The sequence below is a fragment of the Suricata suricatta genome, chromosome 7 (assembly GCF_006229205.1).
Source record: "Suricata suricatta isolate VVHF042 chromosome 7, meerkat_22Aug2017_6uvM2_HiC, whole genome shotgun sequence".
NCBI classification, from domain to species: domain Eukaryota; kingdom Metazoa; phylum Chordata; class Mammalia; order Carnivora; family Herpestidae; genus Suricata; species Suricata suricatta.
Genome location: NC_043706.1, coordinates 32,950,988 through 33,091,092, shown reverse-complemented (window position 1 = coordinate 33,091,092; position 140,105 = coordinate 32,950,988). Strand labels below are relative to the sequence as shown.

At 50.7% G+C, this 140,105-nt stretch overlaps 5 protein-coding genes across 8 annotated transcripts in view; 1 reads left to right on the top strand and 4 right to left on the bottom strand.

Moving 5' to 3' along the window:
- Positions 1-18,857, top strand: part of TEAD3 (TEA domain transcription factor 3) — a 23,914-nt gene extending 5,057 nt beyond the window's left edge. Inside the window, exons 4-15 of the mRNA XM_029943161.1 lie at positions 5,285-5,536; positions 7,231-7,295; positions 13,039-13,101; positions 13,874-13,885; positions 14,469-14,606; positions 14,717-14,766; positions 15,354-15,415; positions 16,081-16,214; positions 16,383-16,556; positions 16,778-16,918; positions 17,002-17,154; positions 17,334-18,857. Of these exons, the coding sequence (XP_029799021.1) occupies positions 5,285-5,536; positions 7,231-7,295; positions 13,039-13,101; positions 13,874-13,885; positions 14,469-14,606; positions 14,717-14,766; positions 15,354-15,415; positions 16,081-16,214; positions 16,383-16,556; positions 16,778-16,918; positions 17,002-17,154; positions 17,334-17,447 (1,358 nt within the window). The 3' untranslated portion in view covers positions 17,448-18,857. The remainder of the gene's footprint in view (positions 1-5,284; positions 5,537-7,230; positions 7,296-13,038; positions 13,102-13,873; positions 13,886-14,468; positions 14,607-14,716; positions 14,767-15,353; positions 15,416-16,080; positions 16,215-16,382; positions 16,557-16,777; positions 16,919-17,001; positions 17,155-17,333) is intronic.
- Positions 18,858-22,645: 3,788 nt separating this feature from the next.
- On the bottom strand, positions 22,646-25,552 carry RPL10A (ribosomal protein L10a). The gene is made up of 6 exons (XM_029944383.1): positions 25,276-25,552; positions 24,841-24,915; positions 24,669-24,749; positions 24,165-24,313; positions 23,174-23,346; positions 22,646-22,850 (listed from the first exon to the last, which is right to left on the bottom strand). The coding sequence occupies exons 1-6, from the start codon at positions 25,326-25,328 to the stop codon at positions 22,680-22,682; spliced, it is 702 nt and encodes a 233-aa protein (XP_029800243.1). The 5' UTR covers positions 25,329-25,552; the 3' UTR covers positions 22,646-22,679.
- A 747-nt stretch (positions 25,553-26,299) lies between these two features.
- FANCE (FA complementation group E) lies at positions 26,300-36,349 on the bottom strand. The gene is made up of 10 exons (XM_029944382.1): positions 35,881-36,349; positions 33,233-33,866; positions 32,615-32,659; positions 32,265-32,324; positions 31,825-31,968; positions 31,349-31,472; positions 31,065-31,143; positions 29,661-29,727; positions 28,041-28,166; positions 26,300-26,789 (listed from the first exon to the last, which is right to left on the bottom strand). The coding sequence occupies exons 1-10, from the start codon at positions 36,222-36,224 to the stop codon at positions 26,688-26,690; spliced, it is 1,725 nt and encodes a 574-aa protein (XP_029800242.1). The 5' UTR covers positions 36,225-36,349; the 3' UTR covers positions 26,300-26,687.
- A 2,400-nt stretch (positions 36,350-38,749) lies between these two features.
- LOC115295854 (E3 ubiquitin-protein ligase makorin-1-like) lies at positions 38,750-47,756 on the bottom strand. Its single transcript, XM_029944146.1, has 8 exons — positions 47,003-47,756; positions 44,425-44,544; positions 44,010-44,242; positions 41,803-41,909; positions 41,429-41,601; positions 41,227-41,340; positions 39,381-39,525; positions 38,750-39,144 (listed from the first exon to the last, which is right to left on the bottom strand). The coding sequence occupies exons 1-8, from the start codon at positions 47,071-47,073 to the stop codon at positions 39,007-39,009; spliced, it is 1,101 nt and encodes a 366-aa protein (XP_029800006.1). The 5' UTR covers positions 47,074-47,756; the 3' UTR covers positions 38,750-39,006.
- A 4,407-nt stretch (positions 47,757-52,163) lies between these two features.
- PPARD (peroxisome proliferator activated receptor delta) lies at positions 52,164-137,343 on the bottom strand. 4 transcript variants are annotated; one of them, XR_003910607.1, is made up of 9 exons: positions 137,205-137,343; positions 133,336-133,419; positions 69,289-69,519; positions 59,515-59,669; positions 58,433-58,571; positions 56,909-57,111; positions 56,283-56,733; positions 53,709-55,321; positions 52,164-52,277 (listed from the first exon to the last, which is right to left on the bottom strand). XR_003910607.1 is itself a non-coding variant. In XM_029944143.1 (8 exons), exons 3-8 carry the CDS (start codon positions 69,416-69,418, stop codon positions 55,074-55,076), a joined length of 1,326 nt encoding a protein of 441 aa, XP_029800003.1. In that variant the 5' UTR covers positions 69,419-69,519; positions 133,336-133,419; positions 137,205-137,343; the 3' UTR covers positions 53,355-55,073. The 4 variants fall into 4 exon arrangements, 2 of the variants coding, with proteins under 2 accessions (XP_029800003.1, XP_029800004.1); XR_003910606.1 differs by lacking the exon at positions 52,164-52,277 and adding an exon at positions 52,766-52,912; XM_029944143.1 differs by lacking the exon at positions 52,164-52,277 and having other exon boundaries at positions 53,355-55,321.
- Between the last annotated feature and the right edge of the window lie 2,762 nt (positions 137,344-140,105).

The window sequence follows — 140,105 nt, the reverse complement described above, 5'->3', positions numbered from 1 at the left end:
ACTCTCATACTGGGGGGATTGACCAAGGCACTGGTGGCAGCACAGTGCATGACATGACGTGACACAGGGTACTAGGTGGGCCATGGTATGTTAATGGGGAACTGGGAAACCCACTTGCCCAAACTATCCACTGGCTGCCTCCCTGCCCCGCCCCCCCCCCGCCCCCCCAAGCTGGATCCCTGGTCTTCGCTGCAGTGGGACAAGATGAGGAGACACAGGGTGCCTGGCTGGCTCAGTCAGTGGAGCGGTGACTCTTGATCTCAGAGTTATGGGTTCGAGTCCCACGCTGGGTGTAGAGATTACTTGGTTTAAAAAAAAAAAAGCAGATGAAGAGACAGGACAGAGTCCCAGAGTAGGGGCGAAGGGAGGTCTGGGCGCTGGGCCCCTTCTCTCTGTGGAGGAGTGAGGGCGCTGAGACTCTACCTCCCACTCTCCTACATGGGTTGCAGGGGTGCAGTATAAGGACAGCGAGGATGGAGGATGTGCTTTGGAAGAGGAAGTCTGGGGGGCTGCCTGCCTCTTCTGCTCCCCAGGAAGCGTAGGGGTGGGTGCAGAGAGTCCTGATTCCCAAATTGGAAGCACATTAATAAGCCGAAGAGAGGGGAGGAGGCCTCCCCACCTCCCTCCTAGTGGGCTCTGCAAATTGCTTCCTCCTGTAAAAATCTCTACCCTGCTCCAGGGAGGAGGGTACTCCCTCCCCAGCCTGGCAGGGTGTGGCCACTTGGCCGGGTCCCTCAGGGGTCCCTGTGCTGGGGGTGGGGGAGGCAGACCCCCCCCCCCCCCCCCCCCCCCGGCGGTCCCAGCCGGAGCACGGCTACTTCTAGGGTGGGACCTTCTGGCAGCTGGAGAACAGCTGGCCCGGCTGTGGGGGCGGGTGAGAAGGAAGCAGGGAAAGGCAGAGGGGGCGGGGAGGCTCCCTTAGCCCTCAACAACTGCCCTCCCCATCCTCAACCCCCTGCGGGTCAGCCCGGCCCAGGTTTGGGGGCGGGAGATTGGGGGTGCAAGCGCCGATTTCACTACTCTTGCTGCCTTCGGAGCGATGTTCTGACTAACAAGCGAGAGCACTGGCAGGCCTGTGGTCCCTGCAGGAGTGGACAGTGGCGGGCCCCTAGACCCAGTACAGTCCCTGGGCTAGTCTGTCTTCCCCATGGGGCTGGTATGGAAGGGAAGGGGCAGGGGGATGTGAGGACCACACCCACCTGCCTCCACTAGCCTTGTCTGAATCCCCAGTCCGGGCAGAGAGCTGGGGGACCTCTCTCCTCTCCTCCCTTGAAAGGGAGTTGTGGGGCTGGCTGGTTTGGAAGCCTCGGGGCCCCATGGGGGTGGGGGCCTACGGCTGCCCAGCTCAGGCCTCCCGTCCCTGGAGCTGTCCAGCCGGTTATTCCAGCAGTCTGGCCCCAGGGTGGGGAGTGGGCAGCAGGGTGCCCCTTATCTCCCCCAGGGCCCCAAAGCCTGCTCACCCGGCCACCTAGCTCCTAGCTCCCATCCCTGCCACCACCCAGAGGCACCTCTGACCTTAGAAGGCTGAGGGACCTGAAAGAATAGAAGCCGGAAGGGCTGGTCAGACTGAGGCAGAGTGGGCCACAGCCTGCGGCTGTGATGGGCCACTGCAGAGGGAGCTAGGAGGTGGTCCCTCAGAGGGACGGAGCAAATGAGACAGGAGTGGGATGCCCCGGGCATAGCCCTGTAGTGGCTTCCCTGTCACTCCTGTCGTCCAGGTCTGTCCTGAACTCAGGGTCTTTCTGTTGCTGGCTCTCTCCCGTCCCCCACCGCCCGACTGTATTGATATTTCCCCTTCCTGCCCCTTTTGCCCCCCTCAGCTGTGTACCTCTGTCTTCTTGAATCTTGGTCTCTGTCTGTCTGAGTCTATTAGTCACTGTCTCTGGGTCAGGCTCTCTGTCTCTCTCTGGCACCCTCCCTGGCCTGTCGGCCTGCCTCTCTCTGGATCTCTCCTTCTCTGGGTCTCCTTCCAAGGTTTTGTGGGGGGTTTGTCTCTTACTCTCTGGGACCCTCCTGTCTTCCCTGTCTGCTTTCTTGTCTTGTCGGTCTGTTGGGTCTGTCTCCCTCTACTTTACCACACCCCCAGACTCTTCCCAGGCTCCACCCCTTCACCCCTCCCTCGAGTCCTCCTCCCTATCTCCCACCCCTCCTGGTGACCCAGCCCAGCAGGCAGAGGCCCTGGACGGCTGGGTGAGCCCCAACTAGCAGCTGGGGAGATGAGACCCTGCCCTGGGCTGCCTCTCACCCCAGGGCACCCCTCTCCCTTCCTCCCTGCACCGGGCCTGAGCCCCACATGCGTCCAGACTGCAGTCCAGACTGCAGCCGTCTCAAGAGCCCAGCCCCAGAGCTGGGTACCCCCCCCCCCAGGGGGGTGAGGGTCCAAGGCTCTGTCCTCATCCCACAGCAGTAACTCGGGGAAGACCCGGGAAGCTGGCCTAGACTCCTGAGCGCTGCCCTAGGACAGAGACCCCAGCTCAGCCCCTGCGCAGCGCAGCTACCGCTCGCCATTGCCCACGGGTGTGCCCGGGCCTGGGGGTACAGAAATTCTCATTTGCATGTCAGTGCAGGCAGCCACCCAGAGCACCTGCACACGTGTGCTCTTGTGCATGGCCATGTGGGGTAGGGGTCACCTGTGGGCCCCCGTGTTGGCGTCTGTGCCCCCAGGAGCGTTCCTAGAAAGTGAGTCTCGCCTGTGCCTGTGAGCCAGCGGAAGGGACAGGGGTCCCACTGTCTCCTTGACTCGTCCTTGCAGCCGCCCCCTGGGCTCCCCTCCCCCTCACCAGCTGCCAGCGGTCCCAGCCAGGGGCCGCCGCCCCGCCCCCCCCAGTCTGTCCCAGCTCCCAAGCACTGCTGTGTTCGCCATATTTGGCCACAGTGCTCCTGCGGGGGGCGGGGCGGGGCTGACATCACCCTGAGAAGGGGGGGCCACCGCCTGGAAGAGGGGAGGCGGGCAGAGACTTGGGGGAGGCAGGAAAGTTGCTGTGAAAAGCCTGGGGCTGCCAGGGCCCCCCATGCCCTGGGCCCCTGCTGCTCTGCGGGAAGCCTCAGGAAAGGACTTGGGGGGAAATGGGTTGAAAAGTCTGTTGGGAGGGGTCTTAGGGCACTGTAGCCCCTCTTCTGCCTCCCCTGGGTAGCCTGTGGTGGTGTTGGATCTGGGAGGAAGCCCTGCATCTCAACTACCTCAATATGGGAGTCACTGGGTCCCCAGAGCCTCTGCCCTCTCACATTTTGATTCCAAGAACAGGGCCTCAGGAGTTAAGAAGGGGATGGGGGCATAGCTTCCGGTGAGGAGAGACAGCAGGGAGTGGAGGAGTGTGGCCCTCTCACAGGTCAGGAGTGTGGCTTCTTGTCTCCCTGGCCGCCCCTCTAGAGTGGGGGAGCTATTCCTCGTGGTCTTGAGGCCTCACAGAGAGAGCTGCGGCCATGTGGGCATCCTTGAAGCTGCCCCAGCTACTTGGGCTGGGGGGAGGCCCCTGGTCTGGATCCCACTGGGTGGGCCCAGGGCGGTTGGCAGGACAGCTGGGCCTCCTTTCTTGCGCAAGGTGGCGAGGTTTCTCAGCTTCATCCCCTCGGTCGAGGGACTGAAGCCAGATGGCCTGCACTGAGAACCCAGCTCTAGCACTTACTAGCTGTGTGTCTGACAAGTTGCTTAACCTCTCTGTTCTTTGGTTTCTTCATCTATAAAGTGGGAGTGGTAATACTCTCTACTCCATAGGTTATTTTTTTTTAATATTTATTTTTGAGAAAGAGAGAGAGAGAGTGTGAGCAGGGGAGGGGCAGAGAGGGAGGGAGACAGAATCCGAAGCAGGCTCCAGGCTCTGAGCTATCAGCACAGAGCCTGACATGGGGATCGAACTCACGGAATTATGAGACCATGACCTGAGCTGAAATTGGACACTTAACCGACGGAGCCCCCCAGGTGCCCCTTATTAGTAGTCTTATGTCTATATCCTTCTGACATTCAGGCCTTCTTAGCCCTCCCCATCCCTTGCCACTAGTGACCCTCTTCAAGCCTCCCTAAACCGGTGGTCCAGGAGAGGACCCCTACCCATTTGGCAGGACCTGGAATTCTTGTCTCAGGGGAAAGAATTCCCTTCCCCGGGCTTTGGAGGCGTCTCCCACATCTCTATCCTACCCTGCATGCCCCCCACCCTCACCCCCTCCCTGCTATCTGCGGGCCAGAGCAAAAGCCTTGAATGTAGCAGTCTTGGGCTCCAAGGCTCCCAGGACCCTGATATAGGACCAGGACCCGGCCAAGCAGAGCCTGAGGCTGAAGGGGGCTGGGGGTGTGCCTTGGAGCCGTGTGTGTTGGGGGGACTGCCGGGTGTGGTCTGAGTTAATAACCCAGCCTGGCGTGTGCGGGGAGCTCAGAGTTTACAGAGCCCTGGCCCATCTGCGATGTGGGCCAGGGCAGGGGCAGGCGTGTGGGTGGTTTATGGGCTGCTGTGGGGCCGGGAGGTGCAGGAACAGGAAGTGGGATGGAGGAGCCGGTGGGGTTGAGCAAGGCTGTTGGCCAGGCACCTCTCAGCTGCTCCCTTGCCAGCCAGCCTCCCTCCCGCCTCGCAATTCCTGGGACAGTCCCTGCCCCCATGTTTAGGTTCCTTGTGAGTTATCTTTTAGGGAAGTTGAAACCACACCCTTCCTGTGTCTGGGACCCTCCCCATCCCACACAGTGGGTCTTCAGCAGGGTTGCACTGATGCAGGGGTGGGGTGGGGGAGATTGAGGAGAGGGCCGTCCCTGGTTGGGGATGCCTGAGACCTGAAGAGGAGCAGCCCCTCTGAGAGCTGCAGACACGCCTTGCCCCGCTCCCGTGTCTCCTCTCTCTGCCCATCACAATGCCCTCCCTCGGCAGCTGCACAACCTTGGGAGCCTCAGTCTCTCGTCTGAATAATGGGCACCAGTCCTTGCCCTCCCTGCCTTAGTGTTGAGCCTTGAATGAATGTGACTGTGCTTCTTACCCACAAAAGTGCCATGTAGATACCAGGCATTATTATCGTTGTTGTCATCGATCGCCACCAGTATTACATCTTGAGTGTGATGAGTCAGGCCCTGGGGGTTGGTACTTTGTCGTGATCTCATTTCCCTCACCACCTCAAGGAGACCTTTTCCTCGGCTTATAGGACTGTCTTATAGGACCGGGCTCAGAGAGGTGATGTAGCTCTTTCAAGGTCACACAGCACCAAACACACCTAACCCCTGGTTACCTCCGCCCTGCCCCTCGGGTGGGAGATTGCTGTAACCTGGGGGAAGCCTGGCCCTAACCCCTCTGTGTCTGTCCCACAGGCCCCGGCCGCCCAGCGGGCTCAGGCCCAGAGCCCAGAGAAACCAGCACAATAGCGTCCAACAGCTGGAATGCCAGCAGCAGCCCCGGGGAGGCCCGGGAGGACGGGCCTGAGGGCCTGGACAAGGGGCTGGAGAACGACGCGGAGGGTGTGTGGAGCCCCGACATCGAGCAGAGCTTCCAGGAGGCCCTGGCCATCTACCCGCCCTGTGGCCGCCGCAAGATCATCTTGTCAGACGAGGGCAAGATGTACGGTGCGTGTGGGGAGGCACGGGGACACTGGACAGCGCTGGAGAGGCGGCCTGGCCCTCCCGGCCCCTCCCCCTGCTCTCTGCCCCCTCACCCAACCGGTTTGGCGAAGGCCTGTGAGGCTGACACGGGCGAGTCTGGGCGTGTGAGCCTGTGTGTCTGGGTCCTCCTCATAAACAAGCCAGGCTGGAGTGAGGCCCACACCTTGACACCCCCCCCCCGCCCCCCTGTCAGCTCCTCCTCTCCTCCCCCTGCTGGCCTGCAGGTTTCAGGGTGACTCAGTGGACACAGGAAACTGGGTCAGTCCAATGTGCTCCAGGCTAGGCCTAGGACAAGGTTCCTCCCTGCCCAGGGTGTGGGGAGGCCCCAGCGTGAGACCTGGGGTGTCCTATTGGCCAGTTCCCTCCAGTAACTGGGAGCGGGACGGGGGCGCCACAGGGTGGTGGAGGGCCATGTGGCCACTAGGGCCCGAGAGACCGGGGACACCTTGATCCCTCCTGCCCTCCGGGCCCGCTCTTGGTCACCTTGCCCATCTCTTGCCCCCAGAAGGGAGTGTCCCCCCTTGTCCAGCCCTGACAGGGCTCTCCCAGAGCTGCATTTTTGGGATAACTCAACCCTTCTGGGCCTGGCCCCCTGCCAGCTCCCTCCAGCCCTCCCTGACAGCTTGTGGCTGAGTGGGGCAAGCCCTGAGCCCGTCCCCTCCCAGAGGCCACCACCATGGTGGGGGCTGGGAAGGAGACAGCTGGCCCAAGGGGTAAGGGCTGCAGTGTCCCTTGTGCCTGCCCTCTGTGCCATGTTCACCCTAGCCCCAGAGCCCACTCGCGGGCAGGCAGATGTTCCGGGACACCTCCGTGGGGCGGGGGCTGCCCGTCCTTGCTGGCACCTCCCAGATGGCTGGGGGCAGCCCCACAGGGTATTTTTAGACAGGGTGGAGGGAGTGGGGTGGAGAGGGGCAGGCAGGAAGGGAGGGGCGGTGGGGCCAGTTCTGTCATGGAAGAGGAATTTGGAGAATGTGGCCCTTCTGGGGAGGTGATGGGTTTGGGGGCCAGGGAGCCTGGATTTGGGGCATAAAACGTATTGGCTAAGCATCTGCCAGCATCTCAGCAAGGCAGGAGAGACCCTGGTGACCCGTGACATGGGGGTGACAGGCTCAAGGACACAGTGATGTGCTCAGTGACATCTTGACACAGGCTGTCAGTGCAGGAGGTGTGGTGGAAAACACTCGGTCCTTCCTGCCTGTTTGGGGTCTGTCCTCGTGGCTAGGAAAGGAGCCCATCCGGAACTCCGTCAGACACCCATGGGGACGTGGGCCGCCTGCGGCAGGCCTCACACGTGAACACTGGTGACGGGCACCGGGAGGAGGGAAGTGCTGGGGCTAGGAGTGAGCAGCCCGGCTGGGCTGTCAGGTGGCCTGACCTTGCCCCACCTTCCCTCCTCCCACTCTGTGCCGCTTGCCCGTACGTCCCCCAGCGAACAGCCCCCTGGGTCCTGGGGCAGTGCAGGGAGCATCTGGGACTCCCCCCCACACTTCATCTGCCCTGCCTGTGCCCTTGCAGCCGGTTGGAGTGAAGAGGGTTGGTGGAAGGAGCAGAGAGCAGTGTCGGGAGGCGGGGGTGGGGGGTGCGCTGCGGGTTTCTCAGCGTGGGGCAGGGAAGGGAGGGTCTTGGCCCCTCTTCATTTTTCTCTTGCCCCGATCCAGGTCGAAATGAGTTGATCGCACGCTACATTAAATTGAGGACTGGGAAGACGCGGACGAGAAAACAGGTAGGGAGGCATGACCGCTGCATCCCCTCTGCCCGCCCCCCCCCCACTCCCCAGGCCCCTCCCTCCACTCCCCAGGTCTCAGAGAAAGGGGCCCTGTCCTCTCTGGCCGGCCACCACCCCGTGGGACCACCACCACAGTGTGTGGTCGCTGCAAGAGTGGTTCACTGACCAGTCAGCGGGACAGACGGTTGCGGTGACAGATGAGTGCTGAGCAGGGCAGCATGGCCAACAGAAGAGTGTGCGGCCAGACAAGGGTCTGCCCTGGAAGGGGGAGGGGGAGGGAGGAGGTGTCACCCAAGATATCTTAAGAAGGAATTTGGGATTTAGCCAGGCAGAAAAAGGGGAAAGGATTCCTCTAGGCTGAGGAAGTTGGATATACATGTAATAATTGTGAACCCATTCAGGGCTTACTCTGTATTAATGTATTTATTCCTGATAGTAACCTTATGAGATAGGTATAGTCATTCTCTCCATTTTGCAGATGAGGAGACTGAGGCATGGGGAGGTTAAGTAACTTCCTCAAGGTCACGTGGCTGGTAGGGGGTGGATCCAGGACAGAACCCACTGGGCAGGAAAGAGCCATCAATCAGCAGTGTGGTGGGTGGAGAGAGGGGCGGGAAGAGCTGAGGATGGTGTGAGGTTGGCCTGAGGGACAGGTTTCCCCTCGGGGCAGCTGGGTCCAAGGAAGGGAATAGAACAGGGAGTGGCAGGTGGCAGCTGTCTAGGAATGTTGGCCCTGGAGCAGCTGGGGCAGTGGATTAGGGAGGGCCAGGCAGAGGCATGGATCTCGAGCCATGGCGGCCTGGATAGTGGCAATGGTGAGGGGAGTGGTGGCAGCAGGGAGACATGATTGGGTGGCGCCTCGGGCCAGGGAGGGCAGCCGTGTGCTGACAGGAGCCCTGAAAGGGAGCTGGTTGGGTGGGTTCCTTGTGGGGTGCCGGGGAGAGGGGCAGGCTGGGCGCAGGGACGGGGGACTGGAAGCCAGCTCTGCTAACCTCCCTGGCTGGTGGGGTTTGGACCTTGTACCCACCTTCCTGGATCTCCATGACAAAGCCGACCTGTCCCATCCCATTGTCTCAAAGGAAGGTTCTGAGTCCACTCCTTCAGTGTGGGAGCAGGAACCTCCCCTTTTTTTTTTTTAATGTTTATTTTTTAGAGAGAGACAGAGTGTGAGTGAGGGAGGGGCAGAGAGAGAGAGACACAGAATCCCAGGCAGGCTCCAGGTTCTGAGCTGTCAGCACAGAGCCCCGACACAGGGCTTGAACTCACGAACCTTGAGACCACGACCTGAGCCAACTGAGCCACCCAGGCGCCCCTGTTCAGGCACTTATTAACCATTCTCCCTGGGCCAGTTCGTACTGCACCGCATTTAGTCATTTAGTGAATTAATGAGCTACTACTCTATTCTAGGCATTAGGGATGCCTCAGAGAACCAGACAGATAAGGGCCCTGTTTCCAGGGCCCTGGGACTATCAGAGGTGCTGACTAATCATGCCTGTAGGTTCAAGTACCCTCACCACTACCTGCAGGGAAGGGGTGCTTTGCCTCTCAGGCTCTGTTCCTCTCCCATTAAATTAGCGAATATGTGAAGAACAGAGTGGGCACTGTGGAAGAATTGCTGCTGCTATACTGTCTTTATAGGCAGAAAGCCAGGGCTCCTGACTGGCTCGGTCAGAGGAGCATGTCACTCATTCATTTTTGAGAGAGAGAGAGAGAGCACAAGCGGAGGAAGGGCAGAGAGAGAGGGGACGGAGGATCCAAAGCGGGCTCTGTGCTGACAGCCCAGAGCCCGATGCAGGACTCGAGCCCACAAACTGAGAGATCGTGACCGGAGCCGAAGTCAGATGTTCAACTGACTGAGTCACCTGGGTGCACCAGGAGCTTGTGACTCTTGATCTCAGGGTGATGATTTTAGGTCCAATGTTGGGTGTAGAACTTACTTAATTAAAAAAGAAAAAAAAAAAGACCAAACAGAAAGCCATTGCAGACACAGGAGAAGGGCACTGTCTCCTCCTCCTCCCAAAAGAAGTTTATAGGAATGTGTTTGTCAGAGTGGGAAGGGGTCAAGGGACCCTTAGGCTCCGTCGCTTTGACCTGAGGTGTAGGGAGGGTGGCAGGGCCTCTCGATTTAGAGGAACGTCATGCCTACTCCTGGCCGGGGAACCCAAGAAGGCTGGCTGGACAGTAACGTGTTACAAGCCAGCTGGTGGCAACCTCGGGATTTAAAAATTCTGTCATTTTGCAAGGGTGGTATTCCTATACCTTTATTCTTTCTTAGAACTCTGATACCTAATGTCTCCTTAGAAGAGGATCCACCCCGGGGTGCCTGGCCAGCTCAGTTGAAAGAACATGTGACTCTTGGTCTCAGGGTTGTGAGTTTGAGCTCCATATTGGGTGTGGAGATTACTTAAAAAAAATAAAATTTACGTTGCCTGGGCGGCCCAGTCAGTTGAGCGTCTGACCCTTGATTTTGGCTGAGGTCATGAGCACATAGGTTTGTGGGTTCGAGCTCCGCATCAGGCTCTATGCTGAGCCGGCTTAGCATTCTCTCTCTCCCCCTCTCTGCATGCATGTGCACAAAATAAATAAATAGACTTTAAAATAAAATAAAATAAAATAAAATAAAATCTTTATTTTTTTTTTAATTTTTTATGCTTTTTATTTATTTTTGAGAGACAGAGAGAGACAGCTGGAGCAGGGGAGGGTCAGAGAGAGAGGGAGACACAGAATCTGAAACAGGCTCCAGGCTCTGAGCTAGCTGTCAGCACAGAGCCCGACGCGGGGCTCGAACCCACGAACTGTGAGATCTGACCTGAGCCGAAGCCGGATGCTTAACCGACTGAGCCACCCAGGGGCCCCAAATAAAATCTTTAAAAAATTGATGTATGAATGGACAGACAGACCCAGCCTCTGGTACTGAGGACAAAGCATGTCTTTCTGTGTTGCAAAGAGCAACCAGATGACAGGCAGGGGGTTTTCTGGGGTGGTTTTTATTTTACTTTTGGCTTAAAAAATGCAGTTTTTGGGTTCTTACAGGTAACATACAGCAATTAATAGCAAGTACAAGGCCTCCTCGTTGAAAAAACAGCTAAATATCATATTGGGATTAAGTTCCATGTGAACTCTCGGCTGTCACCGAGTTGGCCTTTCGGCATTGGTCCTCTGTGTGGAGGGTCCAAAGCCTCCTGGCAGTGTAGCTTGGTGGTGACGTGAGTGGGCTCTGGAGTCTGGTCACCTCGGTTCAAATCCCAGCTCTAGCCCCCAGCTGTGTGGCCTTGGAGAAGCTGCTTCACCTCTCTGTGCTTTGGTTTCATCATCTGTAACTCGAGGGATAATGTGAGTGCTGACTTCTAGCGTTGCTGTGAGGATCAGATGAGGTGTGTGTACAACGCTGAGAGCAGTAACCGCTGTGCCCGGCAAACATCACTTCTTGTCATGATACAAAGGGATCAGTGATCTTGCCGGACACGTGTCTGGCTCCCATGCACAGTGAGGCGGTACAAGGAGCACCCAGCCTGGGTCCTAACCCAGGGTTAGCAGGGGGCCGCCTGGCATCACTTACATAGCAACTTGCAGTAAGTGATTAAAAAGAAATAGAAACAGTTTCTTTGTGGGGATGAAAACAACTTGCAAAGAAAGCCCACAGCCAGTGCTGATAATGCCTGCGTGAAGCCGCCTGGAGGGATCTGTGACCCCTTGTGTTTCGTGGGGAAGCAGTGACCTTTAGGTTCTCTCAGGCTTAGGGTCAGAGCCTGACAATGCGCTGGAGAAGAAATGCTATTAAGGGCACCTGCTGTGTACATACGTACTTGAGAGCCTGTTTGGAGGTTCCAGCAGGGGAGGCAGCTGCTCGTGTACCCTTGACCGAAGACCAGTCCTCCTCTGTCGGGGATGGGCGTCCTCTTCGACCGAGCGCGCAGCTCCGGGAGGGACGCACATGGAGCGGTGAGGGAGGAAGGGGGCACCCGCCGAGCCAGCCAGGTCAGCCGAATCAACCCTGGCGATCAGTGGGGTGACAGATGTCGCAGCCAGATCGCCCTCACATCCCATACATGTCTGTCCACAGAGAAGGAAGGCGTGCTGGGGGAGGAAGCTGAATGAGCGAAGCAGGAGCAGGGCCAGGCCTGGTTTTGTAGGATGGCAAGTGTTGGGGTTGACACAAGGACTTCGGCAGTGATACAGGGGAGGTCTTTCATAGAGGATGTGGCCTCGATGTATAATCTGATGGCCAGCAGGAGCATTATGGCCACTGGTGATGCCAGTCAGAAACAAGTCTCAGGGCACCTGGCTAGCTCAGTTGGTAGAACATGTGACTTAATCTCAAGGTCATGAGTTCAAGCCCCATATTGGGTGTAGAGATTACTTAAATACATGCATATGTACGTATGTACATACATCTATTCTAAAAAGAGAGAGAAAGGGGCACCTGCGGGGCCCAGTCAGTTAAGCATCTGACTTTGGCTTAGGTCATGATCTCATGGGAGTTCAGGCCTGGGCTCTGTGCTGACAGTGCAGCGCTGCTTTGGATCCTCTGTCTCTCTCTCTCTCAAAAATAAAAAAACATTTAAAAAAAAGAAAGAAAAACAAGTTTCTCCTCTGAGGACATCAGAGAGAAAAAGTCATCCTGTTTTGGAAAAATTAAAAGATCCTGGGTTAGAGGCAGCACTGCTCCAGGGCCCATAACTTGAACACAGACTTTGGGCTGGATTTTAGTCCTTGTTGATTGATTGATCGATTGATTATTTATTTATTTAAAAGGTTTTTTTTTTGAGAGAGAGAGAGAGAGAGAGAGAAAGAGAGAGCATGAGCAGGGGAGGGGCAAGGGCGTGGGAGACCCAGAATCAGAAGCAGGCTCCAGGCTCTAAGCTGTCAGCACAGATCTGGCCTGAGGTGGGGCTTGAATCTACAAACTGCGAGACCATGACCTGAGTCAAAGTCAGACATTTCTTGCTTTTTTTTTTATGTTTTTTATTTATTTTTGGTACAGAGAGAGACAAAGCATGAGAGGGGGAGGGGCAGAGAGAGAGAGAGAGAGGGAAACAGAATCGGAAGCAGGCTCCAGGTTCTGAGCTTAATCAGCACAGAGCCTGAGGCGAGGCTTGAACCCACGAACATGAGATCATGGCCTGAGTCAAAGTCAGAGGCTTAGCTGACTGAGCCACCCAGGTGGCCCAAAGTCAGACATTTAACTGACTAAGCCACCCAGGTGCCCCAAATCCTTGCTGATTTGGACCTCTTGTGCAGTGAACAACCTATACTACTGTACATGGTGGTCCTGTAGACTACCATAGGCTCTTGCTCAAAACAGGGCCAAGAAGAGAGCAAAGAACTGGCAGGGTTCAGGGTCTGCTCACAAGGGCCCCATAACTACCCCCAACTTCCATTTGGTCCCAGAGATGAGGGCTGGGATGCTCCTTGCCTACGACTGCCCCATGCCGTGCCTCCTCACTCTCTGTGTTTTCCTCTCTGGCGGGGCGCGGGGCGGCCCCTAGGTGTCCAGCCACATACAGGTTCTAGCTCGGAAGAAGGTGCGGGAGTACCAGGTTGGCATCAAGGTATGTTGGGCGCCTGACTAGGGCCTCCAGTCCCTCCTCAGCGCCCCCACTGCTATCTCTGCACAGCTCAGGCCTCTGCCTTGGCTGGCCCTCTGGCCCCACTGTGCCTCTTTTCTGGCTGAAGCTCTGTTCTTGCCTCTTCTTCTGCCCTTTCTGCTCTTTTTCTCTCTTTCTTTCTCTTTCTACAGGTCTCTAGCCACTTGCAGGTTCTAGCCAGGCGGAAATCTCGAGAGATTCAGTCCAAACTCAAGGTAGGGGATCCCCTGCCTCTTGGCCTGGCCCTGCTGTTTTCTGAGCCCAGCCCAGGGCAGACGACAGGTGGCTGAAGAGTATGGATGGGTGGAGGCTGTCTAAGAAACACCAACAGCAGCAGCATGAAGTCTAACGGCCACTTCAGGCTGCAGAGGGCCACAGCCCCGGAGACTAGGCCGAAGCCCAGGGGGACAACCAGCCTTACAATGAGAGGGGCCACTGAGGCCCACCTTGCTTCTTCATTTTCCTTTTTCTCCTTCCTCCGAATTGCTGCTTGTTAATTGCATGGGGTCTTCGTGGGTCTGGAGGGGAGATGGGGGGCGGGTATCAGCTGGCAGAGATGTTGTGCTGGGCATGGCTGTTACTCACATTGGATGCTCAATCCTGGCTGCCCTACAGCCCAGGATCCCAGAGCATAGGGCTCAGGACCCTACGGGCTGTGTCTTCTCCCTGCTTCATAGCCCCCCAGCAGGCTGAGCCTGTCACTCCAGGCTCCGTGCCCGTATCACAGCTCCAGAGGACTTGGGCCGCCCCCAAGGGCACCAGCGTGGTCCACCCTCTAGGCCTCCAGCATGTCCTTTCCAGGGCACGCCCAGCTAGCAAGCTGTTGCTCCGGGTAGCAGTGGGATGGGGTGAGGGTCCACAGAGGCCTCTGAGCTCCCCTGGGTCCCTCAAACCCGAGAGCCAGGTGGGAGGGTGAGAGGACACGTCCCCACCCTACATCACCCTCATGTGTGCCTCTTCTAATCCACACCTCCCTCTCTTTCACAGGCCATGAACCTGGTAAGTAGCCTGCCCCTCCTGGGGGGGGGGTGATGGGGGGATAGCACCTAATACAGGGTTTTCAAATCAGGAATTGTGCAACCAACTTAACAGGTTTGCAACCAGCATGTTTTGAAAAAGAACACTTGTAGCGGTTCTCAAACTTGGGCATGCATCAGAATCGCCTGGAGGGCTGGTCGAAGACAGATTTCTGGGCTTCACCCTCAGAGTTTCTGATTCAGTGCGTCTGGGTTGGGGCCTGAGAATTTGCATTTCTAACAAGCTTCCAGGTGATGCTGGTGCTGTTGGTCCACGGACCTCACTTTGAGAACCACTGGTAAAACAGAATAGAAAATAAGAGTGTGCAACACACAGCATAAGGGCAAGTGTTTGGGTATATACTGGGTTACGGAATAAAATAAAATTATTTCTCCCCAAGGATTGTGCTCTGAGGGGTGATATACACTTAGGAGACAGGCCCAGGTAGGGGCTGGGGCTCCCCTGAGCCCCACATAGCAGAGCGTGAGGGCCTGGGAGGGGCCAGAGGCAACCCCCAACCCTGTCTCTGGCCCGGCTGGCCTCACACCGCCTCTCCCCTCCCCAGGACCAGGTCTCCAAGGACAAAGCCCTCCAGAGCATGGCATCCATGTCATCTGCCCAGATCGTCTCTGCCAGTGTCCTACAGAACAAGTTCAGCCCGCCCTCCCCTCTGCCCCAGGCCGTCTTCTCCACTTCTTCTCGGGTACAGGGGGCCTGGGAGGTGGGGCTGAGGTGAGGGAGTGCCTTCAGGGTGGGGCTGTGGTGGGGATCCTGGATGCTGAAGGGCCCCCGGGCTTTGTCCCATCTCTGCAGTTCTGGAGCAGCCCCCCTCTCCTCGGACAGCAGCCTGGACCCTCTCAGGAGTGAGTACTGTGGCACATCCTCCCGCACCCTTGTCCCTGACAGTCACGCTGGACTTCCCCTCTGATCTGGGTTCCAGCAGCAGCTGAGCAAAGTTTTAAGGCTAAACTAGAGGCTGAGAGCGCCAGCAAGAGGGCAGTGCAGCTGTCTGCTCATTCCTGTGTGTGTTCACTCATCAACCCCCTCCTCGCTTGTCACCTGTCCTCCAGTTCTTTCTCATTCACTTGCTCTCCCAGTTGGTCCCCGAGTCAGCATGTCGGGTAGTCGATCAAGTGAGCTCAGTCCCCTCAATTCTAAGAGGACTTTCATCCTCAAACACACCCTCAGTGTAACGAGCAGCTCTCAGGGTGAGGTCGAAATGCTACATTAAATGTGCACATCAGCTGTGAGATGCAGCAGGATTTCATGAACGCTAGAATGTGGAGAAAACAAAAAGCTGGTGAGTTAGCTTGTCAGTGTGCATTTTTGGGCCTTTGCAGAAAGGTTGGGTGGCCCTCTATTGGGACCAGATGAGACTCCGAGTGACTGGACCAGGTAGAAGGTGGGGTTCAGGGGTGACCCTCTAACCAGGCTGTGTTCCTGTCTGCAGCATCAAGCCCTTTGCACAACCAGCCTACCCCATCCAGCCGCCCCTGCCGCCAACGCTCAGCAGTAAGTTCCCCACACAAGACTGCGGCCACCTCCTCCGCCCTGGCCGCAGGGGCTGTGTTCGCCCCGGGAGCGGGGAGGGGCTGGTGTCTATCAGGGTTAGGCCAGGCCGGGAATAGGCCCCTTAGCTTCTACAGTGTTGCCTCCAGAACTTTGCTACTAGAACACACCAACAAAAATACTACGTGTGTGTGTTTATAAAATTCTTGTGTGGAAATACACCAAAATCTTAATATAATTTCACTCTCCGTAGGTGTTGGGATCCTGGGTAATTTTTACTTTCCCTTTAAAAAAAATTATTCATTTAAGTAATCTCCACATCCAATGTGGGGCTTGAACCCATGACTCCGAGATCGAGTCGCATGCTCTTCTGAGTCAGCCAGGCACCCCTATTTTTCCCTTTTTACTTGCCTGTGTTTTCTGTTTGAATACACATTAATGGCGATCTAGAAACCCCACTGATGTGTACTGCTGGGGCCACTGCCAACAGTTGTGCAGGCTGTACACTGTGCAAGGAGCTGTGGCAGGAAAGTCAAACCCAGCCCGGGTTCCTACCCAAAAGGGATGCCATTTTCCAGTTTGCACAGTGCACTGTGCAGCCGGAGGCAGCTCTGTGTGTAACCACGTGCACACAGCCATGCAGATGAGGGTCCATCTCGCCCTCCCAGGTTACGAGCCCCTGACCCCGCTCCCCCCAGCTGCTGCCTCTGTGCCCGTCTGGCAGGACCGCACCATCGCTTCCTCCCGGCTGCGGCTCCTCGAGTATTCTGCCTTCATGGAGGTGCAGCGAGACCCTGACACGGTAATGTGCCTGGAGCTGGGTGTGGGGGGTTGTGCAGTCATGGAGACCCCCAGGCATGGAGGTCCAGGGGCCTGGGGTGGGGAAGTCAGGGGGCGCCTCTGTCCCATGCGGCTCTCAGGCTTGCACACTCGAGTGCCTTCCTGACCCAGTGCTGGGCCCTCCCCACAGTACAGCAAACACCTATTTGTGCACATCGGCCAGACGAACCCTGCCTTTTCGGACCCGCCTCTGGAGGCTGTCGACGTGCGTCAGATTTATGACAAGTTCCCAGAGAAAAAGGGGGGACTGAAGGAACTCTATGAGAAGGGACCCCCTAATGCCTTCTTCCTTGTCAAGTTTTGGGTGAGCCACCCTCTCTGCTCCTGATCACACCCTCCCCTGAGATGTGCAGTGCCCTTGGTCCCCCCATCCCCCTTCCCCTCTGACCCCTGCCATCTCTGCCTGTGGCCTGTGGACAGAGTGCTGGGGACGGGTCCTTGGGCAAAACACTGCTGTGGCACGTCCGGAAGCCTCCCTCTGGCCTCTGCCCACACTGGACACCATGCTTGCCTCCCCGCATCTAGGCTGACCTCAACAGCACCATCCAGGAGGGCCCAGGAGCCTTCTATGGGGTCAGCTCTCAGTACAGCTCGGCCGACAGCATGACCATCAGTGTCTCCACCAAGGTGTGCTCCTTTGGCAAGCAAGTGGTGGAGAAGGTGGAGGTGAGTGGGGGCCCTGGGCGGCACGGGGGGGCCGGGAGCTGGCGCACCAGGTGACACTCACTCCCGCCCCGGGCCTTCGGCAGACGGAGTACGCCAGGCTGGAGAACGGGCGCTTCGTGTACCGCATCCACCGCTCCCCCATGTGTGAGTACATGATCAATTTCATCCACAAGCTGAAGCACCTGCCGGAGAAGTACATGATGAACAGCGTCCTGGAGAACTTCACCATCCTGCAGGTGGTGGGGGCAAGGGGCGGCAGGGGGTGTGGGGGGCACAGGGGCCTCAAAATGGGGGTGGCCAGACACATTGCTCAGGCGAGGAGACTGCTATCCAGAAAGAAGAAGGGTCTTCTCGGCCCCTACACCCTGGGGCCCTGTGCCACCTGACCCTTTGAATCCTTCTGCCTGGCCCCCAGGTGGTCACGAGCCGGGACTCCCAGGAGACCCTGCTTGTCATTGCTTTCGTCTTCGAAGTCTCCACCAGCGAACACGGGGCCCAGCACCATGTCTACAAGCTCGTCAAAGACTAGGCTGCCCTCTGCCCGCCCCCTCCACCAGGATCCAGGATGAGCATCTGTTCCACACCTGCCTGGCCCTCCCCCGAAATCTGGGATTGAGGACTCCCTCGCCTGCCAGGCCTCAGGCCCAGGACCCAGGAGGCCTCCCTACCCACCCCAAGCACACACACTCCCTGCCACTGTTCTGCGCTTTAATTGTGGGAGAAGAGAGGAGGGCTCAGTGGTGGGGCAGCCTGCCAGAGATGCTGAACATCGCCCAGCTCTGTCCAGCTTCTGGTGAATGGGAGGACCCCTTTGGGCTCACACACGTGTGGCCAAGCAGGGGAGGGTAGAATGGAGACCAAGGGAGTCAGACTGCAGAGGCCTCAGGAAGGAGAGTGTCGAGTTGGGGTTAGGTTGAGAAGACAGAGGGGCCCACGCTTTCTTGTACCTGCTGTGTGCCAGGCCCGGTGCTAGGCCCCATGCGTACCAAGTGCCTCTCAGACTGTGTGACGCGAGCGTGGGTCATGGGTCTCGGTGTCTCACGATGTGCTAAGACTCGAAGTTGAGCCATTCGTGCAGGGCGGGGGCAGAGTTGGAATTCTCACCCCGGGCTCCCTGTCCCCAGAGCCCAGGTTTACACTACCTCCCTGGAGGGGATGGGAAAGAGGGTCTGTACTGGGAGCTGGGGCCAGCCAGGTTGGGAGCCTCCCGCCAGGGGAGCAGCTGCTCTGACCAGGCAGGAAAAGAGCAGCGGGTACTTGGCACCTGTTAGGTGCCCTCTGTTGGTCCCTGTGCTGACTTCCTCCACACTGCCCTGGCCCACGTCCAGTGCCTGAGCCCATCAGCAGCTTCCTGATGGGAGAAGGCCCCCAGGGGCAATCTCCAAAATAGCTTGGAGGGTCAAGTAGGAAGATGGGAGTCCCAGCCTCTGGGTAGACTGGTGTCCCGGGGACAAGGGGTAGCAGAAAGGCTTTGATATTTTCTAATGCCCAAGACTTGGGTTTGGTGAACTCTTGGTGGGCACCAACTCCCTTATGTTTTTCTCCATCTCAGTCTCCCAGGCCTGGGACAGCAGCTCCCCAGAACCAGTTGTGGGACTGAAGGTTAACCCTTCCCCTGCTGGCCCTTCCCAACACCCAGGCCCCTCCACCAGCTTGGCCTGTCTACCAGCCTCCTCTGGGCATTCATGAGTTTCATATGAAGTACTGTGCCCCTTCCCTTCCTTACACCGCCCGCCCCTGAGCTTCCTGAAGGTCCTCACAATTTGCATATCGCTCAGGCCACTTCCAAACCCAACCTAGGTTTTATAATGTATATTATATTTTTTTGTGTATTTTTTAAAATCCAGCTGTGATGGGTTGTATGTATCATAAACATGGCGTGGGGCTGGGGCAGGGGCCCTCAAGGCCCAGCTCCTGCTCCAAAAAAAAAAAAAAAAAATTAAAGTTATTTGTTTGTGGGTTAGTTGTGTGACCAGCGTGTGCTAGACCTTTGTGGGTTGGATAAGCTTCCAACGGGTGGTATGCTAAGTTAGCTCTTCGTGGGTCACCCCACCCTACTCCGCCTCTGCTGGGGGGCCCCCAAGCCATACTCGTACTCAGGGTCCCATGAAAGTTTTGCAGATTCCCTTTCTCCCACCCCCTCCTGCCAGGAGTTGAGTGCTGACATGTGCCCAGTACTGGCCTAGGTTCTACTGTTGCACTGTCTCTTTGAAGTGACCTGCCCAAGGTCACACGACTATGGAGATGGGCCCGCTAAGTCCCCAGGCTTCGTGGTGGCTGCCACTGCTTCTCTGTCCTGTCCTCACTGTACACCAGAGAAGAGCCTCAGGGAAGAAGAGTGCTTCCCCAGGTGGATGGCTGCTAGCCGGGGAAGCCAGCTTCCAACCTGCCTGCCTGGGAAGGTCCTGCTCTCCCCTCTGAGCCAACTTGTGTTCGTCCAGCAGGGACCAGAGTGGGGATGGGAAGGAGACGGTATCCTCAATGGATATGCATTGTTTATCTGAAATTCAAATTTAAATAAGCATTCTGTATTTTCATGTGCTCAATTTGGCAACCCTACTCTAGAATCTCGAGATCATTCTGGTCCAGCCTCCAAATTTGCAAGGGGGAAACACTGAAGTTAAGTGCTCTCCTCACTTGGCAACACCAAGATTTGAATGTGGTCGGCCTGACTCCGAGACCGTGTACCTAGTAGACTATTTAGTCTGGTAGTTTTTTTGTCTTAGTCCATAGCATTAGATGGCTGGCCCAGACTGTCACTTGCAGGATGAGGAGGGTCCCTGGAGTCCCAGCCAGGCGGTTATGGGTCCTGGAGTCAGAAATTGGTTTATGAAGGACCCACCATGTGCCCTGCCTAGGACTGGATGCAAAATCCCATCTCTGGGTTTAGCAGGTCATTCTGTCTACCGGACGCTTGAGGCATCATCATGTGTGTTGTTGCCTTCCCAATCCCGGAGTAAAGAGCAGTAGACAGCCTTGAGAGGATTTAGAATCATGTAGGTCTCCTGCAGAAAATTCAAGTGAGATATGGCTGGCCTCCTTGCTGGTCTCTCCGCCCCACCATCTCCCCATCTCCTTGCCCCCACAGGCCAGTGTAAGAGATCCAGATGTGGGCAACGACTGGTTTCAAGGTCCCAAAGTAAGGCGGGAATCAGTAAGCAGGGGAGTCTTGTGAGCCTGAAGCCCAGACTCCTGGGAGTGGCTCTTACCTGCTCAGGGTCCTGTGGGAAGCCGTGAAGGGCCAGGATGGCTGGATCCCTGAGACTGGGACCGTAGTACTGCCTTTCGTGCCCGTTTCTGTTCTAATGTTCCTGAGTGAGGAATGCCATCTTTTTGTAAATTCTACAGTCAAGGCCCGGGTGCCACTTTGAGGTTTCCTAGGGGCTCTTTATTTTCTATAGTGCTAATGCTGGAGAACTGGGGCTCCCAGATAGCTGAACCCTGATTTCTCAGGTGCACACTAAGCTTTAGACTGATCATCCCAGAGACAGGAATTTGAGGCTCTTTATTGTGCTGCCGTGGATCCCCGAGAGCAAGCCCCACGGCTGTAAACAAGTTCCCCACAGCCAGGTAGACCCCACTAGGGTCAGCAGTTTAGTATAGTTGGCTTTTACAGATTCCTAGCCCAGTAAGTAAGGCTTAATAGAATGGGTTTGATTTAAATCCAGGTGATTCAAAGCAATCCAGGAAGACTCAAGTCCCTAAGTATTTCTAAAACACCCATTCACCTTTCTCTAGAGTGTCCAAGTTTTTAATCCTTGGCTCATTTCAAAATGGAGGGTGTGGCTAATATTGAAGCCACCTTGTTCTCCCCATTCATCAGCATCTAAATACAACTGAGCCAGATAAGCAGATTCTACGTACTGGGTACTGGGACTGGAACAGGACTGGAACGTTGATGTAGGTAGCCACACGTGACTGCCATTCAACAGCTGCTGTTTTAGTACTAAGTGCACCGTGCAAGGCATGTAACGCCTTGAAGTCGGCACTCCTGCCTTTTAGGCTGGTACGTCAGCTGCAATTTCAGATGGAAAAACACCTTAGAGAATAGACTTGCTCAACCTCACATGCCTTATGAATGAGGTAGCTGGTCTCTTTGCACCCAACAAATAGTGGAGCACGCACAGGGTCACCAGAACTGCATCTAAAACCCTCGGCTCCAAGACATTGCTCAGGAAGGCACCACTGCTGGTGGAACAAAGGTCCCTCTGGTCTTAGGCTCTGGGGTGGTTTGCAGTCCTCAGAAGCCCTGCCCACCAGGGGCCTCGGGATTGGCTGCTAGAGATGCAGCTGGGACCCAACTTAGCAAACTCCAGAGGGGACTTGTTTTGTGCTTCCGCTTTTTCAGTTGTATTTAGTGCCTGATTTGCAGCAGTGCAAGAGGCCAGTTGTATTTACACTTGTCATTTTTGATCACATTCCTCTAGTCATCGGAAGTATCAAACCTTCTCACCTTTAGTATTGCCTTTTTTCTTCTGGTTACAAACATTTTAGAACTCTAGGAAACCTCAGATAATTATTTTACTCCATGAGTTAAACACGGCTAACTCTCCATTAAGTAAACTTCTCATCACTTTTACTATGCGTAAAATCTAATAAAGTTCCAATACACCAGCTTCTCCCCCTCACCTATAGGGAACATGACATGCCTAGGTATTTTATCATTCCTCTATTACCATGGCAATAGCCCAGAGTAGGGAGCAATTCTAGGCCTGTTAACCTTGAGAACCCATATTCAGGGCTCATCACAAGAACAGACTACAGCTATTTTACCTTGTAAGCAAAGTTAGGGACAGTTACTACTTTAACGGTTCAAGCTTAGTTCAAGAAGACAGATTTTTATTTATGCTTTGAATTAGCCTTCCAGCTGTATTAAGAGATGGAGAGATGAACCTATTACCAAAGTTAAATGAAGCAGGTGCAAGTCTAATGTTAAAATCACAGGTTATTTCCCATACCAAAACCAACTTTCCCATACTGTGTATTGGAGACCAGAACAGGAAACTGCTTACTTTGGGTCAGGTGGCGGCAGAGCCTACCCAGTACAAAGGGCCTAAAAGCTTCCACAGCCGGATTCTACCTGCTTGCTAAGCTCCCGCAGAAAACAAGGTCGATGAATTACAATACTGTACAGGTCTCCTACTTGTGTCCTCCCAAACATCTAAGAGTAAATGACTACCCCTGAATATACAGTATTCATCTTGGGGTCACAAGCAAATACTGGATAGATCAGGGTTGCAGACCAGAATCCAGGAATCCAATCTCCATTTGGGACATTCCTTGTGATCCCTATAGACTGAGCCTAAACGCACCATTTAGAGGAGCAAATCCAAACAAAAAAGCCCACAGAAAGAACCAATGGTGTTAAAGGGAAGGAACTTCAGGTCACAGGTTAAGCACACTGCCAAGGACAGAGTCAATGTCCTCACTGTGAAGGCCCTAACCAGAATCACAGCAGGCTGGAGTCCTAGCCCAGCTGTGCCCCTCAGGGTACAGAAAAGCTTCAGGCCTGGTTCAGAGCCCTACTGTCATGTTACAAGTATCCAAGAGATCTAAATAATCAGACCACATGGTTTGGAAGGTAGACAGAATGCACTTCCTGGTTTGCAGTATGGAGAATTGACTAGCCATCACTGGGTCCAGAAATAGCTCATCAGCACAGTGCTCTGGCACAATGCCAGCGCACAGAGCACTCCCTCTCCCTTAGTCACAAAGGCAGACAGGTGGTGGTAGGTAGCACTAGGGTTTATTAAGCTGTGCCTTAGTACAGGCGCTGGGGCTTGCCCATGGTGCTCTTGATGTACAAAGCCCGGACATTCTGCCAATTCTTCTTGAGCAATGATACCAGGAAATTTACAGCTAAGTGGATGTTGTACACAAGCTCATCATCTGTCATCTTCACGTGGCCAACAGCAACTGCCAGACACAGCACCTGTGGGAAAAGTCAATCAGGTCGGTGGCTAGATGCATCCGAGTAAGAGAGTAGGCACATCTACAAGCCAGATGGTCCAATTTGCCCTCCAGTCACTAATAAACATACTGTGACCCCAGGCCAGGAAGACTAGGGCTGGTGAGAAGCTTCAACCTTGCTCAATGACTGTCACACGTCCTAAGTATCCACAGAAACGTAAATCAGGGCTCCCATTTAGAGAATTCAGAGTTCAGAAAAAATAAATGAAAATTTATTAAAAAATTTCGGGACTGGTGGTACCATCACAACAGCTTAACCTATGCAACCCAGTCAGACCTCCTTACCTTCTTCATCTGAAATTTGATAGTGGACTTCACTTCATCCACTTTGGCCACCATGTTCTCATTGTGGGTCAGCAAGGAGGGGAACTTGCCAGCCTTATTGAGGCCAGGGCCCAGGATTCGTGGGATCTGCTTGATCAGAGATTCGGAAGCCAAAAAGGCATCATACTTCTTGGCTGGTAAAAAGAAGCCATTGGATGCTTAGGACCCGGCCCCTGAAGGCAACTGCCAACCAACCGCAGAAGTGGCCTCTAACCATCCCCTCTGGTCCTCTCTCCACACACCAAGTCTTTAATCCTCTCACTCCAGTTTCTCTATCCTGTTGGCCTTTTCCTGGTCCAACATTCACATGAAATCTGGTCAGAACCCCAGGCTGACCCACTCTTAAGTTTCAATAAAGAAAATACACATTCTTGTTAAGACTTAAGTTCAAATTCTGCCTCCTACTTTCTAGTTACATGGTAACTAGGGCACTGATTTCCTATCTGTAAAATGCTTACACCACAAAGGATAAAGATGAAAAAAGAAATCAGAGCTTTAGATAGACCTCCTTATTCAAAACATACCAGCACTTGACTAAGAAAACATAAAACGGAATCTTTAAAAGGTTAAAAATGACCACAAGCCAACTAACCACAGCAGATCCTTTCCTTCACCATTCTATCCCCTCTTCCATAGTTTTAAAAATCCAAGTTGGGGGGCGGGGCGGGCACCTGGGTGGCTCAGTCATGAGCTCCTGGTTCAGGAGTTCAGCTTCCTCAGGTCATGAGCTCCTGGTTCAGGAGTTCAAGCCCCACATTGGGCTCTCGCTGTGAGCGCAGAGCCCACTTTGGATCTTCCCTTTCCCTGCCTGCGCCTCCCCTGTGTTCCCACTTGTTCTCAAAAATAAACATTAAAAAAAAACAACAACACCCCACAAATGGAAATGCCACTTTTGGACCATTCCCATGGGAACTGTCTGCCCAAACACAAAACCATGCCGAGGCACACTCACCCAGCTTCTTGACTAATTTTTTATTCTTGTTGAGTTTCTTCAGCGCCTCAATGTCCATGTGGGGAATATCCACAGCCTTGGCCTCGTCACAGTGCTGCTGGTCCCCCAGAACACATACGGAGAACTTGGGGCGGGGAGTGGACTTAAGCCTGTGTTTTGGGGGACAGAACAGGTCAAACCCAGCCTGGGACTCCAAGGGCAGGTGAAGGGGTCTGGGATCGCTGCAGCCACTGAGCCTTACCCAGAAGATCCACATTCACCAACAACTAGTCTGGCTTCTCAAACTAGCCGGCAGGCTTGGCCAAGGCCTCCCCACGCCTCCCCTCTTGTTTTAAGACCCAGGGTGGGGGTCCGTCCAGCCACGCCTGCCCGGAACAGGGGGTCTGAACTACCCAAGCGCGTCAGTGCCGCACGTGCCCGCCGCCTCAAGCTCAACCGGGAGCCCGAAGGCAGGCGACGGGCGCGGGGGCACGGAGAGCTGGGTGGGATCAGAACGGTGCCAACCTGACGGTGCCAGAGAAGCGTTTGTCCTTCTGAGGGTCATAGTTCTTCAAGCTGATCTGCAGCTCCACCGTCTCCAAAAACCTTAGAGAAGGAAACAAAGTTAGCCAGCCGCCCGCGACTGCCCAAGCCACCGCGCTCCGGGCCCGCCCTCCCCGCGGCCACGCGCGCTTACTTCCTGCGCTTGCGCTGGTTCCCGTGCAGGACTTCCCGCACCGCCTCGTACAGGGTGTCGCGGGAGACTTTGCTGCTGCAAGACAGAAGCAAGACGAGCGCTCAGGACCCGGGAGGCGCCGATCAACGCCCTCGGCGTAGTCCGAGGCCTCCGGGTTCAAAACCGGGGAATGGCTTACGACGCACACCCACGGTTCTTCGGACACCAAATCGGGAGCTTTGGGTTCGATAAAGATGGAAGCCGGGAGGAACTACCCTCCTAGCGGCCGGGCCGGGCGCGCGAACTCGAACGCCGGGCCTGCAGGGCGGCATCCGGCAAGAAATGCCCCCCAGCGAAGCGCAGGCAAGGATCCCCCCGATTCAGCCCGCAACTCTCTCCCCACCAGGGTGTGAGGGGGCGCAGATGGGAGCGGATGGCTGCGCAACTGACACTGACCTCATGTTGCCGCACACCGCAGTAGCAGGAAAAGAGTAATGCGAGTCGCGCATGCGCTCAAATAAGGCTCCGGTTCTCGCGAGATGCAGCTTTCCTCCTGGAGCTCGGCGGCCGAAACACGCGATCCCGGGGAGCGTCACCGTCTGTGGCCGCTGGAGGGCGCTGCCGCGCGTTGCACAGCTAGAGCGGCTCGAAGACCAGGGGACAGATTCCGCGGTCCTTGGGCCCCCCGTGGCCCCCGAATTCTTGTTCGGGCCAGCTACTGCCAGGCGTTTAAGACGCTATTACTGGGCACCGCACCGTACTGGCCGCTGAGAGTGTGCTACTGCCCCGTGTTTGTCCCTCCAACCTTTTCTGCCCACTTCCTCCTGCCGTCCACAGGTCTCAAAAGCAGGCTTTGCTCCCGACCGCTCCCTCACCATCTTGCTCTGGGGCTCAGGGCTTCAGAGGACGTTGTGAGAAGGGAAATGTCACCAAATTTCGGTTCCTGGCCCCTCAAAGCCTGCAGCGGGGAAGAGCTGGGAAGGTGCTGTAATGAATGTTCACTTCATAGCTGACTCAATGTCATCATAATATTGACTATGGACAGGTGCCTCCCTAGCTAACACCGACAAACACGCCCATCACTGCACACCCCTTTCTGCTCCTTCCTCTGTCCAACCGGCCCCATCCTCATTTCTGCCCACAGAAATCCCAGAAGCCCTACAGACTCCCCCTCAAAAGCCTTCTCCACCTCCAGACTGAGCTGCCTCTACCTTCACGGCCAATTCCCGGGGGGTCAGTGTGCCCTTCACCTCTTCAACAGACAGCTCTGATAGGGCTGACGTGAGTGGCATCACACCTTCGCACAGAAGGGGAATGAATGAACTTGAGAACTCTGTCACCTTCCCCTCACAGAGTATTTCAGCAGGAAAAGGATGCCCCTTGTCACTGAGTAGGTGGGTGGCAGCGTGTGTTAGTTTCCAACAAACACCCAGAGTCGATAGGAAGGCAGACACTGCTTCGAATAAGACATTAAACTTACTGCTTTTGATTAAATATCTGCTTTTTAATAAATTATTATCCAAGTCACAAAGAATACAGAGGGTCGTAACATACACTTGAGCATAAGATATTTGTGCTGAGCACACCGGTCATCCCAGGGCTCCTGAAGCATCATTCATCTATTCTGGGTCTGCTTTGACTCTGAGGGCTATCAGAAAGTTTCTGTTCCTGCAACCTGAAGGAAAAGCGACAAGGAGTGAGCCCATCCAACCCCCCTAGCCCAGGACCCTGCCTGCTGGCTGGAAGGCCAAGATCACCAGGCTCGGCCTTTCCCTCCAGGCAAGGGGTCAGGGAGAGGTACTGAGGGCAGATGCATCCTTCAGGAAGCTGGTGAGGGAGCCCCAGCAGTACGGGCCCTTGGCGGATGGTCAGGGAGCCAGACGTCTCAGGGCGGCTTGCAGAGACTTCCTCAGGAAAGTGGTGTTGAGCTCTAGGGCTGTGGCCAGGCCCAGCCTCTGGACCTCAGTGATCTGGGGAAGAAGGAGGAATCATTATGGGGACTCCAGCAGCCGATCCCTTTCCCCTCTGCCCCTTGGCACTGTTTAGGAAGGAGAGAGGAATCTAGGACATAAGGACAATGGAGGAGATATCTAAACCCACTTTCTACTATGATTAAGCAAGGTCTTCGGGTTCCAGTGGACCAGGGGTCAGATGTTAACTGAACAACTTACTAGGTCAGCCACATTAAAAAAAAAAATGTTTAGGGGCACCTGGGTGCACCAGGGTCTCCAGTGGGTCCAGGAGCCCCCAAAATTGTGCATAAGATGCGTGTTCCTCTTTTCATTTTTCTGGAAGGATCAATAGCTTTCATCAAATCATCAGATGGGCCTGTGACGCCCCCGAATAGCTAAAGCGCCAATAGCCAAGGATGCCTGGCCTTCAAGATAAACTCCATGCTCCTCATCATAACCTACAGGGTCCTCCCTAAGATGGCGAGCCTGGCCTGGCAATGTGGGTCTCAATTTCCTCATCTGTAAAATGGAGCTAATAATGGCACGTTTTCATTGGGCTAACATATGTTTTGCTTATGTTATAAGCAAAGAGTTTAGAGCACTGCCTAAATGGAGCAGGGGCTATGCAGTATTAGCCCTCAGTGTTTTAAATGTTTTTTTAATGTTTTATTTATTTTTGATACAGAGAGAGGCAGAGCATGAGAGGGGGAGGGGCAGAGAGAGGGAGACACAGAACCGGAAGCAGGCTCCAGGCTCTGAGCTAGCTGTCAGCACAGAGCCCGACGCGAGGCTCGAACCCACGAACGTGAGATCTGACCTGAGCCGAAGCCGGAGGCTTAACCGACTGAGCCACCCAGGCGCCCCTAGCCCTCAGTGTTTTAACTCTAGTCTCGAACCTCACCCCAACCACCATCCACTCTTGTGTTCTTAGGCTGCAGCCACAGCGAACTATCCATAGACTATCCTACAGTGATCTGGTTATTACTGCTCTCCTGCCTCACTAGCCTGGCACCGGTGGAGAGTGCCAGGTCAAGGATGGGGACTGCATCCTGGTCACTATTCATTCCCCAATGCCCCACATGACATCTGGCCCACAGCGGTGTTGCTGGATGAATGAACTCCCAAGCAGTCTCATTCCTCAGTCCTCGGCTTGAATCGTAGTTTCCGTGGCTAATACTCGGGGTGTCTTCCCCGGCAAACATCTAGATGTACACCCTCGCGGCACAGTCAGAGCATCGGGACCAGCCTCGTGGCCCTGCCAATACTCACATCCGCCTGGTACTTGGTCAGCACTGTCAGCATGAGCTTGGCATAGGCCACGGACGTGGCGGCCACTGACCCCTCTTTGCAGAGCTTCTCCATCAACACACTGAACTTCTCAGGGGTCATCTCCACCTGCACATGTTGGGAGACGGGACAGAACAGGAAAGGGCCCTGGATTCAACTCCCAACTCTACCACTTCCTGACTAGGTAACCCTGGGCAGGCCACTTAACCACATGAAGCCTCTGTTTCCGCATCTGTAAAATGGGGTTCATGATATCTATCCCTAAAGATGGTGAAAAGGATTAAATGAGACAGTGCATATAAAGCCCGGCATAGAGGTCTTGGCCAGGCTTGGCGGCTGCAGGTATAAAGGAGTGAGGAGTCCCAAGGGATACAGCCAGCATAATAACAGTAGCTCTCAGTAATGTCATCAATCCTTATTATGCATCCGGCACTGTTCCGAGCACTTTACACCAATTATCCATTTCAACTTCACCCCAGCCGCGGGTGGTAGGTACTGTCATCAGTTCCATTTTGTAGATAAGGAAACTGAGGCATAAAGTGGTCAAGCCAACTCCCTAAGTTATAAACAAATGAAGTAGAACTTCAGGCAGTTATATGGGAAAATCTCCAAAATTGGGGCGCCTGGGTGGCTCAGTCGGTTAAGCATCCGGCTTTGGCTCAGGTCATGATCTCACAGTTCGCAGGTTCGAGTCCCATGTTGGGCTCTGTGCTGACAGCTAGCTCAGAGCCTGGAGCCTGCTTCAGATTCTGTATCTCCCTCTCTCTCTGACCCTCTCCTGCTCACACTATCTCTCTCTGTTTCTCAAAAATAAATAAAAAACATTATAAAAAATTTAAAAAAAAAAGAGGAAACTCCCCCCCCTCCAGAAAAAGAAAAAGAAAAATTGCCAAAATATACGTCAAGTTAAAAAAGCAGAGTCCAGAGAACTGAGCTTGGTGTGTCACTTAAACACATGTCCGTACACAGAAAACCAGCTCTGGGAGGGCCCCCGGGACTGGCAACCCTGACTAGCCCTGCAGAGGGGAACCTGGATGGCTGGGGGAATATTTTTCACCATATCCTTTGAGCTTTAAAATTTGTGAACCAACGGGGCACCCGGGGGGCTCAGTCGGTTAAACGTCTGATTTCAGCTCAGGTCATGATCTCGTGGTCTGTGAGTTCAAGCCCCATGTCAGGCTCTGCCCTGACAGCTCGGAGCCTGGAACCTGCTTCGGATTCTGTGTCTCCCACTCTCTCTGCCCCTCCCCGACTCGTGCTCTGTCTCTCTCTGTCTCAAAAATAAATAAACATTAAAAAAAATTTTTTTTAATTTGTGAACAAATAATCTATAACCTATTCAAAAATAAAACTAAATTTACACACAAACACATCAAAAAGTCCCTCCCCAAGGCCACACAGCTAGGAAGAGGCAGGGCTGGAACTTACCAGGCAGTCAGCTTTCTGCTACCAGCCTTTCCAGCCCCAGGACTCCCCCGCTGTCAGGGGGCACCTGTTTTGCTTGCCCGTCCACCACTGGAGGGATCAGAAACCAGGAGCCCCACACCCGGCCACAGCACCGCAGCACTCCTCAGTCCACCCTTCCCCAGGCAGCCTGCTTACCTGCCGTTCCAGGAGTGACTGCAACACCAGGAACACCTCCTCTTTCCAGGGCAGCTCCAAGATCTGTCTGCAAAATGCAGAGGCCCCGGTGAGACCGGTCCACGCGTGGGAATCCACTGCTCCTACTCCAAGGCAGGGCCAGGCCCTGGAGACAGCCAAGATTCCCAGCTAACCAAAGAAGGACTCAGAGCCCCTGCTGCTGGCGGCCATTCAGCAGCCAGACATACTTGGTGCTGGGAAGGCTCCAGCCCGAGACTTCTGGAAGGGACGGTGAAGGGTTTGGCGTGAGCAGGTACAAAGGTTCCCTGAAAAATAAGCAGGAGTGGAGAGTGCATCCCGGGAACAAAAGGTGTGGATGAGGCAGGGGTGCAGTGAGATGATACCCAGGAGGCTTTCTAGAGAAGGCGGCCTGCCCTGCAGAGGCGTCCCACGGCAGGTCCACCCCTGTGCTTCCTGTCCTACTGCTCGGTCCCCTGCTTTCGTGCAAAGGCAGCGCGTCACATCGAAACAGTGTGGCTTCGTGGGTGCACGGTCTTGAGTCAGATCCCAGGCTTTACCACTGGCTGGCTGGGTGACCTTGGCCACGTCCCTCAACTACTCTGAGCGTCATTTTTCCATCTCTATGGTGGCAAGAGCACCGACCTCACGGGACTGCATGAAGACTGAGATAACGAATCTACAAAGCACAGAGAACGTACTGGATAAGAGGTGGCTGATGTGGTTTTTCGGGTTGCCCCCTTCTCATGTTGCAGTTAGCGTTTTATATTTCACATTCTTGTCCAATGGGGTCTTAGCGACCCATTGTCCTTACACGTCTGGATCAGGACTCCCCAAGTTTAATACCCAAACCCGACATCAATTTAATAACAATCTTTGAGCACTAACTAGGGGCCAAGTACTGTGCCGAGTTCTATGTGCATTACCATGTTTGATAGCTAGAAAAATCCCACGGAACAAGTACCGTCCTCATTTTCACATGAGGAAACAAGGGCTCAGAGAGATGAAGTAACCTGTTTGGATGCAGCCAAGGCAAGGTGGAGACGTGCAATCCTGTCTGTCTGACCCCAGAGCCAACGCTCTTAACCACGGTGCCATGTTCCAACTCTGCAGTGCACTATGCAGGAGCAGGGACTGCCAGCCTCTTCTCTGCCCTCTCTGCCTTGGCAGCGGCATGAAAGGAGGAGACCTTGGCTTTGGGAAGGTTCACGGGATGGCAACTGGCACGAGCCCATGGGAGGGAGGCACAGGCCAGTCTCAGGCAACAGCGAGAGGGGGCATCTGCTGTGCAGCTGCCTGCCTTTCGGGCACAGCGCCTGGTACCCAGCCAGCTCCAGTCCCAGAATGCCGCGAGCCGGCCTGGCCGGTGGGAGGAGGCGGGGGCAGCACAGAGGCCGGCACACTCACCCCAGCATTAGAACCTGTGTGTCTGGCTCCAGGGCCTCGTCCTTCATAAGGCAGCAGAGTAACTCTGTTTGAGCTGGACCTGGGTAGGGGACAGCAGGGGAGGATGTCTGGGAGGAAATGGCAGGAGAGGATGGAACAGAAGGCCTGGCTCATAGGGGGCATCGTCAGGGAAGCAGCAGGTAACTTTACTGACTGAATATGCAACTGCCAGGGCCACCCTGGAGTGAAGGGTGCTGGGAACAGAGAGGGGAGAGTCACTGGGTCAGGGCTGGTTCCAGAATTACCAGTTCCTGGGGTCTGGAGCACGGGGCCAAGAAGGGTTCTGCAGACAGGATAGGCATACTTGGCACAGAAGGAGGTGAGGGCAGTCATGAGCAGGCGGGAGGCTGAGGAGGTCAGAGACAGAATCTAGAGCCAGAGGGGAGGAAAATTTCATTCACTCCTTTCTTCTTCCCATAATAAATGCTTATCAGACATGTTTTTAGATGGTGACAGACGTTACAAAGAAAAAACAAAGGCTTTTTAATCTAGAACTCACATGGGAAGACACAAAGCTCCCTTCCCCAGCTCTCAAATCCCTTCAGCTTCTGGAAGGGTCTGGGGCCACCAGGGAGGACTGAGATGCCATGCGGAGAGATGGCCTGGAGGTGTGTGCCCTTCTCGTGCCCCAGGCAGCCTTGGGAACCCCCTCTCCCAAGCACACCCTTCTGCGGGCTCACATTCTCTCCCCCATTGTCCCAATGTATCCCAGTGCACCTACCCGTCTGAGAAAGAGGCTCTTGGTCAGAATGGTGGCATTGCTGAGGCTAAGATCTGGGGAGAGGGACAGAAGCCAGGTGCAGAATTGCAGGAGAGCTGCGTCCGAGAGCTGTGGGAGCTGCAGCCGCGCACACAGCAGCTCCACCTGGCGAGTAGGAGGGAAGCAGAGACACTTGGTCAGCCGCTGCTCAAGCCAGCTGGGCAGCGGAATGGGTAGGGCAAGGACACACCAAGGTAAGGCAAGGCAGGGAGAGCGGCCCTATGCTGAGGAGCCAAGGGCTAAAAAGAAGCACACAGGGTGACCCCTGCCCAAGAGACCAAAAAACCCAATAAATTCGCCTCTCCGAAGTCCCACACGAGGCCAGGAAACACAGACTTACATGGAAAAAGACTGGGGCGAGGGCACGTACTTTGGGGGCCAGGCCGTCTTCCTGGACTCACCTGGCTCGGACTGCATTCGTGGAGAAACTGTAGCTCCACCGGAGGGGCGCCCTCCAAGCCCTGGAAAGGCAGATGCCACGTTAGGGCTGGCAGGGCCCTGGGTGACAAGTCAGAGGCCACCCCTTTGTCTGGCACAGCGGGTGGGTGAGGGCCCTGGATTCTACCAGAGGAGAGGGACTGCTCTGGGGTTAGATGACATAGCTGTACTTGGGCCAAGAAGAGCCCCTGCAGCGACGGTCCTCAGACCTTCACTCTGACCCTCGCCGTCCAAACAGCCTGTGCTCCCTTGGGCATGGCTGAGGTCCAGGCAGAAGGTGGGAGAAGGGCAATGGTGAGCAGGGGCCAGTTACCTCCCCAGAGGTCTTGAGCAGCTGCTGCAGCCTGGGAACCTGGTCCTGCAGAGGAGAACCCCATCACTGCCGAGTCCCTACCAGCGCAGCTGGCCCCTAGCCCAGCCCTAGTTCCCTCTCCAGAGAAGGCTCCGGGTCAGTGGGAGCTAGGGGGCAAAGATGATTCATGAAGACCAAAAACACAAAGCCTACCACTGAAAAGTACTTAAGAACTCCAAGTAGACATGGCCCATGGGAATCCAGCTGTCTAGATTTGTCCTCTCTGCAACCACCCTAATGGGGCAGACCCAGGCCTTGGGTTGGGAGGACAGGCTGGACACTGGCACGGTCCCATCCCCCATCAGATAGCTCCGGAGCTTCCCTTCCTGCCTGGCACCCTTTACCCTCATGTTGTACATCATTAGGCCAAAGGTTCCCCACCTCCAGTAACTAACTTCCTTCCTACCTCGTCCTCAGAGTCTGTGGAGCAGAGACTATATTCTCTTAACCCCACGACCAACCCCTTGCTCTATGGACCACAGTTATAGTTGGAAAATAGTCTGCCAACTAGCGTTTGCCCTGGATAAACCCCCCCACTCTTGGAGGATCCCTCTAAGCCCAGGCTCCCCACTCTTGTACCTGGATAGCTTTGGGCAGCTCCAAATTCTCAGCGAGGCCCTTGGCATCCTCCAGACTCTGGCCAGCCACACTGGGCTCAGTCTCACTGGGCTCAGCCCCGACAGGCTGGTTCTTAATGGGCGATGCACCTTTTCCATCTGCCAGGGATTCCAAAGATTCACGCTTGCATCTCTCCTCCTCATGACCTTCTTCTTCCCTTTGCAAACATCGGAACCTTTTGGGGGCCCTCTCCTCCTCAGGCCCAGCAGGGTCTTCCTCTGGCCCCTTTCTGCGTTTCCCAGGCCGCTGGGGGTCCTCCTCCTCCTCCTCCTCTTCTTCCTCTCCGGGATCTGGAGCCTGGGGCAATTTCAGCCTCCTGTCTCCGGGACCTAGCCTCCTACACAGGCCTTGGAGCTGTCCCCGACAGCTTCTAGACAGTGGGGATGCTCCCGTAGTCAACACCCCACCGTCCAGATCCCTTTGAAGCATTTCCCCCAGGGCCCGGAGCCAGGCGTCAGGGTTGGGGCTTTGGTCTTGCCGTGCAATCCGCAGAACAGACAGTAGTCCGCTTTCAGGCAGCGCCGGCCAAACGGCCATCAGCAGGGCCATCAGGTTCCTCTGGCATAACCGGGGCAACCGCAGCAGCAGCGGTTTCCTGGGTGGCAGGAGGACAAGCAGTCAGGAGCGTCTTGTGGGGAGGAGCACAGGGCAGACTGCGTAGAGCTACAGGTTAGATGGCAACGGACAGACAGGGTGGCTTGGAGGCAGTACCTAAGTGCGTGTGGATGGAGGGGGACGGCTGGCATTCCACACGCATTCACTGAGCGTGTATCTTACATTGTTGTTAAGCCAGCTTGAGGGGTGCCTGGGTGGCTCAGTCGGTTAAGCATCCGACTTCGGCTCAGGTCATGGTCTCACGGTTTGTGGGTTCGAGCCCTGCATCAGGTTCTGTGCTGACAGCTCGCTCAGAGCCTGGAGCCTGCTTCAGATTCTGTATCTCCCTCTCTGTCTGACCCTTCCCTGCTCATGCTGTCTCTCTCCCTCTCTAAAATAAATAAACAGTAAAAAACAATTTTTTTTAAGCCAGCTTGGGTTCATTTTACTAAACAGCCAAAAGTTCTCTGAACTATTCAATATTTTTAAAAAATTGAGCATGTATTCATGTATTCTATGCTAGGCTCTGCTCTTTGACATCTCCTAGTTCAGCTCAAAAATTCACGTTGAAACCTACTCTATAAAAGATCCACGCTTGTTTTACGTAACAAAAAAAGTCCCTTCCCAAACTTTACATAAAAATAATACTCCAGGGCTGCCTGGCTGACTCAGGCAGTCGAACAGGTGACTCTTTTTCTTTTTTTTTTTAATTTTGTAAAAAGATTTCATTTATTTACTTAAGTAAAGTCTACACCCAACTGTCTATGAAACTTTGCAGGGCTGCTTATCACTGTACACAAGGGGCACCTGGGATGTGGGAAAGAGGGAAAAAATCTGACTTTTTATTTTTGTGAAAAACACAAAGTGAGAGAGATAACCAAAAGTTAAAAAGATGGTCAATTTGGGGCACCTGGGTGGCTCAGTCAGTTAAGCATCCAACTTCAGCTCAGGTCATGATCTCACAGTGCGTGGGTTTGAGTCCCGAGTTGGGCTCTGTGCTGACAGCTCAGAGCCTGGAGCCTGCTTCAGATTCTGTGTCTCCCTCTCTGACCCTCCCCTGCCCGTGCTATCTCTCACTGTCTCTCAAAAATAAATAAAAAACATTAAGGAAAAAAAAGAAAGTTCGACATTATAAAGGCACTCCAACAGAAGTCCTTTCTGTCACCACATTATAAATTTTTGTATACCTTGTAATTGTGCATTACTTTTTAAAAAGTTTTATTTATTTATTTGGAGGGGGGTGGTGGACAGAGAGAGGGAGAGAATCCCAAGCAGGCTCCACCAAGTCAGCACAAAGCGGGATAGGGGGCTGGATCCCATAAAACCACCAGACCATGACATGAGTCCAATTCAAGAGTCAGAGGCTGAACTGATGAGCCACTCAGGGACCCCTTGGGCATTATTTTTACACTCGTGTACACTTCGAAATACATGAGTACGCTACGCTGGAGGTATGAGTTCCATTTCTTTAGAGATGGGAGTCTGCGATCAGAATCTATTTGAGCCCACTGGCTTTTTAAAAAAATGGTTTTTAATGGGTTTTTGGTTTTTATTTTGTTTTGTTGAGAGAGCGAGCAAGCGAGCATGGGGAGAAGGGCAGAGAGAGGGAGACACAGAATCCGAAGCAGACTCCAGGCCCTGATCTGTCAGCACAGAACCCGAGTTGGCCTGGAACTCAGAAGCCACCACTAGATTATGACCTGACTCGAGCATAAGGAGCATAAGCGGGACGCTCACTCAGCTGAGTCCCCAGGCGCCCAGAGCCCTCTGCTGGCTTCTAATCATCATTTACCATCAGCCGAAGGCCTGTGTTCCAGGCAGGTTTGCGGCTCGGGCGGTCACCCAACAGGGTCTCAAAAAAGGCCTGTCGGATGCCCCAGTCTACAGGGTGCGTGGCAGAAACGCCCGGCCGCGGGGAACTAATTAACCTCTCCGGGTTTCCGTCTCATCTAGAAAAGTGGGCGGGCGCCAGCTTTGGAGGATGAAACGCCGCGCCCCTCGACCAGACGACTTACAGCTCAAGGCGACAGTCCGGGCCCTCCACGACGGGCTCCTCCTGGCACAGCGCCTCGAGGACGTGGCCCCAGCCGAAGGGCTCCCCGCCGCGACTGCCCAGCGCCCGCAGCAGACCCAGGCCGCGCCGCGCCCCGTCCGGCCCCGCCTGCAGCGCCTGCAGCAGGAGCCGGGCTGGGGCGTCCAGGTGCGCCCAGGGGACCGACCCCGAGCTCTCAGCCGGGGCGGGTGCAGCCTCCGAGGCTGCCAGGCCCGGGACCCGGGTGCTGCGCCGGCTGCCGATCTGGTTGGCCTCAGCCTCGACAACTGGGGAAAGGGAGCAGGACCCCGGCGCCTGCTCCGACATAGCGGCAAGTCTCCGCCTGAAACTGCCACATGCCCGGCTCCGCGCTCGGAGACGCACTCTTGAGCCCCGCCCGCCGTAGCCTGCAAGTTTCGCGCGCAATGTTAGATAAGCACCGAGCGGGTGTGGCTAGGGGCGGGGCCGGACGTGGAGCTAGGGGCCCCGGCAGGCCGGAAGGGGCGAGGCTAGCTGTGGTCCAGGCCTGAGAGTCGGGGAGCGGAGTAAGAGGGCGGGAGAAAGGCCCAGCGAGATTCGCGGATGGGGCGGGGCCGCAGGGAGGGCAGGGCCACAATGTGAGAATTCGCTGGTAGGAGGGGTCATGCAGGAGATAGTGGAGTGGGGCGGGGCTTGGTGGAGGGGTGGATCCTTGCCTGCGGACCTACCCCTTCCTCCAAGCTCCTTGAAGTAGGAGGGCGGGAGGTGGGGTGCTAATTGGAATGTCAGGGATCTTGTTCTTTTAATATGTATATTTTTATTTTTGAGGAAGAGAGACAGAGAGGGAGCTAGGCAGGAACAGAGAAACAGGGAGACACAGAATCGGAAGCAGGCTCCAGGCTGTCACACAGCCCCCCAACGCGGGGCTTGAACCCACCAACTGTAGGATCATGACCTGCACTAAAGTCCAACGCTTAACTGACTGAGCCACCCAGGAGCCCTAGGAATCCTATTGTTCTTCAGGATCCAAGCATCGTTTATCTGGTGTCCATGCTATGTGTAGATCACAAACTTTGCAATAGGATTTGATCACCGTTTACCAACCCACCTTGATGTCTCCTCTTCCACAGGCCATCAACTGCCATCATTGGGGTTTGAGTCCTCTAGAAATATTTGATGCACAAGCATCCCTGAGAATGGGGTGGTTGTAAAACCTAAAACTATATGGCCAAAGGCCTTGCTGTGACGGTCCTCACAAAGTCCAAGAAGCCGACTTGCTCTGGTTGTTTACCAGGAGCAGGGAGTGGCTTCACCTCCCATCGTTTCAGTTTTAAGGAAATTTGCTGGAAGAGGCAGGCTTCTAGTGAAGTGGGGAATCACTACAGAGGAAAAGAATAAAGAGAGAGGGGAGAAGAGCTCCACAGCACCCCACAACCCCCACTTTGGGTTCCAGTTTGTATTTACCATTCTCCGAGCTTCTGCAGTTGACACACAACATCCATTCATTCAATAACTCTTTGCTGAGCACCTAGGGCTGGGGTTTCAGGAAACAAACACCTTCTTCTCATTGTTGCTGACACTCCAGTGAGGAGAGACAACTAATAAATAAGTAGTAGAATGTTTGAGTGCTTTCAAGAAAAATATAGCAGGGAAGCAGGGGGAGAGGGGAGGTAAACTTAAATAGGCAAGATGAACCTGAAAGAGTTAAGGGAGCAAGCCAGGTAGAGATCTGTGGGGAGATCGTTTCATGCAGAGGGAGCAGCACATGCTAAGGCCCCGAGGCATAAGCATGGCTGGAGCAGAATGTACTTGGAGAGTAATCAGGGAAGAGATCAGAGAGGTAACTGGGCCAGATCTTGTGAGGCCTTAAGGTCAGAGAGGACTTAGGTTTTCACTCTAAGTAGTATGGTAAGCATAGGAATATTAGGTTTGTCTATTTCTTAAGTAATCTTACACCCAATATGGGTCTTGAACTCATGGCCTTGAGATCAAGAGTTGCACATTCTACCACCTGAGCTGGACAGGCAGGCATGGTAATAGTATGGTAAGCCATTGGAATATTGTAAGCTGGATCTGATTTTCATGGGAGCCAAATTTTTGTTTTTTTCAAAATAATTTCAAGGGAGCTATTGGGAAAGACTAAGGAGTATCTCTTAGATAGTGACTGCTTGGCAGAACCGCAACAGAAGGAGTTCATGCAGCCACCTCTGTCTCAGGTTAGCTGTTCTAACTTCATAGGAGATGTTTTTGGTCTTCAAATGACCGGCTGTTGGAGGGACTGGCCCTGACAAGTAGTGGGTAAGATCAGGAATGCTAAATAGCCTTCAGTGACTTGCTACCAGTTCTACCCTGTGGTGGTGGCTCTGGTTCATGCCCACAAGGTCTGCATGCTAACCAATGAGAAGGAGAGTGGAGAGAAACGTTCTAAGCATGGTTCAAGAACTTTCAGGGGCACCTGGGTGGCTCTGTCGGTTAAGCATCCGGCTTCGGCTCAGGTCATGATCTTGTAGCTTGGTGGATTCGAGCCCAGCATCACACTCTGTGCTGACAGCTCAGAGCCTGGGCCTGTTTCACATTCTGTGTCCCCCTCTCTCTGCCCCTCCCCGCCATCTCTCCCCCGCCCCCAACAACAATACAAAATTCTAAAAAACAAAAAAACAAAAAAAACTTTCATTGGACCCATGATGTCATTACTATTTTTATAATACTAAAATGTTATTTGCCATTTCCCCTCTCTTATTCTTATGAGCATAAAGTGAAGTCTTCCAGAGGCTAAGTGACGGGTGATACTACAACAGAATGAATGCAGAAACACCCCTTGGTTTAGGGGTAGGGCATCGGGCTAGGAGCAGACGCTCTTTAGACACCAGCAGTAATGACTTAGATGCATTTTATTGGGTTTTGTCCAGAATCCTACAAAAAGCAACATTAAAAACCATGTCCCTGGCAAGAGAGTGAACACTTCGTCTTCCCCGAGTGCCCCCCACCTCTTCCCCTGTTCCCTCCCTGTGTCAGTACGAGCTTCCTGGGCATGGAGGACTTGTTATTTTCACCCCCCACCAAGCCCAGAAAGGGAAAAGACCTACCACCTAGCAACCCCCTGCCCCTTGGCCCCACATGTTGATCCTGGTCACAGAAGGCAAAGGTAAGAATTATTGGTATCCAGTAAGAGTTCTGAACCCCAGAAGGCCATGGCCAGGGCACAGTCCACGAAGAATGCTTCGTCCTCCTGCTCGGTGCCCCCTTGGAACCCTGTTGGGCCCGGCACCTGGGAGTAAAGAGAGAAATCGATGAAAACCTGTCAGCTTCAGCCCCATTGCCCCAGGAACAAGAGAATCAAGGCTGACACATAAGGTTGGGCAGGTTGTAGGTAGCACAAAGTTGCCCCCTCCAAGCAGGCACCACTATTCTTGTGGGCTTCATGTATAGGTCTTACATTTGTCTCAGACATTTGTTATAAACAGGACAAACAGCCTCCCTGTCCCACATTCCTGCTGTTACCACCTCACTCCCAGAGGTCAGCTGCATACTCTCAGTCCAGGGAGAATCAGAGGTCAGGGCTTTATCCGGTAGCTGGTGCAGGTAAATACAATCCGACTTGAAGGGGCAGCGGCCATTCCCCTGCATGAAGAACCGACATCGGATCTGGCTAGGAGAGGACAGAAGGAGAGAAGCCCGTTGCCTTCAAGCCCCGTTGCCTCAGGAACAAGGAGCTCCCGAGGCGGACACGCAAGACTGGGCCGGTCGAGGCAGCACAAAGGCACCACTTGTAAGCTGCTACTGCCATCATCATCGACAGGGTAGATTTTACAGATATTACAACTACTTTCCAGCAGATGGCAGTCAAGTGCCTTAAGGGGCTTTCTCGAGGTCTCACAAAGTCCATTGGGGCTCACAGTGACCCTGGGCATCTCTTTTCCTTCTTTGAACTAAGTTTCAACAATACCACCAAAAAATGATAATCCTAAAATGTGTCTCTGCCACCAAGTTAGGATAGTTCTGAGGACTGGGCTTATGATCAGATAATTGCTAGCTAATGAAATGAAATGGATGCTCTTTCTCTTCCTCCTCCTCCTCCTATTTACCCAAACCTGGCATCAGGACCCCCTCCATCTGGAGAGCCTACAAAACCTCCACACGCAGCCCATCTACATCCCCATCAGCTTTCCTCCCTGCACCCTCGTGTGACAGTGACAGTCCTGGGACCACCTATGTTGAAAATATTAGGCATCTTAAATCTTCCTTCTAACCTCATGGTCGGTTGGCCACTTCCTCTCAATACCCACCCCCATTCCTTCCAGTAGGAACTAGGAGTCAGAATGCCTGGCTTCGAACCCGACTTTCTCACTTAAGTCATACAGACCATGCCTCAGTTTCTTCTTCTGTAGCGTGAGCATCATAAGATGCCCTACTTCTCAGAGTTTATAATGTGCAAAGTCTGTCATACGTAACAAGTCCTTTACCTACATTATGTCCTCTCCTACCCGGGCCTGGATACTCCCTTCTGGCTTAGACAATTTCGAATGACTCCCGACCGGTACTCCAGATGCCAGTGTCTCCCCACTTTGACCCGTCTCTGCCTGGAGCGCTCTTAGTTTTCTCCTCCTGAGGAGCCCAGCTCAAACACTGCCTCCTCTGGGAGACTCACCCAAGAGTGGGGACTCTGGTGATCCAGGTCCTGTAGTTCCCAGCAAAATCGGATGCCTTCTCAACAAGGTCGAAAGTCTCACAAGTCGAGATAAGACCTTTTTTTTTTAAATCCCACTCTTTATCCAAATAGGCTTTGCATATGTAGCATATAATAAACCTTTGGGGTTATTTGGGGTTATTTTAACCCTTTGGGTTAAGTTAAGAACGTGAGATTGTAGTGGATTCCAGATCTGGATGTATGCCCACCCTCCACAAGAGATTAAAACCTCCTGATCTCGAAGAGCGGCCTTTTGGTCTCTTTCTCAGAGACCCCCTGTTGTCAAAGATCATCCACGCAAACAACATTCATATCAATTCACCTCCTTGCTTTAAAAAAAAACAAACAAAAAAAACCAGAAGTAAGAACCAAGCAGGATTTCTCACGGTGCTGAGAAAACCAGAGTCGCTCTGCATTGACCTTGAGCCAGGCTGGAAGAGAAACTTGGGCTTGATCTGCTGCTGCTGTCTCGGTCACTCATCATTATTTACTAGGCTTTCTGAAATTGTGGAAATAGCTCACATCCTCATGTGCCATCTCTATCACTCTGAACTTCTAGGATTTGGGGGATCCCAGGCTGGAAACCAAGGCTGAGCCGGAATGCAGCAGAGGCCGTCTTCCCCTCTTCTCTAACCTGGGTCATGGTCCCCCGGCCAGTCTCACCTGGTCCGAGCCTTGAAGCTCCTGATGAGTTGCTCCTTCTCAGCCCCCTTGCTCACCCAGAACTTGTGGGGGATGATGTAGCTGGAATGGACACGGCACTGGGGACAGGCCCTGCTGAGGTGGGGGGAACAGTCACAAGCCCTCGCCTCTCTGAGGAGCCTCCCTCCCTCCCTCCCTCCCAGCCAGCCCCCCAGACACTGACTTGATGACCGCCAGCGGGAAGCTCTGCTGGCTTTTCCGCCAGGCGCGCAGGCAGCCCAGGCAGTGGGCGTGGGTGCAGTTGGGCAGGATGCCGAAGATCCGCTCTGCCTCTGGCTTGTCCCACACCTTGTCCATGCAGATGCCACACACGACGTCCCGACTGTCCTGCTCCCTCTGTGGCCACACACAGGGTGAGGGCACATCCACCCCCCACCCCCAACGCACGCGCACACACACACACACACACACACACACACACACACACACACACTGCCGTCCCAAACACAGCCCAGGGACCATATAGCCCTCCTCCAGCTGGCCTGGGCACCTCAGAGGTCCAGCATGGCATCCTCTGCCCCGCCCCTCCCCCGCTACCTGCTGCAGCTCCAGGTCCAGGCTCTGAAGCGGGGCCATGAGCTCCTGGACAGGGTCTGACTTAGGCTGAGGCTCCTGGGAGTAGCTGTGATTGTCTTCAGCAGCTGCTGGGAAAAACTGGATCCATTCATTCATTTACTCATTCGTGCAACAACTACTGAGTGCCTGCTGCACCCAGGGCTCTATGGGCTCGCAAAGTCCTGCCCCCACGAAGTTCGGAGTCCAGTCAGAAGTGTAAGTCTCTAACTCTTAAATATAAACGGCAGAGAAGGAGGAGGCGTTGTGGGAGGGGGATGGGCTAAATGGGTAAGGGGCTTAGGGAATCTACTGCTGAAATCATTGCTGCACCATGTGCTAACTAACTTGGATGTAAATTATGAAAAGTTATAGTTACAGAAAAAAGAAAAAAAGCGTAAGTCTCTAACACAACCATTTATAACTATGCTGTCTAACACAGCAGCCGCTGGTCGCATGTGGTTGTTGAGCACCTGAAATGCAGCTAGTCTGAACTGAGACTTTGAAGACTTCGTACCAGAAAAGACTCAAAAATATTCTATTAATGACTTTGTATATTGATTACATGTTGGGATGATTTTGGATATATAATTTTTGATATATTGGGTTAAATAGAGTATTAAAATTAAATTTCACCTGTTGCATTTTACTATTTTGTTTTGCGGTCAAATGCTCTACCCCTGAGCTATACCCCCACCTGCATTTTACTTTTTTAATGTGGCTCCTGGAAAAATGTAAATTGCAGGGGTGCCTGGGTGGCTCAGTCCTTTAAGCGTTCTGACTTTTGATTTCAGCTCGAGTCATGATCTCATGGGTTTGTGATTTGAGCAAGGCCTGTGTCAGGCTCTGTGCTGATAGCACGAAAACTGCTTGGGATCCTCTCTCTCCCCACCTCTCCCTCTCTCTCAAACATTAAAAAAACTATTTTAAAGAAGAAAATGTAAATTGCATATGTGAATTTCAACCACTTTAGAAACAGCAGGGCACTTCCTCAAAATATTAACCATGGAATTCCTATACAATCCAGCAATTCTACGTCTAGGTGTGTACCCAAGAAATGACATACACGGCCACACAAAAACTTGTATACATGCCTGCTTACGGGAACATTATCATTCATAATAGCCCAAAAAAACCCAAAACAATGCAAAGGGCCATCAACTGATGAATTAATAAAATGAAATGTATTTTCATACAACCGAACAGAATTCCGCCATAAAAGGAATGAAGTACTGATCCGTGCTACAACATGGATGGACCCAGGAAATGTGAAGCTACGTCCAAGAAGCCAGACACAGAGGGCTGTATAGGGGATTCCGTTTATATGAAATGTCCAGAACGGGCAAATCCATAGATAGAAAGTGGAGAGGTGGTTTCCAGGGGCAGGGAGGAGTAGGGGAAGGGGAGTAACTGGCTAATGGGTTTCCTTTTGGGGTGAGGAAAATCTTCTAAAATTAGGTAGCGGTAACGTGGTAATATACTGTATTAAATCTTTTTTTTTTTTTTTAATGAGAGAGAGAGACAGAGAGATCAAGCAGGGAAGAGACAGAGAGAGAAGAAGGGAGAGAGAATCCCAAGCAGGCAGAGCCTGATGCAGGGCTCCTTCCCACGAACTGTGATCATGACCTGAGCTGAGATCAAGAGTTGGTCGCTTAACCAACGGAGGCACTCAGGCACCCCTGAATATACTATGTGACATCAGATTGTATACTTTAAAATGGTGGATTTGTGAATTATATCTCACTAAGGTAGTTAAAAAATTATATATGTGACTTGTGTTTCCACTGGACAGCACTGAATTAGAGCAAGAATTTAAAAAAGAACTGCTAACATTTAGTGTTTACTCTGCGCTGGGTACTGTGTGCTCGGCACATCACAGTTTTGAGCTCACTGCACCCTCACAAGACCCTGTGAGACAGGAACTGTGATCACTGAGGGCACGAAGGTCCAGAGAGGTTAAGTGACTTATCCAAGATTACAGAGCCACTCAGTGGTGGAGCATTTGAAACAAGGTGGTTTGACTCCACAGCATCCATGACATTCTGCTTCTAGAACACAGACAACAGAGCTGGAGGGAAGTTTCCCTCTAGCTGGGAATCTTGAGGCAGGAAAAAGGTAACAGGAGAGAAAAAAGCTCAAGACAGCACAGGACCCTGGTCTCAGATCCCACTTGGGCCCACCTGATGACTCACATGATGGTGACAGGGACTTCCAGGAACTGCCACCAACCTCCTCAGCCTTGCCGGCCAACCCTGCCAGGCCAGGCTTCGTGCCCCAGCAGGAGCAAGCCACAGCCACAGACGGCAGGTAGGTGGGCTCGGAGCCCCTGCGGGTCAGCCTCAGCCAGGGTCCTGGCAGGGGGACACGTGGCTCAGAGTGGCGCCGGCCCCATTCCAGGTGGCCAGGGGGCTGAGGGTGCTGATAGCTGCAGAGGGAAAGAGAAGAGTGAGGAGACGTGGATAGACCCGCCAGGGCTCGGAGGGAGCTCAGCCTAGAATTCGGAATGGAGCGGGGAGAAGGGGCTTTGGGAAGCTTCGTGGTCCATGCAGGGATGACCCCTCCTGTGCCCCCCACCCTACTCCCCATTCGAGGACAAGGGCTGCTCACCTGCACTGATCCCCATGGAGGCAGAAGCCTCGCTGGAAGTATCTGCAGACCTGGGACGCCCTCCTGTCTTGAGTGAAGTTGCAGCTCAACCCCCAGCGACAGGCCCCTGGGGCAAATGTCCTAAGAGATTATCTGAGTCATGCCCAGCCCCCTTTCAGTTCCTGCCTTTGGGACCCTTACAGAGAGAGGCTGTAGGATAGCTGAACACAGGCTCTGGAGTGGGTCCTGTGTTCAGATCCTGGCCCCCTGGGTGGGTACCTCAAACTTTCCTAAAGCTTGGTTTCCTCACTCTTTAATTTTTAAAACATTTATTCATTTTTTGAGAGACAGAGAGATAGAGTGTGAGTGAGGGAGGGTCAGAGAGAGAGGGAGACACAGAATCGGAAGCAGGCTCCAGGCTCTGAGCTGTCAGCACAGAGCCTGATTTGGGGCTCAAAATCATGAACCACGAGATCACAACCTGAGCTGAAGTTGGACACTTAACCAACTGAGCCACCCAGGTGCCCCTAAAGTATTTGTTTTATTTTAAAGTGGAACTATTCGTAATACTTAAGAGATGATCATCTTTTGCAACAATTTACATTATGACGTCAACCAGTAGGGAACTTGAAGTGTGGAGGGGACATGCAATTTTCCAAATCTCTTTTAGGAGGTTTGTGGAAAGATGCCTAGTCTGCTAGGTTTCTGGTCCCAATTACAATGTTCGGGGAGTAAACATGAAAAGGCTGGGCTGGGCTAGGGACCACACCAGTGGGTGATAACCAAAGTTCGGCAGAGTTGGGGAGCGGGGAGGTGGGGAGGAGAGAGTCACCATGGAAGGGGGGTGATCCTAGAGCAGGAGCCAGTAACCCTCAGAGGAAGGGCTTGCGGGTCTCCTCGTCAACAATGGAAGCCTCCAGAAGGGGGGATGTGCTGGGAAAGATTTGCCTTTCTCTAAAGACCACCAGTGAGGCCAGCCTCAGGAGTGCCAAGACAGGGGCCACCCAACTAACTCCTTCGTAGAGGCTCAGTGACAAGGGGTCTCCAACCACATCCACAGGGGGCTTCAGCCCCTTTGATGAGCCTCAAGAAAAGGCAGGGCTAGGAGCTTTGTGATCAAACTCGTTTGAGGAGCTCGTCCTATATTTTTCAGAGCCGTGATACATCGCTTACTGTATGTGAACATGTTAAAGGCTCTGGCAAGCCTGCGAAGGAACCTGTTCAATTTAACCCAGCCTTGCTTAAACCTGTTTTTTTTTTTTTAAGCTTTTTAACATTTATTCCTTTTTGAGAGACAGTGCAATCGGAAGAGGACCAGAGAGGGAATCACAGAATCTGACCCAGGCTCCAGGCTGTCTGAGCTGTCAGCACAGAGCCTGATGTGGGTCTCGAACCCATAAACCACGAGATCATGACCTGAGCTGAAGTCGGACACTTAACCGACTGAGCCACCCAGGCGCCCCGTATAAACCTGTTTTTATTGAGATTTGTTTAGGCCCTCCCACACTCTTAACGTACTGATGAACCACATTTTGTTTGTGGAAATGTCAAATTAGTTCCTTGAATCCTCAAAAGAAGCCTTAAAAGTGAGGAGTCATTGTTTTGTTTTTGAAAGCTGAGGCCCAGAGAAGTAAAGTAACTGGCCTGGGCCTTGGGAAAAACCCAGGTGCCCTCGCTCAGCCCAATTATTCTCTCAGTAACCAAGAGTGCTGGTCAGGGGTGAGGGCTGCCTGCTTTGGGAAATGTCTCAGGTCAAGTCCTGAGGCCAAGGGAGGGACAGAGCAGCAGGAGGCCACAGGTAATCCAGGCCTGGGGAGGCAGCCAAAGGGGCTCAGTGTGTGGGGTGCTGGAGCAGCAGACCTCTGAGTGGTGAGCCTGGGGAATCAGGACGGCCCTGTGGAGGGCTGGGAACAGGCGGAGGGACTGAGGAATATAGGGTGCCCCTGACTGGGGTTTTTAACTTAGTCTTGGCTGCCACGTTCCTGGCCCTGCCCAAAGCTCAGGAAGGAACTGATAATCTCCTTTGGTAAACATCCATGCCCCCCTCTTGCTACCCGGCTGCCTTTCTTCCCAGCCTGGGAAAAACACTTCCCTCTGTGACCCTCAGATCTGCAAGTGTTCCATCCAAAGAAGGACTCTCTAATGGTGCAATGTTCGCAGCCCTGATAGGTTTCCATTTACATGTTTATGAGCGCCTGGCTTCATGCTAAGTTCTAGGGCTAGAGAGGTGACCAGGGCGTTGGATCTCACTGCAGGGAGCTATTGGGTACTCATGGGCAGAGAGACCTTTGCTGGGTGGAAGAGAAAGAAGGCAAGTGGGGGAACACCTGTCCTAAATGATCAGCCCCTGCGCTGGCCCTGACTCGGCTGCGCAGCCTCGGTATGCCTTTTCTCCTCTCTGGTCTCAGGCTCCTCCTCTGGACTATGAGGGCACGGGAAATGATCTCTAGACCCTTCCAACATTGGGGTGGGGGCAAGGAAACCCCTCCTCCTCCTAATGCACCCCAAATTCTTAGAGACTGGGCTTTCAAGGGCCAGGCCGAACCTCAAAGGCTCTTCTCCCACCTTCCCTGGGTACCCCTGAGGCCCATACCCCTACCTGCATGGCCGCTGGGAGTGGGGGCTGCTCTCTCTACCATGGCCGCTGCCATCTGACTTCACTCTGTCCATTGCAGCTGTAGCCGCTAGCGAGCATCAAGCAGGCCTGCTCCGATGCTCCTTTATCCCTCCCTCTCCAGGCAGGGCCCAAAGGAGGAGGGGCTCCACAGCCAGGCCTGCCCCTTCCCTCGGCCCGGGCCTCCCTCCCCCAACTCCGGCCACATAAACGCCACATGCAGAGCTGAGGTTGGTGGAGAAATCAGGGTGCGCTGGGAGCCTTTGGAGCCTTCAGGAGAGGGTGTAAGCCAGGCATGGGGTACAAGGAGGCCTGTTCCAGAGGGGTATGTACTGGACAGATTCAAGAGGCTCTGGGGACTTGCCTCCAGATCAAGATGGTCTTTCTATAAAAAGCCACTGTGGCCTGGTCTGTTTGCCATTGAAGCCAGTTTGCTATCCTGATCCTAAGAAATTAGAAGAGTGTCAGTGCCTCAGAAAGGGCTACCATGAGACATGGCAGGAGGGGGCTTGCCCAAGCCATTATCCAGTGGGGGCACCCTGAATTGGATGATAGTAAATCGGCCAAGCGGAGCCTCTCTCTTGGGCAGTGTAAAGGTCTGGTGGGTTCATAGCCTGCAGAGGGAAGAACAAAAGGCTGGGCCCATTGAGGATACGGAGATAGGGGAAGGGGGACTATGAGCTTTAAGAGTCTTTCCCTTCCCATTCTATTTCTTTTATTTTTTTTAAGTAATCCGTACACCCAATGTGGGGCTCGAACACTAAATCCCAAGGTCAAGAATTGCATGCTCCACTGACTGAGCCAGCCAGGCACCCCTCTGGTTCTATTTCTTTCTTCTTTTTTTAAATTTTTAAATGTTTACTTATTTTTGAGAAAGAGAAAGAAAAAGTGAGAGTGGGGAAGGGGCAGAAGGAGAGGGGGACAGAGGATCCAAAGCGGGCTCTGCACTGACAGCCGAGAACCCAGCACGGGCTGAAACCCATGCACTGTGAGAAGATGACCTGAGATGAAGCTGGGCGCTCAACTGACTGGGGCACCCAGGTGCCCCTAGTTCTATTTCCAATGCCCCCTCAAGTCCCATCTGATACCCCCTTAACTCCTCCAAAGCCCTTGCTCTCTCCGCTAGATTGCACTGCCCTGGGTGGGAGAGAAGTTTAAAAAGACCAAATGAACGGAATTCACTTAAAAGTTAAAGGAGAGGGCGCCTGGGTGGCTCAGGCGGGTTAGCATCTCACTCTTGATTTCAGCTCAGGTCATGATCTCACGGTTCATGGGTTCGAGCCACTGATAGCACAGAATCTGCTTGAGATTTTCTCTCTCTCTCTCTCTCTCTCTCTCTCTCTCTCTCTCTCTCTCCTGTCCCTCTGCCCTTCCCCTGCTCTCCCTCTCAAAATTTAAATTTAAAAATTTCTTATGTCTATCAGTAAACTGAGAGCTTAGACTGGGAACCCAATAGTCTTGGATATCTGTGTCATTTCTTTTACTTTTGCTGGATCAAAATTATAAGACCACTGCTCTAACTACTGAACTATGGGAGCCCATTTTGGATAAAATTGTTTTTTTAAGTTTTTATTTTAATTTCACTCAGCACACAGTGTGATATTAGTTTCAGGTGTACAATATATTGACTCAACACTTCCATACAATACTCATCACAGCGGCCTCCTTAATTCCCATCACCTGTTTCACCATCTCCCCACCCCCCTCCCCTCTGGCAACTGTCAGTTTGTTCTCTATAGTTAGGAGTCTGTTTCTTGGTTTGTCTCTTTTTTCTCTTTGTTCCTTTGTTTTGTTTCTTAAATTCCACATATGACTGAGATCATACGGTATTTGTCTTTCTCTGATTTATTTTTGCCTAGCATTATAGTCTCTAGCTTCATCCACGTTGTTGCAAATGGATAAAAATTATTTTTAAAAATTTGAGGGATGTGCTTGGGTAGCTTAGTCGGTTAAGCATTGACTCTTGATGTCGGCTCAGGTCGTGATCTCAGGGTTCATGAACCCGGCGTGGGGCTCTGAGCTAACAGCGAGGGGCCTGCTTGGAATACTCTCTCTCTTAAAATAAATAAAGCTTAAAAAAACGTTTTATAGGTGCTGCCAATCTTTCCTCTCTGGAGGCTGTGTCCATTTATGTTGCCACCAACGATATGAGAGTGCCTGTTTTTGTACACCCTTGCCACCACAATCTCATTAAACTTGTGTTTGTTGACTTAGTAATTAAAAAAACAGTATCTCTTTAGTTTGAATTTATATTTCTCTATGAAATTGAGCACCTTTTCATATGTTTGTTTTTAAAGTAATCTCTACACTGAGCATGAGGCTTGAACTCACGATCCAGAGTTCAAGGCCTACACTCCACCAACTGAGCCAGCCAGGCGCCCCCTAGCGTCTTTTCATATGTTTCAGAGGTCTTTCTTTTTCTATTCATTCCCTTTGCCCATTTTTCTAACAGGTTGTTGACCTTTTACTCATTGATTTTTAGGTGTTCTTTATATATTAAGGAAATTAGTTCTTTGTCTGATTATGCCACACCTTTTCTCACATGGTTGACTTAAAGTGTTTTGTGGTTTTTGCCCCACGAAGAAAATTTTAAGATGTATATATACTAAGATTTTTCATTTTTTATTTGATAGACTCTAAGTTTTGTATATACCGCAAGAAAATTAGAACGTTTTATGTATACAATAAACTTTGGTCTATCTATCACTTTAGAATTATACAAAAATCTTTCCCCATGTGTTTCTTCTAATTCTTTAAAAAAATTTTTTTTAAGTTCGTTTATTTTGGAGAGCAAGAGAGACAGAGCATGAGTGGGGGAGAGGCAGAGAGAGACAAGACACAGAATCCGAAGCAGGCTCCAGGCTCTGAGCTATCGGGGCGCCTGGGTGGCCCAGTCGGTTAAGCGTCTGGCTTTGGCTCAGGTCATGATCTCATGGTTTGTGGGTTCAAGCCCCGCATCGGGCTCTGTGCTGACAGCGAGCTCAGAGCCTGGAGCCTGTATCTCCCTCTCTTTCTGACCCTCCCCTGTTCACACTGTCTCTGTCTCTCAAAAATAAATAAAAACCATAAACAAAAAAGACTATACAGGCTCTGAGCTGTCAGCACAGAGCCTGACACAGGGCTCGAACCCACGAACCATGGAATCGTGACCTGAACTGACGAAATCAGACCCTTAACAGAGTGAGCCACCCAGGGATCCCAAGTTCTTTTCTTTAAACATTTGTATAAATAAGTTAAGTATATCCATTTTCCTATTGATGAACCCTATTTTGTTTCCAAGTTTTTGTTATTGCTGCAGTGAAAATGTATAGGAGTCTTTGTATAATTCAGTGGGTCTCGCTCTAGGATGTGTGTCAGGTTAGCTTCTCCAGTAAATACATTTGGAGGTTTACCTGCAGGACACTCACTAGGGAGTGCTCTTTGGAACACCAGCTGTAAGGAAGTGGAAGGAAGCAGGATGTGGTATGGAGAGGAGTTAAACTGCACTGTAGTTACAACAGAAGCCTCCACTCTGGAGCTGGGGTGATTCTTCAAGCTGTCCCCAACTAGTTCAGGTCCAACTTTGGCTCAGGTCAAGATCTTGCCATTCTGTAGTTCGAGCCCCACATTGGGCTCTGTGCTGACAGCTCAGAGCCTGGAGCCTGCTTCGGATTCTGTGTCTCCCTCACTCTGACCCTCCCTGCTCATGCTCTGTTTCTCTCTCTCAAAAATGAATAAACATTAAAAAACATTAAAAACCAAACTAGTTCAGGGTAGCTTGGCCTCATAGCCCGGTGTTGGCTACAGGATGCCCCTTGGCGTGTGCTTATCCGGGGCCAGGCAGCTCCTTTCAGCATGAGGACTTTTCTGAGAGAAGTCAGCTGTGAGCCCAGCAGCCATGAAACTAGTGCCTGGGTTCTGGGGGTGGAACCTCTTGGATGTCTTACAGCCTCCACAGGCACATTTTAGCTTTTCTTGTTGTTGAGAGGGGGAGAGAGAGTGGGAGACAGAGAAGCCGAAGCAGAACACAGGCTCCGAGCTGTCAGCACACCCGATGCCGGGCTCAACCTACAAACCAGGAGACCATGACCTAGGCTGAAGTCAGTCGCTCAACTGACTGAGCCACCCAGGCACCTCTCGCTCTTCTAGGTTTTGCCAAGCTGTTTTTCAACTGGACTGTACCAATTTCTACTTGCTTCTCAGTATGTAAGAATTTGTGCTGCTATTCTTCTGTCGACATTTTCTATCTTAGTTTTCCATACTATTTTCTGGGATATTTCCATTGCTCCCTCTTGAGGTGCAAAAAGACCTGGTTTTTTTTTTTTTTTTAATTCATTCTTTTTTTTTTCTTGGAAGTTCCAAGTATTTCTTTTTAAACTTTTTTTTAATGTTTGTTTATTTTTGAGAGAAAGGGGGGTGGGTAGGGGAGGGGCAGAGGGAGAGGGAGAGAATTCCCAGCAGGCTCCACACTGTCAGCGCAAGAGCGCCTAACACGGGGCTCGATCCCAGGAACCACGAGGTCATGACCGCAGCCAAAATCAAGAGCTTCGTCGGTTGAACTGCCCAAGCCCTCTTCTTTCTTTTTTAAAAAAAGTAAACTTATTTCAGAAGTTTTAAAGAATTATCACAAGGATAGTCCCCTTCTAATTCTGTTAAGATTGCTTTCTTCTCTTTTGGTCTAAATATTTGATTCACTTGTCCTGAGCATCATTAAAAGGAGACCCGGTGACTCTTGCTCCCTATGTTTTGCTCACGGGTTCACAGCAGAAGGCCTAAGGCCCTGGGGCAGCATGGCTCTTTCTGAGTGACCCCAGCCACCCCTGCTACTCTTTCTCATTGTGCCTCACCTGTAAAATGGCAGGTGACAATATTTACCTTAGGGTACTGGTAAGAATTAGGAGGTGATGTCTAGAAAATGCCTGGCTCAAAATAGGTGCCTAATAAAGAATATCACTCAGTGGTAGTAATAACAAGGTGCCAGAGCGAAGAGATGCTCTCTCTTTGCAGCACCTGAAGGCAAATAATAGAAAGCCGGTGGGGTGCCTTGTTGGCTCAGTTGGTAGAACATGAGACTCTTGATCTCAAGGGTTGGGAGTTTGAAGCCTACACTGGGTGTCGAGATTACATTAGAAATAAACAAAATCTTATAACCAGTACTGAGACTTACCTTCTCCTCCCTGAACTGAGTGGTATTTAGTTATTTGGTATCCTCTGTCCTTCCCCACTGGAAAGAGGACCGGCCTTTAAGAGCTGAGCCAGTCTTCAACTCTTTTTCTACCACCTGATGTGCGGGAAAGGAGAGAGAGGTGAGAAAGAGAAACCAAGCAGATCAGGCTGTCGATGTCAGACGCCCCTGTTCCAAGTGTTCCTCTGCCTGCCCCTCACTTCCTCCTGTTGCCGGGGACTGCTGCTCCCCTGGCTGAGACGAACTTCATGGGACTTGACAGAGTTCAGACTGCTCTGGCCAGCAAGAGAAAACCAGAGGCAACTGTCAGACTTGACCTTCACCTTAAGCTTAAGCCTCCGGGGGCCGCTCACCTCGAGCGGGTGTCTGTACTTTGTGCTAGTTAATCGCTGGCTCTGGGCTCCTAGTTTCTGCAATGTCGGTGGGGATTCGGTGGGGATGCGAGATGCTGGCTCCTAGATGATGCCATTTCCCACTCAGCTGGGGGCAGGGGTTGAGTGTCTGCCCCATTCCTGATGTCTGGATGGCTTCTCTTTCCCCCCTTTTGATCCTTCAGTCCTTCTGCTTTTTTTTTTTTTAAACAATTTGCTGTAGTAAATTCCCCGTTTTGAAATTCTTAGGGGTCTGCTTCCCGGCTAGATAAGCACGGAGATGAGCTTGCCTCACTGCGGTCCAGCCCCAGCAGCTGCCGAGGGCTGGGTGCTCCTGGGGCCTCTGCGAAGATGGCACCTCTGCAAGCAAAGGAGAAAACTGGGGGGTCAGCGGAGGAAAGCCCTGGCCTCCCGTGCGGTGGTAAAAATGGGCAGTGAACGACAGGCTTTTGGCCTTGCAGTTCCAGCCGCCAGTCAAGGCCCTGCTGAGACTCTCCCGGGCTCTCCTCACGCCGACCTGGTTTGTCCCGTGACAGCAAGGGAGTGCGTATCCTCTCTGCCAACCCCGGCCCCCCCAACCCGATGCTCCTTGCGGGATGGGGATGGCCAATTCTCGCTCCTCCACTCTCACTGACTGATAGGGGAAAGGGAAAGATGGGCAGTCCCACAAGACAGATTCAGCTCTCCTGCCTGCACCCCAAAGTCTCACTTGCCCAGCCATGAGCATGGAGGAGGGGGAGGAGTTCAGTCAGCCCCGCCCCGGGAAAAACACGTAAGTAACTGAGTCAGCCCAAACCAACTCTTAAATATTTAATTCCCATTTATTTAAAGTTCTGTCAATCTGTGTACACTATTTATATTAAAAACACAGGAAGCTGGGGCTCCTAGCAAAAATATACATTTCGATTTTGGAGATTGTTCAGACACTGAGAAGAGCTATATCCTCAGCACCAGACCTGGGTGGGGGTGCAAGGTGGGGGTGGGGGGGTCAGGCACAGTGTCTCTCCCTTCACAGCCGAGGGTGAGGGTGGGAGAGAGAAGAATCTTGTCAGTAGAGCACAGGCCCAGGGCATGGGAGGCAGGGGCAGATGGACGGGGCCCAGGAAGCCTGGGCTCTCGCCTCACATCTTCCCCAACGTTTGTCAGAGACCCTCACCTGTCCCTCGTCCCTTCCAGGCCACTCTCTTTCCTGGAGAAGCAAGCTGGGTGGGCTCTCAGCCTTCCTGCTCAGACACAGCATCCACGCTGGGCTTCAGCCCTTTCTCCCAGGCTTAGTACTTCACCTGGGAGGGGCGGGACTGGGCCCAGCAAGGTCTCTGGTCACTTCCTGGGTGAGTTCAGTGACCAGCTGGGCCAAACACGTGAAGGGGCAGGTGGCAGAACCGTTGGGATGAATGGACGTCACACATGAGCAGGTGCTGGGCTGGCTCAGCAGACCCCTGGCCACCAAGGGATCTGGCCCAGCCCTGCCCATCCACCTTTAGGCCCCTCCGGCCCATCTGTCTCTGGGAAGGGAGGGTAGGGGGAGGGCTGTGGAGTCAGGTAAAGTGAGTCAGTGCTAGTGTGTGTGGAGTGGAGTCGGGGAGGGGAGGGAGTGGGCTTCAGCTGGGCTCCTGGCTGCATGTGAGGCCAGGCCCTGGCACTGAGTGGAGAAACAGGAGTCGTGGTCAGTGACACCACAGCCTGGGGTCAGAATTAAGTACACCACTTGCTGCCTTCCCTGCCAACCTCCACCGTCCTGGAGGTTTGCTACTCTGCAGTGGGGGCCCAACCTGGAGGGAAGCCCACCTCCTACCAGGCTTGGGGTGTTCCCCAGCGGCCAGCGCAGGGGACCATCAGTGACACTGGCCTGGAAGACTGGGGAAAAGAACAGAGAGAGCGTTGGTATCAGTGGGGCTCGGGCGTGCTGCTGGAGAGGGGTTGGCTGGGGAGGGGAGGCGGGTGACAGTCGGGGGCGGTGATGACTCGGTGACTCGAACTGCTGCAGTCAGCCCAGGCCCTGCGTGGCTTCCCCAGGAAGCCGGGCCCAGAGAGCTTAGTGTTTCTTTGGATGGCCCAAGTCCTTTGCTGTGAAGACGGGAGAAGTGAGGCCCCTACCCTTGTGGTGACTGTTGGTGCAGAGGGCAGGCCCATCCCTCCTGCTCCCTGGGGGACCGGGGACGGGGTGGACAAAGGCAGAGGACCTGTTCCATGCTGCTGGTGAAGTAACACAAACTGTCTCACAGAAGGAGGGATGGACACAGGGATGGGGAGCGAGAAGGGGGAGGCAGGAAGGAAGAGAGAAACCTCGAGAGAGAAAGAAGAGAGGGAGCACAAGGAAATTAGAGGAGGGATGAGAACGGGTGAGGAAGAAGGGAGCGCAGGGAGCAGAGCAGGGGCGAGGTCGCGTGTCTGAGAGCAGGATGGGCACCATGCCGGAGCCGTGTCCTGCGGGGCTGGTGCTCAGGGCTGCTCCACGGAAAAGTCTTGTGGGTGGTGCCTGTCCCCCACTCTGTCCCCTAGAGGCCCCGGGCGCACACCCTCAGTACATGTCCTTGTAGATCTCCTGGAGCAGCGGATGCAGCGAGGTCTCCGTCTCTGTCTTCTTGATGCGCTGCATCATCTGGGCGTGCTCGGTGACCAGCTGCCGCAGGTCGGCCATCTTCTGCAGCAGCTTGGGGAAGAGGTACTGGGCGTAGGGGTGGTTGGCCTGCAGGTGGAACTCGAGGGCACGCAGGATGGTGTCCTGGATGGCCTCCACCTGGGGCACGTTTATGAGGCCCGGCCGGTCTGTGGGGACACAGAGCAGAGGTGTGGGAGGGGGCAGAGGAGCTCCCCTACCGCTACCCTACCTTGTGTGGGTGACTTGCCCTATTGCTCTGACAGACCCAAGCCCTGGCCTGTCAGTGACTGCCCCCCTGAGTATTCTAGTGCCTCCACCCCTGGTCCTTGCTTTTTTGTTTTTTTCTTCTGAAAAAGGCAGTAGTATCCTATCAGGGTTAAGAGACTCACTGCCTGGATTCAACTCCCATCCCTCCCACAGACTAGCAATGAGGCTACAGGCAGGTCACTCAGTCTGTCTCACTTCAGTTTCCTCATCTGTAAAATAGGGTAAGAGAAGTACCTTCTGCACAGGATTGTTGTGAGGATCAAATGAGTTATAATCTAGGAAGCAAAACAGTGCCTGGCATGAGGTAAGCTCTGTGGCACTGTCAGCACAAGTACTAGATCTATTGTACTGGAATCTGAAAAACGCAGGCAAAAGATGGAAAATTTCTCTATCATCAGAAATAATCTCCATTAACGGGGTGCCTGGGTGGCCCAGCTGGTTAAGTGTCCGACTCTTGATTTCGGTTCAGGTCATGATCTCACAGTTTGTGAGTTGGAGCCGTGCATCAGGCTCTGCACTGGCAACACTGAGCCTGCTTGGGGTTCTGTCTCTCCCTCTCTCTGCACCCCTCACCTGCTCATTCTCTTTCTCTCTCAAAATAAATACATAAATTTCCAAAAAAGGAAATAATCCCCATCAACAGGTTGGCACATATCTTTCCAGTCTTTTTTGTCTCCTCTCCGTCTATTAAGATGGGGCTGGTCCTCCGCGTACAGTTAGTGCCTTGCGTGTTCCACTGCCATCATCATACGGACACGTGCCCGTGCTGGCCCAGCTTGGGCCTGGCACCCTGCAGTGAGGGCCCAACCCCCAGAAGGGCTGGATGTGTGGGGCAGGCCTCCCTGCCCCACCCTCACTTACCGCCACAGAGAATGATGGCCGCGATGAAGAGAGCCAGGTCACTGTCATCAAGTTCCAGGGCATTGAACTTGACAGCAAACTCAAACTTGGGCTCGATGATGTCACTGAAGGGCTTTCGGAGGCTTCGAAGGAACTCACGGGTGACAAAACCAGTGCCATTGGCCACCAGCAACCCGTCCTTGTTGACAATGGAGGCCAGCATGGCAAAGATGGCCTCATGCACACCATACTTGAGAAGCGTCACCTGGTCGTTGAGGAAGAGGTGGCTGAAGCTGGGGATGCTCTTGGCGAACTCGGTGAGCTCACGCACGGTCTCTACTGTGGTGCACTGGCAGCGGTAGAAGACGTGCACGCTGATCTCCTTGTAGGGTGGCAGGCCGTTCACCAGCTGCTTCCACACCAGGCCCTTCTCTGCTTGCCACAATGTCTCGATGTCGTGGATCACAAAGGGCTGAAAACCAGGTCCCGTTAGAGGTCAGGCCTTGTGGGGGACCCCGCCCGTATGCTCCCCATACCCCCTGCCTGTACCATGAAGTTAGGGGAGGGAGGCCTGGTTCTCCCAGAAGTCAGGCAGGCGGCAGCAGGGCCCAGAGCCTGGAACCGCCAGGCCAGGCAGTGACACTCACCGCCGTGTGGCTGGCCTTGCCGGTGAGGATGCCACGGGCCTTCTTTTTGGTCATGTTGAAGTTTTTCAGGTAGGCATTGTAGATGTGCTTGGAGAAGGCCTTCAGGTCAGCCACCTGTGGGTTGTGCTGATCCCCCTCACTTGCTGTCAGCCCTGCCACCAGCTTCCTCTTCTCGGCCTCTGGCATCCGGCCAAAGCGGATGGCTGCATTGTGGGGTGGGGGTGAGGGAGAGGTCATCAAGGAGCCCAGGCAGGGACTGGCACCTCTGACCTCCTTGTCCCACGACAGGTACGTGGGCCAAACATGGAGACACACTTTTTGAGCCCAGGACCCTCAGAAGCTCCGGAGCCAACACGTTGGAAATGTTGGGGGAACCCTCCAGAATGTCAGCTCCAGGGGCACAGGGATTCTGTCTTGCTCACAGTGCTGGCACGCAAGGGCCCTAACTCATGAAGGTGACTGAGCCACTGTGGCTGGAAGGCCGGGCGGTGTTACAAGTAGGAAGACGGTCTCTGGTGTCAAAGGCCTGCACTTGAGCTCCAGCTTGGCAGCTTGCTGGCCATGTGACCTAGGGCAGGCTATTTCACCTTTATTCATAAGAAAAATGGGCTAATACTTAGATCTCATTGGATTGTCAAAACACTCAGGAGACTGCCGCCCTGCCTGCTGCGCTAAGAAGGCACTTTCAAAACAATTAAGTAAGAATGTTCACATAGTAAGCACTCCAAAATTAGCCATTGGTAATGGAACAGGAAACAATTCTGGCTTCTCTAAAAGAAAAGGTGAGAAGGATGGAGTTGGCCCTGAGATCTCCTAAGAAATCCCATCAGCCCACCTGAGCAATGGAGCCCAGCCATTTACAGACTGAGAGGAGGGCCTGAGGCAGGTGGGAACCTGCCCCCATCTAAAATGCAAGAGAGGCAGCTGTGGGTGAAGACATTTAAACAAGAAGGCTCTCCCCTGGCCCCGGGGGGGGGGGGGTGACCCAGTCAGGCAAGAGGGGACAGGTGGGCTGCAGAATCCCACTTGCATGGGGTCTGAAGACAAGGCCCTGCAGGAGGCCTGGAGTGCAGGGCAGGCTCTGCCCCCTGGGAGTGGCCTGGCCTCCAGGAAACGCCTGCCTGGCTCCTGGCAGCTGACACATGTGGTCACTCCCTGGCTCCTGCCCGCCTTCGATAACCAAGAAGGGCTGAGGTGATCTCAGGCCTTGGCAGTGGCTTTTCACGCTCTGTCAGGTCATCTGAGACAGGCTTGAGGTTCTGGGAGTGATTTCCAGCACTACTGGAGCTGGGGTCCATTCCTAGTTCCCCTCTGGGCCAGAGAGGCGGTGACTGCCTGGGAGCCATGTGGGGGCTGAGCAGCCTGGGAAGGCAGGTCTTAGGCCGGCTGGTGGCACGTGAGCGGGGCCTGCCACGTGCCAGGCACCGCTCTGTGGGCATTCCCTTTCTGCGCTCCCGGGAGCCTGGTTCCAGGCTGTGCGGAGGGAGCCAGCCTACCCTGTGCCTTGCCCGGCTCGGCTCTCACCGTTATGCGACATGCCCAGGGCCACACATTTCTGGAAGCGACAGTACTGGCACTTGTTGCGGTTCTTCTTCTGGATCTTGCAGATCCGCTCACACTTCTCATATTCCAGCTTCATGCGGATTGTTCGACGGAAGAAGCCCTGAGGGGCGGTGAAGAGGTGAGGAAAGCCATGGGGAAGGGAGAAAGCTGGGAATGCCGCTTCGCCCAATGGGTTGTGTCAGGGGCCCCAGTTCTGTGGGAGGATGTGGAAACTCCCGAGGTTTGGAAGTAATGCAGGGAGTTTTTTTTTTCAGAGGGGAGAGAAAGAAGGAAAGTAAACAACTCTAAAACTTTTGAAATACACATTTATATGTTTTAATGATTTAAAAAATTTTGTGAGAGAGACAGAGAGAGAATGAGAGCAGGGGAAGGGCAGCGAAAAAAGCAGAGAGGGAGAATCCCACGCAGACTTCGAGATGCCCCTTTAATAAGATGATATGTGAGGGACACCTGGGTGGCTCAAGTCAGTGGAGGGTGTGACTCTTGATTCCGGCTCAAGTCATGATCTTATGGTTCGTGAGCTCTAGCCCCGAGTTAGGCTCTGTGCTGACAGTGGCGAGCCTGCTTGGGATTCTCTCTCTCCCTCTCTCTCTCTGCCCCTTCCCTGCTCATGCTCACTTGCTCTCTTTTCTCTTTCTCAAAATAAATAAACAAACCTGAAAACATGTATGTGGCATTTTGATGGGTGTTCAGTTAGGGGGATAAACCCAAAGCACCGCTGGAAAAAGAAATGTAAAGTTTCCTTTTTTCCATCAAAGAGCCCCTTTCAGGCTTTGAGGTGCAGGAGGCTCTGACATCAGGAGATAGTTCCGTACAAGACCCTCATTCTGTCCTGCAGGTCTTCTAGAGCTACGTCCCCAGGGGGCGCCAGCAGCCAGACAGCCCTTGTGCGTGGCTGAGGCGGTGACCCTGCAGAGGGAGCTGCCTCCCAGGTGGAAATTCCGCTGCAGGAGGGTACTTGTGAGGGCCCGGCCACTCTGGCGGGTCAACTCACCACCTAATCACAGCCCCGACCGCCAGCCACCCCTCGGCGCGGCCCCTACCTTGCAGCCCTCGCACGCATGAACACCGTAGTGGAAGCCCGACGCCTTGTCCCCGCACACACGGCACTCCATGTTGAGGCTGCCACACGACGCCGCGTCACAGCCCATCTGCAACTGGTCCAGCAGTGAGGGTGGTGAGGAGCTCTGGGACAGGTCTGCGGACACAACACAGTGCGGCCTCACATTCTGCCAGGACTGGGGCCAGGGCAGGAGGCCAGAGCACCCAGGGCCACAGCAGGTAGTGGGAAGAGCCCAAGTTTCTGGATCACACGACCCTCAGCGCACACACTGGAGAGCTCTGTGCCTCAAGGAGTCAACCTCTCTGAGGATCGCTTTCTTCATCTAGAACACGGGGCTTCTCCGGGAGGATGGCACAAAGTTTCCAAAGCACTTCCCCAGATCTGACATACAGCAGGTGTTAGGGGAATGGCAGCTATTACTCTGCAGTCAGAACACTCCTGGGCTGAGCTCACCACTGGGGGGGGGGGGGGGGGGGGGGGGGGGGGGGGGGGGGGGGGGGGGGGGGGGGGGGGGGGGGGGGGGGGGGGGGGGGGGGGGGGGTGTGTGTGTGTGTGTGTGTGTGTGTGTGTGTGTGTGTGTGTGTTGGGGGAAACTACTAAGTTTTGGGACGAAAGAAGAAAGGGAGGAAGCAGACAGAATTGGGAAGCAGCTCTCCGAGCTTACGAGGCTCTGCTGTGTGGGCCACGTGGGGTTGTGTGAAATGCGTTTTGTGGACACTGAATTAGTGCAGACCCCTGCAGAGCTGCCCTCCACCCCTCTCTCCTGGGTAATGTGATTGCTGCGTGGACTCCAGAGGCGCTGTAAAGGATCACTCAAGAGGCTCAAATTCATTCTCACAAAACTTGCTCAAGTACAAAGAACACGGGTATCAGTCATGTTGACTGAGCTGCATACTGAACTTCCCCAAGCTTTTTCCTATTTTTCTATTAAATGTACATGATGTTTGAACCTGGCGTTGTGAGTGTAAGTGCATAAAGCCCTTGAGTCGTGGCAATGACTTCAGGGTGTATGTGCTGCCAGAGGACTTAGTAAGAATTTCTGGGAGTCTCTTCTGAATTTCTCCCTCGGACACTCAGAAATGAACCTTCCCTGGAAAAGGAACCTGCCTGGAGCCCCAGTCTCCCAGCCCAGGGCCAGCTGCATGGCCCCACGTGCCGCCTGCCCTGCCTCTGCCATGCTACCTGCCAAACTGCTCTATTTTCTGCTCTCTTTCCTGATGACCAAGCAACCTCATCAGGGGCATGGGCCAAATCCCCAGACCAGAGAAGCAGTGGCTCAGAGCAGGATGGCACCTTAGGGAGACAAGCCACAGAGATGAGCCTAGGTTTAGTATTTACCAGGCTGGTGCTCCTACCTGCCTGTAATACAGATTTAGGTCACCCCACAACACACCTTGATTTCCCTCCCATGGAGTAACCCACCGTCCCCAGACCAAAGTTCATGCCACTCTTCCCACACCTTCCTCAGCTCCCCCTTGGGTCCTAGGAGGGACGGCAGGAAAGCCTTCAGCTAGACTCCATCTTGGCCACAGGGAGGGGCGCACAAGCACCAGGCCAGACCCCAGCAGAGTGGACGGAGAGGCGTGCTGCTGTCCGGGGCTGGTGACACAATCCCTGGTTCCTAAAATGGCATGTCCCGCCCCAGAGACTTAGCTCCCAACCTTCCGTCATTCCAAGGGTGAAAGCACACACCTCAGCCACAGACGGGGCAGGGGGGCTCCCTTCCTCTCCGGGGCACAGGGCTGCAGGGGGGCCTCGAGCCGCGGAGGGCAAAGCCACAACAGTTTTCTTCCCAGCCTTTGTCACCACATGATGGTCTACGAGTTTACTATGGTTTACGCAGAGTTGAGCACCCTCCACCAGAATGTAAGAGCCCCGGCCAGGGGGCTCCTGGATGGGGAGCGGGCACTCAGTGACCACAGAATCCTCTGGGCACCCTGAACTCAGCGCCAACTGAAGGGCTGGTGGAGCTGGGCAGCACCTGCCACTCCTGAGGGCAGCACAACAGGGCAACAGCACACAGTGCGAGTTGTTGGGAGCAAACGAGACCTGTGCAGATGCCGGGCAGGAGGGTTTCCGGCACTCCCTCCTCTGATCTGTGTGGTCTGTATGCGCGCTCCCTTTTTGTCACTTCCTGTACGCAGTGTCATTTCTGTGGCTTACACGTCTGCCTCCTCTGCTAGACTCAGGATACCTCTAAACATGTTGCCTTTGGGTCTCCAAGCCCTCCTCCGCCTGGACCAGGTCTTGTCCACGGTAACCAAGCTCTTGGTGGTGCCTTCCTTGTTCTCTCTCATGGCCCTTGGGACTGGGCAGGTGTCTGGTCACTTGTACTGCAATGCCACCCTCTCTTTTCATTCAACAGGCATGTGATGAGCACCAGCTGTATGGAGGGCAGAATTCAGACCCTGCCCTGGACTAGCTGAGGTAAGAATGAGGCAAGAAAACTACAACTCGACACAGCGAGTGGCAACACTGGCCGAGGGGCAGGAGGATGACACACGACTGGGAAGGAGCCACCACTCAGATATGAGGCTGTGAGGGAGGTTGCTCCCCTCTGGGCTCAAAGGGGAGAGAGCTTTGGGGGCACCTGGATGGCACAGTTGGTTAAGGGTCCAACTTTGACTCAGGTCATGATCTCACAGTTTATGAGTTCAAGCCTTGCATCGAGCTCTCTGCTGTCAGCACAGAGCCCGCCTTAGATCCTCTGTCCCTCCCTCTCGCTGCCCCTCCCCTGCTCTGTTCTCCTTCCCTCCCTCTCTCTCAAAATAAATAAATACACTTTAAAAATAATAATTAAAAAAAAGTGAGCTTTGGAAGACTTCCAAATTCAGCTTCCAGACGCTCTGTAACAGCAGGCTTGAGAAGTAAGAATGTAACTCAGGAGCCATGTGATCTGAGACCAAATTGGTGTCCTGGGCTCAAAACCCAGCTCTGCCCTCTGGGTCTCAGTCTCCTCCTTAGTAAAACAGAGATAACAGGCATAACTATCTGAGAGTCATGGTGAAAAGTCATGGAACTACCACAAAGAAAAGGCCTAGAACTTGGAAGAGGCACGTAACTATCTAAGGTAGGATGATGCCTGTCAGCAAGCTGCAATTCTGCCCTCTCCAAGCTGTGTACCCCACCCAGCCAACTCTTTCTGGCTGGTTGTGGCTCTTCACCCACAGCCTCACAGAAATCCAAGGCTGTGGGGGAGGGGAGGGTCTGCTGATGAGACCGGGAGAGGCCCCAGGCCAAGACCAAGCGTCTCACTTCCCCTGGCTTGCCACCGGCCCTCAGCCCAGGGGCATCAGGATCACTGGGACCCCTAGGAGATGCCAAGCTGCTCAAGCCCGGCTAGCCACAAGGCCGCCTGAGCTCTGGTTCCTGAGGAGAGACCTTGGGTGAGCGTCCTAGAGGTCGGTGTCAGGGCACTGGAAGACAGGGGTCCTGCCCCCAGGTAGCAAGCAGGCCCAGGCTGCAGAATTTGAAAGCAATCAGCAAGGCTTGGTGGTGGCAGGCTAGTGGGACACAGGCACCGCTGCCCATCTGAGGGGAATAAGAGAACAAAAATGGCAGACACACAAGGCAGGGAGAGGCAGGGGAGGTGAGGGGCTAGGGCGGGCAGAAGTGTATGCATCCTCCAGGGGGAGGTTGGGTGGCAGCGTGTATGGGTACTGGGGCTACTGAAGTGGGTGATTCAGGAGTGGGTTTTCTAAAAAAAAATTTTTTTAATGTTTTTTATTTATTTTTGAGAGACAGAGAGAGACAGAGTGAGCAGGGAGGGTCAGAGAGAGGGGGAGATACAGAATCTGAAGCAGGCTCCAGGCTCTGAGCTAGCTGTCAGCACAGAGCCCGATGTGGGGCTTGAACCCACGAACCGTGAGATCATGACCTGAGCCGAAGCCGGACACTTAACCGACTGAGCCACCCAGGCGCCCCAGGAGTGGGTTTTCTAAAGATAGAGAGTTCTGTTTCTTCCTGGCTGGCCACCTGGCTTACGGGTTTACCGTTGAATTGCCACCCTACCCAAAAGTAATGATGGCAGAATGCTCTGCGTTCCAGGGACCAGGTTCTGGAGGTCCCGCTGTCTTAACCATGAGCCAGAGTTCCGAGAGGCCCTCCTCCTACCAGGAGTCCCAGCCCTGGTGTCCCTCAGGAATGCTGGGTGCAGCCCTGGGGCATGTCATTCGGGAGGGCCGCCTGCCTGCACAGCAGCGGCTCTCCCAAGTCAGCCCAGTGCAGCCCTCCTCCCGCTCACCTCATGGCCGTCATCTGGGCCCTGAGCCCTGCCTCTGAACCTCCACTCTAGCCACACCCTGCCTGACCTCCCAAACAACTCCCGAGAGCCTACCTCCACCTCTACCCCAGGAGGGGAGGGGGAAAGAACCGGCATTTATCGGGCCCCCACTAACAGCTTGGGAGATGGAACTGACCCCATTTAAGATGAGGAAACTGAGGCTTGGGGAGGTTAAGGGATCTGCCCAAGGTCACCTGTCTAATCTAAACCTGACTTCCCTGTAGAGACTGTGTGTTTATACGAATAAGGTCCGTTTTGGGCATGCTCATTGTGTACCAGGTGCTCTGCTGGATATGCTGTACCATTAATCCCATGTGAACCCTAAATAACCCTTCAAGCAGGTCTACTGACCCTTTTGGAGGTGAGGAAACCGAGGTTCAGAAGGTTAAGTAACATGCTGACAGTGGCATTACCCAGATTGTTAATTTTATGTGTCCTCTTGGCTAGGCCATGAGACCCACGGTACCCAGTTTTTGGTCAAACACCACTCTAGGTATTGCTGCGAAGGTATTCTTTAGATGTGATTAACATTAAAATTTTTTTTTTTAATTTTAATGAGTCGGGGAGGGACAGAGAGAGAGAGAGGAAGAGAGAGAGAGATTCCCGAGCTACCAGCACAGAGCCCAAAGTGGGGCTCAAACTCACAAAACGGTGAGATCATGACCTGCGTCAAAACCAAGAGTCAAATGAGTGAGCCACCGACTTCAACTCAGGTCACAAGCTCACGGTTTGTGGGTTTCAGCACCACATGGGGCTCTTTGCTGACAGCTCTGAGCCTGGAGTCTGCTTCGGAGTCTGGGTCTCCCTTTCTCTCTGCCCCTCCCCTATTCGTGCTCTGCCTCTCTCAGAAAAATGAACAAACGTTAAAAGAAAAAAAAATTTTAATAAATTTTAAAAATAAGAAAAATAAATAAATCATTACCTTCCATAATGTGAGTAGGCCTCAGCCAATTAGTTGAAGGCCTTATTAAAAAAAGAGAGAGGCCTCCCTAAGAAAGAAGAAATTCTGCCTCCGGACTGCTTTCAAACTCAGAGCTGCAGCGTTAACTTCCCTGGGTCTCCAGTCTGGTGGCCTGTCCTGCGGAATTTCACCTTGCCAGCCCTCACAATGGTGTGAGCCAGTTCCTTAAATACACACACACACACAGGCATGCACGCACACGCGCTCTCTATGTATGCACACATCCTATTGGCTCTGTTTCTCCAGAGAACTCTAACAGCAGCAGAGTAAGAATTGGAACCTAAAAGCATCCAGCCCCTTGGGCTGAGCTCTTACTCTACTCTGTGACTTCCCGGAAGTACGTATATGTTCATTACTATTAAATCAGTAATTCAGGATGATGAGTGATGAGACATATCACTGTTGAGGATGACACCGGGTCATTATTCCAATGTTTGGACTCAGAATAAACACCAACCCCAACTCCCAGAGAGTATCAGCTGTACCATCTTTGATGACAAGTCCAGCAAACAGACACGATCGACCTTTTTCACATCATTTATGTGCGGAGGAAGGTGCTCTTGCAGATCTAGTTTTCATCGCTGCAGGTATGCTGCTATCAGAGCTGTGAGAGTGGCCAGGAGGAGCCAACACTGTTTACTTCGCCGGCAGAGCCCCATAGGCAAATAGCTTCTCAAGTGTCAAGGCCAAGTCTGTGGGACTCTGGAGCTGGGGTACTAAGTAGCCTCCTTCCTTCTGTTGTCCTGTTTTCACTTGCCCAGGGGGCTTCTCAGGACTGCCACACAGCCTTGTCCTCAACTGCATGGCCAGCCCCTGCCTGGACACCCACCCCGTGCTTGCTGAGAGGAGGTGCCAAGGCCGGGAGGAAGGCGCTTTATCTTTCTCAGCTCCATCCCCACGTGAAGACCCCTGACCTCTCTAGGGTGTGACTGGGATGCCCATCACGAAAGCAGAAGGGGACAGCTGCCCTTGCCCCAACCCAGCTGGGCGACCCCTGGGCAGAGGAGCTCCCTCATCGCAGGCCTGCCCTGCCTGCCTTCTCAGGTGTTGAGCTCGGTATGGAGACGTGGAATCAGTGCAGACCCTCTGAAGGGTGAGAGGGAAGCAGACTGCGATCTTCCTGCTGCTTCAGGGCTCCAGGCTGTGGCCCATCCTCCTGAACTCCTGACAGGTCTTCAGAAGCCAAAGTCATAGACTCGTGGCAGAGAACCTTCCCCGGCCAGCCCTTGAGGTGGGCAGACTTTAAAGGTAGAGACTGAGGGAGGGGCGCCTAGGTGGCTCGGTCGGTTAAGCGTCTAGTTCTTGATTTCAGCTCAGGTCACGATCTCACAGTTCATGCTCAAGCCCCCACTGCTGTCAGCGTGGAGCCTGTTGGGATTCTGTCTCCCTCTCTCTGCCCTTCCCCTGCTTGCTCTCTACCTCTCCCTCAAAACAAATAAAAATAAAATTTAAAGTAAAGATTGAGATTGGAGAAGTGAAGGCACCAGCAAAGGCCACAGTGCATAGTCACACACTTGAGATGTCGGCCCTGGTTTGTGGGATCCCCAGCATAAGACGAGGCTCTGTCTTCCAGGGCCTCTCACCTGCTGGCCTTTTTTGTGGGAACAAAAAGTACTTAAACTTTTTTTTTAATGTTTGTTTATTCTGACAGAGAGAGACATGAACAGGGAAGGAGGGAGGGAGGGAGGGAGGGAGAGAGAGAGAGAGAGAGAGAGAGTCTCAAGCAGGCTCTGCACTGTCAGCTCAGAGCCCAACATGAGACTCGATCCCACGACCCTGGGACCATGACCTGAGCCAAAATCAAGAGTCAGATGCTCAACCGACTGAACCACCCAGGCACCCCAAAATCACTTTAACCTGCTAAAGAAAAGCAATGCATTTGCTTCTTAGACAATGAGAGCACTGCAGACTTGAGACTAATACATAAAGGCACGCACCAGCTTATGATGCATCCTCTTGGAGACCCTGCTCCTTTGAGTTAATGGCACAGTCCTGTGTGCACACTCTTCTAGTGTCTCCTATGACAACTTAAAGATTTTTTTAAAAACTTATTTAAACTCACAGGGGTCAAACCCACAGGCCATGGGATTGTGATTTGAGTTGAAATCAAGAGTCACACGCTTAACTGACAGCCACCCAGGTGCCCCGACACTTAAAAGATTTTTAAGCAGTGGGATTCCCAATTTTGTCAGGAGAGGTTTTCCCTGTCGGTGTGTTCAGACCTCCCCTGTCCTTGCTAGTGACTCCACCGCATTCCACAGGATGGCTCTACCACAGTTTATATAACCAATTCCCTACAGATGGGAGCTTGCCAATATTTTGCTTCTGTGAGCAGTGCTGCAGTAAATAAGTGTGGAAATCTCTGTGTGTTCTGAGCGGGTATTTACAAGGGATACATTCCTAGGAGGGAACTGCAGGGCCCGAGGAATGTAAAAAGTGCTGGCCTGCGAAGCCAAATGCCCTCTGCCCTCGGGGGCCGGAGGGCCCTGCGTTCCCCCTCTGGCCAAAACAGTTCTCTTTGCTAACCTGACAGACCAGAGCACATCTCATCTTGAAGGGACCTTCTTTGACTGGTGAGTAGATTGAGAAACATTTCGTTTTCTGGCCATTTGTATTTGTCCAACAGGGACTGCCTGTTCCTGTTTTTGGTTGTCTGTCTTGTAGAGTTTGAGGGAACCTCTGGCTTTAACACATAGTGATCATGTTAAACCACCGCCTCCTCTTCCAAAGCCTGAGCAAGGAAGTCTTCCTACCTCTCCTTCATTGATTTATTGATACATGGAATATATTAAATACCACATCATACATAGCACCGCAAGGGGGGGTCAGGCAAATTTTCCCCAGACATCTGCCTGATACGGTTGGTAAAGCTCCCCGAGAGGCCGTCACCCGACCCACCCCGCCCTGCCTGGGCGCAGACGCCACACTCTGCTCTGCACGGGAGCAGCGGTGTCCTGTGAGGATCTGGTCCCTCGAGGCGGTATAGGAGGACAGGTCGCTACTCTGCAGGTGACTGCTGTGTGCCTGGCCCCAGATGTTTGGGATAGGGTAGGCCAGGCTGGGTGGTGAGGCCACACATCCCCATGGCCTTCTCTTCCCTTTTCACTCTTCCTCAGTGACATAGTTTGCTCATTCTTGGCCCCTGGCATCTTCCCTCTGCTTCCTAAACTTCCCTGGCCATGTCAATTTCAGAACAGTAAGAACATGTTATTAGCACTAAGTGATCGATCACCTCTGGTTAGCTATTCCTTTTCTGAGAAAGGCTCCGTCTCTAAATTCATCCCAGTCACCAGCCAACACACAGGGAATAGGTTATGTGGGGTATGGGGGATACTTCCTCCTGAGGCCTGAAATCACATCAAGCCCACTTTGGTCACTCCTGGGTATGTGGGAGGGCTCAGAGGGAGGGAATAATGGCCTTTCCCACCCTACCCTGCCACATGCCCAGAAGAGGAACAGGCACTGTGAAATCCAGGGACTGGTTTTGCAGGTTCAATGTAGTGTGGCTCAAGGATTTGGGTCTTTCTTAGCGAAAGGCTAGGCAGGAACCTGTTCCACCTCAACAGCCCCTGCCCTGCCTTAGCTCTGACACCATCTGCCTCCTCCCCGTGCAGAGATGGGCTCCGGAGTCCATCCCTGTGGGGTGGGCCTGCTCCTCCGCCCTGAACCACCACCTACGATCAGGATCTCTTTCAGCTGAATCCAGCAGCAAAATCAGGATCCCCCTCCCAGAAATACATCCTCTCATGATGCTGAGTTCTCTGTGAGGGAAGGGAGCAAGAATCACCTGAACGTGCAGACACTTGTGTGGAGGGAAAGGGAGAGAAGTGGTGGGAAGGGGCTGGGAGCAGGGAAGGGGCAGCATCAGGAGCCGGGGAAACCCGGGGCCAAGGCGTGGATTGTGAGTGCCCCTGAAAGTGGACATAAATCATGATGGTGATAGGGACAGGACAGTACAGGGTCTCAGACAGGAATGTTTATGCTGCTACTAGCAGTGGATAAACAAAAGGGGAAACAACAAGTGACATAAGAGGAGCTAAAAACTACCTGGCTGCACAAAAGTTATCTTAATCACTGTGATTCACACCAACCACTCAGCACTGACACCTTAATCACAGTGCAGCTCGATGATGTGCATAATTGGCACTAGGTCAATGGAGCTGGGTGTTCTGACTGATCACTACAGCCACAGGGACAGTGGATCTTTCCAGCGAGTTGTTAATGCAGATGGGCTCCAGATCCCTTGGGCAGTAGCTGCGGGAATAATACTGGCGGCATGCATGACAAAGACTAGTTCATTTAATTCCCACAGAACTCCCTGTCCACATGCCCAACCAGCCCCGTCTGTTTTACAGAAAGAAGTGCAACTTGCCCAAGGAGCCCCCACCGATGAGCAGCAGCACAGGGCCGTGAGGGCGGTCTGGCTCTGGTCCTGAACCGCTCTGCACCCCTGACGCTGTTCGGCCTGCCGCACTGCCTCTGCCCCGAGCCCCCTGCCGCCCCCTCCTCACCTGTGTAGCTGCTGGAAGGAAGCGAGCGCTCTGGTCCTCCGTTGAGTTCCGGGCCTCCTTCTGCCTCTGCCACTTCCTTTTTCTCCTCCTCTTGCCGGACCTCAGGGGCTTCCCCCGGTGGCTGCTCCATGGCTGGTTTCCCCTCTGCGCCACGCCTGCAGGCCCGGTCATAGCTCTGGCATCATCTGGGTCTGGACGCAGACGGACCTCTACAGGGCAGTTCCCGGCAGCCTGGGCCAAGGGGCAGATGTGAAGAGGATGAGAGTGTGACAGAGCATGGCCTGCGTGAGGGCTACTGACTGGGGAGCCAGTGTGGAGGGGGCACCCTGCCCCTGCATGGCAGGGATGCCTCCCCCCTGCAGTGCTCTCCTGTGCTCCCCACTCCTTGCACAGGTCATTTCCCCTTCTGTCCTCTGTCCACTTGGCTCCTGAGGCAGGTTTGTGGGGTTCAGAGCAGTCTCCATGAACCAGATAGGGTGACAAGCCACCGCATCACTTTTCCCTGCCTCCTCGGCCCCTTCCTGCTCTTTGAGCCAGATCAGAACAACTTCAGGGGCTTTTTCAAGCCTGATAGGCACTGCACCTCCTAAGGGCCATCCTGTCCCCTCAGCACTCAGGCTCTCCTAAGCCACAATTCTTGAAGGGACTGGCTCCTATCCTTCCTGTGTTTGGGTGTGGGGGGAAAGGGACAGGGGCCCCTGCTGGGCTAGGCTCACAATCTGGCAGCACATCTGCAACTAGACCCTCAACAGCACAGCCAGCAGGAGATGCACTCTGTCCGGGACTTTCCGAGATGGGTTCCTGGGTGGTGACCCCATGTCCTCATCACCCAGGAGGAGGCAGTTCCAACCCTCGGCAAATAGAATAGTGCCCACAAATGCTGCAGTCAGGGGTGGTAAGATCGTGAGGTGCTGTGGGCAAGAGTAATCCTGGGGGGAATAGTAGGCAGAGGCCTTGGGAGTGGGATGGGTTTTGACCAGAGATGGCATGGAACTTGTCTTGGGAGTACGGCACGAGAAAAGACTCAGAGGCAGCAGAGTGGGGGGGACCGTGAGGAGTCTGGTGGCCAGGCAGTGGGTGCTGTAGGAGAGAGGATTTGAAGGGAAGGCTGGGAAGGTGGGCTCTATCTAGGCACGTGCAGGCTGTGGAAGGCTCAAGAGCAGATCTGCTTTACAGGAACTCAAGCATCTGTGGGACTTCTCCTGGATGTGCCATGGGCAGCTCAACCTCAGCCTATCCAGACAGAGCCCAGCACCTTCCTCCAAACCCACCCCTCCTCTGTAATCCCCACTTCAGGGACCCACAGGCTCATCCACCCGCTGCTCAAAGCCAGAAGGCAGGGGTGGGCTGAGACACTTCCCTCTACCACACTGCTCCACACCTGCAGACTTAGCTGTGTACTGGAACCACTGCGGAGTTTTTAAAATGTGGCTGCCTGGGCCTGTCCCCAGAGTTTCTCATCTGACGGTCTGGGGAGCAGCCCGGGCATTGGGATCGTTATTTCTCATTTTCCTGCTGATTTTCTCAGCCAAGCTTGAGAATCACTGCTCCACAGCAAAGCAACTTCCAATGGACAGTAAATCTTCCCTCTCCTCATTCCTTTCCATCAGGCCTTCAGTTTTTCTTGTCTGGACTGACGATAACCTCTTAGTTTGTCAACGAAAGGCGTTTTCAAAATTCAGCCCTAGAGTCTAAGAGCTGGGGGTTGGGGACCCGAAGCTACGGGGAGTGTCCTTGTTGACCTGACGGCCACAGGAAGGGATTCAGCTCACTGAAGGAGAATGCCAACTTGTCAAGGAAGGTCAGTGGGACAGGCACCAGAGCGACGGCAGAGCACTGGCCAGAGGCAGGAGAGACTGGGGACAGCCAGACAACTCAGAGTTGGGAAGGGCTGTTCCACGGAGGAGGGCTCCACCAATCTCAGATGCTGCAGAGTTTAAGGGTGATAAACTGACACATGATCCCTGGATTCGGTAAATGCCGGGTCATCAGTGACCTTGTGAGGCAAGTTTTAGTTAAGTGGTTAGGATGGAAACCTGGGCTCTGAAGAATAAAGTGGTGGTAGTGAGGAAGGTAGGACAGTGAATGGAGACTAGCTTTTTTGGGTAAATATGTCAAGGAAATAAATGTACAAGAGGCTACTGCCTTGAGACAGTGGCAAAGCCAAGAAGAGGTTTTTTAGCCTAGAGGAGACTCAGATATCTGTGGACAGAGAGCTCTGCAGAGGAAGACAGTCTGAAGATTGGGGGCGGGGTGGGGGGCAGCTGTGGCAGAATAACTGATGGGAGGGGGATAATTCAAGGGCACAGGGTGAGGAAAACACAAAGAAGTACCATAGCAATTGGGGAGGGGGTGGTTAAAGCTCATAGAGAATGGCCTCAATCTTTGGGTTGAGAAGGAGGGAAGTTGTCTACGAAGAGTAAAAGATGGGACCTGTTGGAAGCAAAGAGGCTGGGGGGAGGCATTGGGCAAACATGACGGAATTAGCTGGAGAGGAGCGAAAATATTATAGTAAAGCCACAATAATTAAAATGCTGTCGCACCGGCACATGAACAATCAGTGAGAGAGAACACAAAGAGTCCAGAAATAGATGCACACACATATGGAACTTCAGGAGACTACAAAGATAGTATTCCTGTCAAAGGGAAGAAATGGATTCTCCAAGAAATGGTATTGGGACAACTGAATGACCATCTGGAAAACCTAGCATGGATCTCTCCCTCAAACCTTACACCGAGAAAAGGGCCAAAGAAGTAAACAAAATGTTTAATTAAAACAAAAATATATGTGGGCACCTGGGTGGCTCAGTCAGTTAAGCATCCAATAGACTCAGGTGGTGATCTCACAGTTTCACAAGGTTGAGCGCCACGTTGGGCTCTATGCTGACAGCATGGAGCCTGCTTGGGATTCTCCCTCTTTCTCGGCCCCTCCCCTGCACAGCCCACACAAACATATATGAGCTACTGGGCACCTGGCTGGTGTAATTGATGAGGCACGTAACTGTTGACCTCAGGGTTGTGGATTCTAGCCTCACACTGGGCAAAGGGCCCACTTTGAAAAAAAATTGATATATACGTGTGTCAAATATACATTTGAACTAGAAAAACACTCTTGAGGTGGGGAAGAGCTAAGTATGACACTAAACCCATAAAAACTTTCTGGGTTAAAAGATTATGAATAAAAGGTTAGTAAATTTGATCACATGAAACTATAAACTTTCTACATGGTAGGAAGAAATCATAAGAAACAAAACACGATAAACGGGGGACTTGCAACTCTCATCAAAGGGGTAATTTCTGTAAAATATTTCCTATGGGGGTGCCTGTGTGGCTTAGTTGGTTGAGTGTCTGACTTCGGCTCAGGTCATGATCTCACAGTTCGTGGGTTCGAGCCCTGCATTGGGCTCTGTGCTGACAGCTCAGAGCCTGGAGCCTGCTTCAGATTCTGTGTCTCCCTCTCTCACTGCCCCTCCCCCACTCACACTCTGTCTCTATCTCTCAAAAATAAACATTTAAAAAATAAATAAACTATTTCCTATGAATAAGTAAAAGAACACCCATCTAAGAGATAAATGGGCTCAGGATATGAAAACGTATACAGAAAAGGTACCCACTTAAAACGCTGCTGAACATCACTCATAAAAAAAGAAACTCAAATTAAGACAATACTGAAATATACTTTTTACAATCAGATTAAAACAAAACACTGGGGCATCTGGGTGGCTCAGCTGGTTAAGTGTCCAACTCTTGATTTTGGCTCAGGTCATGATTTCCTGGGTCGTGGTACTGAGCCCCTTTGTTGGGCTCTGTGCTGACAATGTGGATGGAGCCTGCTTGGAATTCTCTCTCTCCTTCTCTCTGCCCCTCTCCCGCTAGCACACACGCTCTCTCAAAAATAATAAACTTAAAACAAACAAAAGCTAACATGTTGCTAAACTTGTGGGGAGACACAGTCTCACACATCCCTGGTGGAGAGGTAAATGGCACAACCTCTGAAGAGGGTGACTGGCCTACATTTATCTAAATTACAGGTGCACATTCCCTTTGGCCCAGAAATGCCCCTTGTAGGCTGTATCCTACAGCTGTTTCTACTGCAGCAAAATGACAAATTATTGGTTATTCGTGACAGTATTATTTGACGAGCACGAGGTAGGGAACAAGCTGAAGGTCTAATAACAGGGGTCTTTGCAAATACATTATGATACGGAGACAGGAATTGTGCACATCCACAAGCAAGAATCATGATATTTATGGACTGAAATGGAAGTATCTCTATAGTATAATAATAAGGAAAGACAGCGACATGCAGAATGGAGTAAAGAGCTACCCCCTTGCGCAAGAAAGATCTACTGAGGCCGTGGTTGCCCGTGTGCGTAAGCCCGGAAGGCCACACCGAACTGAGGCCACCCGTTGACTCTGGACCACTAAAGGGAGAGGGGTACCTCACGGCGCTGTTTAAACTCTGACCTCCAGGCATGCTGCCTGTTCCAAAATTAATTTAAACTGGAATAAGATGAAAAGGTAAAACCGGCAAGTGACAACGTGGAAGATGAGAGGGACACAGCTGTAAGAGTGCTGTGCTGCTGAACTGTAATGGTTCGGGCCAATATAAATGGAAAAATGTCTAAGGTAACCACGAAGACACCATAAATAGCATGCATGATTTCCAAATTATTAGCGTAGAATGGGAAAACTTAGAAGTCATGTAAAACTCTACCTTTCTAACTGAGAAAGTCTCACATATGGGAGACTATGGAGACAGGAAAACTAAATGCGATGTAGGATGGATCCTGGAACAGAAAGAAGACAGTGGTAGAAGGCGCTGGTAGGATCCAAACAAAATCCGTAGCACTGAACCAGTGTGAACCAGTGTTTGTTTCTTAGTTTGGGTATGTGTCCGGAGTTCATGTGCACAGTAGGGAAGATGGACGGAGGACATAGGGGAACTCTGTGTGATCTTTATGGGAACTCTGTGTGATCTCTGTATTCCTACAGCTTTTTCAAAAAACAGCTAAAACCATTCTTTCTGGCTTCTCTTGGAAACTGGGCAGACCTGGCCACTGGGTGCCTGTACGCCCCTGACACCATGCCAGGACCCCTTTACCTAGACATGTGCTTACCTCTGGCCCTGTCTCCACTACTTCCTGCTGTCACTCCCTAGAGGTGTCCCCTCCAGCAGGAACCTGAGTTTGATTAGCATAAATCACTTCCTCAGGGATCAATCCCCGATCATCAGATTTGGTGATCACTGGACCCAGAGCAAGGCAGTTCCCTGGGCCAGCCATGTGGCTCTGATTACCACTGGTGGCCTTGGGCAGTCACTTCTGGTGGTCTACCTAAGTCCACTCCCCTTCTTCCTGAGTCCCAATCTCTTTGGATCAGTCACGTGCTTAGCTAAACACTCTATTTCCCAAGCTCTCCAGCAGCTATCATGTTCATGTGACACAATTCTGACCAAATCATATTTTCCTGATAAAAAGTGACAAAGGTTTACCGTCTCACCTTCCTGCCTGGAACAGGAGTACGTGCATGGAGCAGAAGACAGGTTCGGCGGAGGTGGAAGACACAGAAAGTAAGAAGGGCCTTGTGCGGCCGCTGACCTAGTCCCGCAACGCTGGTCTCGACTGCTTGCGAGGCGAAACAGTGACACGACTGTTTCATGAGGCTCTGTTTGCCAGACCCGAGCCGTGTGCAGCTGAACACAATCCTAACTGACACAGCACCACACAGGACCCTTAGCCAAGGGGGAGACTGAGGGTGTGGAGAGGGGGTGGTGACAACACCAGGAACAGGACCCTGGTGATCCCCACGAGCAGTTTGTGACTAGTCCACAATTAAAATTAAAAAATTAGTTACTATCTGAACCACAAGGGCCGGACACACGGACTCTTCATGCTCCACAGGATGAAAAAGTCTAGAGGTGGAAGAGGCCAGGGCAGGTGAGGCCGATGGCGGGAGGGGCTTCAGGAAGCTTCAGAGCAGCCGCAACAAGAGTATGGGCAGCGTGGGGACAGAGGGTCAGACAATGTGGTTTCTCAGAGCTGCGAGCACAGTGGTGGCAGTGACCACGGGGTAGGTGGTGTGAGGCTGATCAGAACGAACTCTGGTCAGTGGAAATGCACCCCGGACTGTGGTGATGAGAGCTGGGGAGAGAGGGCTGTGAAGATTTGGGGTCCCTCTTGGCAGCTGGGAACAGAGGAGGGAAAACCACAACGCTGCCACTTACAGATACTTGACAAAATATTTTCTCACTCATTCCCTCATGCCCTCTGATCCTCTGAGTGACTGTGGGGAGACGGGATAGAGTTCGCTGTCAGAACTGAGTCCTGGATAGAGGGGTGGGAGCTGATTGAACTCCTACTTAGACGTCATGCCTGGCATGTGAAAAACAGGCTCTGCTAATCCTCATGAGCTCCCACAGGCGAGCCTTGTGAGGTCTCCGGGGAGATGAGGGAAGCGACGCGGAGCTCTGTTCTGTGGAGCCTGACAGGGCCTCTCTGAGAGAAGGTGCCAGGTTTCCGAGGAGCTGTGTGTGCTGGGCCACCTTATGCACCCCTGATGCCCTAAGCTTCAGCTTCTGCTTCCATGGATCAACTGCTGGAAGGTTATTTCCTGTGACCAGAGGACTTGTTACCAGTTTCGGGAAGCAGTGGGGGAGGGATGTACAAACGGTCACCTCTTAAAATTGATGTGGCTCTGGGCTCTCGCCAGAGTTCTGGATTTGGGGCCAGGGTCCTCGGATTCTAGGCAGATGTTCCTCCCCAGCCTGGAATGGTCTCTTCTGGCTGTGACCAGCTGGGGGGCGGGGGCGGTGGTCAGGCTGTTCCACAACCCACACGCGGCCCTTGGGCTGTTTCATATTTAGATGCAGTCACTGCGCTGCAGCCCATTCCCGCATTTTGCCAGAAACCACCCACTGTCACACAGCCCTGACTGTTCCATTTACAGCTGAGGTCTGCCCACCTCCCAGCGGCAAAGGCCGCACCACCCCCACCACTGTTCTCAGCTTGCCCGTCAGGGGCTGCTCTGATCTGCTGGGGACCTCCCCCCACCCCCACCCCAGGCCGCAGCCTGCAGCCTGGGTTTTCACAGGTGCCTGCCGCCCCACAACACTATCCCTGCAGTGGACCTTATTTCCCTTCCTTCCTTCAGCCCAAGCCCTAAAAGCAGCACGCCTTGGCACTAGGTTTAACTTTCACGTGGCTCAGAAGCCCAGGTTTCAGCGACTGCCATGCCTGGCGCTGTGCCATAGCCAGAAGCCCTTTGACTGTGTCACAGTCTCACCCCACTTAGGAGGTCAGTGCTGGCGTCAAACAGGACCAGGGGCTCGCAGCCAGAATGAGGCGGTGTAGCTCCGCTGCCCTTGGACAAAAAATGGAGTCTCTGGCCAAAGAATTTCTCACACAACAAACGCCTGGACTAGTCTGCTCCTGGCATCACACCTGCGTGCGTTGTGTGTATCCCCGCGTGTGTTGTGTGTATTGCCTGTTGTGCAAGCAAACCCAGTGCTCCCATCCCAGTCCCCACGCTCCTGGCAGCAGAGGTGGAGGGAGGCACACACTCCTTCCATTTCCCATCAGGCAGCTGCATCTCACGGGCAGAGGTAGTTAGGAGCTTAACCCGCGTGACCCAGAGCTCTAGACAGGCCTGGTCTGGGGTGACCCACCCACTAGGTCTAGACATCCTCAAGGATGGAGTGTCCCTGATGCCCCCCGGGCAGGCTGCATGCTCCAATTGGAGTCAGGCAGAGTGCTGGAGCCCCACTTATCCCTCAAACCTGACAGGCCTCTCTGCGTCAGAGCCCGAGCTGGGTCACAGCTTTAAGCCTCCAGCTCACCACCTCCATCACAATGGTACCGGCTTCCATCCTCTGAGGGCTTACGACCTACCAGGCTCTGTGGGTGCTGACACGTTAATCCTTACGACAACCCTAAGAGTCAAATGCTGTTATCATTTCCATTTAACTGATGAGGAAATTGCACACAGACAGGGAAAGTAACTGGCTCACGGTCACACAGTAATTGGAATACCAGGAATGGAACCCAGGCAGGCTGGTTTAGTGTTCATCAGTGCACTGTGTGCCTCACATGTCTCCGGCTGAGACTGGACCAGAAGCTGGTGTGTCCCTGGCCTGTTGGATCTGGAAGCTGCTCTTAGCCTCAGTCTGGAGCCATCACTGCCGAATTCTTTGTCTAGCTGCCAATCCCCTACTGTTTTTCTGTCAACAGTACCCTGGGTCAAAGTCCTTCTGAATACTCCCCGCCAGAAAATGACTTCTGTGTGCTACAGACAGCCATAGGCTCTGGTCCCTGGCTCCTTCTCCAGCCCCATCCCCACCTGCCCCCCTCCCAGCATCACTCTCTGGATGTGGAGGCTCATACTGGCCTCAGCCTGGACTGCTGTCCCCTCTACTAGCCAAGGCCCACTCTTCCTACTAGAGTGGGCTCTCCTGCACCTCCTCCTTTAGGAAGCTCTCCCTGACTGGCCCCATTCTGTTCCTTCCTAAGGCAAAGCTGAGCCCGCCCTCCGGATCTGCGATTACTTCAGCAAACTGCAATGTCAGGCAACGGGTCTGGCCTCCGCATGTTATGCTCGGTGTCCCAGACAATGCTCTCGATCTTGCTGAGGTAGGTCCTCAGCACCTGGCACCCTGCCTGGCATTCAGTGAGTGCGCAACACACACTTGTTGAGTGAATACACAGACCACAAACATTAAGCTCAGGCACAGTGTTTTCAGTTGTAGCTTTCGCCGCTCTGTTTTCATGTGTTCTGCCCCTGAGACGCAATACTCCATAGAAGTTACTTCCAGGGGCTTCTGTGTCAGGCCTGGGTTCTAACCTTGGCTCTGCCCACCCTTTCTGTGACTTGGGGGGAAAACTAACTCTTCAGAGCACTGAGTATATGGAGCGCCTGGGTGGCTCAGTCAGTGAAGCACCCAGCTGTTGATCTCGGCTCAGGTCATGGGATCAACCCCCATATTGGGCTTTGCAGTGACAGCACAGAGCCTGCTTGGGATTCTCTCTGCCTCCCTCTCTCTGACCCTCCCACACTTGTTCTTTCTCTCTTAAAATAAACATTAAAAACTAAAATAAAATAGTGCCGAGTATACGGTAAATGTCCAACAAATAGAGACTATAGCTACTATTATCATCACATCTTAAGATAAGAGGCTCATCTTAAGAGATTATAAGGAACACGTGATACTCCAGGATGGGAGACGTATTGGGAAATGTGTTGGAATTCCAGGACTTACACAAACACAGGATTTCCCACTTCGCTGTCTTACAATCAACTGTGTAGACGGGAACTGACAGGGAGCTCCCTACTCTGCACATGTGCTTCTCTTTCAGAGAGCTGGGCCCAGACCTTGTGCTCCCCACACCCTGACGCAGATGACCCGGCTGCTGCCCTTTCCTCCCTCCTGCCACTGCAAGGGGACGGGGGTCACAGTCTCCGGAAAAAGGGAGAGGTGGCCGCATTTCCCTGGTAGGTGCACTCAGGGTCAGCAGTGAGAGAGGCCATGGGAGAACGGGCCTGCTTGGCTCTGTCCCAAGCTTTCCAGTCAATCATTAATCCAGGTACTGACCCAGTGCCCTGGTTTTCCACGCCAGCAACTCCATGGAGCTCTCTGCTCTCCATGTGCCAATCCAGGTGACCCCACTCCTCTCAAGGCACAGGTCAGGCCTGTGTGCCTTCACGACCGGGCCACCTGAAGCCAACCCAAGAAGCAGCCTGGGGCTGGTTTCATTCAGAGTGTGCCGGAACCAGAGGAAAGAGAGGCAGGAGGCTACGCTGGCCCCTCACATTATCTAATTTTTCCAGAGTCAGCCCCTAAACTCCCCCAGAGTGGAGCTGAATTAAAATAAAAGGGAAAGCTGCCTCAGGGAGCTACTGAGAGTGTGGAGGGGAAGAGATGAGAGTGGAAAGGAGGGCTCTTCGCCCAGGGCCAGAGGGGCCTGGGGGGCCTAGGGGGTGGGGGTGGGGGGGCGGACCCTCAACCATCACCTCTCCCACTGTGAGGGTTAAGGTGCTGAGCCCCACCCCCGCTGCCTTGCACTGGAGCCACTGAAGAGTGAGAATATTAAAAAATGTAGTTTTCATAGACAGAACCTCAGCAATGGCAAACCGTGTACATGAGGCATAAAAACAAAACTAGGGGTGCGGGGGGGCACCTGGGTGGCTTGGTCGGTTAAGCATCCAACTCGAATTTGGCTCAGGTCATGATCTCACAGTTCATAAGCCCTGCATCAGGCTCCGTACTTACAGTGAGAAATCTGCTTGGGATTCTCTCTCTCTCTCTGTCTGTCTGTCAAAATAAAAAACATTAAAAAGGGGGGGGGGAACCTGGTTGACTCAGTCGGTTAAGCATCCAACTCTTGATCTCAGTTCAGGTCATGATCTCATGGTTCATGGGATGGAGCCCCAAGCCCCTGCTTGGGATTCTCTCCTTCTCCCTCCCTCTTTCTCTCTCTGACCCGTCCCTGCTCGTGTTCTCTCTCTCTCTCAAAATAAATAAATAAACTTAAAAAAAAAAGAAGAAAGAAAACTGGAAAGACATGGCTCAAATTGTTAATGGTACTTTTGTTCTGAGGGGTCAAGTTATGGGTGATTCTTATTTTCTTAATTATATTTTTCTATGCTCTCCAACTTGTTCACAAAGAGAATGGGTTGCTTTTATGATGGGGGGAGAGTGGAGAGACATTTAAAAAAGTGTTATGAGCAAAGAAAACTGAATAATATGCTGAGAACTGATGGAGTAAAAGCAAGGCCTGCCCAGAAGAACCCCAGATCTCTCCTACTAGAAGGCTAAGGAAGGAATGAGGATCCACCACTGCTCACAGAAGGCTCCTGAGGTAAGGGCGGTGGTGCCAGCAGGCACAGGGCCACACCAGGGGACCTTTCCAGGGCACTCCTCATCTGAGGACCGCAGGTGCTACGCTTGCCAATGCCATCGATGCCCCTGCACTCTTCTGGTCCCCACCAGCTGCTTTCATTCCCATGTCCAACAAATATTTGTTAAGTACCTGCTGCCATGTGCCTGGCTACACACACCAACACAAATATGTAACTAGGAATGAACAGGGCTCTGAAGGACAAAGGCCAAGTATAGCAGGGGCACACTCAGAACACGCTAGTCTAGGGTGGGTGGTCAGGGGAGGCCCTGCTGAGGACATGGCCTTGGACTGAGAGGGGGCCAGGGGAACAGAGATGTGAAAAGGCCGTCCACAGAGAGGGGGTGGCACGGACCCTCTGAGAGCACAGGAAGTTGGTCAACCCTGGGGCTTCCAAGGGCGAGCTGGGGATGTGGGCGTTTATCCAAACAGCAGCACAGAGCCTAGGAGGGTCACGACGAGAATGTACAGGGTCAGAGCTGCAATTAAGAATGAATTTCTTGGGGTGCCCGGATGGATCAGTCGGTTGAGCATCTGACGTTTGATTTCAGCTTAAGTTATGATCTCATGGTTTGTGAGCTTGAGCCCTGAGTCAGGGTCTGCACTAACAGTGTGGAGCCTGCTTGGGATTCTCTCTCTTTCCCTCTCTCTGAAAATAAATAAATAAACTTTTTAAAAAAAGAAAGAAAGAAAAAGGAAAGAACATTCCTTTGGACGCGCTGAAGATGAACTCAGCCGGGGGCTCTGAAAAGCAAGGGCTATAGCAAACCTAGCTGGGGCACTGACAGGAGAGAAAAGGCCGCCTCCCAGAGCCCTGGGAAGCAGCCACCTGTTCATTCCTGGAAAGATCTGGGCCGAAGAGCCAAGGGTGAGGCCCTCACACAGAGGTGCAAGCTTCTCAGGGTACCCCATCTGTGCCCTCTGAGTAAAACATCGGGGCAGGGTTAGTTAACCTCCAGGCCCCTTTCTGGTCTCGCCTCCTCAGCTCCAGCCTCCCAGCTCTGTCCTGGTCTTAGTGATTTTAGCTGTGACAGACACACGGATCTGGGGAGCAGGCAGTGGCCCTTGACCCTGCTTGGCAGGAGGCCAACTGACACAGCAGCCACATTTGTGGGCGTGACAACTCCACCAAGCCCTCCAAACTCCTGACACTCAGCTCTCATAACCAGCACACCCAACTGTGGACCAGCGGCCCCGTCCTGGGAGCTATGCGGTTATAGGGCACAGACTAGATACCACTACACATGCCCTTCTCTTTTTCTTTTATTAAATGTTTATTTTTGAGACACACAGAGAGAGAACACATGCACAGCAGGGGAGAGGCAGAGAGAGAGGGAATCCCAAGCTCAGCACGGATCCCGACGAGGTGCTGGATCCCACGAGACTGAGACTGCAAGATCATGAACCGATATCCAGAGTTGGAGGCTCATGGAACTCCAGGGTGGCTCAGTCAGTTAAGCATCGGACTTCTGGTCAGTTCCAGCCCTGCGTCGCGCTCTGTGCTGATGACTTGGAGCCTGGAGCTTATTTCTGATTCTGTCTCCCTCCCTCTCTGCCCCTCCCTTGCTCACATTCTCTCTCTCAAAAACAAACATTTAAAAAAAATTTATACACACACACACACACAAGCACACGCACACATATATGTTCATGTCCTAGGGGCACTTGGGTGGCAGAGTCAGTTAAGCAGTCAACTCTTGGTTTCGGCTCAGGTCGTGATCTCATAGTTTCGTGGGTTGGAGCCCCAAGTCGGGGTCTATGCCGACAGTGCAGAGCCTGCTTGGGATTCTCTGTCTCCTTTTCTCTCTGCCTCTCACTCAATGGCCCTGTCCCAGTCTCTCTAAAAATAAATACACTTTAAAAAAAAAAGTGTTCATGTCCTTGGGATGCCTAGCTGGCCCATTAGTTAAGCACTTGACTCCTGATTTTGGCTCAGGTCATAATCCTATGGTTCATGTGTTTGAGCCCTACATCAGGCTCTGTATTTACAGCACAGAGTCTGCTTGGGATTCTCTCCTTGCCCCTTCCCCACTCTGGTGTGCATGTGCAGTCGCTCTCTCTCAAAATAAATAAATAAACTTTAAATAAATAAAATTGTTCATGTCCTTTGACCGTGTAATACCCCTCATAGGGAAATGCATGAGGCTGTTTAATGCAGTGTTATTCCCAACAAATAAATTTTTTTTAACAGTGAGAAATATTTATAATGATGAAATATAACAGAAATGACTCTATACTCAATAGAGGAATGGTTAAATAAATTAGGCATCCTCTGAAAAATGGAGTACTATCTAGCCATTAAACTCATGGTTCCATACAATATTTAGTAACTTGTTTTTAAGTGAAAAAAAGTTAAAGTACTGGGCGCCTGGGTGGCTCAGTCAGTTAAGCATCCAACTTTGGCTCAGGTCATGATCTCATAGTTCGTGAGTTTGAGGCCCTCATTGGACTCTGTGCTGACAGCTGGAGCCTGGAGCCTGCTCCAGATTCTTTGTCTCCTTCTTTCTCCCTCCCCCTTCCCTGCTCGTACTCTCTCTCTCTCTCTCTGTCTCAAAAATAAATGAAACATTTTAAAAAAATGTTTCATTTATTTTTGAGACAGAGATAGAGCAGGAGCGGGGAAGGGGCAGAGAGAGAGAGCAAGACACAGAATCTGAAGCAGGCTCCAGACTCCAAGCTGTCAGCACAGAGCCTGATGTGGGGCTTGAACCCACAAACATGAGATCATGACCTGAGCCGAAGTCGGAGGCTTAACCGACTGAGCCACCCAGGCACCCCAAAACATGTTTTAAAAATTAAAAAATTAAAAATACAGAACTACATAGACAGGATGATTCCCATAAAAATGACTAGAGAAAGAATGGAAGAAGTTCCCTTGTATGAATAGGGTGATAGTGATATACTATTTTTCCTTTGCTATACTTTTAAAACTTTCTACACCGAGTGTGTATTATCTTCACCTGACTTAACCCATCAGCACATGTGATACATTGCTGGATCCTTCCTTTTTTACACCTTTTCTTCCTTGGCTCCCAGGCTTCCTGGCTGCTCCTACCCAACCTCTTCCGCTGGTCCTGGCAGGAATTTTCTTCCCAGTCTGAAGGTCTCTTTCATTCTCCAGCTACATTCCCTTCCTTCATGATCTTAGACTGGCTACTGGCTTTCAATACCTTCAATATGCTTATGACTCCCATATTTACTTCTCCAGTTCTAGCGTCTCTGACATCTTCACATAGATGCCCAATAGTTTCTGAAATGAGCCTCTGACATTCCCCCAAGGTCCTTACCATCTCAGTAAATGGCACCTCCCACCTTCTAGCTGGTCAGGCCAAATTGTTGGGAGTCAGCAAATCCTATGGGCTCTGCCTTTAATAAACACCCAGAGTCTAATCACTTCTTACCACCTCCACTGCAATGATCCCAGTCCAAGCTAACATCACTTCTTGCCTGGATTATTCTAACTGCCTCCTGCCTGGCTTTTCTGCTTCTGGCTTCACCCTCTACTCTCCACACAGCAGTCAGGGTGATCCTTTTAAGTCAGACTCTGTCCCTCCTGTGATCAGATCTCTCCAGGAGCTTCCTGCCCATATTGACAGTGGCCCGGGAGGCCTTTCGGAACGGGTGCCCTGCCCACTACTCCCTTCCTGGTCTACCACGCATGGGCACACGGCCTCCTCACTGCTCCTGAACATGGCAGGCACATCAATGCCTTTGCTGCCGTCCCCTCCCGCTGAAAATGTACTTCCCTAGGGCTTTGCTCAAAAGTGACAGTCAACCTCATGTTGGGGACAGTGATAAAAAATGAAAAGATATGAGCAGCAATTGACCTATGAACTAGACCCAGGCAATCGAAAGCACCTCACCCCCTTCGCAGTCCTTGGAATATGGGCTCTGCTTGCCTTTCCCGTTCCCAGAGTCTGTTCCAAGGACACAGCCTCAAGGTAGTCATCTGCTGGTGATGCCTCTAAAAACCCCTGCGTGGAATACAGGGCTGAATCCAGGTAAGTCCTCCCTGTAAGCTGTTATGACGTGGTGGGCAGGTGTGGGGATCCGTTTGCCTTGCTGCTACCCGACATGAGCTTCACGTGTAAGCTCCCTGTGCCTATGAACACTGCCACCTACCCAACCTGGAGTGGCCTGCCTCTCTGGTCTCTCCCTGTCCTCTGCTCGAAGTGACACCTGACCACACAATTAGAAACCCAGCCCACCCTCAGGTACTTCCACTCCCTTCCGGCTTCAGTTTTCTCCGTAGCTGTGACCACTATACATATATACAGGTATTTTTAAAAACACCTGTTCGATCCACACTAATCTTCAAGTTGTGCAGCAATGACGGGCTGACAGTAATTGTTCAATAACCATGTGCTGAATTAATAATCCTTTAAAATTTGTTTAATGTTTATTTTTGAGAAAGAAAGAGGCGGAGTGGGGGAGGGGCAGAGAGGGAGGGAGACAGAATCTGAAGCAGGCTCCAGCCTCTGAGTTGTCAGCACAGAGCCCAACACAGGGCTCGAACTCACAAAATATGAGATTGCGACCTCAACTAAAGTCAGACGCTTAACCGACTGAGCCACCCAGGCGCCCCTTGAATGAATAACTCTTTATAACTGCATAGAAGATTTCCATTCACAGCCCACCCTGAAACAGCACCACAGGTCACTCGTCCTTGGATTCAGTTTTTCAGGGGTACCTAAACCTGCTCTCCAAACCATTCCCGTCAAAAGAGGTGCTAACCAGGATTATAACAAATTGGTAGAAATGGAGTGTAGGGGAAGACATGGAGTCTAGAAACAGCTGGCTGAGAGTACCTAATTGTATTCTGGGCCAGCTCTTCTGCTAATCTATGATGTGACCACGGCAGGAAGTGGTTCATTTTTCTTGGTTTAATTCTCCCCATGGGGAGGGGACTGTTGGGTGCTTCTACCCCCCCCCCCCCCCCCCCCCCCCCCCCCGCCTTTAACTCTAAAATCTTCTCACTGAGCAGATCCCAAGAGCAATAGCCTATGGAAAGAGGCTGAGGTCACTCACTGGCCTCAGCTCCCTTCAGGGGAGGGGTGGGGAGGTGGTGACAAATCCTCAAGTGCCTTTAAAGTGTTTACACTCTAGTCAAGGAGGAAGATAAGACCAGTACATACAATCACCTTGGGGAAAGCTGTTCACAAATGGGGCAGAGTGGGGAGGGTGGCTTCTGCTGGAGGCCTTGGGGAAGGTTCAAGGCCAAGGAAAGCTGGGCGGTCCAGAAATGATCTTAGAACAAAATAAAATCAAGGAGTGGGTAGATTACTTTGCAAATACTTAGATTACGAGGTAGGGGAAATGCAGGGGCTTGGACCTATGAGGGGGTGGATGAGAGAGACACAAGTAGACTGAATGGCAGGGACCAGAAAAGGCTGGGGAAGAAGGTCACAGCCAAACGCATAGAGAACCTCCGACAACTCTCACACGGAGCCTACCCAACTTCTGCTTCAATCAAACAGTACAAAGCGCTTCTACATGCCAGGTGTTATGGTTAGCACCTCACATGTAGCAACTCACTGGGGCTTCGCAAGTGAGAACTGTGAAGCAGGTACGATTACATCCCCACTTAGAGATGAGAAGAGCAAGGGGCACCTGGGTGGCTCAGTCAGTTAAGCGTCTGACTTTGGATCAGGTCATGATCTCACAGCTCGTAGGTTTGAGCCCTGCATCAGGCTCTGAGGAGCCTGCTTTGGATTCTGCGTCTCCCTCTCGCTCTTTCCCCCCGTCCCCCGCTCTCTCAAAAATAAATAAAACATTACAGATGAGAAGACAGAGCAGGGAAGAGTGAAACGATTTTCATGCCCAACTGAGCCAGGAGGCAGAGGCGTCAGCCAATCTGCCTTGGCGGGGGGAGGCTCTTCCCGATGTATAGCTTCTTGCTCCCACCCCCGAGCCCCTCTGTGCTAAAGGGTTGCCTGTATCCTGATGAGTGGACGCTCTCTCCAGCTAACTTCCATTCTTGGTCCCGTCCTGCCTGATCTCTGGTCACCAAGTCCAGCCTGCACCTTGTCCCTCCCTCAAGCCATCCTGTCCAGGTAAAACCTCTCAGTTACTGCAGGCACTGTCATTGGACCTTGTCCTGCCCCCTCCTCCTCCTAGGTTCATCAGGCCCTCCTAATAATAATGCCCCTTTTAAAACCCCTAAGAATCAAGACAAAGCTAAAGCATTGCAAGGGCAATACTTTACATCTATCTTTTTTCTCAAGTCAACAAGAGCCCAAGTGTCATGAGATGCTTTCCTCTAGGTGTTTATTAACCTCTGGATAGGGCAATTTAACAAATTATAGTGACCACCTGGGTCCTGCTGAAATCCAGACTCTGGGCACGACTCCTCTCTATCTGGAGGTGAGAAGATAGCAGAGACAGTGGGGAAAGCATTAATGCTGGGCTATATGACAAGTACACTCCCAGCTCTGTCTTTAACATGCTGTGTGCCTCTGGGCCACCTTCTAACCTCTCTGTGGCTCAGTTTTCCCATCTGTGAGATGGCTTACTATCCACATGCCTTCCTAGTGGAAGACGCATGGCTTGAATGAGATATTAAATGTGAAAGACATTTATATTATACAATTGATATGCCAAAATATTAATAATGGTTATCTCTTGGGAGTAATATTTCTCCTCTTATTGCTTATCTGATTTTTAAAAATCTATAATGAACATGCACTGTGTTTAGTAAGCAAAAAAATTAATAACAGTTTTCAAAAGCATGATACAAATTAAATGCATGATACAAATGTACAGCATTGTTATTTTAGAGGTGCAAGAGAAAGAAGAAAAAGCTGAAGAAGTCAATCTCGAGACGCAACACTGTGGCACATCCCTGCCATGGAACTGCCTGCGGGGCATCAAGAGCAGCAGGTGGCACACGCTTGGCACACACGTGGCACGTGACAGGACAGCCCTGAAACACCACTGGGAGGAAACCGCGAGGAGCCGCATCGCACATCTGCCGCACACCAATTTTAAGACAATAAGACAGGGGTGCCTGGGTGGCTCAGTCGGTAAAGCGTCCGGCTTCGTCTCAAGTCATGATCTCACAGTTCGTGGGCTCAAGCCCCATGTCGGGCTCTGTGCTGACAGCTCAGAGCCTGGAGCCTGCTTCAGATTCTGTGTCTCCTCCTTTCTTTCAGACCCTCCGCTGTTCACACTGTCTCTGTCTCTCAAAAATAAATAAGAAACATTAAAACAGGCATCAACATCCTTTGTAATGAAGCTGAGGGGAAGGGTGAGGAGTCTCCGACTTCTTGCTCGGGGAGCCTAGGTGGCTTGGGTTGCGTGTCCAACTCTTGACTTGCGCTCAGAGCCCGGCAAGATGGAGCCCAGCGTCAGGTGCTGCATGAAGCATGGAGCCTGCTTAGGATTCTCTCTCCCTCCCGCTCTCCCTCTCCCCTACTTGCACGCGCTTTGTCTCACAACAAACACACAAACAAAACAAGACAACGTCTTGCTCTCTCCCTAACAACAGCTCTGGCCCTCAGTGGAGTGAGGCCAGCCTGGGAACCAAGGGTGAATATGGACCCCAGAGCATGCAAAGCTTGCCTGGTGCTGGGTCTCAAAAGACATTTTCAGAATTCGCTTTCTGTTCTCCCATTCCAAGTGCACACCTATGTGGCTGCTCTCCAGGATCCCAGATAAGGGCCTAGTTAACAAATATTTGAGAAGCATAAAGTCCCCCAAAGAGGAAAAGGAGAACCAGAGGTGAAGGAATGAAACAATAAATCAAACAAAAGGATTCAAATGTCAGAAACACCAGAACACACTTTACGAACTTCAAAGCACCTTGGAGAGTCAGAGAACTGCCCTCAACTTCCAATTCTCATCTCATTTTGACAGCAGCTTCTGGATTTTATGCCTGCATGACACAGCCCTCAAGGGCTCTTGGTGGGAAAGCTGGTCACAAATCTGCCATCTCGGGGACCTGGGTGGCTCAGTCGGATGAGCGTCCGACTTCGGCTCAGGTCATGATCTCACAGTTCATGGGTCAGAGCCCGCGTCAGGCTCTGTGTCTCTTTTTCTTTCTGTCTCTCCTCTGTTCATGCTCTCTCTCTCTCTGTCTCTCAAAAATAAATGTAAAAGGAAACAAAAAACAAATCTGCCATCTCACTTCTCATGACACAGAGCCAGGACGAGATGGGAAAATAACAAGGCTTGGAGTGACTTATGGATGACACTTGGGGAATCCATTCAGAAAGCGGAAGGCCTCACACGCTGGGTCATGTCAGGCTCCTGGTATGGATTTCAGCCCCACCCGGCAGGAAGCAGGTAGGGGCTCCCTCAAAAGAATCAAGTAAAGCACTGCCACTGTTCCTGAGTGTTACAGCCAATGGGGAGCCCGGTCTATAAACACTGCTTTCCCTCTGCAGCTCTCTCCACGGTGCCCCCCACCCCTGCCTACTTGGCCACCAGAGCCTTGGGGGGGTCTCTTCAAGATGCAGGGCCCAGGGAGGCCATCATCTGGGGTAGAAGAGCTCCCAGAATTCCCCTCTGGGCCCACAAGGTACAGCTTACTCCTGGTCATGCCACTTTGGCCCTGCCCTACATTTGGCCGCTTCCCTGGAGGCCTGTGAGGACAAGCAATGCTGGGAGAAGCAGCAGGAACTTAGGAAGGCTGCCTCTCTTGGGCTCTCAGCTCTCATAGATAGTGGCTCTCATAGATAGGACATGGCCTTGACAAACCATATCCCGACTGAGCCAGAGCCACTGTTTCCCTCAAAACCACTGCCTTCGGGAAGGGCATGAGGAACAGACAATACTCACCAAGTGCTCAGGTGCTACTTGCTTTGGAGAGAGCCGCTAACTGGGAAGACAGACGTCAGTTTGGGGGGCTGGGGGGCTGCCAGCGCAGAGGGCCAGCAGAGCAGACCTGGAGTACTCCAGAGTCACCACCACAGCCTTCCTTTCTGGCTGCCTCCTTGAGAACCTCCACCCAAATCCCAGGGCGTCCAGAGCACGCAGGCAGTGTCTCTCCACCCACAGCGACCTGCTTGGCAAGGTTCTGCACACCTTTTCCCCATTAATCCTTCCTGCCTCCCTCCCTCCCCCCAGGAACCCCGGGCAGGATAAGGCAGTACTTTCTCCATCCATTTAAACTGCGCTTGGGATTTGCCAGCCAATCTGGGGCCTCGGCACTGACCCTAACATGGGCCAAGGCCAGGTACGTAAAGGCTGCACTGCCCTGTCTGAGGAGGTGGGGGCTGGAATGGGACCAGGAGCTCACCTTTGTAACGTCTACATGAAAGCAGTTATTCCAAAGGTGACAAGGAGAGCCCAACAGCCTGCGTACCCGCTCACCTGAGGTGCTGGGCCTTTCTACGCCACGTGCAGGAGAGGTACCCGGGCAGAGAGCCAATGCTCTCCTCCCTCTCACCTCAGCTCCTACAAGGATTGGTGTTCTGTTTGATTCTGAGCCTAAGCCTAGTGCTTGGTGTCACCATAGTAATGACTGGCCACCTGAGGGCAGGGCAGGGCTTTGGCCCAAACAGAACAGCTGGTGAATCCTAGCTCTGCCACTCACTGGCTGAGTGGCCTTGGCAAATTGCTTCACCTCTCTGAGTATTTCCTTTTATGTACAACTGCTCAGCCTAGGGAGATGATGTAACTTGTCTACAGTTTTGGGGAGAGATGGCTGTAGAGCTCGGTCTCAAATCCCAGTTTCCTGGCTCCTAGGGTTTTTTTGGTTTTGTTTTTGTTTTTTTGACTACACCAAGATGTTTCTGAACTTGGTTCTCAACCTATCAGCAGGTACAAGTGACAGAGAAACAAGTCAGTGAAAAGTTCCCGCCAAAGTTCTCTGCCTTCAAACAAAAGTAGCCTTCACAGATACCAATTTAGCCAGGTGACTGAAGTCAGCCTCATCTTTACTGGGGCCAACTGGGACCTGTTGATTCACATCAGGAAGCACTCATTCCCTATGTGGGTTCTCACCAAAGTATGGTAACTTGATTCTAATCACAAGGAAATAACCCAACAAATATGGTATGTGGACAATCGATGACACAATGTCAAACAAATGTAGCAAGCTGTTTGCAACTGGTGAATTTTAGTGAAGGAAATATATATGTTCATTGCGTTATTCTTTCAACTCTCCTGAAGCTTTGACCTGTTTATTAAAAAAACAAACAAACAAACAAAAAAAAACCAGAAGAAAAAGGCTGTTTGGCCTTCAGCTCAAGCCCCAGGGCTCTCACCAAAGACTCAGTTGTATCATGTTCGAGTCTCTGTCTAGTGTCCAGAATATATAAACCCAAGCTTCCCTGTCATTCAAGGCATCCCTTGGCACAACAGGGATCCAGAGTTTTCTGAGCTCATCTTCCACAAACACTCACCAACCTGCACCACCGTCACCAGCCACAACGGTTTACAGACTGCTTCCATACACAGTCGGTAGTTGGAAACCCACCTGCTGAGCCGGCAACTCTTCCTGGAGTGTTCTCCATGGCCATGCACCCACCCCAGCCCCAGAGACCCTGTAATAGACGAGACTCTGGAGCTTACCCGCCAGGAGACCCTACCTTGCCTTTTGCCAATCCTGCCTTGTGAGAACTCTTGACTTTACCTCCATACAAGATCTCCTTCTCAACGTTTCTTGGGAAATTTATCTGTTTTATTTAATCCCCAAACCTGAGAGACATCAATTGAAGAAACTGGGAAAAATGAGAAAAAGTATGATAATCCTCTGGTGAGAATTAAAGCTTACTAATCAATCCAGAAGGAATCCACCAACTTCAAGTCAAAGCAAGAGTAAGGAGCGGACACGCACAGTTGAAGGTTAAGGGCTGACATCTCAGCACCATGACAGAGCGTAAAGGAGAGAAGCAGTCATAATCCAGCCAAGCTTGGCTTGTAGCCGCTGCCATGCTGTATGTGTGTTTATGGCCCTTTCTGCCACGAATGGGGAATCATTCTTGCAAATATGTATTATTATATCTGTATACAGAATATACACAAATCCTACAAGTTTGGAAGCAAAATAAGCCTCTAAACTGGCAATTCTGACACATGATTTTGTGTGGTACTCTTAATTTTGTTAGGAGATCCACATGTTCGGTTATTCAAATACTACCCAATAATGTTTGCTGGAATTTTCTGGTGTTTGAATATTTCGCATGGAAGAAATACAAACAAAAGATGTGAATATTGTGGAATTCTAGAACACAAAATCAGAAGCAGATCTATCTGAATTCATAAAACATTATAATTAGCAAGAGGAACAACTAAATCAAAATTGGGGCATGCAAAGTATTTCCATCACTGAAGAAGGAAATGAGTCTGTAGGAAGTAACACCTGCCTCAGTGTCCAACCTGAAGATACTTATGGACACACGCTTAGCAATTCAACCAACATCCATGCAAGATGAAAGAAATTTTTCTATCACCTGGAATAGTTGTCCAGAAACAAAGACCAATATGATCAGAAAGGGCAATTAGTAGCTTTGTGTATTTTAAAATTTCATTTTAGACCCACACAGAAATAACCAATTGATTTGCAAGAAAAGTGAATGGGAATTCAATGGAACTCAACAAATAGGGAAGAGACAATTGGAACAACTCAAATGCAAAAATGAGAACAAAGAACCCTGGCCTATATGCTTTACAAAACCTTTTATAAAATTTAACTAGAAATGGATCCTAAATCTAAATGTAAAATAAAAAACTACAAACTTATACAAGAAAATCTTTGTGACTTTGGGTTAGGCAAGAAGTTCTTAGATGTGATGTCAAAAGCACAACTCATTGGCTAAAATTAACTCAAGAAAACAACAGAAGTTGACGAGGATGTGGAGAAATGGGAACTCTCTTGCCCTGTTGGTGGGAATGTAAACTGGTGCAGCCGCTCTGGAAAACAGTGTGGACATTCCTCAAAAAGTTAAAAATAGAACTACCCTACAACCCAGCAACAGCAGTACTAGGAATTTACCCAAAGGATACCAGAGTGCTGATGCATAGGGGCACATGTACTCCAATGTTTACAGCAGCACTTTCAACAATAGCCAAATCTGGAAAGAGCCCAAATGTCCATCAATGAATGGATAAAGATGTGGTTTATATATACAATGAAATACTACTTGACAATGAGAAAGAATGAAATCCTATTTGCAACAACTGGATGGAACTGGAGGGTATTACACTAAGTGAAGTAAGTCAGAGAAAGACAGATATCCTATGGTTTCACTCATATGTGGGACTTGAGAAACTTAACAGAAGACCATGGGGGCAGGGAAGGGAAAAAACAGTTTCAAACAGAGACAGAGGCAAACCCATAAGAGACTCTTAAATACAGAGAACAAACTGCGGGTTGATGGGGGAGAGGGGGCAGAGGGAAGGTCAAATCAGTGATGGGCATTGAGGAGGGCACTTGTTGGGATGAGCACTGGGTGTTGTATGTAAGTGATGAATCAAGGGAATCTACCCCTGAATCTAAGAGCACACTGTACACACTGTATGTTAGCTAACTTGACAATAAATTATATTTAAAAAAAAACACACACAACTCATTAAAAAATTGATAAACCGGACTTCATCAAAACTAAGGACTTACGCTCTGAAAGACACCATTGAGAGAATGAAAAGACAAGCCACTAATAGACGATATTTGCAAATCTCATATCTCACAAAGGAGCTGTACCCAAAATATATTTAAAAGACCTTTGGCAATAGCCAAAGTATGGAAAGAGCCCAAAGGTCCACTGATGGACGAATGGATAAAGAAGATGTGGTATATATACAGTGGAGTAGTACTCAGAAATCAAAAGAATGAAATCTTGGCATTTGCAACTACGTGGATGGAACTAGAAGGTATTATGCCAGGCAAAATTAGTCAAAGACAAATATATGAATTCAATCATATGCAGACTTTAAGATACAAAACAGATGATCATAAGGAAAGGGAGGCAAAAATAATATAAAAACAGGAGGGGGACAAAACATAAGAGAGTCTTAAATATAGAGAACAGAGGATTGCTGGAGGGGTTGTGGGGGGGGGGGCTACATGGGCAATGGGCTTAAGGAATCTACTCCTGAAATCATTGTTGCACCATGTGCTAACGAACTTGGATATAAATTATAAAAAATAAATAAATTATAGAAAGTAAAACAACAACAACAAAAAAACCTGAGCCATATTACTACCAGAAAGAGTACACTTATCTCAATGAGCATGGGGTAATGTACTGAGCTGTTGAATCATTATATTGTACATCCCAAACTAATGCAACGCTGTAGTTAAGTATAGTGGAATTAAAGTAAAACAATTAATACAATTTTTAAAAATCACAAAAACCATAAAAACTCATAAATTAAGTGTTACAAAAGCTACAGAATAACATGAGTTGGAAAATTTCAGGAAATTCCATTTCTTGTTCCCAAATCCTGAATAGCTAACTGTCAGGAGTTAGGAAGCACCAGAGCCTTGACACTCTTCTAGGCAGCCTTTGCTATGACCCCACGGTAACCTTCCATGACCTCAGGTTAGAGCCCTTCAATTAAAAACCCACTTATGGGACTCATTTGGAACTGTATGCACCAGCGCAGACCTAGATCCTACAGGGGGAGATGCCCAAAGGAGTAAGACAGACTCCCCTTGAAGACAGTGATGTGGGGAGACACATCAGAGGAAGAAATATTTCCAACTCAGGAGGAGCAGTGAGAGTTTTGGAGTAGCTGTTATGGCCCTTCTTTCACCAGGGCCAGAGGCAGAGAAAGGCCCTCTGAGGGAAGGCCAAGGTGAGCCCGGCAGGGCGGCTGAAAATGCAGAGCCCATCCAGGAATGGCGAGCCTCCCTGTGGCTGGGGAGTCCACCATCTTTGATGGACAGATAAAGGGCCCCAAGGGAAGCCTTCCTTGACTTCTTACTAAGTGGGACTTAATTCTGAGGCAAGGGGGAAGGCACAGTCAGAGAGGTGCTTTGGTTCCAAAGCCTGTAAGAGCAGAGAGAGGCTGAGAGACTCACTAGGGAGCTTCTGAGAGAGGGGGAAGATCTGAAATCTCCTCTCTTCCCTTCCAAATGCTATACTCTGTTCACCCAGAACTTTCCAGCACACCAGGCTATCTCTGCCTCTGGGTCTCAGCACAGGCTGTTCCTTCTACGTGGGACACCTCCCTTCTTAACCTCATACCTCCTCATCCTTCAAATCTCAGTGTACAGAAAGACTACTTCCTCAGGAAAGCCTCCTGCAATGCGCTCCTGAAGTCCCTGTATTTCCTCAAGCACAGCCCTTCCCACATTTTGTTGCTATTGTATGTTACTCATTTTTTATTCTGGGGATATGTTATTTATTTATTTATTTGCTTGTTTCCCTGCTTTGTAACAGGAGGGCTCACTGTTAGATGGTGCGGTCTGCATTCATCTTAAGTGTGTAGCTCCCTGAAGTCTTATGTTTATGTATCACCACAAATCATCACCCAGCTCAAGATCCCAAACGTTTCCAGCAGCCCTGAAGGTTCAAGTCCCTTCCCAGCCAGTGCCCTCAATAAGAGGTAAGCGCTAGTCTGACCTCTACCAACATCAACTAGGTTTGCTTGTCATGCATCCAGCATCCCTTGGTTGGAGTCTGAGAGCCCATGGAGTTGTTCCCGCTGTTCTCTGGACCCCAAAAGTGCTGGGTACAGAGCAGGCGTGTGAACATCTGCTCAATGAATGATGAGACCAGGCTAGAGGTGGAAGCAAGAGTGCAGGCTGCGGGGGGGCCCCCACCTCAGCCATGTTTGCATCTCCCTGCCTCTGTCCATGCTGCCATCCTGCTTGAAATGCCTTCCCTTAAAAAAAAAAAAAAAATTTTTTTTTTAAGTTTACTTAACTCACCTCTACACTCAACATGGATCTTGAACCCACAGACCCCAAGATCAAGAGTTGCATGCTCCTCTGGCTGAGCCAGCCAGGTACCCCAGCCCTCCCTGTTTTATCGATCTCCTCCTACCTCCCTCTTTTTTAAACACTTGGCTCCTGTCCCCTCCCCTGCGGGGAAGCTCACCCCCACAGCCTCCACCGCCCACCACATTCATCCCGCAGATGCCGCCGCACCTGTCCTTCCTGGGTAGATGTGTGTGCACCTCTAGATCCTGTTCCCCAAACGAATGGAGTTGCTCAAAGAAGAAACGCTGTTTTACTCATCATTAATGGAGAACCAACCCCTCTCACCTCCTCGCTGGTCACAGAGTATCCTGAGCTACAGAAAACATCTTCTGGCCTGTCTTCCTCACAGGACGAGGAGAGGCACACCAGAAAGCAGCTGCGAGGATGTTTTATAAGCCACAGTTTACTTGACAAATCGAAGGCATTTAATGTCTAGTTACGTGAATGCTGGAATATTATTGGCTAAACTCTCCATGCACCACATGTACAACAAAAAAAGATTAAAAAAAAAAAAAGAAGAATGCTGTGGGTCTATGTGTGCTGATGTGGAAAGATTTCAAAGACATACTTAAGGGAAGAATTAGGTGTCCAAATAATTTGGTATGTTCCCTACTGCCACAGGGGGAGGAGGGGGAACAGGAAACATACACACACACTTGAGTGTGTGCATGGAAGATTCTGGAAGAATGCACGGGACCCTGATCCCCTTGCCCCCTTGGGGAGTGGGGCTGCGGTCCTACAGTCCGTCACTTTTTGTCCTAGAACTGTTTCATCTGTCCATGGGCTATTTTTATACTAATATACTTTAACATAAAGATAGGTAAAACAACTACAGTTCACACGGAGGGTGAAGCCAGGGCAGCCCGATGAAACCCCCCCCCCCAGCGCCCCACCCCAGGGCCTCATGAGAAGCAACAACCTGATGCAATTCCACCTTCTGCTTAGCAGCCAAAGGCTGGGAGCTGAAAGCCTAGGGCCACAGGGGGAGTGGTGAGTCTGGGGCCACTGTGGGGGGGGGGAAACCGCTGCCCACCCTCCTATGTGGCTCAAACTGATCTGGGCCGGGGCAAGGAGGGGGCTGGCTTCCCCATCTCCTGACAAACATGCAAGTCCAAGGTTGGGAGAAGCAACCCAAGGGAGAAGGCAGAGGGACAGGGGCCCTGGGGGCTGCTTCCAGCTCTGAGAGCCACACAGTAGAGGCAGGGCTTCCCGAAGGTGGGGGGAGAAACACTGCGGCAACCTTTCTGCAAGGGCCTATCTCCATTCCTCTCATCTACAGGGTAAAGCCCTTTGTGAAGCCTCACCCTTGACCTTGGGGAGTTACAGGACTCTCAGGGTCAGTCAACAAACTCCATCTGCCAGGTTAGCAGGGAGGTGGAGTCCATTATTACCTTCCTGGTTTATGCATGGGTGGGCGCTTGGTTGAGATCTTAGCCTTGAAGCTAACCCGCCACCCTCTAAATAGCTCCCAAGATCCAAATAGTCCAAGTACCAAATGAACCAAGTACTGCTCAGCCAAATGCCAAATTTTTCCCAGGTTCACCTCCAGTACAACAGCATCTAGGAGGGTCCCCTCCTTCCATTCTCTGCAGACTCCCCTTGACCTTTTAAGTCACAAATTTAATCGTATCTATTTCTTTCCTTTTTTGGGCGGGGGAGGGAGAGAGAGAGGGAGGGAGAGAGGGGAGAGGAAAGAAAGAGGGGGAGATAGAGAATCCCAAGCAGACTCCACACGGAGTCTGACCTGGGGCTGAATGCCATGACCCTGAGTTCATGACCTGAGTAGAAATCAAGAGGAGCATCAAAGAGTCTGACATTTAACCACTTAACAGATGAAGCCACCCAGGCACCCACTCTTGATTCTGACTCAGGTCATGATCTCATGGTTCCTGAGTTTGAGCCCTGCATTGGGCTTTGCACTGACAGCAGGGAGCCTGCTTAGAATCGTCTCTCTCCCTCTCTCTGCACCCCCCACCTCAAAAATAAATAAACTTATAAAAAAAAAAAAGTCAGACACTCAACCAACTGAGCCGCCCAGGCGCCCCCATCTTATCTACTTATCTACTTCTGTGCTTAGAACTCCTCAAAAACTCTGCTACCGTAAGAACAAACCCAAGCTCCTGGCTGTGCTGTACAAGGTCCTTCTGGATCCAGGCTCTGCCTCTCTCCAGTCTTCCTGGGGACTACGCACGGGCGCGCACACACACACACACACACACACACACACACACACACACACACTGCTGCTTGCCCTTCCTTCACCAACCTCTGAAATGATGACCCTCCCTCACACACACTCCTCCCTGGTTTTGTTCCTGGCTCACTTCCCTGCTCACCACACAAACCATCACTGCTGTTTTCACACACTGTGACCACATCCTACATCTCTGTTCGGGCTTCTCACCTACTGCCACACCAGGCCTCGTAGGGCCTCCTCACGCATCTAGAAACACATGATCTTTGTCCCAGGCCCAGGCGGCCCCGTCCCTCGTGCCCCACAGAGTGCCTGGCAGGTGGCAAGTGCTGTTTCCTCTCCTGTGACCTCTACCTGCAAGTCTTCAGATGCTCCTGGGGCCCGTCAGCGGATGCCGTCCCCGTCCCCCGTCCCCACACCATCATCAGGTCCTCCCTCGCTCCTGACTTTTCAACCACCCATCGCCCCCTTTCCGAGACTGTGCTGGCTCAGGCCCTGCACACCCCCAGCTGGAAGGCCCTCTAGATACTCCCTTGCAGCAGCCCAGCCTCCCTGCTCAGGCTGGTGACACTCCTAAGCCCAAACACGATCTGTTAAACCCCGCCCGCACCTGCAGCTAACTGTGCCCAAAGAATAAAATCCAACTCTTCAATGTGGCATCCAAGGCCTCCCACACTCTGGCCCCAATCTAGAAGTCCAATCACAGTGGGTAAGAGTAGTAATGAGAACCTATGTGTACCCAGTGCTTCTCACGTGCCTGTTAATCTCTGTGACAACCAGGATTACAATGTGACAGATGAGGAAATGGAGGACAGGAGGGCTAAATAACATGCCCAGGGTCAGTCAAGCTCATAAGAAGTGTACCGGGTCATAAATAATAACCTTTTAACCCACTGGTCTTCCCTGAAAGATTAAATCTTTAAGGGCTGAAATATACCTTTAAAAATAATCTTTGGGGCACCTGGGTGCCTCAGTCGGTTAAGCGTCTGGCTTCGGCTCAGGTCACAATCTCACAGTTCATGGGTTCAAGCCCCGCATCAGGCTCTGTGCTGACAGCTGGCTCAGAGCCTGGAGCCTGCCTTCGGATTCTGTACCTCCCTCTCTCTCTGACCCTCCCCTGCTCATGCTGTCTGTTCTCAGAAATAAATAAAAAACATTAAAAAATTTTTAAAAATAAAAATAAAAATAATTTTAAAAAATAAAAATAATCTTTGCAGGGGCGCCTGGGTGGCTAGTTGGCTAAGCATCCAGCTTTGGCTCATGATCTCACGGTTCGTGGGTTCTAACCCTGCGTCGGGCTCTGTGCTGACAGCTAGCTCAAATCAAAGCCTGTCTGTCGCCTGTCTTTGGATTCTGTCTCTCCCTCTCTCTCTGACCCTCCCCTGCTCACTCTCTCAATAAAATAAATTTAAATCTTTGCAGCAAGCTTCCTGTTGCATCCCTGACACCCTAAAGGGAACTGGGCGAGGAGGAGGAGGAGAGAGGGCAATGGTGCTCCTGAGATCAAAATCAAAAAGACCACAGGCCAAAGAGACTCTTGATTACTTAATGTGAATAAAATATTCACACCTATCTTAAGGGACCTAGGGAAGGATTTTATTCCTCTTAAGGTCTGATTCTATGACAAGCTGCCAGGGACAGCCCAGCAGAGCCAATGCCAGGTGCCTGGTGAGGAACACCCCTCCCAATGGCGACCCCGTTCCTGGAGCAGTGTCTCCTGGCAGCGCCACAACCTGGCCAAGAGCAGTGCGCATTCCTGCCGCCAGCCCCTAACTGCCTACGGGCCTGAGACGCCAAATGTGTGGCCTCAGCCCAGAGGTTCCACTAAGCCGCCAATTGTTCCCACTTCCTCAGGTCCTAGGGGCTATTGCTGGGGTCAGAACGAAGAGGTAAAAACAATCCCTGGAACAACGGTGATGGCAATAAAAGGGAGAGAGCAGTGAGGAGCCGAGTATCCTTGTGATAAAACTCTGGAGAGCGCTCAGGGTGGGGGCGGGGGAGGGAGTGAGGTGCGCTTCCTCACTCCTTCTTCCGCGCCACTCCTCTCTGCACCACCTCAATGTGCGCTGTACTTGTCTAGGTGTCTATGTCTCCCCTCTGGAATGGGGACTCCCTTGACTGGTCCTAATAACTGGCAGACAGCAGGTGCCAAATTAATGCTTAATGATTCATGGCAGACTTTCCTCACGGATTGTTAACCCAGTATCTCTCTCCCCTTTCCCTTTAGTCACACAATCCCAATTTTATTTCAGGTGGCAAAGACTTCTCAGCCTCCCTTGCAACGCTATTGGGTGGGACTTCCAAGAAAGCGCCTTAAGAGGGAGAAAAGACAGCTTAGCGTGTGTCTTTTCTGTCTTGCCACACCCTCTCTCCTTCCCGGAAACCTGACTCAATGGCTGGAGCTCCAGCAGCCACCTTAGACCATGATGCAGGCTTGGGGTTGGAAGTCATGCATGGAAGGCAGAACAGAGACACTGGTCCTAGACTGCCTTCCCCAGGCCTCTTTGAACCCAGCCTAACACAGGGGCACCTGGGTGGCTTAGTCAGTTAAGCCTCCGACTCTTGATTTCAGCTCAGTTCATGAGTTCGTGAGTTTGAGCCTTGCATTGGGCTCTATGCTGACAGCACGGAGTCTGCTTGAGATTCTCTCTCTCTTTCTTTCTCTCTGCTGTTCTCCTGCTGTGTGTACTCTCTCTCAAAAGAAATAAACTGACTCATGAATAAACCAATTAAACATGTTTTCTTAAATTGCTCATCGCTGACTTGCAGTTCAAAGGCCAGTCGCCACCTCTAACCTTTCTGGTCTTTGTAATATAACAATAATTTGCCACTAATTAGGGACATCAGGAAGGTGGGATGGAAACAATACAAGGTTGAGGTAGGACAAGGCGGTGGAATAGAGGATAAAGATGATAAAAGATGGCAGGCAGGAAGGGGAGCAGGAAAATGGGCAGAAAAGAGAGGGATGTGATGGGAAGACAGGGTAGGAAGAGAGGGCAAAGTGTGTCAGAGAAAAGGGGAGGGGGAGATGAGGGGCAAGGCAGAGAGACGAGGGGAAGGGAAAGGGAACGGTGCCAAGATGTGCTGCCACAGCAATCACGAGTTACACAGCACTCGCTGTGGGCTGGGCAGTACGCCACACACTGGGTGATTCTCTCTGATCCTCATCCCCCTGAGGTAAGCGTTATCGTGCCCACTTTACAAATGAGGTAACTGTGACTCTGAGATATGAAATAATTCCCTTAAGTCACAGAAAGTGATGGAGGCAGAAAAATTTCCTGAAGTAGCCTTAAAAGGAAGGGAGAAGAGACGTCACCTTTCCCTCTTTCTATCTCTATCCTACTGCCTGGAATGCGAATGTGATAGCTGGCTCCATGGCAGCCATTTTGGACAATGAGAACAACAGCTACCACCTAAGAATGACAGAGCAAGGAACCGCAAGGAGCTTTATGATGTAGTGGAACTTCCACAACTACCTAAGACTACAGACTACCTAGCCCAGTTGGGAGTCCCTATCCATAAATCCATCCAAAATCTGCTTCAGATCTCACTTTGCTCAATTGTCCTCCAATCCTTAATATCAGAGTCCAAGGCCCACTCCCAGAGATCCTGATTCAACAACCATTTTGGGATGTACTATCCTAGAAAAATGGGAGTCAGACTAGAAAAGGCAAAGAAACAATCTTTGGAGTCCACAGGAAAAACCTGGATACCTCAAGAGTAGCAATTGCTGATTGGTAATCTTCCCCAGGAGGCCAGCTGAGGGCCAGTGTAAAACTAACCAACTCGTCGTTATTTAAAGAAATGGGAGGAAGGAGAAGTTCATAAGACACATTTGGGGCCATGCCTCAGAGACATAAAAGGTGGTCCTAGTGATCTGAGACCAAACTGTAATGGTGCTAGCAAATCATCCAAGAAAATTCAGATGGTCCAAGCCTCACAAGGAGAACAGATCCTTCTGAGCAAGAGCAGCAGACTGTTAAGAGGGGGCAGATTTGCACAGAGCAGCATCACTCAGAACTCATCTCGCACGGATGGCAGCAGCTTCCTGTGTGCTAGAAACACTCTCCAACTAGACTCCAAGGAGAGCGGCTCTGTTGTTGCTGGTTTGATGTCTTCAGCAGCGTGCCCGGCACGGAAGTGAGCACACAGGTGCTGGATTCACAGCTACAGATGGGGCGTCATCAGGAAAGAACTAAGGAAACCACGGGTTTTGGTCAAGCTGTTTGCCAACCCCCAGCCCTGTGCCTACCCGAGTTGAGGCCGATTCCTGAACCCGCAGTCAAGGGGACGGAGAGCCAGCGTTGTCACTGTTCATCACTCCCACCAGACTGTCAGCTGGACACCCTCAGGGGATCTTCAAAGAGCAAGGTCCCTTCCGTTCTGAAATGATTCCTGCTTTGGAGTCCCAGGAACGCGGGCAAAGCTAACGAGGGCTGGCATAGGCCCTGGTTGGCTCTCCCCCAGGTGTATCCAACCCACCCTTCTCAGCAGCTGAGCTCTCACTGGGGTAGAAACCCAAACTGGGCTGGAAGTCACGGGTCCAGGGGTCATGTAGCTCTGAACACTGAGCTACTGAGCATTTACGCCCTCCTCTCCTTTGGAGGCCTCAGCACATGGAACCATCCACTCCTAAGGCAACTGTCCCTTCCAGAAATATAGCCTTATTCTAAAAGTAAAGGTTCTTAGGGTCCACTAGGGATTATAATTAGTTTCTGCTCCTCTGCCTGGCACTGGGCGAAGCCAAGTTTGGGGGTAGAATGTGGGCATGCATCCTTAAGGCCGGAAACCGCTTCAGTTCTGCAGGATTTCGTGGCTTTTACTGGCTGCTGTCTTGCCGTCTCTGACACTATCAGCTAGACTGCGAACTGCTACCTTGTATCCCAGCCACACTTCCATTAATTTTGCATTAAACTTGCCAAAAAGACAAACTTCCTGCTCACTCACTCGCATGCTGTCTCTGCATTTGCATCTCTTACAACTCCCAGCTTGCTTCAATTCAACCAGAGAGATTCAGTGTAGTTCATCTCCACAGCCAATACTGAACACAGACACCAAGGGACAGACGAAATGCCGGGAGCTTCAAACACCCAGAAAAATAAGACCCTGTTCTCAAGGGGCTCAGAGTCCAGGAAGCAGACACATAAACAAGCAATGACCCGCAGAGCGATCATGTCTATAGAAAGAGACCCCCCAGGACAGAAAAAGCAATGAACACTCTGTTAAGGGGGACCAAGTAAGGAAGTCAAGGGGAGACAAGCACTTCCTGGAGGAACAAGCACGTGCAAAGGTGCAGAAGTCTGACAGTGTGGCCTACCAGGAGCACCACTACGCAGGGCGCCACCACAGATTAGGTTCACATGCCAGATGCTGCTAGTTTACAAGTGAGGACACCTGAGGCACAGAGAGGATAAGAAACTTGTCTGAAATCACATGTTACAAAAGCGTGAAGACGGGTTCTAAAACAAATAGCTGGACTCTAAAATCTAAGCTTCCAAACATCACAGTACATGGTGCAAAGAGTTTATGCAGGACAGGTAGACAGGGGCTGGATCATAAAGGGCTTCACGCACTATGCTAAGAATTTGGACTCCAACTTTCAGCAATACAGTGGACTGAATTATTGTGAAAGAGCTTCCCCTTCCCACTACAGTCACATAGAAATACTAGATAAAACAAAAAATATCTTTAAAAATACAGCCAAATTTGAAAGAAAAGATGGGGTGGCTAAGAGGGCTAAGTGTCCAACTTTGGCTCAGGTCATGATTTCACAGTTAGTGAGCTTGAGGCCCGCGTTGGGTTCTGTATTGACAACTTAGAGCCTGGATTGTGTCTCCCTCCCTCTCTGCCCCTCTCCCGCTCACACTGTCTCTCTCTCAAAAATAAATAAAACATTAACAATTAAAAAAAAAAGAGGAGAAAAATCCCATATGCCAAAAAATGACAAGAAAAACGGAAACACAAACAGTACGTGGAATGGACACCAAAATGACCCGTGGACTTCTGAACCCACACCTGAAGTGGCCTGCATGGCTGGCTGTGGCTGTGCGCCCCGATACCAAGACGAGAGCAAAGGACTGCCTAGTTTAGGAAAGCCACCAGAAGCTAGCAATCTCTCCAAGGCTCTACTGGAGGGAAGGAGGTCACCTATACAAAGCTGGACTACAAAGCTAGCCCTACCCATGGATATGAATCTGATTTTATACTAAGGGGGTGGGTGAAGAGGTGCCAAACGGAGAAGTGAACATAAAAACAGAGCCAGGACCACTCCAGCACCCACGGCTGCACCAGAAGCAAACTGCTTTTATGGATACTTTCACAACCCAGGACACAAAACCTACCCATAAAACAGTCCTTCCTGAAGATGAGCTCACAACTCAAAGTTACAAACCACACAAGGAAATAAACTACCAAGAGGGACAAGCAGAAGACCAAAAAAAGAGTAGTTACCATCCGAAGAGTTAGAAATAATAAAACAACCTGAGACTCTAAAATGAGAACATTTAGCTCATTAAAGAGATAAAGCAGTACAGAAAAAACAGATACAGAGACTTGGATGTAGAGTGGTTAACACATATCTAAGAGGATTCCAGAAGACCAGAGTAGAGAAAATGGGAAAGAACCAAAGAGATACATGAGAATTTCCCAGATTTTTACCTTTACTTATTTTTGTATTTAAGTAGGCTCCACGTGCAATATGGGGCTTGAACTCATGACCCCAAAGTCAAGGGTCACGTGCTCTACTGACTTAGCTGGCCAGGTACCCCCAAGAATTTCCTGGAGCTTAAAAAAGAAATTATATGATGCTCAACATTAGTTGAAGCCGGGTGAAGGGATACAGAAACTCTCTAAATTTAAATTTATCTAAAATTATTCCAACATAAAAAGATTTTTTTTTCAAAAAGTGAGTCTTCAGATAGAAGTGGCACACCAGACCCTGAACAAGAAAATGAAAAACAAATCCACACTTACTTTCAAATGGCTCTAAGCAAAAGCATATGGAGATAGAGCGAGAAATGTATTAACTAGATGTAAGTAAAGAGGATCTAGGTATTCACTATACTACTTTCATGTATTTTCAAAGTAAAAAGATGGTGGTGAGGGGGAGATAATGTGGGAGTAAGAATAGAAATAAGATATATACATATTTTTAAGTATATTTAAAAAACTTTTTTTATGGTTTTTATTTATTTTTGAGAGACAGAGACAGCACGAGCAGGGGAGGGTCAGAGAGAGAGGCAGACACAGAATCTGAAGACAGGCTCCAGGCTCTGAGCTAGCTGTCAGCACAGAGCCCAACGCGGGGCTCGAAGCCACGTACCATGAGATCATGACCTGAGCCGGAAGCCTGACGCTTAACCAACTGAGCCACCCAGGCGCCCCAAGGTATATATATTTTTAAGTTTATTTTTTTAAAGTAATCTCCACAGCCAATGTGGGGCTCAAATTCACAACCCTAAGTTCAAGAGTCACATGCTTTTACGACTGGGCCAGCCAGGCACCCAGGGATGTAGAATTTTCAAACCAGTAAAAGAAACAAAGAAATCTAAAGCAATCTAGGGGCACCTGGGTGGCTCAGTCGGTTAAGCATCTAGCTTCAGCTCAGGTCATGATCTCACGATTCGTGGGTTCAAGCCCCACGTCGGGCTCTGTGCTGACAGCTAGCTCAGAGCGTGAAGCCAGCTTTGCATTTTGTGTCTCCCTCTCTCTCTTTCTCTGACCCTCCCCTGCTCATGCTGTCTCTCTCTCTGTCTCTCAAAAAAATAAAAAAATAAAAAAATAAGAAAAAAAAACTGTTTAAAGCAATCTAACAGAAAATAGGAAAGGAGAATAATCGGCGAAAAAGGTATATAGAAAGTACTCAAAAACATAATATATTTAAGTCAAATACAAAAAATGTAAATAAATTATACTCATTTAAGATGGGATTTTCAGATTTGATTTAAAAATTTAAATCTAGTCACATCTATTTATGGGAAAAAACTCCCAAAACATGAGGACACAGAGGCTGAAAATTCCATGCCAACAACCACCCCAAGCCGAGCTAGCACCAGTGTCATCTGACATTAAGGCCAAAACCAAAAGAGATATTTAGAAGGAAGGATCAACAAGACTTGGTGACAGAGAGGGCAAAAATGGAGGGCAACCATCAGGCGACCAGGGGGACGGGCACTGTGGGAAGAGGAGGTCTGGCGAGACGTATAGGGGTCATTTGGGGCCTGCTGTGTTTCAGGAACTCGAGACCCCCAGGTGAAGATGTCCTGTAAGCAGTTACAGAGATGGTCACAAGTTTAGTGGGTTATTCTGGAGTTTTCCACAGGAGATTCTTAACCCTCAGTATTAAGAATGTGCCTAATGTGTCTTTTTTTAATTAATTTTTTTTATTTCCTTTCAGAGAGTGTGTGCAAGCAGGGGAAGGGCAGAGAGAGAGAGAGAGAGAGAGAGAGCGCGCGAACATCCCAAGCAGGTTTCTCTCTATTAGTGAAGAATCCGATGTGGGGCTCAATCTGATGAACTAACTGTAAGATCTTGACCAGCACTGAAATCAAGAGTCGGAAACTTAACTGACTGAGCCACCCAGGCAACGCTCTTTCTTAAAAAAAAAAAAAAAATTCCAAAAACCAACCATACCTCCTGTGCACGCCTCAAGACTTAGACTTACAATGACCTTGGCAGTAAACCTGTTTCATTCTGATGCCTGGCTCATCCAAACAATGCCCCTGGCAGGTAGAGGGGTGGTGACAGACTCCAAAAGTAGCAGTGCCCAGGACTTCTGGACCCACCTGAGGCCCCAGGTACAGAGTGGGCAGCATTTTGGAAGGAGACACCCTGCATCTCGTAGCCACAGTAAAAAGCTTGCCAGAAGTCGGGGTCGGGAGCCAGAGGGGCCCTATGGATTGTTACCAATGGGTTGACCATACTCGCAGCTAAATCCCAAGGTTGAATTCCACTAGTCCAGTAGTTTGCCCAATCCTGCTCCCGGAGGGGCGTACGGTGGTGTAAAGGATAACCATAATACAAGAAGGACTATGCCGAGCCCCACGAGAGAAATACCAAGGGCTCTGGGTCTGAAGAATGGCAAGCTCTCTGCGCGGTTCAGGGGAAGAATAATGACTTGCTGGCAGAGGCAACACTAGAAACTTCCTTTCTCCACGTCCCTGTTACATAATTCCGGGGGCCCCAGCCATCCCGAAATTATGCCTCCAGGGGCGCAGGGCCTCGATGTACTTACTGCTCTCCACAGTGGAAGCTGGCGATTTTTAATAAAGTCTATTTAGTGCTTACAAAGAATCAGGCATGTGCTGAACATTTTATGAGCATTCTTTCATTTAATTCTCTCAATTAGCTTCTAAGGTGTGTGGCACTGTTATTCCCAGTTTATAGATGAGGAAGTGAGGTTCAGAAAAGCAAAGAACACTTCCCCACCTGAGGTAGGGTCACAGGGCCTGAATTTGAACCTATCTGCAGAACCCACATGCCACCCCAGGTGCATGCTTGTTCCGTGCACAGCCCAGTGCCCGGCGAGCACCAGGCACAGCGCACAGAGGGAGACAGCTGGGGCAGGGCGACGGCGGGGGTGGGGGCTCCTGGACTCGCCCTAGCCTGAGTGCTCACCGCGGAGGCTGGGGGAACTTCCCCAGTTATAAAGCAAACCAGTGCTAGACACCACTGCGTCACCTAATCCTCACAACGATCCATCAGCCCCATTTCTCAGAAGAGGGAACTGAAGCTCGGAGGCGTTAATAATCAGTCAGAGACGCTCAGAGAGAAAGGATGAGAGAATGAGAAAGAGAGGGAAAGAGAGAGAACCAAGATTGAAACCCAGACCCATCTACAAGGACCGCACTTGTAGCTGCTGTGCACACAGCCCTGAACATCTCCAGACCTAGGAGTGAGGGGGAAGAGAAAGGCAGAGACTCCTGCCTTTGGACTTGAGAAAATCAAACAAAATCATGTACCTGTCATCACTGTAAACTGGGAACACCGTCCCTATCTCAGGCCAAGGGGGAGGCCCAGAGGGGAGGTCAACGAGCACAGGTTTGGAGACAGCTGCAGCGTGGGAAGAATCCTGCAAAGAGCCGTTTTCCATGTTCGTCTCCGCTCTTCTGATTTCACGCTCACCAGTTCTAGAGATCAGGACGCGGACATATCGCTCCAGCAGCCACTATCCAACCCACTTTGGCGTGAAATCAGAAGAGCGGAGACGAACATGGAGAGAAAGGGAGGGACACTGTGGGTGGTAGAGGAGAGAAGGGTTCAAGCTGTCGTAAGGCTGCTGGGAGCTGAGAGAAGGGCATATTATGAAAAGAAACAGGAGCGTGGGAAGAGCGGGGACAAAGGTGAGCTCTGCCTTGAACACAGAGCGCTCCAGTAGCCTGGTGGACATGCGGGTCTGGCATTCGGCAGAACAGGACGTGTGGCAAGAAGTTCACTATTTCTGTCTATGAGGGAAGAAGGTCTGAGCCCCAGGAAGAGCCAAGAGGGGCAGAGAAAAGGCGGAACACGCAGCACACTCACACGCAGGCAGAGGAAAGACAAGGGGAAGCAGGGTGGCAAAGGCACAGTAAGAGAGGAAGGGACCAGAGGCCACGGGAGACGAGATGGTTCGCCTCAGGGAGGGCAGGGCCAATCTCTTTCTGGGGCCTGTTTCCATAGTCTAATAAGGTGGTGGGCAGGAGTAGGCTCAGGTAAGAATCAGACAGTGAACAATCAAGTGAGGGACCGTGTAGGAGAGATTTTGGAGGTGCAAAGGGAAGTTATGGCATCTGTGGCACTTGTGATGGCCACGGTTCCAAGACGCAGGGTCCCAGGAGAAAGATGGGAGTGAGTGGGCCAAGGCTTGGCGCAAGCTCCACGTGGAATGTGATGTAAAACCACGAGAAACAAATATAAGGAGAAACAGCCAGGTGCTGTGGAGAAGGCCAATTTCTAGGGCTGTAACTGGCCCCATGCGAGGACACCGGAGCTCTCTCCTACACACGCGCTCTACCCTGGCCACCAGCTCCTCCTTCAATCCCATTTATGCTCCACATACTTATCTAAAACAACAAGCAGATGCATAGCTCATCAATGGAGGAAAGAGCTGCTGTGAGACCCTGAGACTGGGCATGTGCCTGACAACTGTCGGGGTGGCTCTTGGTCACGGACGAGTAGCAGGCTTTCACAGACAGGCACTGTGGAGAGGAGCAGGACTGCAGCCCTGGTGACTCAGGCAGTGCTTACCAGCCATGCGGGGGCCCACCACCTTCAGAGAAGGCACGCCGGGCTGACTGTGTCAGACTTCCTGGAAGCATTTCTTCATTTCTATTTTTTTTTAACATTTATTTTTGAGAGAAAGAGAGAGAGCAAGTGCAGAGGGGAGGGGCAGAGAGAGGGGGGGACAGAGGACTCGAAGCGGGCTCCAAGCTGATAGCAGAGAGCTCCACGTGGGGCTGGAACTCACAAGTAAGATCGTGACCTCAGCTAAAGTTGGACACTTAACTAAGTCACCCAGGTGCCCCTCGTCATTTCTAGTTTTGAAGACACACAACTTCCAGGGTGACATCGCTCTTGGTCACTTCAGAGGCATTTCAATCAGCAGCTAGAAACATCTTACACATTCTTGACCAAGCCAACTTTACTCACTCCCCAACACGTCCACACGCGACAGGGGAAGTGGCCAGAAAATGCCACGCAGCCTCTCTAAGGGCAACAGGGAATGATGCAATACCATGGGGCCACAGTGAGGACCTAGGAGGCCAGAACCCCACCTTCTTCAACAGGCAGGACTCTGTGGCCCACAGAAAGGGGCATGGGACCACTGGCTCCTGAATTAGCTGGTTCACAGGTTGGTGAGTGCTATATTACAAAAGATCACAGGATTTCCTTTATAAATTAACTCACATTCAAGGGGGCAGGGAGTCAAACCCTCTCACATACTGCAGAGAAACGGTAAACTCTCTGGGATTTGGCAGTTTGGTGAAGTTTATCAATAGTCTTAACATTTTAGTTCATTCAAAATGACAGAAACAGGCCACCCAATACCTACCAAGTAGCCAGGAACAATGCCAGGCAGTGGGGAGATGATGTTAACAAGACACACGAGGTGGCTACCCTCAAAGGGCTTCTGTCCGGGTCAGGAACTCAGACAGTGAAGCAGTAAATTAACAAGCAAGATGATTTCTGAGTACAGGAAGCATTAGATATAACAGCAAAAAAAGACAAATAACCTAAGTGTCCAACAGCCATTCTGCTTAAATAAATAAGCTCAGATATACTCCTAAGATGGAATACCTCTCTTCTTTATTAAAAATGCATTTTTGAAAATGATACCCAAATTGGTAGTGATATAAACGCTTAAAGCAGGTTTCAAAACAGTGTCACAGCTATGTTCAGTGAAAGAAGACAATCACAGAGGACCACATACTGTATGACCCCATTCCCATGAAATGTCCAGAGAAGGCAAATCTGTGAAAACAAAGTAGGTTAGTGGTTGCCCAGGGCTGGCGGTGGATGGGGGAGAAAATGGGGAGTGAATGCTAATGGTTACAAGACTGCCTTCTGGGATGATGAAAAGGTACTAAAATTAGATTACAGCAGTGGTTACACAATTCAGCAAATATACTCAAAACCATCAAATTGTGCATTAAAATTTTTTTTTTATGTTTATTTATTTTTGAGAGAGAGAGAGACAGAGACAGAGACAGAGTGAGATCAGGAGAGATGCAGAGAGAGGAAGACACAGAATCCAAAGCAGGCTCCAAGCTCTCAGTTGTCAGCACAAAGCCCAACACGGGGCTCGAACCCATGGACCAGGAGATTATGACATGAGCCAAAGTCAGATGCTTAACCGACAGAGCCACCAAAGTGCCCCTCAAATTGTACATTAAAAAAATTTTTTTTAACGTTTTTTATTATTTTTGAGAGACAGAGAGAGACAGCGCGAGCAGGGGAGAGTCAGAGCAAGAGGGAGACACAGAATCTGAAGCAGGCTCCAGGCTCTGGGCTAGCTGTCAGCACAGAGCCTGATGCGGGGCTCAAACCCATGAACCGTGAAATCATGACCTGAGTTGAAGCTGGAAGTTTAACCGACTGAGCCACCCAGGCGGCCCCAAATTGTACATTTTAACCAGTGAACTTTATGGTATCTAAATTATATCTCCGTAAAGCTGCTAAATAACAGTATCACAATATAACTTCAATGGGGTTTTCAAAAAGAGGATGTATGAGGGGGGGAGGAGGGCGGGAGAGAGGAGGCAGGAAAAAAATGAAAGAATGACTATCCATCAAAATAATAACCGTGGTAACTCTCTGGGAGAAAGATTCTAAGGTAAATTTTATTTTCTTCTTTATATTTCTCTGTATTTTCCAAATATTCTAAAATGTAGTCATTAGTTGTTTAACAAATCAGCTAGAGTTTTAAAAGTTACAAGACTTTAAGTAGGTCTAAGACACAGAACTAGAAAGGTTTGACCATTGTCCTAATTTGGATATATGTATCCAATTAACCTTATTTATATGTAAGGTTATCACAGCCTTTGCACCAAAGGTAATCAGAGAGGGAAGCAAACAAATGTTGTATTCCAGATAAATTGGACCAAATAGGTCCCAGCTAAGAAGGGTCTGCCGACCACTGGCAGAGCTTACTCCCTTCTGCAAATGCCTTAAAAGAAAACCAACTGGGGGCACCTGGGTGGCTCAGTCGGTTAAGCCTCCAACTTCGGCTCAGGTCAGATCTCACGTTTGTGGGTTTGAGCCCCGCGTCAGGCTCTGTGCTGACAGCTGGCTCAGAGCCTGGAGCCTGATTCCGATTCTGTGTCTTCTCTCTCTGCCCCTCCTCCTCTCATGCTCTGTCTCTCTCTGTATCAAAAATAAATAAAACATCAAAAAAAAAAAACCCAACTGTCACCATAGAGTTCAGATACTATCAAAAAATGCAAAAGCATAGCAAAGATTTGAGCAGATACAGTCAGAAATCTCCTGGACGCATTCAGGAGTCACTTCCTGGTTGTAAAGTGTGAGGCCCTCAGGACAATCGCTGTCAGGCCCCACTGGTTCCTCTGATCAGTGACCTCAAAAGGAGACACCTCCCTCCCTCCCTTATTTTTTTTTATGTTTTTTATTTTTGAGAAAGAGAGAGAGAGACAGCACGAGCAGGGGAGGGTCAGAGAGGGAGACACAGAATCTGAAGCAGGCTCCAGGCTCTGAGCTAGCGGTCAGCACAGAGCCTGATGCGGGGCTCAAACCCACGAACAGTGAGATCATGGCCTGAGTTGAAGCCGGACCCTTAACCTACTGAGCCACCCAGGCACCCCTCTTTCTTTCTTTTTCTTTTTCTTTTTTTAAGAAAGGCACCTTTCTGAGAAGTCAGTGGTTCCCCAATCAGGCTGCCCCCTCAAGTCAATGGGGAGCTTTACAATGCAGATCTCTGGACATCATTTCTGGAAATCCTCATTCAAAAGGTCTGAGGCAAGGCCCAGGAATCTACATTTTTTTTCCCAAAATTCCCTGGTGAATGAGCCACGTCTGGGAATCACTGGACTAGACACTGTCGGGGACAGCTAGTGACCAGTCCAACCCAGACATCCGGCTACAACACCACAAGGATCTCCCAGGACCAACGCTGTGGATGGAAAGGCTACAAAATGCAGAAAGGGAAAATCCGTGGGGAAATTCCATGCATGTCTAGCAATGAGCGCTGAGGTCTGAGGAGGCAGCTAGCAAATCCCTACAAAAAAGCCTGTTTTGGAAGGTTCTCTCAGCCTCGGTAATCTTGGATGCTAAGCTGGGAAAAAGGGGTAACCAGTACAACTTCTACTCTGGGAGTCCAAAAGAAGAATCATTCCCTCTGACAGCACGACTGTGAGTTAGCAGGCTTTGCAGATCCCAAGGAATCAGAAGCAGAAAGGGACATGAATGACATGGTGTGGCAGAAAGAGCTCAGTCACACAGATTTGGGTTCAAATCCCTGCTCTCCATGATTGGCTATCTGTGGATTAAAGATGGCTACAATCCCTTTGCTACTCCTCCCATCAAGATGTGGAGTCTAGTTCCCCTCCTCGAATCAGGGCTGGCCAGTGACTGCTCCGACCAGCACACTTCGGCAGAGGCGCCACCGCAGAGCATCCAGGCTGCTGAGAGAACGTGTAACCTTGGTGTTCAGACAACCGCCCCACGTTAAGTACCTTTTCACCAACAAGCTCCCACTTGTAGAGCCCTTTTCGGCCAAGAGCACATCTTTATGTACACAGCACAGGGACTCTTTATGATCCCCCTACAATTAGGAGGGACCATGCCAACAAGTGCCCAATGTTCCAAGGATGACTCACCTTCCCCCACAACACCAGTGTCCCCTCAGGTCTCTCTCCTTCCTGTTCAAGTGTCATCTTTGTCCTAGCCACCTAGGTTCAAAAAGTCAACCTCTCAAGACTTTTCTCTCTTTGGCATCCAGGAATGGCCAAGGCCTCCCCAGTCACCCCCATGGCCACCTAAAGGCCATCTTCAAGGCCAGGCAGACCTCAGTGCTTTCCTGGCGCCCCTCTTTCTTTCTTTGCCATGGCCCATACACACCCATCTTATCTCTCGGAGGCTTAGTTTCATCAGCTGCAAACTAAATCCATGATCATTTCAAAGGTAAGAAAAATAGCAGCCAAAGTACACAGTACAGAGAAAGTGTTCAACATAAAGCAACTGTTACTACGGGCTGGCAACTTTTGACCCAGGTTAATACAGACATCTCCTAATCTATATCTCTCTCCATTTTGACCCCTCCAGTATGATGCTGGCAGATTAACTGTCTAAAATGACAGCTACCACATTATTCTCCTGCTCAAAGGCCTCCCGCTGGCTCCCACTGTCCTCATATTAACCCCAACTTCTCCCAACTTCTCAGCCAAGCGTGTCAGATTATCTGTGATAATGGCTGCATACTGCCACGCTGGCCTGCTCCAGTCAATCCCACCCTCACTACAACTTGCTCCTGGGGGCGGTCTTCTAAAATTGCTCGCAACAGTAACTGCCTCCTGACCCACAGAAACTGCAAGATCATAAATGTCGCTTGAAGCCATTAAGTTCTGGGGTAATTTGTTATGAGGTCACAGAAAATCAATACTCCTGATTTCCGCAAGCACATCAGAGCTGCTGCTCCTTGACTCACACTTGTCTTTCCCACATCTCAGCCTGTTGCACTTCTTTCCAGCCCACAGGGCCCACCTCATATGCCAGTGCTCACCCTGAGACATTCTTAAAACAACATCAACTAGCCTTTCCTTTCTCCCCAACACTGTTTCCAAGCATGTCTCCATCCTTGCGCCTGTCACACTTTATCATTATCAATCTGTTAATCTGTGTGCAAAATGACACATGGCAAGGTTATTCACTGCAGCAAAAGACTGGAAATCACCTGCATACCCATATATCATATGAGGGCGCAATGAAAAAGAATGAGGAAGCTCCAGAGTGTACTGGTATGCCAGGAGGGACAGGATACAATATGTGAAGCAAAGGGCAGGCCAGTGAACGCATCAGATGGCCATCTGCTTGAAAATAATGTAATAACAGAAAATACATAGGGGCATGCTCACAAATAAAAGTGACTAGGAAGGCTGCCTCCATGAGGGGATACTGGGCAGGTGAGCAATAGGGGAAGGAAAGAGGAAATGCCTTCTGAATTTTGTAGCATGTCAGTAATTACCTATTAAAAAAAAAAAAATAGCGCCAAAGACTGAAAGCTATCCCTCTGAGATCAGGAATAAAACAAAGACATCCACTCTCACCACGTCTATTCAATACTGTACTAGGGCTTCTAGCCAAGGCAAATAGGAAAGAGAAAATAAAAATAAAAGTTATCTGGATTAAAAAGGAAAAAAGTAAAATTATCTCTATTAGCAAATGGCATAATCTTATATATAGAAAATCCTAGGAAATCCAGTAAAAGGAAGCCCTATTAGAACTAATAAGTAAGTTCAGCAAGGTTGAACAGAAGATCAATATATACAAATGAATCATAAAATCCTCAAAAAAACAGCAAACTGAATTCAACAATACATTAAAAGGATCAGATACCATGATCAAGTGGGATTTATTCCAAGGATGCAAGAATGGCTCAATCTCCACAAATCAACATAATACACGACATTAACAAAATGAAGGATAAAATCATATAATCATCGCAATAGATGTAGAAAAAGCATCGAACAAAATTCAACATCCATTTATGATAAAAACAAAGTAGGTATAGAGGAAACATGTCTCAAAATAATAAAGGCCATATATGATAAACCCACAGCTAACTTTATACTCAATGATGAAAAGCTAAAATCTTTTCTTCTAAGATCAGGAACAAGACAAGGATGATCACTCTCACCACTTTTATTCAACACACTACTGGAAATTCTAGCCTCAGTAATTTGGCAAGGAGAAGAAATAAAGAGCACACAAATTAGAAAAGAACAAGTGAGGGGCACCTTGTTGGCTCAGTCAGTTAAGCGTCCGACTTTGGCTCACATCATGATCTCACAGTTCATGAGTTCGAGCCCACCATTGGGCTCGGGTGCTACTGGGCTCTGTTCTGAATAGCTCAGAGCCTGGAGCCTGCTTCAGATTCTGTGTCTCCCTCTCTCTCTATTCCTCCCCCACTCGTGCTCTGTCTCTCTCTCTCTCAAAAATGAATAAACATTGGGGCACCTGGGTGGCTCTGTCAGTTAAGCATCTGACTTCAGCTCAGGTCACAATCCCATGGTTCGTGGGTTCAAGCTCTGTGTCGAGCTCTGTGATGACAGCTCAGAGCCTGGAGCCTGCTTTGGATTCTGTGACTCCCTCTCTCTATCTGCCCCTCCCCCACTCATGCCCTGTCTCTCTCTCTCTCTCTCTCTCTCTCTCTCTCTCTCAAAAATAAATCAACATTTCTAAAAAGTTTAAAAAAAAAAACAAATAAATGTTAAAAAAAATTTTAGAAAAAAAAGAACACATGAAACTGTCACTCTTTGCTTGACATGATCCTATACAAAGAAAACTCTAAAGCCTACACCATGAAACTAATAAATGAATTCAGTAAAGTTCCTGGATACAAAATCAATATACAGAAATCTGTTGCAGATCTATCAGAAAAGAGAGATTAAGAAAATTTACAACTTTATCAAAAGGAATAAAATACCTAAGAATAAATGTAACCAATGAAATGAACCTGTACTCTAAAAACTGCAAGACATTGCTGAAAAAAACTGAAGACAACACAAATGAAAAGATATACCATGCTCATGGACTGGAAGAATTAATATTGTTAAAATGTCCATCCTACCCAAAACAATCTACAGATTCAAGAATGCAACCCCTATCAAAATACCAATGGCATTTTTCATAGAACTTGAACAAATAATCCTAAAATGGGTATAGTAGCACAAAAGAGCCTGAATAGCCAAAACAATCTTAAGAAGATCAAACCTGGAGGTAACATGCTCCCACAGATTTCAAACTGCACTAGCTACAGTAATTAAAACAGTATGGTACTGGCACAGAAACAGACACACAAACAATGAAACAGAACAGAGAACCCAGAAATAAACCCATATACAACCAATTAATTTACAATAAAGAAGGCAAGACTATATAATAAGCAAATGTCTTCAATAAACAGTGTTGGGAAAATTGGACAGCTACATGCAAAAGAAAGTGGACTACTTTCTTATACTATGTATAAAAATAAACTCAAAATGAATTAAAGATTCAAAGGTAAGACTTGAAACCATAAAACTGCTTAGAAGAAAACAGGTAATAAGCTCTTTTGCACTGGTCTCAGCAGTATTTTTTTTGGATCTGTCTCCTCAGGCAAGGACAATAAAAGCAAAAACAAGTAAATGGGACTGCATCAAACTAAAAAGCTTTTGCAGAGAGGTGCCTGGTGGCTCAGTTGGTTAGGCATCCAACTTCAGTTCAGGTCATGATCTCACAGTCCATCAGTTTGAGCCCCACATTGGGCTCTGTGCTGACAGCTCAGAGCCGGAAGCCTGCTCAGGATTCTGTGTCTCCCTCTTCTCTGCCCCTTCCCCACCTCCCCACCTGTGCCCTCTCTCTCTCTCTCTCTCTCTCTCTCTCTCTGTCTCTGTCTCTCTCTCTCAAAAATAAACATTTAAAAAATAAATAAATAAACTTTTGCACAGCGAAAGGAACAATCAAAACAAAAGGCAACATAATGGGAGAAGATATTTGCAAATGATGTATCTGATAAGAAGATAACATTCAAAATACTTGAAGAACTCATACAACAACAAGAAAATGGAAAAAAGAAAAAACCCACTAATCTGATTAAAAACTGAGCAGAGGACCTGAACAGACATTTTTCAAAAGACATACAGATGGCCAACAGGCACATGAAAAGACACTCAATGTCAAAGCATCAGGGAAATGCAAATCAAAACCACAATGAGATATCATGGCTATTACCAGAAAGACAAGAAATAAGTATCAGCAAGGGTGTGGAGGAAAGGGAACCCTAGTGCACGGTTGGTGGAAATGTAACTTGGTACAGCCACCATGGAAGACAGTATGGAGGTTCCTCAAGAAATTTAAAATAGAACAACTATATGATCCAGCAATTCTACCTCTCGGTATCTATCCAAAGAAAGTAAAATACTAATTTGAAAAGACATACATACCCCTATGTTTATCCCAGCATTATGTACAATACCCAAGACACAGAAACAACTTAAGTGTTGGGGGGGGATGAAATAGGTGCTGAGGTACAAACTTCCAGTTATAAAATGAATAAGACACAAGGATATAAGGTACTACACAGGGAATACAGTCAATAATATTGTAACAATATTCGTATGGTGACAGATGGTGATGACACTTAATGTGGTGACTACTTTGTAACATATATAGAGAATCGCTGAAACTAATACAACACTAATACTGCATGTCAATTATCCTTTTTGAAAAATCAACTGTATATTCTACACACTGGAACTGTACCAAGAAGTCCAAAAGTCCAAAGTCAATTAAGAGTCCCAGAAGCAGAGGATAGAGACATTGAAGGAAAACAAATAGTAGAAAACATCTGAAAGACTTCTCAACAATTAGGACCCTGCAGGAATTGAGGAAAGAAAACAAATACTTAGCTATATATCCTGGTGACATGCCTGAACTCCAAGAATAAAGAAAATCCTTACGTCTTTCATAGAGGGAAAAAAAAACCAAACAGATTACTTACTTACAAAGTACCTAGAATCCAATTAACTTCATCATTCATGGTAAAACATGGAGCACTGACCTAAAAATTCTAAGGAATCTATGGTCAGTCAAGTTGTCGATCAAGAGTGAGGGCATGGGAACTCGCTGAGAATGCAAAATAGTGCAGCCACTATGGAAAGCAGTATGGTGCTTCCTTGAAAAAAATTAAAAATAAAATCAGTATATGATCCAGCAATTCTACTTCTGGGTACATACCCCAAAACACTGAAACCAGGGACGTAAACAGGTATTTTACATGCATATTTATAGCAGCACATCTACAGTAGCCGGAAGGTGAAAGCTATGGATGAACAGATCATCAACAGATGAATGGATCAACAAAATGTGCTACAGGCATATCTAACAGATACTGCAAGTTCAGCTCCAGACCGCTGCACCAGAGCACATATCACAATGAAGTGAGGCATATGCTCCTTGGTTTCCCAGGACAAATAAGTTATGCTCATACATACTATGCTATGAACTATTAAGTGCCTAACAGCATTATGTCTTTAAAAAGGTACATACCTCCATTACAAAATACGTTATCACTATAAAATGCTAACCATCACCTGAACTTTCAGCCAGTCAGAATGATCATACAAATCACCAAAGCAAATACAAAATGAGAAAGCTTAAAGTTTAAAATATTGCAATTATTACCAAAATGAGACACAAAGACATGATGTGAGCAAACGCTGTTGGAAAAATGGTGCTGAGAAACTTGCTTTGCGCTGGGTTGCCACAGACTTTCACTTATTAAAAAAAATGCAGTATCTCCAAAGCACAATAAAGTGGAACACAATAAAATGAGGTATGCATGGATTCTACACACACAGTGGAATATTATCCAGCCTTAAAAAAGGAAATTGTTGGGGCACCTGGGTGGCTCAGTCGGTTAAGGCTCTGACTTTGGCTCAGGTCATGATCTTGTGGTCCATGAGTTCGAGCCCCGCATCAGGCTCTGTGCTGCCAGCTCAGAGCATGGAGCCTGCTTCAGATTCTGTGTCTCCCTCTCTCTCTGCCCCTCCCCAGTTCATGCTCTGTCTCTGAAAAATAAATGTTAAAAAAATTTTCTTAAAAAAGAAAACTGTCAATACTCTGGTTTCTCTTCAGATCGCATAAATTTTTCACCTTTTACTAAAAAAGAAAACTGTCATAATCAACAACATGGATGAACATTATGAAGACATTATGTTGAGTGACAAGCTCGTCACAAAAGAAAAAGTACTGGATGATCCCACCCGTGACCCACTGAGAGTAGTCAAATGCATAGAGACAGAAAGTAGAACAGTGGTTGCCAGGGCTGGGGGCAGACAGGCGGGTGGGAGGGGGTGGGTGGGTTATTTACTAAGTTTCATTTTAGCAAGATGAAAAAAAAAGTCTGGAAATGCATGGCGGTGGTGGTTGTATGACAATGTGAATATACTCCATGCCACTGAACTGTACCTTTAAAAAATGGTTATCGCTTCTTGGCCTTTTGGCTAAGATCAAGCATAAAAAATGGTTAAAATAGTAAATTTTACGTTGCATATATTTTACAATTAAAAATAAAGAGCCAATACAGGGTGCCTGGGTGACCTAGTCGGTTAAGCATCCAACTCTTGAGTTTGGCTTAGGTCATGATCTCACAGTTAGTGAGTTCAAGCCCTGTATTGGGCTGTGCGCTGACAGTGCAGAGCCTGCTTGGGATTCTCTCCATCTCTCTCTGCTCCTCTTTCTCTCAAAAATAAGTGAATAAACTTAAAAAAAATAGAGAGCCAGTAAACATAAGTAAATGAGTGAGGGCACTCTGCAGCCACTTGGGAAGTTCCTCAAAATGTCACAGTTGGCATATGACCCAGCAACTCCATCCCTGGGTATTTCCCCAAAAGAACTTAAAGCATATGTCCACACAAAAGCCTGTAAACGAATGTTCACAGCAGCCACCATATGGAAACGACCCAAGTGTCCATCAGCAGCTGAGAGGATAAACAAAACATGGTATTTCCCATAAGGCAGAATGCTACTCGACCATAAATAGGAACGAAGAACCGCTGCACACTACTTAGATATAGCAAGCGCACTGATGAACCTGGACAATATTGTGCTGAATGAAAGACAGACACGAAAGGCCACACACTGTGTGACTACATTTATATGAAATGTCCAAATTAGGGAAATCCAAGGAGAAGGACAGGTTAGTGGTTGCCAGGGGCTGAGGGGAAGGAGGGGAGAAGGTACTGGGGACTAACTACTCATAGGTACAGGGTTTGTTTTGGGGGTGATGCTAATGTTCTGGAATTAGAGGTCACCAAACAGAGAAAACACACCAAACTCCCTGATGTGCATACTTTAAAGTAATGAGTTTTATGTTATGTGAAGTAAATCTCAATTTTAAAGTGCTAGAGAAATATGGGGTGCCTGGGTGGCTCATTCGGCTGAGTGTCCAACTTTGGCTCAGACTGTATCTGGCAGTTCGTAGGTTTGAGCCCTACGTTGGGCTCTATGCTGACAGCTCAGAGCCTGGATGGAGCCTGCTTTGAAGTGTGTGTGTGTGTGTGTGTGTGTGTGTGTGTGTGTGTGTGTGTGTGTCTGCCCCACCCCTACTCGTGCTCTGTCTCTCAAAAATGAATACACACACAAAAAAGTTGTTTTTTTTAAATATTTTTTAAAAAATGTTTTATTTATTTTTGATACAGAGAGAGACAGAGCATGAGAGGGGGAGGGGCAGAGAGAGAAGGAGACACAGAACCAGAAGCAGCCTCCAGGCTCTGAGCTAACTGTCAGCACAGAGCCTGACGCGGGGCTTGAACCCACGAATGTGAGATCTGACCTGAGCCCAAGTTGGAGGCTTAACCGACTGAGCCACCCAGGTGCCCCCAAAAAAGTTTTTAATGCTAAAGAAATATATACAATGTAAAATAAAACTGCTCACGTTCTGCCTTGGGGCTCAGGGATTGAAAAGCTCGTCCCTGTCCGTGCCCTCTAACCCTGCAAGGCAGCCTGTCGTCTCCTCCAGCCTTTCATCGCTTCTGACTTCCCACTTTTGGACTCTTGGCTAAGACCTGCCCCTGCCTCTTTAGACCCACCCCTGACCTGGCAAGTCTCCACCTCCCACAGATCTACCCAAGACCGTCTGGAGGCTAAGAGGCTGAGACAGCCCCAGAAGTCACCCCAGACGCGCTGCCCAATGACCAGGACTGCAGTTACAAGCGTGTGTCAGCTGAGGGATTCGGTTTCACATAGGAACTTAATTATAGCTCAGGGGTGGAGGAAGGGAGAGGAGCGGGGCACGCTTGAGGGGATGTTCAGGAAGCTACCCTGCTCTGTGGCCAGGTTGCGCCAAGCCTGGGATCCGCAGGAAAACAAGTTTGATCCAATCAGGCCCATAGGAACACATAGCTTATAGAAGTCATCCTGTTCATAATCATGAATTGCTGGCCTCACTATGCAACATCAGCCTGTGTGCAAACCAGAGTGGCCCAGAAAAAAAGCTGAGATGCCAAGTCTCACTCCCCCTCAGGGCTCTGGTAGGGCTTTTCCTCGCCTAGTGCCAGAGATCTCATTTTATTCTGTTAGAAGTAAAGGGAAGGCAGAGCTTATTCCTCCCAGAACACCCCATGTTCAATTTTCTTCCTGGCTCTGAGTTGTGGAGGGTGCTGGGAACATCTTCCCTATGCCTGACGACTATGCTCAGATCCCTCCCTACTGCCCAGGGAGGTGTCCTGGAGCAGCTGCTGACACACAGGTGCCAGCAGGGCCAGGCACGCCACACCTGCCAAACCACCTGGCCTGGGCACTGCCAGGTGGAGAAAGCAGACCAGGCACAAGATCATGGAAAGACCAGGGCCTAGGTGAAGGAGCATCTTTCATCAAGACCTATTTCCTTCTCGGGGTGCCTGGGTGGCTCAGTTGGTTAAGTGTCCTACCTCGACTCAGGTCATGATCTCACAGTTTGTGAGTTCGAGCCTCATATCTGGCTCTGTGCTGACAGCTCAGAGCCTGGTGCCTGTTTGGATTCCGGGTCTCCCTCTGTCTCTGCCCCTCTCCCACTAACACTCTGTCTCATCTCTCTCTCTCTCTCTCAAAAATAAAACACTAAAAAAAGTAAAAAAGAAAAAGAAGCCACCTGAAAAACTGAAAAGGCAAGTCACAAAACTGAATGTTAAATAATATCCCATTTTTGAAAGAAAAAAATAAGTACACAAAGTCATAGTAAAATCTGAACATAGGCTAAACTTTACAACAGTCACTCATGGACAGTGTGACTACGTATGACTTTTATTTCATTCTCAGTGCTTAGCTGTATTTTTGTTTTATTGAAGTATTACCGACATACATTAGTTTCAGGTGTACAACATAATGATTAGAAATTTGCACCCATCGCAAATCTCCACTATAAGTCTAGTTGCCATCTGTCACCATACAAAGTTAAATTTTTTTCCTCTGTGATGAGAACTTTAAGATTTACTTTCTCACCAACCTTCAAATTTGTAACACAATGTTATTGACTATAATAATGCATGCTGCCCATTCCATCCCCATGACTTAAGTATTTTCTAATTGTCTATTATAAGCATTATTTATATAATTAAAACATTTTAAGATCATTAAAAACCACACACGGAAACGCTTATGCCTGAGTGCCAGCTCCACATCCTAAAAAGGACTGCTTTCCAAATTCCATTACACTGGCCACTGGTGGTACCTGATTAATTTCCAGGCCCCCAAGTATAAATTTCCAAAGAATTACCTTTCATGGTTACCAGCTAAATGGCTTGCCAGTGGCAAACCCCTCCTTCAAAACCTTGGGCCAAGCACCCAGCTCCACCTGGTTGTGTCTGCACCCATGGGATCCAGGCCCCTACCCCTCCAGAGCTCACAACCGAAAGCCAGAGCTTCAGAAAGACCCAAAAGTAAAAATGGGGCTGGGGGCTACTGGAAGACTCCTCCCTTCACCTGGCCGTCTCATCCAAGGCTCAGTAAGGGCTGGAGGGGGTGGGCTGCAGGAAGCTGCGGTGGGAATTACTCTGGGCTCCTGCAGGCCAATCACTGACTAGAGTCAACACCCACTCCAGCCAACATTCTGAAGAAAACAGGAAAATAAATAGTCTTGAAGTTCTATTCACCAAAAAACATGTGTGGGCATCCAATCCCAAGTGATGCCCAAGGCGCTAGACGCCTAGAGTCCAGAGGTATGCTAACAATAAAACAATCAACACTCAGTGAATAACATCAACCAGAGGCGCTCTTTTAATCCTCAAGTCAGCCCTGAGGGTAGGATTCACAGTTATCTCCCTCATGTTACAGATGAAGAAGCCAGGAAGGCATAAAGCAACTTGCCCAAAGCTGCTAGAATATGCCAGAACTCAGTCCCACATATTCTGGCTCTCAACCAGTACCCCCAATTCTCTCAAAGTCCTTATCCTCAGAAAGAGCCAGTGAGCTAAAAATATGAAGAGTGCCACATGCTACTTCCTGTTCTGCTTCAGGGGAAAGTTCCTTCCCTTCTGAGGAGACAAAGAAATGAGGAGTGCCACTGTCCCTCTGTCCAAGATCCCCGGGGCCTACAGCTGGCCTGAGGAGGGGCCATCAAGGCAGGCAGGTGGGCATAGTCCCCAGAGCCCAGCCAAGGACACTGCTGAGATGCCACTTAGGCCTGTTTCTCCTGATTCCCAAAGCCTTCCCTGCACCCCAACCCCTGCCTCCAGCCAGGAAGTGGGAGCAGAAATAAAAATAGCTCCCTAAAAATAAACCAAGGATGGCAAGGTACAAGAAAGGGGAAAAACATAAGGCCCCGCTGGTTTGAGCCCAGTGTCCTGCTGGTCTAGGTAGGAAGTAAGCAGCTGAGTAGGACAGGTACCCAGAGCCCTAATTCTGCTTCAGCCTCTGCTTACAGCCTGCCGGTGGACGTCTGCGCGCATTCACAAGTGCCTGCAAAGCCCAGGCCAAGGGGACATGAATGAGCAGGAAAAGCAGTCACTGAACTGAGAAGGACAGGAGGCCCAAGGGGCTTAAACCTCAACTCCGTCATTTGTCAAATGTGTTACCTGAGTGGGCCCTTTAAGCTCTATGGTCCCGCACAGCCTCATCTGTTAAATGGACACCAATGCCTCCCTCTGGTAGACTGGTATAAAGGAGAGTGAGCTCGTCCACGGCAGGCCATCTGGCCCAAGGGAGAATCTGAATAAAGGCAACTTCCCCTCCATTCTTCTTTCCATAGGTGCACACCTGGGCCACCCTCCCTTTCTTCTCTCCCTTCACATGACTGAAAACAGGCAGACTGATCACTCAGATCAGAGATTGGTTTTTTTTCTCCTACAAGCCCCTTCCACTCTACACGCCTGGCCCACCAGCTGTCTTCATATTTCTTCTGATTCTAAGAGGCTGCTCACCGCCTAGAAGCAGATCCAGGGAGGCACTAAGCACAGCCATTCTCGGGGCCTCCTCTTCCCACGGACCTGGAACGAGACTTTAAAGGGGGCTCTGAAAGCGGCCAACGCCTGGTTCTGCTCAGTGACCCACAAGACACTCGGCTGTGCTCAAAAGCAGGGAGTGTTCTTGGAAGTCAATACCAGTCTGGCCAGTCAAACAGGCACCTTCCACACTGTGGTGTGGAATTAGATTCAACCCGCCGCCGTCTCTGTGGAGAAGCCCTGCTGTGTGGAGATCAAAGACACGGCTTCACACACTTGGGTTCCAGTCTTGGCTCTGTCACTTATTAGTTGTGTGGCTTTAGGCAACTTTCTTGACCAGTCTGAGCCTCCACATCCTCATCTGTAAAAGCGGTGTAATGATTCCTAGCTCTCAGGTTGTGTGGATTCAACAAGGTGATGCACAGGACGTGACTAGCACAGTGGCCTTCAACCCCTGAGAGCCGCAACTTGCTTGGCTCCTGGGTAGCTACTGACTTCGGCTGAAATGGAAAGGCCATTAGACACAGGTAAGCCCCGGTCTCAAAAAAACTCACAATCAGGTATCAGAGCCCAGAACGCAGGCAGTAACTCCACCATAATATAGCACGGTAGGTGCTGAGACAGGGGTGTGAGAAAGCAGTCTCATCAGACCCCCGGTGGAGGACGTGGAAAGAAGGAGGCAAATGGTAAAGACTGCCAAAACCAACAACCTCAGCTGCCTCTCACCGAGCTTCAGCCACAGGGGAGAGCAGTAACTAGGAAAGGAGCCCCCTTTTTAAAAAAAAAAAATTTATGTTTTCTTATTTATTTTTGAGAGACAGAGAGAGACAGTGCGAGCAGGAGAGGGTCAGAGAGAGAGGGAGATACAGAATCCAAAGCAGGCTTCATGCTCTGGGCTAGCTGTCAGCACAGAGCCCAACGTGGGCCTCGAACCCACAAACCGTGAGATCATGACCTGAGCCAAAGCCAGATGCTTAACCCATTGAGCCACCCAGGCACCCAGGAAAGGGGTCCTTAAGTTTCCTTCCATAGATGTCTGACTGCTGCCCCACGAAATGCCTGCCCCGACAGGGCGCTGGTGTAGGTTAGCACGAGGGCCACTTTAGGAAGCAAGCCACTTGGGCTGGCCATCCAGACACTCTTCTGTCTGACAAGCGCTTGGTGAGCATCTCTGCACAAGACACTTGGCCTGTCAAGGAGCCAATTTCTGGGGGAGATGATCTTTGAACATGGCTAATGAACACGCATCAGGACCGAGGACGTGACTGGGCATTGTAGGCTGCTCCCTGGCGACTCAACAAGGTCTCTGATTCATTGAGAACATCAGATGGATGGGTCAGTTCTTTCTCACAGTGGAAGGAGAGGGCAGAAAGGAGGCAAGCTTCAGGCTGCAGCCCACAGAGGGAAAGCAGCATTCAGGCGGACACTCCGACAGCGCTGGAACCAGCTCAGAAAAGGCATTCTGGGCTGCTGGGGGTACAAAAGGAAATAAAAAACTGATGGTCCTGGTTGTACATGAGAAGACAAGGCCACCCTAGGCTTGCAGGGAATGGAGACAGGCCTTGGCCTGGGTGCAGAGAAGCCTCCTAGGTCAGGAAATAGGCTAGAAAATGGATAAAATATTTTTCTCCAAGGTGAAATGCTGTAAGGATATGAAAGTCAAATTGTAAGTAGATGTAAATACACTGAGGTATTAAGATGCCAAAAAAAGAAACGTCCTAGAAATCATACACTATAACAATAAGAACAAGACTGGAATAATATAACTTTGATTGGATGTATTCTATAGTTGGGGAACGTATTCATCTATTGATTTTCATTTGGGAGACAGTAACAATCAATTTGATGTCATTATTTAAAGCAGGTTCTGGGACATGTCACCTCGGACTATAAAATCAGAGACACAGGCATAGAAGACATAATCTATAGGGACAATCTGGAACCAACCCCTAAATGACAATGAAGTACCATGAACTACTGACGGACTGTCATTCTGGAAAGTTGCCAGAGCACTGGAAGTGTCATGGGGTCACTATATGGGAACAGTATGACTTTTCAAGCTGGGCTTACTTGACCTCTAGGGATCTGACTCTCAGAAACCCCAGCCACACCATGAGGACCTAGAGGAGGCATTGTCCCAAGGTTTGGAAAGGCCACTCCCAGGAAAGGGAGAGTGAGGGACTCCGAGAGACAGGGTGAGGGCAGGCCTGTGGCTGCTGAGAACCTAAGTGGTGACCATCAGTGTGCAGTGACACCAGCTTCCACGCTTTGTTCTCTTCTCCCAGGAGCCTGCCAGCCACCTGGTTGAGGAGTGGGGGAGAAGGCAGGCTGTGGTGCTGTTCCTGGAGGAAAGCAGGGAGAGGGTGGGCTGGTGGGCAGCTGTGGGAGCCACGCGAAGTCGCCTGGGAGGAGTGGAATGCAAAGCAGCAGCAGGTTTGGGGGCTCTGGAGGTCCTCATGGGGCTGAGGAGGAGGGTGACTGAAGTGAGAACCCCCAAAACCACCCCAGGACTGCCTGCAGAGAGCAGAGTGGCCAGCCCACATCTCCAGGAACACAGCTCCACATCACTGCTGACGGTGGACCTGCTTTTATTATTCAGAAAGAGGAGAATGCTTTTCCCCCTCTTCTAACATTTTAAGTTAACTATTTAAGCTGACCTGCTGATATGCCCGAGGTATGATGTGACATATTCTATGGAGAGGAACTGAGGAATGCAGGCATAAAGACCGAGGGGTGGAGTGAGGAGAAAAGAAAGGAAGAGGCTAAGGGCCAGGAGAAGTAAGAGATTTTACAGTACTTCCAGATCAACTGTGATCTGTTGTGCCAGTCACATCTTTGACCACACCTACTATTCTCTTCTCCCCTCACTCCATTCCAGCTACAGTGGCCTCCTGACTACTCCTCAAACACTCAGCCATGTTCCCACCTCAGGGCCTTTGCATTTGCCTTCCCTCACTCATAAGATTCTTCCCATACAGAAGATACATACAGAGGCTCACTCTCCTCTCTGGGCCTTAAGATTACCTTCTCAGTGAGGCCTTCCTCAAGCCCTCTATTTAAAAGTGCTACTACTGGGGCACCTGGGTAGCTCAGTCGGTTTAGCATCCAACTTCGGCTCAGGTCATGATCTCGCAGTTTGTGAGCTTGAGCCCCATGCCGGGCTATGTACTGACAGCTCAGAGCCTGGAGCTTGCTTCAGATTCTGTGTCTCCCTCTCTCTGTGTTCCTCCCCTGCTCATACTCTCTCTCTCTCTCTCCCTCTCTTAAAAACAAATAAAGATTTAAATAAATAAAGGTGCTACTACTTCTTTCCTGCTTTTTTTTTTATTTTTAATGTTTATTTGTTTCTGAGAGAGAGAGAGAGAGAGAGTGCAGGCAGGGGAGGGTCAGAGAGAGAGGGCCTTCTCCTATTCCTAAGAACTCCCTTTCCCTTAAAGAGCACATCATTTCAAATATTAGTCTGGGAAAAGGCAGGACCTAGAATCTTGGACTGCTGTAAAAGGGATGCTCTAAGATTGCCTTAAAGTAAGAATGAGGACCAGCCAAGTCACCAGCTGTGCCTGGAGGGAAATGAGCCCTATAGGTAGCTTCCTACTGCCGCGGTCACAAATTACTACAAGCTTGGTGGCTTAAAACATGTTTTTCTCTTACAGCTCTGGAGATGAAAGTCCAGAATTAGTTTCACTCCAAAGTCTAGCTATTGGCAAGGCCATGTGCCAGGGATTCTAGGGGGAGCATCTGCTTCCTTGCCTTCTCCAGCTTCTAGCGCTGGACCAGATAGACAAGCTCAAATCAGGGGTGGCAGGTAAGCCTTCTCTCGTGAGAACTGCCGAGGGTAGAGGGTTCCAAGGACCCATGTGGCTTTGGAGAGGAACGCTGCTGTGATCAGAGCACCAGATCAGCTGGGAGTGTTTGACACCAGGAAAGGACAGGTTAATGACAGGCAACATGCTACAACATTACCAACTGTATCCTGCACGGTACCTCTGGCACCTACAGGAAGGTGGCTTTGGCCCAGACACCAAAAGACTTGGAAAAGCAAAACACAAGAACCACCACCACTTCCGGAGGTTGCTTTACACCTTGGACACTGTCCCTCTGTTATGTAGACACCATATGGCTTCTTACTTGGTTGGAAGATGCTGCTCATTGTCAATTATTTGACTGTTCCCCAAAGTCCTCAACGGTCCGGTGACATGACTGAGAAGGATACATTTCCAATGGTGAGAACTACATGCTTACTGTACTGGTTTCAATGATGTGCTGTTCACCAGTGGACTCAGCTAGCCAGAAATATTTAGTGGGCGAAGTGATACAGCAGTGACTCTCAACCAGGAGTGATTCTGCCCCTTAGATACGTGGCAATGCTTGGAGACATTCTTGGTTTTCACGACTGGTAGGAAGAGGTGCTATTGACATCTAGTGGGGTAGATGCCACGGATGATGCTAAACATCCTACAATACACAGCCCACTCGATAAAGAATTACCCAGCCTGGCGGTGCCTGGGCAGCTCTGGTGGTTAAGTCTTGGTTTCAGCTTAGGTCAGGATCTCATGGTTTGTGAGCTCAAGCTTTGCATCTGGCTCTGTGCTGACAGTGCAGAACCTGCTTGGGATTCTCTCTGCCTCTCCCCTGCTTGCGCACACACACGCACGCACGCACGCACGCGCACACACACACACACACACACACACACACACACACACACTCTTTCTCCATCAATCAATCAAACAATAAAAGAATTACCCAGCCCAAAATGTCTGGGGCTAAGAAACCTGGTGCTAAAGGAAATGGAATCAAAGGCAAAGAAAGTAAAGCAAGAGTTAGGAACAAGGTAGTGTTTGAAGCAATTAAGGGAAACTGAGGAAGGGACACATGTTTGCTTGTTTGGAAAAGAGGATGACAGGGAAAGCTCTGGGTTCTGGTAAATGGAGGGACAGCCTGTTTCTTCTTTTTTTTTTTTTAATTTTTTATGGTTTTTATTTATTTTTTAGAGACAGAGTGTGAGCAGGGAAGGGACAGAGAGAGAGGAAGCCACTGAATCCGAAGCAGGCTCCAGGCTCTGAGCTAGTTGTCAGCACAGAGTCCGACGCGGGGCTTGAACCTACGAACCATGAGATCGTGACCTGAGCCGAAGCCGGATGCTTAACCAACTGAGCCACCCAGGCGCCCCAGAATGGCCTCTTTCTGAGGAGAGTGGGTGCTGTATCTGTAGGGTGGCCTGCTTGGCTGACGCCGCCTATTGGGAGAGCAGAGTTGGCCTGCACTGCTGTTGGCATAGTGTCCTCTGAGATGACAACTCTCGGATGGGCAAGTGCCGAAAGCAGTGATAAAACAAACATTACAGCAGATACAAGTGAAGGCACAGAACGACCTTAGGCAAGAAGCGGCTTTCCCAGAACACCGGGAGCCGCTCCCTTCAGCATCTTCCTCCTGAGGGAACTCTTTCAAAGGTATGTCACTATTAGCTGTGAAAACTTGGTAATGGTCTCAGGAGAGCTGCTGAGGTGACAGCAAGGCTGAAGTCAGGCTCTGCAGACTGGACTCGAGGCGGCGGGGGGAGAAAAGGGGGTGTCCCAACGCACTGGCCAGAACACCAACAGTTTAACAGCACCTGCTGACTCCCCGTGCTGAGGCTGGGCCCCCGGGGCCACAGCCTGTCACTCAGGGAAGGCACTGTTTCAGACGGGCATTTCTTCCTGAGCTCACCACCTCAGAGCCCCACTCGGGAGAAAGGCCGCTCGGGACCTCAGCACAGCCTGAGGTTCGTTTCAGTCATCAGGTCTCAGCCCAGGGTACCGGAGCCGAACGGCCCTCGGGTCCGTCCAACACCAAATCCACTCCAGCTCGTCCTACGGTCTCTTCTCAAACAGAAATGCTACAGAGACTGGACAAGGGCATGAGGTGTCTGCACCCTGAGGCCAGGGCCCCCCAGGAAGCACAGAAGGAGCCAGGCTCTTGGCCCACTCTGCACCCTCAATCTGGAGTGGTTCCTCCATCTCGACCCCCTCCAAACTTTTTGCGGTTTCCCCCTTTGACCCCTTCTCTTCCCTCTCCCTATCCATCTCTAATTTGTCCCCCTCTTTCTGCCTCTCATTCTTCTCCTTGCCCCTCATAGTCCATGACAGCAAAACAGAGATGTATCTGAAACACTGTTAGTGGCGCTACACAAAGCTTTATTTTGTTCTTTTATTAACTGTTTTTTCTTTTTTTCTTCTATTAACTTTTTTCTTTTTTTTTAATGTTTCTCGTATTAACTTTTTAATATGCCTTGACAATAAAACCTAACTCGAGATGCCTTCTTACCATTTGTGAACCTTTTAATCTCTTCCGTATATCAACATCCCCAAATAAGTAAGGGGAAGGGGTTCCTCTAGCCATCTGTGTGGCTGAAAGATTGAAATTAAACCCAGAGGAACTCAGATTTAGTATGAGGAAGAATTTCCTCACACACAGACCACTGGAGTAGTCTCCTACCTGACCTCTCTACCTCCACTCTTTCTCCATTCAACCCACCTTTAAGGCATTATTATAATCATTCCTTGCTCCAAAACCATCAATGGCTACCAACTGCAAAAAAAGAGTGCAAATTCTTTTCCCTAGCATTCAATGATCTCTCCCAACCAACTAGGAATTTCCTAAAAGTAGTTTCCAGGAATGGAAATCGTGAGAAGATGCACTTTTCTCCTGGAAGTATTACTCATATATACAGGCCAGGCTACCTCATGTAAAGAATGCTATAAAAGAAGCAGTAGCCAGTCTCCAAGGAGCCCTCTCTCCCTCCCAGTGAACCAGGCCTCTTGGTGTTCATACCCTTGTGCAGTCCTCTGCATCTGAACTGGTCCCGAGACCAGGAAAAGACAAAGGAATTGACACTGTTACTTCCAAGGCTAGGTCACAAGAAACCTTGCCCTTTATCCCTGGATCTCTCCGTATGCTCACTCTTGGGATGTTTCTGTACAGAATCTAGCCATCGTGCTAGGAGAAGACCACATCACATGCAGAGGCCACAAGCAGGCACTCTAGTCAGCAGCAAGCACCTAGTGCCAGCCATGTACGGGAGCCAATGTGGATGTCCAGCCCAGCTGAGCTTTCAAATGACTCCTCCCCCAGCCTCCATTTGACCAAAGCAATATATCCCAACTAAGAACTGCCCAGATGAGCCGGTCAACTCAGAGAACAATAAAAGATCATAAATTATCAATTTCCCCTAAGAATGTCCTAAATGAGGGACACCTGGGTGGCTCCAGTCGGTTGAGCATCTGACTCTTGATTTCGGCTCAGGTCATAATCCCAGTTGTGGGATCAAGCCCCATGTCAGTCTCCATGCTGAATGTAGAGGCTCCTTAGGGTTCTCCCCCTCTCTCCCCCACTCTCTAAAATAAAACAATTAAAAAAAAAAGAATGTCCTAAATGAGACAATAGACACTGACTTCATTACATGTCTTTTGACTTTTAAGTACATATCTTTTAAATATTCTTTGTAACAAAACAGTTTCATGGTTATCTCAAGAAGAAACTGTGAAACTGAGCTGCAAGCTAAACTAGCCATTTTTTCATGATACAACTTTACTTGAATGAAAAAGTAACAAGTTATAATTATAAATTTTTTAATGTTTATTTTTGAGACAGAGAGAGACCGAGCGTGAGTAGGGAAGGTGCAGAGAGAGACACACACAGAATCCGAAGCAGGTTCTAGGTTCTGAGCTGTCAGCACAGACCCCAACATGGCGCTTGAACTCATGAACCATGAGATCATGACATGAGCCAAAATTGGATGCTTAACTCACTGAGCCACCCAGGCGCCCCAAGAATAACAAATTATAAATTAGATTTGAGTATTTGACAGATTTTTAAGTTTATTTATTTTGAGAAATAAGGGGTAGGAAGGGGTAGAGAGAAGGAGAGACAGAATCCCAAGTAGGCTCTATACAGTCAGCACAGAGCCCAACACAGGGCTTGATTTCATAAACCATGAGATCATGACCTGAGCCAAGATCAAGAGTTGAATGCTTAACCAACTGACCCACCCAGGAGCCGCTCAAAATCTTTTTGTGCACATGTCTTCTCTCCCCAGCTAGATCCCACACACTTGGGGGATGGGAGCAGCCAAGGACCATGTCTGAAACGAACGGTCACAGCACCTGACCCACAAAAGTGCCTCAGATGGGAAAGACGAAGGTAACAACCAAACCAGTTTTTTGAGATTAGCACTGAAAAATGGGACAGCCTCACCTTCCACCAGAAGAAACTAACAAAGAAAACTTCTAGCTGGGACTGGGAGCTCAGAGCTAAGGGATACACTGGACAAGTGATCCCTGGACATGCCTGATAGCTGCCACTGTGACTAGCCGCTGCTGACACAAACAACAAAACAATGAACTCAGCACTCTCTCTGCATGGGGGGAAGTTCTACCTCATCCCCTCTCAGGGAACCTCACAAGTCTCCCAAACCCCCCTTCTTCCTCATTCACATTTCCTTTGGAGGAAAGGACTTGGTGTGGGTTTGACAACAGGAGGGGCCCCCGCCTGAGGCCTTCCTGCAACATCCACAAACAACCTGACCCCCACAGACTGACAGACATATGGGCTCGGCACCCTGTCTGGTGACGGGAAAACCCACAGGGTGTTAAAGGCAGAGAAAGGGAAGTGAAGCTCAAAAACAGCTGCTAGAACCACTGAACTTCAGAGATTACAGCAAATCCGATGGGAGCCCATGTTTCCCCTGGCCCCCCGCAGGGCCCTCACCACAGCCCAGCCTCCCAAATAGTTGGGACAATGACATCGAGTTCCCTGGAGCTCCCCTTCCGAGAGTTTATAAAATCTGCCAGGCATCCTGAGAACAAACAGGGCAACAGTCCGGAGCACTGTGCAGACCTGCTACACTAGCAGGGATGGAAGAAAACAGTTGTGTTTCTTAACGCCCGGCTCTCGCATATCCTGGCAAACTGCAAACCCATCAGACGGGGACTGAATTTGTTTTATTGTTTTTTTTGTTTTTACTACCAACATCCCCCAAGTGTCTAGTACTGTGCCTGGCACATAGCAGACACTCAAAAATGTCTGTTCCATAAATGAAGGAGAATGACAGACACCATCTTTGTGGCCTGTCACCCACACAGAGAAGAAAAGTTTGTACACTGATTCATTCAACAAATATTTATTTAGCATCGCCTCGGTGCAAGGCAGTCCTAGACACAACAGGAAACAAAGTAAGTCCCTGCCCTTGTGGAGTTTATTTTTTAGTGGGTGTAAAGGTGAAAAATCCAGTGCTCCCCCCCAAAACTACATAAGCCACAGACCTTTAATAATTATTTAATAAATGCCCACTATGTGTAAACAATGAGTACCAAACGTTATAATAGACACCTGGGGTCTGGGAACTCAGCCTGGTGGAATTATTTCATCTTTGGGGCCTGGATCCTAAATCTGGGATGTGTCAGTTGGTTGTCAGAGGTCCTTGTGCAAGGAAAATGGGATTACCTCTTTGGTGCATCTGTCCTCATCTGTCGGTGAACAGAAGCCACTGCGTGAGTGCAGCGTGCATGCCCAAAACACCACACAATGCTGCAGGATAGAAAGAAACCCAACGTCATCAGCGGAGAGGCACCAGGGGTCAGAAGAGCCGCTTTATTTTATAATTAAACACTAGGCGCTTGAACTCAAGCAGCGAAAGCTAGTGCGCACGCGATCTCTCTCGATCTCTCTCTCTCTCTCTCTCTCACACACACACACACACACACACACACACCTGAGATGTTGTTATTCTGAGCCTGAGTCAGCAAATATTTCCCAATCCTGGAAGTAGTCTGCTCATTTCCAAGTAAGCAGACACCGGCTTTGCTGATTTTACCAGGGTGGGGCAGAAGGAGCTGGCAACCTGAGGAAGGATCTGGAGCCCAACATCCCCCACAGGTAGCAGCTCATAAATGGAGACACCCTGAGTCATGCTCGAGTCCTTGACCAAAGCCCAGTGGAACCAGGACTACAGTCACACCCCAATCATCAGCCGGGAGCCATCTGAAGAAGGAAGAAGCCCCACATGTCTGAAACCTGACGCAAGAGGCCACCTCTTCCCTGCCAGGCTCAAGCAAGTGCCTGGCTCTCCTCGGGCACAGTGAAACCCAGCTGTCGCTGGCTCCTCCCCCTGGATCCAAAGGCACAGAAAAATGCTCGGGATTTCAAACCGCGAACAGGCAGCCACTGTGCAATCTGGGACAACATGGCACAGGGCAGGGCATCCTCACACACAGAACTTCTGACCTGACACAAGCCAGAGCCTGGTAGGACAGACCAGGCCCATAGAAAGGCCAGGGAGGAAAGAAGTAAGTGAGCCCAGTGTGGACAGTGCAGGGCAGTGGGGCAGCTCCCAGCACTTCCAGGCCCTACTCAGGCACTACAGGAGGGCCCTGCAATCGAGTTTCCCAGGCAGCAGGGACACCCTGGGAGGTGGGCCTCGGTGACGAGCTATTCAGCTGAAGTCTTCAGAAGCCACAGGTCCAACTCCTCCTGGGAGAGCGAGGCTGCAGCAGCCCAGGACACATCAGGATCTGCAAGCCCCCAGGACAGCTTGCACAATGGCCAGAATGGCTGTGCTCTGCCCAAAGCAGAAGCCTGCTTGCTTCCTGGGCCAGTGTACAACACCACCTATCCTCTACCAGGCTCTTTGGGAAGAGATCTGAGGGACCACAGGTAGAGGCACACACTAAAGAAGGAAAACAGCAGCACAGAGGCAAGAAGAAAGGCAGCCAAACAAAAGATCAGTCTGTTAAACTAAGGAGCTGACAAGCTGCAGCCTCTGTAGAATAACGTCAGGGAACTGTCTACCTACACCTTTGAAAAACAGAGAAGGCTGGCCCAAACTCTGTAAAAAAAAAAAAAAAAAAAAATCACTGAACGGGAACTTGGGAACTTATCATCCTGATCATCCACAAAGGCCAGAGAGTGGACAAATTGCAGGAATTTATCCAGCTAGAGCTGCTGGTGCCCAGGCTGTGGCATAAGGACCGGGCTTGCCTTTTTCTCAAACCCGTCTCACCTGCTGCCTGGGTGGAGAGTACCACTAATGGCTAAGCAGTGTAGCAAACCTCTCAAAGAGCCAGGTCAAGTCCTTGGGAGCCAGAGACTGGACTAACTTACTGCCAAACACACAACCTCACCTCTATTAGAATGACCCATTCAAAGCCTGGAGGGATGTTTTTACAGGAAGAAGGCCACCGCTTCTGGTCCATTATGCCCCAATCCCACATGAGCACTGCTCAGGAAGGGGCTCAGGGGCCAGCGGAGAGGGCACTGGCTCAGCCGTCCACAATTCTAGTCCTTTCACAGAAAAGGGTCAATGCACAAGAGAATTCCAAAACCTCAGAGTCTGGTCGAAGCTGGTTCACTTGGCTCTCCACCGCAGCTTTTGAAGGTGGCCAATTCTGTCTGGGTCCAGTTCTGGCTCAAAGACAGACAGAGCACGATCCTCAAAAGAGGAGACCTAGAAACCCAGAGCCAGGTGAAACAATAGGCCTTCATTTCTGAATGTGAGAACAGGTCATATGCTTTCAGAATCCTCCAAGATCAGATTGGGCAGAAACAGAGGATATGTTATTTCCTAAAGATCTCTCCGGGGGACCATGCCAAATAAAGGAGCTCAACTTGAAAGCACCTGAAAAGAACTTTCTGCCAGACAAGAAGGTTAAACACCCAGACACACAGAGGTGGTGGGCTCTCTAGGCCCATAGATTATATCTCTGTGGCTGGAAGCAACTCAAATTCCTGACCCCCTCTAACCAATACAGCCCCACCACCTCCCCAGGTAGATATCCACCTGGCAGGGCGAAGGGAACAGAACTTAAGGTCTGCCTCCCTCTTGGGTCTACAGGAAATTAAGCTCTCAAGGAAAATGGAGGAAGAAGAACCTTCAAGAGAATCTGCTCAGCAACTGACATCAGAGGCCCTCACATTCAGTAGGTCAGAGATGCACGAGTGAAAATCAGAAGCTAGTTCAGGTGACCAATAACAAATGGGACAGCCGCCTGCCAGCCCCCAGGGCTATCGGGCTGAAAATCTATTTCAAAACTCGAGCAAGAAAAATAAATGTCTTGGAGACAGTACAGAGGAAAAAGGTTAAGGCATTCTCTGGGGCACAACTGCTCTTAGCTCTTTGGGATGGGGCACAGGGAGAAGGGTGGGAGTGAGGGCACAGATAATCTGCAGTATCATGGTGTAACTGTGCTTGGGTACATCCAGAGTGGAAAGACGCGGAGCCCTGTTTCCTGGAAGGGGAAAAGAGTTGGATGAGGCCTCCAGCTAACCCTGGCACACACCCAACTCAGCGGCTGGTCTCTCAGCGGTTCCTGGAAGTCAACAGACCCATAAAGGGGAAGTATTAAAACTGAGATTAGAAGGATGGTCTACAAATTGGACATCTTCCCTGATGCAACACCCAGTAAACATTCTCCCACACAGACCTGCCTGCTACTTACCTCAGACCTTCAGCCCCTTACAGCAATCAGGGGCTGACCGACCCCACCCCACCCTGAGGGTATCTCAGCAGCAAGTCAAGGGAAAAACAGAGCAGCACATAGAGCTAATGCGTCTCCCTGAAGTAGAGGAAAGTAACTGGGAGGTAGGGGACAGGAATGCAGGAGACAAGGCTAATAAGAAGGACATTAGAGAGACAGGCAAAAAACAGGGCATCTGAGGGTAGCCAGCGTAAAAGGGGCTTAGGTAGACAGGGATTGCTAGCATGGGGCTGCAAAAGCCTAATAACACCGCGAAGATGATGGGGATAAGTAATCCTGAGGGGAGCCAGGCAATGGGGGAAGGAAGGGGACAGGAATGGGAAAAGAGAGCAGACTGAGAAGGCAAGGCTAGGAGGACGAAGGCAGAAGAGAAAAATACCGAGAGGGACAGAGAAGATCCCCAAGGCGACCCTGCGTAGAGAGGGCAATGGATTTGAAGACACCAGGGAAGGGATGAAGGAAGAGGTCTTAGGCAACGGTAGGGGATGGGAAAGGACTCCGAACCTTAGACCCGGCTCTCAGAACACAGAAGGGGGACGAGACGGAGCCACTAGGCCCAAGAGGGGGCACAGAGTCGGGTTGGGGAGGCTCGCGGTTCAGGCTCCGTGATGGGGGACCAAAAGGCTGGGGGCGCGCGGGCGCCAGGAGAGCAACAAATCAGGGCGCACCGGCCGGGTCCGGACCATCAGGAAGCCGCAGCGGCTCAACCTTCGGACCCCAGCCGTTCCCCCAACCCAACTCCCCTCCGGGCCTCGCGTCCCGGTCCCGCTGGCCGCCTCAGCCTGGGCCCGCTGCCTCCTTCCGCTGCTTGCCTAACCGCTTCCCGCGACCCGGACTGACCTGTTCTGACTGCCTCCCGCGCCGCCGCTGCCGTCCCGCAGGCTCCGCAGAATCCTCCGAAGCCTGCCAAAACTTTTCCCATTAATCCCCAGCTCCGCGGCGGCCGGCGTCACACGCTGCGCGGCCCGACCCCGCCCCCGCCATCCTGACGTCACCGCGCTGCTCGGCCTCCTTCTCTCTACGCCCCCTTCCGCCCCGGCCGTAGCCAATCACCACGCGTCCTGGGCGCTCCCCTGCTTCTGCACTCCGCCCACCGCATGTTTCCCGGGCCCCGCCTGCAGCGCCCTCTGGTGCGGGATGCGGGCGCGGCAGCTGAGGGAGGAGCAGGAGGGGCTGTTCCTGGGCCGTAAAACAAGTCTGGCAAGTATCACAAAAGGGAATTTAAAGCTGGAAGGGAATTTAAAGGTCATCTAAGGCAGCGGCCCGACCCCGCCCTTACAGTGAGGCGGTCCACGTCCTTACAGTGAAGAAACGGTCCCAGGGAATGTGAGTGACTTGTAGTCAGAAGCCATGCCAAGGCTAGAACCTGGGTCTCCAGATTCCACTGGAGGAGTCCCTGTTGCCTGTAATTTTAATGAAAAGAATTTCCTCCCTGGAGAGGCATCTGCAACTAGAAATTAATGGTGATGGACTTTTTACCTATCTTCCTATGTGCTTAAGTAATATGTTTGCCCGCCTAAATGGGGAGCACCCTCTTAACTGTTGTAGCAAATTGTTCTTCTTCTTTTTTTTAATGTTTTAAAAATCTTTTAAACATTTTTTCATTTTTAGAGAGAGAAAATGTGACTGGGGGAGGGGCAGAGAGTGAGGGAGACACAGAATCGGAAGCAGGCTGCAAGCTCTGAACTGTCAGCACAGAGCCCGGTGCGGGGCTTGAACCCAGAGCAGTGAGATTATGACCTGAGCTGAAGTCGGACGCTTAACTGACTGAGCCACCCAGGTGCCCCTGTTCTTGCTTCTTAACCCAGTTCTTGAGGACTGGGAAGGGACCTGTTATCCAACCTGTCCCTTCAAATATCCCATGGAAAGATACCTAGCAGCTAGGTAGGCAGTATGGCGGAAGAAGTTGGGTTTGTTATCTGGCCAGGAATAAAACTTGACTCACAGGTATATGAGCAATGGGTAATTTCTTTCTCTCCACAGTCTTTAAAGTTAAGATTACCTCTTCCCCTTAAGTACATTCCTCAGGCCACACCCTCAGGTGTCTGAATGATAGAACTAAGAATGATGTTTTCTTCTGCTTTTTTAAAAAACTTTTTGAAATGAATGTGAATTACTTTTGTAATTCAGGCATCTACCTCCTTTGTACTTGGAGACTGAAGTAAGAACAGATTGTGGAAGTCAAAGCCTTCCTTAAGATTTCTGCAAATTTCTGGGGATTTATATTCTTCTGAATCTCTCTGCCTCCAAGTTCCTGTTTCTGCCAGGCTGTTTAGTGTCACAGTTCAAACATGTAGAGATGAAACTCAGCCCTTCCTGAAGACTGCCCATACCTCTTCCCACACCAAACATTCATGGGCAGAGAAGACATTATGATGCTTTGAGCCCTGGAGCAGGATCACATGATGCATTGCAAAAGGTTTAAACTCACACATCAGACATTCCTTAGAGTCTTTTCTGAACCACCCATTTGAGGTTTTCTGACTAGTCCTTCACCTCTTAGGGCCTTGCCTTCTCCTGAACACTACCTCTCCTCCTTGACCCACCGTTCTCTCCTCTATCCTACCCTCTCTGGAGAAAAAAAAACAATTCTTCCTGATTTCTGGGCAGATAGAGACATCTTAACCCTGTCTCTTCATTGCTATGGTTCCAGCCAACACTCCTGCCCTGAATATCTTACTTTCTACCCCTAAGAGGCGTATTTCTCCTAATAAAAACAGCTCCCAGCGCTGCCTGAGTAGCTTAGTTGGTTAAGCATCTGGCTCTTGGTTTGGGCTCAGGTCATGATCTCACTGTCCCATGGGTTCGAGCCCCCACATCAGGCTCTGTGCTGACAGCATAGAGCCTGCTTGGGATTCTCTCTCCTCTCTCTCTGCCCTCCCCCCTTTTGCTCTCTCTGTCTCTCTCTCAAAATAAATAAATAAATAAACAAAAACCCCAGCCCCCTTTCTAAAAGAAATTCTGGGAAATTCTGGGAGTACTATCAAGATGTTACATTTTCTACCTCATTTCATTCTTATTTTAAAAGATAAAGAGAATATTTTACATAATATATTTAATAAGTATGTATTTAACATTCAGACCACAAATTCCATTGCTCATTGCAATATTATTTATAAAACAAAAAAGTTGGAGATAACTGATAGGTTTGGCGGGATCAGGGAAAGAAACACCAAGATGGCCAACAGACCACCATTTTGGAACTTTCCACCCGCTGCCAACTTCTCGGAAAACCCGTCCTCTGCCCCGGGACACACCCCCAGAACTAGTGCCCTATATAAGGCCCCACTCTTTGTCCCCTTGGTGCAACTTCCCTGGCCCATCCTGTCCGGCCAGAGAATGCTCCCAATGAAGGCCTTTACATTTATTTCTGACCTTGGTTTTCTGTATAGTCTCTGCAACTTCCCTGGCTCATTCCCTCCGAGCCACGGAACCCTGCCCAAGAGCTCTTGAATAAAAGGTGCTCTGATCTCTTTTCCCAGTCTCTTTGTTTTGTGACTTTCTCACAGCACTGATTTAACCTTACAATAACCTCTATGTTAATAACAGAGAAATGTTTAGGTAAATTATGTTGTATGCTCCTGATAGAATATTATGCTCTGTGGAGTTGGTGTTTTAAAAAAAGAAAAAATGTTATGCTATTAAGTGGAAAAAGGCAGAATCTGTTGATATATAGAGAATATATAGCTATGTATACTGTTGGGAAAACAAAAAGGATAGGAAAAAACAAAGGCAACACTA

Coding starts and splice junctions, on each gene's coding strand:
- PPARD (XM_029944143.1), bottom strand. CDS start 69,418: ATGGAGCAGCCACCGGGGGAAGCCCCTGAGGTCCGGCAAGAGGAGGAG. Junction 58,572..59,514: donor ATGCGTGCGAGGGCTGCAAG/GTAGGGGCCGCG, acceptor ACCGCCCCTCAG/GGCTTCTTCCGTCGAACAAT. Junction 57,112..58,432: donor CCTGGGCATGTCGCATAACG/GTGAGAGCCGAG, acceptor CCCACAATGCAG/CCATCCGCTTTGGCCGGATG.
- FANCE (XM_029944382.1), bottom strand. CDS start 36,224: ATGTCGGAGCAGGCGCCGGGGTCCTGCTCCCTTTCCCCAGTTGTCGAG. Junction 33,867..35,880: donor CCGGACTGTCGCCTTGAGCT/GTAAGTCGTCTG, acceptor CCTGCCACCCAG/GAAACCGCTGCTGCTGCGGT. Junction 28,167..29,660: donor AGTCACTCCTGGAACGGCAG/GTAAGCAGGCTG, acceptor CAACATGTGCAG/GTGGAGATGACCCCTGAGAA.
- RPL10A (XM_029944383.1), bottom strand. CDS start 25,328: ATGCGCGACTCGCATTACTCTTTTCCTGCTACTGCGGTGTGCGGCAAC. Junction 24,916..25,275: donor GCGGTGTGCGGCAACATGAG/GTCAGTGTCAGT, acceptor TCTGTCTTGCAG/CAGCAAAGTCTCCCGCGACA. Junction 22,851..23,173: donor TCAAATTTCAGATGAAGAAG/GTAAGGAGGTCT, acceptor CTTTTCCCACAG/GTGCTGTGTCTGGCAGTTGC.
- LOC115295854 (XM_029944146.1), bottom strand. CDS start 47,073: ATGGACAGAGTGAAGTCAGATGGCAGCGGCCATGGTAGAGAGAGCAGC. Junction 44,243..44,424: donor CTCCATGGGGATCAGTGCAG/GTGAGCAGCCCT, acceptor TTCCCTCTGCAG/CTATCAGCACCCTCAGCCCC. Junction 41,341..41,428: donor TTCCCGCTGGCGGTCATCAA/GTCAGTGTCTGG, acceptor CCCCCACCTCAG/CAGGGCCTGTCCCCAGTGCC.